The following is a 132,208-nucleotide window of genomic DNA, read 5'->3' as shown; positions in this document are numbered from 1 at the left end:
GTGAGTTTACTATGTAAATAGATTCTAAGGGATTGCAATCTACCACAAGTATGTGATGCTCTTGAAAATAAATGTGTCTTATACTGTTAAAGATCTTAATACAGAATATTTCCTACAATATTATACATCGTTAATGTATAATTGTTTTTCCTTTCATTGTTCCTTGTATGAAGGTGTCAAATTTATTTACATGTTTTCTGTTTTTTTTTATTTATTCAAATCATTAATACATACAATTCATAAATTTGTCGCTATAGACACTTTTACTTGAAAACAACAGTAATTAAGCAAACCAATAATCCCACCTGTTTAAATGCATTTATTTAATCAGATTAATGATCTTGTTAATAATTGGATGTAAACAGTTATTTAAACATTATTTGTATATTTATAACAAGAAAGAAATTATTATTACAAATAAACACTATTATTTTGAACTATTTACAACATTTATATATTCATGATGTAGGATTGAAAAACGAAGTATGGAAGTATTGCGGGGAGACTGTTATCCGGAAGAGTAGAATGAGGGGGTTATTACTCTCGAGGGATAACGTTATTAAGCTCGGTGTATAAAATATATACGAGTATTTTGAACGAAAGAATCAGATTTTCGGGGGCCCCCTTAGCTGAAAAGCATGGGAATTTATAATAATAACGCCGAACATTAACAATAAATAATAATCATATATTCATGACGTAAAAAGGGAATTAATGTTTATTTACTTAAGTAATTTAATAAAATTATATTAACGCGCAATAAAATTCTACAAACTTTAATCGATGTTGCATATAACATGTTTGGATTTTATAATTTAGTAAAAAGCAACAATTGTTTATTGTTTCCCCTCTATTTTTCTATGGAATCGCATAGCAATTAAAACAAAAAAATATGTAAACGAAAAATGCAAATATTTCATTAAAACTATTTATTTGTGTTAACAACTGTCTTCTATTTCGCTGACAATTCGAGGAACTTCGCGAAGCAGTTCTTCTGCGGTTATTTCAAAATTTCTATTCAACCAAATGTCTTTCAGTTCTTTTATGACTACACCAATAATTTTTTTGTTTGTAACGTCATTTTCCAGCATATGCCCATTAATTGGAAATCTGAAAATAAAGAAAAGTTTGCATATACAACAGAGCTCTTGATACACGGTTACCCGGGTTTGCGAGTAATCAAGAATATTGTATTTCGTAAAGTATTGTGTAATAGAAATGTAATATCAAAAAGGCTCAAAATATTTTAATTCGAATAAGTCGGGGAAACATATGTTACTAAACTGTTTTATTCTGCTGTTAAATAAAATTAACGCAACTGAACGCATTAAACGGTACTTTATTACACGCAAACCTGGATAACTAGTTACCCGGTAAAAATCACAAGCCCTAATATACAACAGTATAATAATAGCGGCTGTTAACCATGTAATTACTGTACCTAGGTAGCACAACGTTTTCAATCTCTGCAGCAAGACTGAAAAGTTGTTTACATTTAAGTAATTCACAAATGTAACTTTTCCCAATAGTATTTCCACGGTTGAATTTCCAATGAATCAGCATTCTTTTATAAAATTTCAGAGGATTGTCTGTTAGTTTGTCTTCTCTTGAACAAACTAGAAACAATGCTAGATCTCTTTCAAACGCAGATAGCTTTAGTCTTCGATGAAGCTTAAGGACTTCTTCTTCATTTTTTAACATTACAGTAAGATAGGAGATTGAAAGTAAAGAAACATTGTTCTTTTTACATGCGTCATGAGTGGTTACAAAACTTTTTATGTTCAGATTTTCTGGTAGTCCAACATATCTGAGTAAACAGTGCTTTATGTATTATTCTATTATATTATCATTATTATTATTATAATGATAAATGTAAACATTACCTTGCAATATCGCATTCCAACATTTTTAACGTCAACTCCTTCACGTAATTTCCGGAAAGAATCTTTGTCCATTCACTCCAAATTCTTTCACCTGATATCCTTTGCAAACCGTGTACATTATTTTTTATTGCTGTTATTGTCTCTTCGTCGTGAACATCTGGTTGTTCTGCAATTCTTCCGTAAAATCGGAAATACCTATAACATAATGAAAAGTTGTAATTGATGAAACATTTAAATTTAAATATGAATTTATATATATACTTCCATACTCTTTTCAAGTGTACTACTATTAAGAATTATAGTTCATATTAAAATAACAACTGACAAATACCTGAATATCCTGAGGAAATCTTCTTGAATTCTAATTGCTGGATCTCCCACAAATACAACTCGTCTTTTTTGTAAATCATCATAACCAAAAAAGTAATCATAGACTCTTCCCTCAAAATCAAGAAACATCGAATTTATTGTAAGATCTCTACGAAGAGAATCTAGTTTCCAATCTGTTGTAAAGATGACCTCGGCATGTCTACCATCAGTAACTATATCAATTCTGAGTGTAGTTACTTCAAAATTTTCTTTATCGTTAATTCTCGAAGTAACTGTACCTGCAGAATTTTTCAATGAATTCATTTAATTTCATTGAAACATTTCGATTTAATAATCATAAATAGACTGCAGATCTTTATGTAAAACTACATTTCCTGAAGTTACTTACAAAGACATGAATTGAACACAACTTAATTTCTTCCCTTAAAGATTTTAGTGTATTAGAAAGAAAGTGAAAATAGTGCAAAATTTTATTACAAATCCTATTTGATTATATTTTATGAAGTCTTGCTAACACAAATAATAACAATGTATGTTCTATTTACCATGTTTCTCTCCTTTATCATTAATCATTCTGATTTCTTCTTCTTCAAACATTTGCTTCATTTTATCGGGGGTTGCATCTGTTGCAAAATCCAGATCCACTGGTTTCTTACCCATCAAAATATCTCTAACAGCTCCACCAACAATTCTTATTTCATAATTTCGCTTCTTAAATACTTTTGCTAGGATTTTTAGTTCTGGCGTAAATAAGGAATGAAACAATGGATTGTCCAATTTTTTAATCACTGGATCATCCCTGCTAGGTGGTATCTGTTCGTTTTTCATTTTAATTCTTATCCAATCGTGGTATATTTTCTTAAAATTTCAAAACATGTTAATTATAATATAGATCCTTTGTAACATAATTATATTGAACTAGATATTAATAGGATAGCATTAAAATTTGACATATTATAATTAGACTACAGATGTTTATGTAAATCCATAATTCCATACATCAAGTTATAGAAATAAAAATTAGACAGATTTTTACTTACTCTAATAAGTATTTAATTAAGTGTGTAAGAATATATAAATAGAAGTGAACTTTATTATAATTTTTATTTTATTGTTACGTGCAACTTAGAAGATGTTATAATATTTTACAATCGTGTTTTACACATTCCAAATGATTACTGTTACAAACATAAATGAAATAAAAACATAACCTTAAAGCGGTTAGCGCTAATAATTATACTTGTCATCAAAATATGTTGACATCTATTAAAATCTTTTGTTATTCATATCATAAAAAAATTACTCTCAAATTCAGTGTTCCATTGCAACGAAATTTTAAATTCAATCGAATTTCATTAAAAAAGAATGAAGTACGCTTACTTGTGCAAAACAACGTGATGTGAAATAATTGATACGGGGGAATATAAACAACATTATTTAAAATTGTTTAACTAATGTTTTCAAACATATCACGTGATAATTTCCGTTGAACAGCAACATGTTTCTATAACCTATTCGAATATTGCGGACATTTACAACTTATACTTGGTTCCACCAGAGTCTGTACCTGTTCCGCGCATACGACGAGCTGGGAGCTGGGAACCGCCGCGGGCACCACCACTTCCACTGTACTATTCACTGCATTCATATACATAGTGAAACACTAATATGAATGCATAGCATAAGAGTGTATTTCATGATTACATGTCGTCAATGATTTAGAAACTATTCACCCGTTATACACGCTTTGAATGGTTCGCTGGCGTTTTACTTTTCGGTAGAGGGCACGCGGCGTGATAATCCAGCCAATTAGACAACCTGCGCAGAACGAACGAAAACTCGTTCGATAGCAGGTACAGACTCTGGTGGAACCAAGTGTACTTATAGTTTCCCTTTCACCTAATGATTGATGTATAAAAAATATATACTTCATATTAAAATTACTACAATATAAAATTACATTTTTTACTTGAATTATTGTTAGTTGGGCTTTGTGTTTCTCTCATAGTGAACGATTTTCAGAAACCAGACACTTAATTTTACAACACTTGTAAAATATACCAAAATGGATTAAATTCAGTTTTTACTGTAAAATAATTTCACAGTAGTTATGGTCGCTGTATATGCCTTATTTCCAATAATCATTACAGAATAAAAATACTGAATACTACTATATATCATTTTACTTAAAAAATTCGAAAGTTTCTATTGTATCGTGCTTACCTTTTGTATGTTTTACTAATATCCAATTTGAAATGTCAGTCTAACAGAACATATTAAGATAACTTTTTCCTAGTGAACCGTCCTGTATATTTAAAAGAGTAGCTTTAAGTCAACATAGGATACTTGTAATAAAAACAATTCAATTGCATTTTTTCGATAATATTAAATTCTTTATTTCTCCCTTCATTATATATACATCATTATTTAGTACAAAAGATTTCACACGCACTCGCAGGCCTACTCGTAGTTAATCACACCCAGTTGTCGCGTATTCTGTTCGTCATTCAAATTTTCCGAATATCAACTGTTAAATAAGTTCGCATTTCAATTATCGTATCTAATTTATAAGTTGGAGGGGTACAAAGTATAAAAATGTAATGACTTAGGAATATTTTGTTCGATTCTTCAATATTGATTATATAGGGCTCAAAACAGCAATCCTTACTTCTTGATTCTTATTTATAATTGGCTGTTATTAAATTTCACTCAATATCGTCAGTGAGTAATTTCTGGAGCTCTTACAATGCCATTTCATGTAACAGATATATAATATACATGCGCCATCTATACTACTTCGCGTAAAAGAACAATTACGGAATCCGTAAAGCTGACTTAGATTTAAAAGTATTCAACTTAGAAATGATGTAATTGATATTGAGAGTTACGGTAGAAGTAAAAACTACCTCTCTCTGTGAATTGAAGAGCAAAAAGATCTGTACAAAGTCTATATTAAAACTATTATACCTAGGAACATGGATTTGATAAATGAAACTATGATGTAACTAGCATACTCCAAAACCATATAAACTTACTCATAAAAGCATTCGATAGATACATTTCAGTTAAAAAGATGAACTGTAAACCATTTCTAATTAAAGTGGAATTTCGATTATCCGACAGTTTGTGTTAAATGTCAGGATAATATTTATAATGCACATATCCGATTACTCGTCATGATCTTGGTTTCGTACTATTATTGATAATCAAAGCTCCACTGTAATTTTTACTATATGGGATCATGTATTTTATAAATGGATACACAGTAGATGAGTAACATAAGTTGATATCATAGAAAATGAACAGAGACATAAGACTATTGAATAACACCAAAATAATTGCGGGAAATACGAAAATATAATTCAACCTGCATCTGCCACAGGGGATTTACTTAAGAATGAGCGTAGAAGTCATACAACAGATAGTATCTAAAAATTTTGTTTATCTTTCCCCATTACGAAAACAAGGAATGAGGATGAATAAGGGATAGAAATGGTGACAGTCAAGTCGAGACAGTTGTAAGACTGTTTAGTAGAATGAATTCAAATATAACATACTGATTAAGAGCCACATTATCCTCAACCACCCATTCAATTATTTTGGGAGGATTGGTGACGTTTTAGTTATTTCGAAATAGTTAAAAAGATAATAACAGGCAGAGCTCCAAAAAATAATCACGAACGGATTGAGCTTCCGGGTGTTGGTTCCTGCTGCCGTTAGATTTTATTACTAAACTTTTTTTCAACTGGTCTCTTTAACAATAATTTCAAAAGTTAAATAATTCTTAATCAATTATTTCATTCAAACTATTTCGTACATTCTTAAAAAAGTAAGTTACAAATACAATATAAGTACAATTCGATCGAATGCAATTATTAATTGCAATTAAAAATTGCTTATGTTGCTGATACTCAATTTAATCGGCTTTGACATAAAAAGACAAGGATTTCAGTATCTTTTGTCGTTTATAGTTGGAAAGAATCGAACATTATCCGATCAATTTCGGGAGGATACAGGTGAAACCAATTGGCTAATCATTGAGCCAATCAGATTTTACATAACTTGAGCAGTACCTACTCTCTTGAAATTCTTATTTTACAATTCCATAAGACAGGATCTTCTATCTCTTAAGGCTAATTTTCATTCATTCTCTCTCTCATTCTCATACACGTTTTATGGCTATACAAAATCAGAGTTGGACAATTTTTATTCGAATAATAATCAGTGGACCAAGGTGTCCAACCGAATTATTTCAATGAATAATTTTGATGTTGCAAATTGCATGCTTCAATCGAATAATAAATTTCAAACAAATCAATCGATAGTAATTAAATAAATATTTATACTTGTAATCATTTTACGTCAATATTGATAATTTTGCATTATATTTAATATCCTAAATGTTTTACTATAGAATTCTTTACCATAATTTGATAAATTTCATGTATAAATTTTTGGGCTATTCTTTACTTTAATGGTAGAACTAGTTCTCATATTTGAAATTCAGTTCTGAACTTTCTATAGCAAAGTTTATATATTAACACCAAATTAATTTTGTTGCACTTTAATCTTAATACAATTGTTTTGAAACAATCTTCCATACGCGGTGTTAGATTGCACGTTTATTCAAACGATACAGTAATCAAATAGATCTGTGGATAAATTTATAAATAAATAGAAAGTTATCGTGAGTAAAATTCATTCGAATAATTATTTATATATTGACGATATACACGACGGTAATAATAACAGTATAGTAAATACAGTGACAATAAGAATAATAGTGGTGATATTGATAAGAATAATAATTTATTCGAATACCGTCCAACTCTGTAGAAAGAGCGAAATTACAATATGTACGTTAGAAATGTGGCATTTAAGCATTTTTACATGTGCATTAAGAATACGAAAATGACAGTCTCTGCGGAAAAGCCAGGGATGCCAATCCTTGACACAAAAATTCTATTATAATACAAGTATCACGATTATTAACATACATCATTTTTAATAATAATAAAAAATAAGCGTTAATATTTAATTATTTGAATAAATAATTGTCAAATTATCAAGTACTTGTTAATATAAACAAGAACAACGTATGTATACCGTTTTAATTCATTTATAGAAATTAAAAATTGAATGTCTAGAAAAATTACATTAATACTATTTTTCTATAACAACAATTTCGTTTTATTTTTGTAAGAAAGTTTACTCATACGAGTTTTGATACTTTGATGTACTTTATCATGTTAGATTTCATAGTACATACGTAACGTATAAGAAATTTGAATAAGAAGTCAATTCATAGTTCGTTTTACTAACATACTCCTTGAGAAGCAAATTTCGACAAGGTCTTACAAATCTGTAGACATTAAGTGAAAAGGAATAAATCAAAATTTTGATAAATTCAAGTACCGAAATACAGATTCACGTCTCTAAATTGTGGAAAAAATGATGGTAGATAATCCATCGTATTCATATTTCTTCCTAAATGAACTTTAAAAGATCGATAAACATTGAAGTCCAAATATATTTGCTAATAAAGCATGTAATGGGTATTTTCAATTAAATATTGAATACCATTAAGTCTATAAATTGGTATATTTGTTTGAATTTTACAGTTTTTTGTGAAATTTTTACAGATATAATAAAAAAGATAATGATGAGTCTTTAAGAAGTTTAAATTCTTTGAAATTACAGAAAATTAATAAAAAAATTCTACCAGCAATGGATCTTCCGTAGAGACAGTTGGACACCCTGACGAGATAAAGGGTACTGTTTATATAAATAATAAAATGGTAGTCTTCCAAGTTAATCGATCAATCGACCAATCAATCAAGCAAGACAGCAACCAATCGACTAATCAATCAATCGACCAATCAATGAATTAATTACGTATTTACAGAGAATACAAGATACATCGCATCATCGAGGAGGAGACTAGCTGTCTCGAAGCTCACTCACCACTCATCGAGCACGATGATCGCATGAACTACGAAATTGAAGAGAATTGAACAGACGCCTAGCTGTCTCATGATCAACTCCACAGAATTTTCCTAAAACACATGAATTACAATTTTGTAAATTCTAATCTGTTTTAAACTTCTTCCTAGAGACAAATCGAATTATTGTTACATATTGTTCACATTTTGTGATTTTAATTTGAAAATTTGGTTTACCTAAATAATTTTAATATTTAAAACTGATTGACATTATAAGCTGATTTTATAGAAAAATTAATTATTAAAATATTCTGAAATATTTTTGGAGTAAGTAAATTACAAATTACTTACGTGGGTTTAGAGGCCTTCGCAGAGGAACTCTCAGTAGTCTTCTTCTTACTATTTCTGCACTTCCTTACATAAGCTTCTATTAGATGAGCGATTTTTTTCGGATTGATTTCTCCCGTCTTATTGTGGCATATCTAACAGAACAATTAAAATTAAAATTAAGACTTCAAGTAAATGAGCAAGGAATAAATATAAATACTAATATTATTTTAAGTACATACTTTCGGCACTGCTTTTCGCATGATATCTTTGTATTCTTCCTTCGTGACATGTTTCTTTGTATAATGTGGCTTCAGTACTAATTTCACCTCTTCCACCACTCGCTCTTGACGATTCAATTTCTTTAGGAACTAAAATATAATATTAATTAATTGCAAAGTGATTTCAATGCAGTTTTTATTACCAAAACTATTATCATGTATTTCTTAATCTTTCAACTGAAAGTAATTCTAGAAGATTTATAGTATTCCATTAACATTTAGAAACGTAAAAATGTTTAAATCAAGTCCAGAAGAGAACGGAAAGCATCAAACCTCAAATGAACATTATGTGTAAAATGTATCAGACATTTGAAACACTGTGTAACCGATGAAAATTTTCTGTAATGTACTAGAGTTGCCAATTTAAGAAAAACCAAACCTTATCCTTGACCTGCATCTCAACTGCGGAACTCGGTAGATCATCCAATATTTGAAGCTGATTCTCGTCCATGCGAACACCAACTTTCGGATTCGTGGGCTTCTTCTTCTTATCCTTGTCAGATTTTTTGCTTCTGGTCGGTTTACTGGCAGTCTTTGTGGCTGGTATAGTGCCGAACAGGGCGTCGAAGGTGTCCTTTTTGTCCGCGATTTTCGTCGTTTTTGAATTGTTGATCTTTGTAGGTTGTGAACCAACGGTCCCACCAGCGCCAGCTGGCCCAGCTCCGGGTGAGCTGTTGAAGTTTCCAGGACTGGGTGGATCGAAAATTCCATCGCTGAGCGTCGAACCCGGCGAGTAAGGTGACGACATATCCACAGTATCGGTGGCCTCTGCAGCGTCATTTCCATTTTGTCCGTTGTTCTTGGTCTGTCCGGACTTGGAACCTCTTGGTTTCCCTGAATTAGCAAAGACCGTTGGTGCCTGAGAACGATCCCCAGCACGTTGCTTCTGCTGATTACTCGGTGAAATACGATTCGACTGGAGCAGATTACGTTGACCGGTGTTCGAGTTCGAAGCGTTGAATACACTGCTTCTTTGTACCGCCGCGGCTACCGTGGCCAGTACAGGATTCATCACACTGAAAGGATTATTCTGATTCTGTACATTTTGTTGACTCTGCGGCCCTTCCAAACCTCCCGCCGAAACAGCAACATCCTTGTTGTTTTCGTTCTCCTTGGCATCGTCCCGTTGCGGAGACGCTCTTTTGATGGTAACCATAGAAATGATCTTCGGCTTCTCCAGTTGTTTCTCTTGACTCTGCCGTTCTTGCTGCTTCTGCATGGTCTCCTCCTCAAGGATATTACCGTCCACAGAATCATGCTTCCTCGGGGATCTTCTTCGTTCATCGCCGGAATTCGCTTCTTGGCTGGGGTCGGGCGTCGGCGATCTGGACTTTGTTGGATCGAATGGATCGTAAGCGTCTGGGCTGGTCGGAGGTGAGGTTGGCGGTTCTGGTGGTGTATTTGGGCCGATTTTTAATCGCAATTCTAATTCTTCTTGCGCCCTCATTTCTAACTCCTCTTCGACTCTTTCATCCATTTCTTCCTCTTCTTCTTCATCCAGAAGTGGGTTCAACATCGATGGTCGCAGGTTACTAGTCTGTTTGTTTATTGAAAATTTGATTTGAGGTTCCGGGGGAGTTTTCGGTCCCTGCGAAACGAATTGTTCTCGCTGCTGCGGTGAGTTCTGCGACGGTTGACACTGATCCGGTGTGATTTGTTGCTCCTGTTTATCGTCGTCGTCGCTCAGAACGATCACGTCTCTTGGAGACGGAGTTTGCTCCCTGAACGGCGATTGGTCTAAATCGATCACCGCGACTGGTTTCTTGGTCGCCGCAATCTCAGCGGCTTTTGACTTTTTCTTCTTGTCTTTCTTCGGTTTTGGCGATTTCGAACGCTTGTCTTTCAGTTTCTCTTTTTTCGAACGTTTCGGTGGCTCGGTTTGCAGAGGTTCCCTACGACGACATTTCAGGGGCGGAATCAGAGGAATCGTTTCGGGCAGTTCTGGTACCCCCGTTTGAATATTCTCATTGTCCTTGTTGAAGCACACACTAACCAAAATGTTATCGCCGCTGGCGAATACTTCCTTCGAGGGCGGCGGTGTCCTGTTTCTCTTTCCTTTCCTCTTTTTCTCGTCCCTTCCCTTCTTGCTCTCTTTCCTGCGTTCTTTCTTCTTCTTCTTAATAGCCTCCTTGTTTGTTAAAATTACCGTCAAATTTTTCGGCGGAACGTTTACGTTGTCCAACACCGGAGACCAGTCTCTGGATGTGATCTGTTCTTGTTGCACGTGTGGCGGTGTTTTTGATCTAGATCTGGACCAAGATGGCGTCCACTGACCGCTCCACGAGTCCCTTTCCTCTCTTTCACGTGGGAAATTCTGTTCAACTATTTTGTCCACTTGTTCCCAATTTCTGGAACAGGATCTTCCTCTGGATCTTGATCTACTTTGTGCCTTTCTTTTCAGAAGCTTCCTTTCTCTGGATTTCGACGACTTTCTGGGTGATTTCGACCGAGACCTCTTGCGGTTCTTCGATCGACTGCGGGATTTGTACTTCTTCTTGTCCTTACGTCTGTCACGAGATCTGGACAAGGATCGTCTGGATCGCGACAATGATCTTCTCTGTCTGGTTCTCGACAGAGATCTCCTGGACCTTGATACCGATCGCCTGGATCGTTTTCTCGACAGAGATCGTCGTTTTCGAGAGACAGACCTTGATCGTCTTCTTGATAGCGATCGTTTCCTGGACATTGATCTCCTTCTGGACGTTGATCTTCGTTTTGGTGACTTGCGTCTTCCCCTGGAGAGGGATCGTCTCCTGGAAAGAGATTTCGAGTAAGATCTACGATCTCTAGACCAAGACCGTTGAATTCTATTTCTGGATCTGCTTCTGGATCGCATTTTTGAATACGATCTAGAACGCTTCGAACTGAGACTTCTGGATCGACTTCTTTGTCTTGATTTCTCTCTAATGTCCCTTCCATATTCGTCTTTTCTGGGCCTCGACGGTCTCTCCGCAACAATTTTTCTAACATCATATCTCGGCAATTCTTTCCTTTTCTCCTTCTTCTTAACCATCTCCTTCTTTTTCTTCGGTTTTTCTTTATCCTTCGACTTCGATCGCTTTTCTTTGTCCCTGTACGATCTCTCCTTTGTGCTCTTCGAAAGCTTTTTCCATGCCACTTGATTCTCCGAGGCGATATTCTCCTTGTTCTTCTCCGTCTCTTTGCTTTTCTCTTTCTTCTCCTTCTTCTTGCGTTTCTTCTCCTCCTCTCTATCCTTCTCGAGCTTCTCACTTTCCTTGGCAGTTTTTTCTTCGATAATCTCCCCATCCTCCATCTCCTTCTCTTTTCGTAAAGTTAATAAAGTCAGCTCGTCCTCGAAATTCATTGCCTCGTCCGTTTCGGAAATCGCTTCGGTGCCCAACACGTTGTAATCCACCGGTGTCCTGCAACTTTCAAAGTCATCGGGCTTGTCTTTTGTCGGCGTGATCGGCTCCAGGCCACTTTCAATCGGGGGCAAATGTTCGGACGAAGATTTCAATTCTTTCAACGGAAGTTCATCTTTGCACGGAGTGTAAGCTCCATCGGATTCCCAGTCTCTGTTTTCCACGACAGTTTCCTCAACTGTACTTTCCTTATCCGGTTTCTCTTTCTCAATAGGAAATCTTTCTTTTTTATTTTCATCATCTTCGTCGTCCTCTTCCTCGTCTTCTTCATCTTCTTCTTCTTCCTCCTCATCTTCATCCTCCTCCTCAGCACCAATACGACGACGTTGTCCTTTTTCATCTTTCTCATTTTCTATATCCTCAGGATCCTTGACTTTTGCTTCGATACAGTCTTCCTCGACGTTCGAGATCGATGTTCCTTCGCTGACATCCGCATTTGAAGTTTTAGGAAACGATACAGGAGGAGAATGACAGCTTTCCTCCGACGCCAGTTCCGAGGGACACTCGTTGCTCAACTCATTTTCCGCCTTTTTAGAGAACAACTGAGTGGCCTCTGTGGGTACATCTACATTAGACTCTATTTCCGTTATATCAGTTACAGAAATCTCTGCCGATTCCCTTTCTGTTGGCTCTTCGTCTGTATTCTTCTCTTGGGGATCTGAAATGTCCATACGTATCACAGGTTCAAATGGGATCTCTTCCTCTTGTTTATCTTCCTCTACTTCCATGTCTTCGAATTTGTGCTTTGCAATTTTCTTCCTTTCCTCTGCACGGTCGATGGAGGTGGTTTCTTCTTCCTTTGGCTGCTGCGACATTTTTACAAAGGACATTATGCAACGATTAAAATCATGGTACGTTACATATAATCGAATCAATTAAAGTAACTACTTACCTCACTCTCAATCTTCTTTTCCTCTTCAATTTCTTTCTCTTCCTCCTCCTGTAGCCCCAACAATCTGTTATTAATCTTCAGTTTAGTCCCGATTTTGAATGTAATCTTCCCCCTGCTGTCGTTAGAGATTTTCTTCGGAGGAATTTTGCTCAAAGCCTGCCGTTCTTTCCTTAACGCTTCGACATAGGGGTCCGAAGGCTCCGGGATATCGGCAAGGTCACAAGCTTGAACGTCACCAACGATTACGTCATCGTCGTCCGGAATCGAAGGTGGAAGAGGAGGTGGTTCAAGGGGTCCTATCTGTTGCGATAATTGTTGCTCGGTGTGTCGAGCCAAATCGATGGTTTGAGAAGAATAAATTGAGAAATTGGGACAGTCTGCTTGAGAGTCCTCCTCATCTTCGTCGTCATACGCGCACAAATGCATCGACGTGTTCTGAGGTTCGGACGTTTGTGCAAGACTTTCTACCGTCTTTTCTTCCTTCTTCTCCTCCTCCTCTTCGTTCCGTTTTCCTTCACTATCGCTGTCGCTATCCACGGAAAAGGGATCGTACTTATCATTTTTCGGAGTGTCTTCTTTATGACTGTCATCGATAACTAATTCCTGATCGCTATCTTTGTCGCTTCTAGAATTTTCGTCGAAATCTAAAAGACCCGAAGGCGGTTCTGGGGGCGGTAACAACGCCACCGAGCCATTTTGCTGATCTTGAAGTTCCCCGTCAGACTTCGTTTCGATGTCACAATAAATGTCGCAATCCTCCTCCTGTCGAACCGAAACACTCTCAATATCTTGCGGTTGCTGTTCCACAGACGGATTTCCGCTGGTGTCTTCTGGTAAATTAGCTGGCATATTATTCAGAGGCCTTTCGACAGGCGGCTGCGGTGATCTAGGACGATTGAATCGTTCAGGAAAGGAATGGTGTTCGAAACCTTCGGTGAAATTGAACGGAGGTCTTCCAGGTGGCATGAAACGGAATCTGTGAATTTATTATAATGTGCACAGAACCTGATACATATAATTACAAGAAATAAATATAAAAATATATTTAAAATTATAAGTGAATACCTTTCGTTTCGAAAGTGCTGAGGATTTCGATTCCTAAATGGGGGAGTTCCTCCGAACATAGGAGGACCACAGTGTTCGAAATTTGGATTATAAAACGCTGGCGGTCCGAAATCCCGTCCGAAATTACTACCGCTCCCACCGTAACTATGTCTTCCACTTCCAGGTAGAGAGTCTCTTCCGTAATTCTGACCACCATGACTGTGTCTTGTATTCTCCCTGTAACCACCCCTAAAATTGCCTCTATTTCCTCCTCCACATGGATTATTATACATCGGGGCCTGTGTAATCAATTCTGCATTAATTCCAGTTGCTTCCTGCGGTGCATCGACCGTGGGAGTTCTATTTTCCACGACTGAAGATACTGTCTTTTCCGTTTTAGTTGGCGTTTTTTCCTCGATTTTTTCCTTTTTCAGACCATCCGAGCTTTCCTTCTTTTCGACTAACAAGAGACCGTCAGCCTTTAAGATCACATTATTATTTGTTGAATGCCATAATTCCTGATTGCTTATTATGTTGCTCAGAAGGTCAGTCTGGAATTGCTGAGGACTGGCCATGTTTTTAATACGAAGCTGTCTTCGAGAAGGCATTACAGAACGTCTGTGAATGGTTATGGTGGGACCGTTACTTGTTTGGTAATCCTCGGTGTCAGAGCTGGAAAAAGATTTCCCAAAATTTTGTATGGATTATCCGTTAATGAATTTCTATTAAATACAAAATGAAGTATCGTACTTACCCCGAGGGACTATAATTCAAACCAAGGCCATCTCCAAGAAGACTAAGCCTCGTGATTCCGGCATTGTATCGCGAACTGTTTAACGCGGATCTTTCTGGCAACACTGTACGACTTCTAACGGTAGGTACTAAAACTGGAACACCTTTGACTGGTTTACAAATACCCAAAGAAACTGCAAGCCTCTTTTTGGTACTAGCCAAAACGCTGGATACAGTTCTTGCTTGACGTCTGACCCTTCTCCTCTATAAAACAAAGTATTTTTATTTCGTCTCATTAGAAATAATATTTGAAATTATTCATTATACTTTTGTATTTTAAATTCATATGATTATGCGAACTAAATATGATCATGAATTACTTTACATTACCTTCCTCCGTTTTGTTTTCTTTTTCCGTATACCAATCGCAGCCACCTTTACATACGTCACAATTTCCTCTTCCTCCCCATCTTCATTACGTTCTGTAATTCTAACTTCCTTCAATATCGTGCCCCTGCTGGAAACATTTTTTGACCTACCCGACGATTTCCTCGACTTATTCCTACTTCCACTCTTTCTCGAACTACTCCCAGATTTTTTGCTACTGCTTTTGCGATTGCTCTTCGAGGCGGTTCCCGCTTTTCTAGAATTACCCTTCGATTTACTAGTATCAGAACGGTTCGGTTTATTTCCATCGCTGAATCTTCGTTTAGGGTTCGTGGAAACACTTTCGTCGCTAGACTCGCTCGAGCTGCTTCGAAATCGTCGAGTGTTCCGTGACTTTCTAGAACTCATATCAGAACAATTTCGATCTCCAGACCCCAAAGAATTAGAAGCAATGCTTGGGGAACGACTTCGACTGTTATCTCCGTACGATTCCAAACCAGAAGAGGTGGTGGGTTGATTTGGATCGAACGATAGTCGACGGGTTGGTTGTGGATTGTCATAAACTCTATTTCTTCTGTCAAACAATTATGTTAAATGTTTTTATATTGTCTATTGAATGTATACAAAGAAACGAAATTTTATCGTACAAAATTTAATAAAACTCGTCATATAAAACACAGCTTTATTTTATTCATCGTTTCGGTACCTGCGAATTGTAGCTCTAACACGCTCTGTATGTCTAGTACGAGGTACAATTCTTGGCTGTGCATCTTGAGGCATGCCAGCACGTGTTCGGCCATAAGAAACGCCAAGCCTGCGAGCCTCTTCCATTAAATCTGAGATCTCGTCCAAATCAATTTCCACCTTGAAAAATGGATATAAATTACGAATGTAGAGGATAGGATGGTGCAAAGTTTAATACTGACAATTATTCAGCATTCCAAATTAGTTACATGTTTTTAACAACATAAGGAGCATTTAGATAGTCATAAAAAAGAAAACAAAAAATGAGGAACCCTTACAGCTTCAGCATCGTTTTGACTATTCTGTGAACATTCTGGACAGAACCACTCTTCCATGGGTACTTCATTCATTGGAGGAGTCAAACACTCCAGATGATATCCACAGTCACAACCATCGCAGAGAAGCATACGATCTTCTCTATCGCTTTGGTGGCACATCTCGCAAAACGTAGGATCTTCCAGAGGCTCATCTTCTATACGAGCCGTCACTTCTACTGGAACTTGTCTTGTAATCTATAACAAAAATAAAATTCCGTTTATTTGTGTTCATCCGTATTATCAACGAACACTAATTATGAGGTGTATATATATACCTGTCCACCAAGTTCATCCCTAACATGGATTGTTGTGAATGTTTGACGATCTACTGGACAAGTGTTTACATTTTTACTCCATTCGAGTAGACATTCTAAACAGAAGCAATGTTCACAGGAAGAGGGAGTGCCTAGTTGTTGCATTCTAAATGGCAGTAAGCATATAGGACACTTTTCTACTTGGTCGTCACTGGTGTCTGTATCTGTGTCCGATACAATTTTCGGAGGTTTCTTGGATCTTGACCTCCCTAGAACTTTCCGTTTGACGAGACATTTCTTTTCCGATTCCGATGAGCTGCTCCAATCTGACTGCCATTCGCAAGTTTCGCTACTCTCCTCTAAAGAATAAGTTTGGTATTATTTGATGTTATTAAAGATACAGTCGTAAGTTTATTTTACAAAGGTTTACAAACTAACCAAACTGATTGAAATTGTTTGAAGCTGAGCTGCTGCCTCCATAACTTGTGTCATCTTCAGCAATGACTCTCTGAAAGTATGAAACAGATGAATACAATGATAAATATTTGATATATAACATGATAAATATATCATTTCATAATTAGTCCATTATATAGCTTACATGACTTTGTCTACGTATACTGGGTCTATGAACAACAGAATCTTCATCACTAGATTCACCTTCACTAATAACTACCTGAAAATACAAAATTACACTTCCCATAGTATAATCAATATTTTAATATACATAGTGTAATATATCAATATTTAATTATATTGTACAATCGACAGATTAATATGAACATAAATTCAAATTCTTATACATACATAAGTTTTTTTCTTTCTATGAGATTGCACAATGGATTCATCACTATCTTCACTATCAGGTATGACAAGTTTCTTCCGCTTGCCGGATTTGGGAATCTGATCGTTGTCACTAGACATTTTAACTTCACTGCAAAATCATACCCGCCTTGTCACATGTCCTATGTGTAATTAAACAAATGAAGAATTGTTAATAAAATCATTTCATTAGATTTAATTCATTAATATTTACATTATAATCAAATTCGCGCAAATTCAAGTATTATTATCAACAACTAAATTCGACAAAGAAATTCAAATTGTGCTCTAACAAATTATATGCAATATAATTGCAATAAAATATACTGAATAAAAAGTAAACTGGAATGAAAATTAATATAATAACATTACAATAATCTGAAATGAAATAAATATGTAGCATACTAATAAATTTAGTTAAAAGTCAACATTGCAATTAAACTGCATTAAATTTAGAAAATTATGTTACATTAAAGTTCAACTTAAATCATTACATGTTAAAATAATTTCTAAATCACCAGCTCGATTCACAATTTAGTCGATATAATGGTACAAAAACTCACAAAACTTGATTTAATTACATACTCAAAACTCATTGAAATATTTTGTGAGTCACTGTATATAACCACATTAACACATCACTAATGTTTTCCCCGAAAAATATCTTAAAATCGAAAATTTTCTCATCCCGCGAGAATTACGAAGTTTTTGTCGAAATAATCGTTCCTCTAGGATTGTCCGGGAAACACTTACGAAAAATGTTCAATGTATAGGATGAAATTACACAGAGAGAAAAGGACGAGGATGGAGCAGTGTCGAGGGTGAACCTAGAAAACGTCAATTTACCTTCGAAATTCCGAAGATTCCGATTTACCACTGTACCAAGGGGATTCGATATCGATCGTACATTATCAACGATTCAATTAATGACTGATTCGATGTTGATTTCGATGGAGATGCACAAATGTTGACAGAGGATACACTTAGATTTGAGAAACTGCCGACATTTTGGCTGCCGACGCCGTTCGCGACGTTGCGCTATTTTCTCGCTTCTTGACCGATGTTCCGCAATAGTAAAAATTCTTGGGTCGATTACATGAAATAAATACTAGTTCCTTTCGGAAGAAATTTGTATGCCCGTAATATTGCCTTTAAACATTTATGACGCGTATAAAGTGGACGTTTCATAAATATGTATTTGGATTCAGCAGTGAGCATCCGCCGGAAGTTCCATAGAAACAGTGAGTTTAACTTCAGTTTTTCTGAAAATTATATTTTTTCTTGGAGCTTCTTTTGCTTATATCGCACGGGGTCATTTTCTTTATACTACTATTTATTATATCTAATATAATGTATGCAATTTTTCTTGTAATATCAGCAACTATCATAAGACTTGCTAAATGGAATAAGGATAACTTGTATGCATAATTTTATTTGATAGTTTCTTCGAAACATGTTTTACGCTAGTCAAAATTGATTCAACTTTATTACAGTTTAATTTGTTAAGAATTACATTATTTTTCTTTGTCGGTAATGCTTAGCAATTTAATTTTAATTTTCCCGCGTTCATTTTGAATTAATACACGACTCTACTTGTTGAGTAGACTGAAAGAGCGCTGCTGTCTCTTGTTGAAGAAAAGTACGTAAAGATGGGTCGTATGCATGCACCAGGGTAAAGTAAATTAAATATTTGTAAAATTTACCATTTGCGTATCTTTTTGAGCACTTTATTTCAATGTTCTTTTTATTTTTTCCTATTATGGCAATATAAATTTATTAATTTCGTGTATAGAAAGGCTGACGAAGTGGCGTTTTGTTAGTGACCATGTGTTCTTTACTCAAATTATAATAATTAGGTTTTATACGCAAGACTCGGTGTGTTTTGATATTTGTAAATGATATTTTATCTGTTTTAAATTTCAAAATTTCGAATATTTGTCTGTTTTGAAAGACGTGACTCGATTGCTACTCTTTCCTTTACATAACCCCAATGTTCTCCATTTGTCTCCTTCATTTTCACACGTCTAGTATTTCAAAAACTGAACGACTAATTTCTTTTATTCGTCGTTTTACTTCATTATTATACTTACACAGTTACCTATTAAGTCGTTATCCATATTTGCCAGTAATCAAATTCTAGTGTTAAAATTAGTATTTCTTTAGGGATTATTTAAAGAATTAGTATAACATATAATACACATAATGTAAACTAATACTAAGATTTATAATGACAAAAACCTATGTTACAGAAAGGGTATATCCCAGTCAGCGTTGCCATATAGACGCAGTGTTCCAACATGGTTGAAGTTGACGCCAGAAGATTGTAAAGAACTGATTTTTAAACTAGCAAAGAAGGGTCACACACCATCTCAAATTGGTAAAAACTTTTTTATATTTAATTCGTTTCAAAATATTAGAAATAACAGCAGTAAATATTATGAACATAATTAATATTAACTAATAAAATGTATCTATTGTAGCAGATTCTAATTTTGATTAAGCAAACTAATTAAGATTCAGTACTTTATTGTTGTCTCTTATCAAAGTTTGCAATATTAAAATGGTGATGTTTGAGGTGACTGTGACTTTACGTCTTGTCTTAATAGGTAGTCACCAACACTTGTTTTATCCCTGAAATATTTAGATTTGTACTTACAAGCATATTTCGAAACAAACAGTGATCGATTATCGATTAATGAACATTCACAGGTGTAGTTCTTCGAGATTCACATGGAGTGGCTCAGGTGCGTTTCCGGACAGGAAACAAAGTTTTAAGGATTGTCAAGAGCATGGGACTTGCACCGGATCTACCAGAGGATCTTTACTACCTGATCAAAAAGGCAGTGGCTATCAGAAAGCATTTGGAAAGAAACCGCAAAGACAAGGACAGCAAATTCAGATTGATTCTTGTTGAGTCCAGAATCCACCGACTAGCACGATACTACAAGTCGAAGGGTACCCTCCCGGCAAATTGGAAGTATGAGAGCTCTACCGCCAGTGCTCTTGTCGCTTAATTCTTGTATTTCCTAATAAAACAAAATTTTAAACATACGTTCTCCTGTGTTTTACAGAACCCGTACTTTAGTTACCATATAAACGCAATAGTGTAAAACAGAATACGTTCGAAGCTAACGATATCACAACTTGTGATTTACAAGCTAGAAAAACTTATAGGCCCGTAAATAGATGCTCCTATTATGGATTGGATACACCTGAGAATCTCAAGTCCAGAACCGTCTTGAGGTCCTGTTCAGAATCGTAGATTACAACTGTATTAAATGAAAGATATATAATTTAATATCTTTGGTACAAAACACAGAAACTTATGAATCGACGAGGTTCGACCACATACCAATCCCGTTTTGTTCATGTAAAACCATCGTTCGAACCTGTCGCTCCTCGCTGTCCCAATTTTGACGTCACGGAGGGCCCGGAGGTGTCCACGAGGAGCCGATCACCACGCATGCGCGGCCTTCGTCCTCGACTTCTCCCGAGGACGGCGCATGCGTTCACCAAGATGGCGGATCGGTTCTCGCTCTCCAGTGGGCAAGGCTCTTTCGAGGCAGCGCCATATTAAAAAAACTCGTGAAATATTTCGTCGGTTTTTCGGCTGGTTGAACGGTGTCGTTTCGCGTTAAAAAACATCACCCCGCTCTGGTACTGTCCATTGTTTCCCGTGTTTACGCAGCCGATGTGAATTGACCGCGCGTGAACACCCACGGTCCTCGGAAAGTGAATTATGGGTAACGGAGGAAACGCAAGTACCTTTGACGTTTGCGAACCATATTGAAAGGCATTTGGAGGAGTTTCGTTTGCCGAACCGAGGTATGCCAACTAACCAAACGGAATAAAATAATGCGTATTCCCTGTTCGTAATTTCGAATGGACTTGCCGTGCGTCGCCGTTATTCGAATTTAAATATCGTGGCCGCACTACCGCGGTCATTTCGGTGATTTGAATGCTGGCCCTTCCCGTGTACGAACGGTGTTCCGTTGTTTCGAACGGTGAACAGAAAAGAAAAAAAAATTAACATTGCCAAGGAATGCCTTTTGTTGCACTGTGTCCATTGGTGCACTTGCTGGGCAAATTCATCGAAACGACCGTGTCGTGTAGCGGTCGTAATTTTAAAAGGTTCTTTGAACGATCGAAATTGTACTCCGAAACGCGGTGTAACATGGGATTAGCTCGTTGACATATGCGGATGTTCTCGTCCTCGCGATTTGTTTTCCACGAGAATTTTCCCTATTTCGATAGTTAAAAATGCGAATAGCATTCGTCTCGATGTCGAAGATTTTCGTGACGAGACTGTATTGTACGTTGAAATATATATCTCGTGTGTCGTTGCTTCGGTGTTTTTTTTTTTCTTTAAATGAAGGGTAAGTGTCAAACTTATAAGGAAATAGTAATAGAAAACGGAAAAATGTGATTCTATGATAATTTTGCGGGATAATATCGGGTGAGGTGTATCTCCGTGGCGATTTAAAAATATTCTTCGCCCGAAGGCTTAAGATTATTCGGCCAGTAATGAAAGTGAAAGTGCGCTGGTATCGAGGAGATATTTTCATACTAATAATAGTAGCGGCACCGATAGCAGTGGAAAATATTCGATAAAATAATAATAATCGAACGTTGTATAATACAAACTTTATTATTATTCGTTGACATTTAAATTGAAATTTCTGAATATTGTTTAACCAGTCTGTTATTTATCGAGAACGTAACTGTGTCATTTCGTTCGGTTACCAAATGGTCCATAATTTCAGAGTCACGATATAATAACGTGGATATTACTACTACATTTATCGTTAACGAAGGATCACGTATTTAACATTGCAAACACGATATCCGTTAATAAAATTAAAAAACAATTCGTTCCCTTTGTCTGAAACGAAAGATCAGGTTTCATATCCCAAACGGTATATTCGTAAATAATGTTTGTAATTCTTTAATGTAAAAATATTCCCGAGTGTATGCATAAGAAAAATCACGCATTAAAATCGATCAGTAATTTATATACAATTGAATATGTTAATCTTTTAGTTCTTTTTTTAATTTCAATAATATTATACATGGAAATCGCAAGGAAATTTTATATGTACACGAGTAGACACGATTTATTCTTTTTACTGTTGCCCAAGTAAATATTCAATGTAAATCACTTAATGTGAAATGTTTATTTATTTCATGAATTCGTGATACAAGGAGATATAGCTGAAAAGCTCATTTATGTAAAACTGCACATGATTTTTACTTATCGATGATTCGGTCACTTGCACGAATTCTGTGTTATAGGTCTCGCGTAGGGTAGGGAGATTTCAACGTCGGCGACCTGCACAAGCGATGTCGCGGGAGTACACGCGTACTCGCGTTACGTACGTTCGCGTGTTTCAAAAACACTCGATTAGATTCGGAATTCTCATAGAATATTCGATGATCCTAAGTACGATTAACCCTATCGATGTTTATGTAAAGTATACTCGTCAAGGAAAGATGACATTTTTTTATTCAATGACTTTTTAACAGAAACATGGTACCTAATAAATCATCGGTAAAAAAAAAACACGAAGATCTCTCGTGAAACTGTAAGCCAACTGAAATTCATTCGTGTTGCTTTTTAAACTTTTGCGCGTGTTCAGCAATGAATATTCATCGAATCAGAATAATCCTGTTAGTCTTCTATAACTCTTTAACTCTTAACTTTAAAATATTCTTTAACTCTTTAAGGTCGGAATTATATTTTTTTACCGCGAATTTCATTCCAAATACTTGAAAACTGTGTTCAAGTGTGTTTTTAAAAATTTGTTTTTTATTCAAACAGCGGTGTTTCTGAATGCTGGCATCGTTTTAACCGAAAGAAAAAATTCTAAATAACTCTGAAGATATTAATCTTCCCAACTATGTTTACCAGGACATTTCTTCATCATTTGACAAGCACTGTCTACCCTAGAAGTAACGAACCCTTTTTTTCTGTATCACCTTGTATAAGTAGTAAGCACATTCGTTTACGGGCAGCATTTCGTTAAATAATACAAGTGATACACTACAAAGTTTACCGTCAGTAAATAAAGGGTTTAATGTCGAATCCACCGTTTTTATTTGAACTTTATCCACGGTCAATCTTGAGGATTACCACGAACGGTTCGAGCGTCACTCGACTCGTCCGTCCGGGCTACGTACTCGAAAATATCGTCAGAGTACTCGCGGCGGTCGTTAATATGCATGCGTACTCGGGTCGCGCGCGAGGAGACGCGTGTACGAAGTTACAAAAGGGGAGCTGCATTTGTATTCGATTCGCGTGCTCGCGCAGGCGTTCGTTTCTTTAACTCTTCGAAGCGTAGTGGTAGGTATGAAAAATGTCCCACTTTTTGTTTTCAGTGCCTTAACGTGCATGGTGGGACGTTATTCGTACCACCTTTAAATTATGAAATTACTAAAAATGACAAAATAATTGAAACTACAATGTTTTATCAGGTTTTGTACAGAACAAGTTTCTGTGCAACAAGGCATTTTTGTTGTTGTAAAATCCTGTGTTTCATTGAGTTTAGTGGTGTAGATATTTCGAATATCACATTGAACATGGACCAATCACGAGCTTCCCGTAAAGTTTGCATTTGGTCGATTTCTTTTCCACACTGTTACCTGAGAATCTGTCCTTCGTAAATATTTGCTTAAATAAATGATTGATTCCCACTTTTAGATTTTATTACTTCTAATTCAATTACAAGTATCGATTATACCGATAATATCGATATTTTATACCCGATAAGTATATGTACATGTGTATCGATATACTACATCGACGACGATTCGCTCGTTGCGTGTGTATGTATTCACACGCCGCGAGAATTTATAAATACTTTCGAGACGAATATCCATTCCTCGTGTCCTATATACAGTGGTACCGCGACAAGAATCTTAGGAATTTCGTACATGAAAACCTGGCACACCTAATACGAACGTAAGTTGTATACAATTTCGTTTCTTCGTCGGCCGATTGGAAAGCGCCTTTTTGTGAACCGCCGTCGACGACGGAAGCTCAGAAAGTACCCATAATTTTGGACAAGAAAGTTCTTCTCATATTTTATTCTTTGTATTTTTATTATTTCTTAACGTTGACATTAAAACCCTAATGTACTGGGTACTTTTATACAGCCTTCAATTCTCTATCAGAATGTCACCTGTGTATTATGACTGTGACGTTGAAAAATGATAAAAATAAAAAAATCGAAGAAAGTAGTAATTTTTTTGTCCGCTAATGTATTAGCCGAATCATCTTATACCGGAATCGCGAATAAATTGAAACGGAAATTTTCTAGTGAATTTGCAACAGGTTAGATGTTAACCTGGTTTGGTCTTTTATTTCATTATTCATTTTAATTTGTTTTGAGTATCTTTGAGTAGATTTATCGGTGAAACGTGCAGTGCCTTGTGATAAATAGAAACCGAAGGAATGGTGACCGCTGTTAATAGTTTTCGTTTATAACGGTCAAACCGACTGTAACCAATTGAACCGATTGGTGGAGGTGACGTTTCAAGTGCAACGACCTGATGTTAGGTTGTCAAGTACTATATAGATGGTATCGTTGTTAACGTGACCATCATGAATATCCTTGCTGTATTTAGTGATATAAGAAATTTGGAACATTTATCGGGTCCAATACTATGACTGACAAAATGAATTCGATCGGAATCATGTGCTGTGTAGACCTTAAGGTAAAAGCTCTATCTTCTCGAGTGTTCCATAAATTTGAAATAAGAAAAAAAGAATTCGTTAAATTGAAATACAATAAAATGAATATGATAATTGAAATGAAACCTTTAATAGTGAACAATGAAACTTCAGTTGTATCTGTAATTAAAAGTACATACAATAAATTGCAGTTTGTAGTACGAGCGTAAATTTCTATACGTACAAAGAATAAATTTTAGTCAACTTTTAAAAACATTTTATTGCATTTTATCCGAACGATACTTGAATTTGAATAATTCTAATTTACACTAATTTTTCATCTCACATGTGGCAAAATTACCTAAAACAATTCTTACCGTTTTGAACCATGTACATGGTTGGTTACAGAAGTATTTGTTACTTATTAATTAATGTTCGCCCCAAGTCATTTCTATACTAATTTCGAACACGAATTAAATGAAGTCAAATAAGAATGTCAATTAGTATAAAAAGCTAGTATAGGAAGTAATGTAATGCCCTAGGGCAAACATTACCGATAAATAATAATAAAAAGTCATAATACTAATCTCCTTTACCAATTTACATTCTTGGTCACAAAAGTATTCGGCCACCTTAGACGTTAAGCGAATTTTACTTGGAATTGTAGGCTTACGAATAAAAAAAAATTATGACAGAACCTACATATATATACATATATAGGTTTATTTTACAATGAAATATTCATTAAAAATGGGTTCGATGTATGTAGTTTGTTATTTGGAAACTTACAAAATTCCACCGAAAATACTAATACTTTTATGACCAAGAATGTAAATTGGTATAGGAGATTAGTATTATGACTTTCAATTATTATTAAATTTTATTACGAATTGTGATCCTCTTGGGCCATTGCGATTTTGCAATAATTCTAGACTGTATATCGTCTGGCTATAAACGGCAAGATTCACTTGGTCAGTGTCTGATACGCGTTTCTACTATTATACAAGGATTTCTAATCCTGCTAATGAATGAATGATGGATAGCTTCGATTCTATCGCGTGAAACCGCAAGATTGATAATAAATTACTCGGGTTCATTTTTCCATCAATTTTTGTTTTTCGAATAACGCTGCAAATAACGAGCCTTCTCTCCGCAATTGCAAGAGAGAAATCTGGTCGATTCGAAACGAGTAGATAATCACGCTGAATCTCTCGTATCATTTCGATCGTCTGGCGATCAGGTTCAAGGCTCTCTTATCATAGATCATTAAATTCCTACATGCATCGGCTGCGTGTGTGATTATGTAAAAGTAAATATATACAACGTTTCACGCGGAAAGTTCAGGGTGACTTGAAGTAAAAGAAAAAAAGAAAAGGAATTACAGTTGTATTCGAAATGACAATCGATTTTTATTTATTTAAACTAACGGTTAAAAAGGGCCCTTAAATCAAAGATTGATATAATCATTTAACCCTTTCAGACCTGAAATTTCTTTTAAGAAAAAACAAAATATTTGATTACGCATTTTAACTCAGTAAATTGTTTAGATGATACTTTGTTTATAAATAATTTTTTAATTTTTTAAAACAGGTTTATTATTCAATTCTGAATTCTCTAGGTCTTCTAAGAGCATTCAGAACATGAAAAAATTCAAATTTATAAGAAAAATATGGATCTGCAACGTATTTGCTTGCCATACATCGAAGTAGAGAAGACGAAACCACTAACTGACAGGAAAATCTTCATGGGTTTCTTTCCGTGAAATTACCACAAGAAAAATACAGTAGTAATTGAACATATTTAGTACGTTAATCGTTGAAATTTCTAATGATATTAGACTTTTCAGTATTTCGACTTTCGTTCAGGGGAAATCGAAAATAATTTGCACACAGGCCACCGTGACGCTGTGTCGTAAAAACCAGTTTATTGCGGCATCACGCGGCGGCCAATTAGAACGGGAACTTTTAATGTCGCCAAAGGTTCAATATACGATTAGAACGCGTTCAATTATCGCGCGAAATCGATTGTACTGTGAAGTTCGAAGGATGTTCGAGTCAAAAGGAAGAATTCTCGTCGTGGTAAGCCGTGCCTCGTCGAGTCGGACGGAAAAGGGATTCGATTCCGCGTAGAATTTCCCTGAAACTCCTGGCTTTCACTTCTCTCCGAAGAATGCGAAGGCTGAGCGCCGTCAGAGCCGTACCAACCGCCCCCTTCACCAGCCGCAATACGTTTAGAAAATTTTTCAAGAGCCCGAGAGAGCTGACTCTCCCGTTCACGCCCCCCCACCATCCTTAAGGTGGTGCCCCGTGCAGCCGAGAGAAGGCTCGCCGCTTCTCCAAATGGCGAATTATTGGGTTGTCGCGCATGAAAACGTAGATTTTTTCTTCAATATTATGTCATCCGGAAAGTTTGTTCCGTTTGGGAACGTAGAATTGTAATCGACAATTGTCAAATTCTATTTTGCTTTAGGAGCAAATTGTCATCGAGCTTGGAATCATCGATATTTTTTCGATATTATGTCATCTGGAATAGGGCTGTTACGAATATTCGTGTAGCAGTAGAATTCGATGCTTGAAGTATTCGATATATTCGGATTATTCGAATATTCGGAGTATTCGAGGTGATCGAATTTTAAATTGTACTGTATAGGAGTGTAAACATAATACATTTTTTCACACTTTATTGTGAAATTCTTTTCACATTGGCCTTTACAATTATTTGTTCTTCAAATTCCTGTTCGAAACAATCCGAAATACGATCACTTCTATTATTCGAATACGAATATTTTATTTGAAGAATTCGAATAATTCAAATAGTACTGAGTATATAATATCCGAATACTTACAGCTCTAATTTAGAAGGTTTGTTCCGTCTCGGAACGTAGAATTGAGTCACACAATTATCAATTTCCATTTTGGAACTACGGTTTGATAAAACGATACACGTGGTACGGGTTAAAATTGACCGTAGTTCCGTCATCGAACGGTCAAGTTGCATATCCCTCATACTGGAGGTAACAGTTGATTACTCATTCATCACACCAGAACAATTGCAACAGCCGATTTTGTTTCCCTGAATCGTGATGAATCAGAATGATTTAAAAGAAAACGAAAGTTCTCCTCGTCATACTGTGTGAAATCCCGTCTATACACGTAATTCTTTGTAGAATCGTTACAGTGGATAGCGTAATATAACGGACGATGGAAGAACTATTAGAATAAGAAGCCCCCCCGAATTAGATAGAGAATTTCACTCTCTCGCTTAATGTTTCATTTATAATTGAACCACGATGAAGTAAACAGTATTACAATGAAATTTCCTGAATTCGTTAAAATTAAATTGTAAATCAAAATAGTATTCCCGCCGTTTGTAAAATGAACCGTTCAGAAGCTAAAGTGACTGACTCCAGTTTTTGATTTTTTTTTTAATTTTATGTGCCGAAGCACTTGATTGGTGCTTGACACTTTGGCTGCCATACGTCGCCCAAATATGGGTGACAAGTACATTGCAAAGAGGCTGGCCTATTTAAATACCGTTACAAAATTTTAGCGTAAAACTAATATGACAGTATAATTTAAAACAAAACCAATGGCCTGTTATATACGAATATATTTTCGACGATTCATGACTGAAGAAAACGAAATAAAGTGTGTCTGGATACGTACGATCGTTTTCACTGACAGTCGACGTGTTAACTTTGTATATTTAAAATAAATTTCTTTGTCAATTCTCGTGGACTTGATCCCTTTGGCAAATGAACGCCTTAAATATTCTTAAGAATGATTTTTTTTTATCCCGTTATCGTAGATCTGTCTACAATTTGGTCTCGCCACGTTATATCATAATGTTGCGTGCGGTGAAAGTGTCTGGGGCAGTTTCGAGTTCAAAGATAAAAGTTAAATTATTATTATTACCCGATAGATAGATCGTTACGCAACGCCGTTCGGTGACTTTCGATCGAAAATACATAAATCTCGGCCGCGAACGAACCCATTGATCGTCGATTACTACCGCGACTGATACTGACGATCGTAATTAACGGCCGTTGAACCACCGCGACCACCGCGGAAATCTATTTCCACAAGCATTAACATTCGAAATATATTGATATATAAAAAAAAATAGTAATTACATATCTAACCAGTGGCGGGAAAATTGTTTGAATATGAAACAAGATTAATCATTTGCTTATTTCAGTAACTTAATTTACTTGTTTTTATATGCAATGTTCATTTACTGATGCATCCACCCTATGTTCGTATAGTCTTCCTAATTAAACGAAAGGTTACGATTTGTTCAGGTTGAACTCCGTCTCTCGGTGGAAAAATGGTGTCGAGACGGAAGATTCTGTCTCGATCGAGGGACAATCTCGTCGAGTCACAATACGAGGACCAGGACGAAGAGGACGTGTGGTATAATCTCGATAAACTTTACAAGGTATTCGAGTTAGACATTACCAATGCATTTCTAGTGGAAATCGAAAGATCTAAATACAATAGTAAACAGCCTCACCATCCTAGGTAGCCTGTATAAGCTTCTTTATGTTATTAATTTACCTTTCAATCAAGAATAAAGAAGAAATCATTACTAGATTGCGGAAGTTTATAGAAATTTACAATTTCAAATACTAATACTTGAAAATTGAAACGAAGTAGGATTTTAAATTTTATTTTTAAAGAATTTTGCAAATTTAGCTCTTTTTGTTATATAAGTTATGTTTATCTCTTTGTTATATTAATTTTTTACCTATGTGTAAATTTTACATCGAGGGACAAATTCGATTGTTGAGCGTTAATTATTGTGAATGGTACCTTTAATGGTAACTCTACCGTTTTTTTTCCCTAAAATTGGTCAATCTATTGTCTGTCAATCTACTGTTTATCTAGTAATAATATCAAAGAGTTTCGTAACTTTTATTTTCAGCGTGTAACCATTTTAGTAGCGGGGGCCTGTCACACTGTCACTTTCGTTTTCAGGATCACATTCAAGAAGTGCTGGACAAATGGAATCAGATCGACGACGAAATTTGGGCCAAGGTGATCGTTTTCGAAAGGAATCGAAGGGTGGCGAAGGCGTACGCCAGGGCACCGGTTCTCACGATTAACGGATCGAACGACGGTTTCGATGGTTTCAGGTACATAAATTCGAAATGATTCATACCACCAAAAATGTGTACGGCTGATAAAAAGGTCGGGAATGGAACAACACGGATTTTCACTCTCTCTTTTTGGGATTCTTCGATACGAATGGAAGAATTCTTCAGTGAATCCACTTTGTCACTTATGAAAAATGCGTACAATACAATTTAGAAGTGTACGTTAATAATTTTAAAAAATTTGATACACTAGGTATCCCATTTAAGCGTGATCCTGTGAATACCTTTTTTACTTGTGAAAAAGCAAAAAATAGTTTCTACGTAATTTGAATGGTATTAAATGTTCAGTATCCTGCAAGTGTTGTTTTTCAATTATTTCTCTCTCGCAGTTTTTAAGGTCATCGATGTTTTTTTTCTACATAACTACATATTTTCTCCTATTACATGGCGTAGCTCATAAAAAACTACATTTAGATATGTACTATGATATGACCATGGAAAAATATATGTAACATATATAACAATAATTATATTGTTATATATATTGTTGTATTTTTAATTTTGCGCCATCTTCGAAAAAGTTGCAAAGTATTTAATACGCTATTTAGTAAGAGAAAATAAGTTCTCTTAACCGTTGTCGCATTTCTGTATAAATAATACAAATAGAAATTATTCTCTACTTTTTAGTGCATTTCTAAATCGGTCCATATTTTTTGAAAAAAACTTTTTTATTCACAATGTATGTGTATTAATAAGAGTCTGCGATTAATCAAAGAATTATAATCATAAGAATATTATATCTTGTGATTTATCGAAGAAAATTAACGGTGAGACACATACGTTCGTTTCTGTTATCCAGGATAGGACTGTGCGGCTTCGAGAACCCGATGAGGGACGTGAAAACGGAGGAGGCGAAGAAGCACATAAACCAGGGCGTGAAGATCAAGATGGACGAGCAGGGGAACATCCTGATAAAACGTCTCTGTAAAAATAATGTTTACATAAAGCCGACCAGTCAGGAGGACAACGCAATTGGAGCAGAAATCGCGCGGAATTCACAAGGAGCGTTGGAACACGAGAAGCCAGGGAAAGTAAGCGCTACTGCCGCCACTTAGCCCCGTTTCCACTAACGCGTCATACTATATTTTTTTTTCCTTTTTCGTTTCTGTGTCTCTATCATGATCCTCGAAATCATCCGCAATTTCCGATAACGAAAAATCACCTCGGGGTCAGAATTTCTTCGTTCGAATAGAAAGTCGTGAGAACTATTAAGATTGTGTACACAATTTATCATTACCCTATGAACATTCTCCTTTATTATTGTGAACGTTTTATATTAATCAAAACATCATTTATCGTATACATCTTATTGTTGATATCGCGTATTATTTTTCATTGTTAGGTGTTCGATATGAACAAATTTCAAACGAATCTCTCACGCGAAACAAGAAGAGCTTACCCGGACAGAAGAAGACTGGAGATGCAGTGTCTGAGCGCGATCGTGTTCGTTCGATCCGAGGCGGATCTACTTCAGTCTCCCGTTTGGGTTCTGATTGTAAATGTTGTTGGTTTAGACATGTTGAAGTCCAAATTACCACCAGGTATGACGCCCGAACGATACAATTGAGTTTTTCGTAATCCTTCTGATAAACATTACTTAAAGTTCATAGTTGAGATAAATGGTAACTCCATAAGAATATGGTTCAATAAACAAAGTTCACATTAGAGATGAATATATAAAACTGTTCGGTATAGGCAAGGACTAAATTATAGCCAAAGTTGATAAACATACTCGGAATATTAGTTCCCGTATAAACAGGAAAATAATTCCTATTCGCAAAGCTTGTTAAGTTTTTGAAACGAATTTAAAATATAGTCAACCATGAAAACTATGTTTTCAATAATGCCCGGAAAATAAATTAATTATTACCATGACAATCAATAATTGTATATAAAATCGAAAACGGTACTTATCAAAGGAATAAATTAATAATAGTGTCAAAGAATGAATACCCATCCTAAATAGCACATGACGCCTTGAAGACGCCAATTGTACGGCTATTTTAGGTCTAAGACGCCTTTAAGCCGTCTTCAAAGTGTCATTAGACGTCATGTGCTATCTGGGATAAGATTCTGAAAAGAGCAAAGTGAAAATGAACATGTATGTGCGTTTCTTATAAATAATTTTTTAATTGTAGTTTTTAAGGAACATTTACGTAGAACGTTTTGTTAACAATTATACAAATTAGTTTTAGCACTACAAAGGCCGGTGGATATAAAGAACAGACCGAGGATACCGATTCCCGACGAAGATCCCTACAGCGTGGCGGGCGTTTCGTCCTCCATTGGAGTCTCGGAGGCCTTCCAGCAGGATCGCGAGACTAGAGACCAAATTTACGCTCAGTCGACCAGCTGTAGACAAAGAAGAGCCGAGAGACCACCGAAACTACCGCCCAGGGAGAATCTCTATAGCCACGATATACCCAAAGTGCTTATTTCACTTTTTTCCAAATAATTATAGTTGTTCATAAAATCATTTGAATCATTTGATGATTCAATTGAAATTCATAATTTTCTTCAGTTTCATATTGTAAATCGTAGTATTTAACAGTGAAATACTTGTCCAATGGATATTAATAAAAAAAAATCTTTTGTTAGAGTTTGTTGATAATCTGAATGAAGAAAATTTCATATCTCTATTTTCATAATTTCAGCCCGATTACGATGACATAGAGGATGACTATGCCAGGAAACCTGTCATAGCGAGTGAAGAAAAGAGACGACACGATGATAAGAAAAAATACGGTATAAAGAAATTTCTTATTATTTTGTTGAACAGAGAATTGACGATGTATCGTAGCGAAGTGTAATTCATATATTTTATTTAATTTTCCAGATGATCCGTATTATTGCGGATTACGAGCTCGTGTTCCGAATTTTGTCAAGATGGCGAAGAACAGCAAGGTCTCGACGAGAGGATACTCTAGACCCCCACAGGGACCCACATACGCTGCCGCAGGGTATGCAAGCAGCCAGTCCTCTCAAATCTATGGCCATTTACCCGGGAATCGACCTCCAATTATGTATCATGCGAGAAGCTTTGAAAGTGGACTCGGTACTACGATTCACGTCTGATAGAATATAGAAATAAGACCAAGACCGTTATCAAGCCAAGTTTCGAGTTTTTTTTACAGATTTTTACTCAGAAGCATTCGCTTAAAGAAACATAACTGAATTCGATAACTCAATTTCATTGTATTCTGTTTTGCACACTTGAATTGCGATAGAAATGCACACAGACAGTTCAATGACAGACCATTCATACACAATTTATTTTCTGAATTACAGACTCTGATGGCAGAAACGAGTCACCGTATAATCATGTATATGGAAGGTTTCCGATACCGACTAGAGGTGTAATACCTCCGTCACCTAGAGCAATGTACATCGGAGAATGGGATTAAAACTAATGAACGTTAAGCAGATGGAAAGATTGCGTATAAACGAATGAACAACAGATGATCCAGGGGCAATGCGGGAGGTCATCACCAGAAGATCATTGTAACAAGAACAAATAGAAGAAACTCATACACCGGAAGAAGAAGAAGATGGGACAGAGAATGCTGGATGGATTAGAAATCGGAATGAGAATAATATGCAAGATGGTTAATAGTTAAGAGCAGAAAGAACTAAAACCAGGAGAGATGAAGAAAATAGATGAAGGGAGAACTAATCTTCCGTTTGTACCTATAAACTGTATATTGTTAATGTACTACATAAAATACTCCAATTTTTATTGCAATAAAATTGTAGAACAATGTGTACTGTCATTTATGAATCTTTCAACAGGAAAATAGGAAACGTTGCTAACTAGAAACCCTGATAACCAGTTGTGTACAAGTTTTGAGCAAATTACCACTTCCGGTACACTCCGACCAAGAAATTAGTGAATATCACACTTTTAATTATTCACCGCGACAATTATACTACACTACACTCTTGTATTCAACGACTGATTATGTAATATATGAATTAGCATTCACTTACAAAATCACGTCAAATTATTCTTGGAACCCATTGACTTGTATGGTAATGCTTGACCGTCTCTTCACACGATACAACTTCACCGCTCGAGTTTTATCTAATTGTAATTAACAAGCTATGAGGCCTACCTAACATTTCAGCAAACGAGATTTTTCGAACCTAGTAGCTCCTTGATTTTTGGTATCAGGTTTGTCAACTTTCTAACAGTTCCCTGATTTGCTCGTGAGAACAGAAAGAGACACAACGCGATACTTCGCAATCTGGCAACATCGCACGAAATACACAGCGCCCTCTGGGTTCCCGACACACCTCGAGACGTTTTCTTTGGAAAAACAGACTTTAACAAGATTGTGTTAATTTGATAATTTTCTTTATTTCCTTAACTTCCTATGAACTTCACTCTTATTCATTTGATAACCCATCTGCTAGTGCCTTCAATTTCTCTTCAGGAATTTTCGATTTTAACAAATTTATCGCATGATCTACAACTTCCTTCTCATTTGTTTCCAAAATTTCTATAACTTCTTCTGTTGTAGAAACCTTTGCTATTTCTACCCAATACCCTTCAAGATACTTCAACAATTCTTTCATCGTTTCTTCCGAGTCCTCTTCTTCCACTTTCATTGCTGGAAATATTTACAAAATTCATACATGTTATATTAATAAAACAGTAATTTTCAGCATTCTTACAGAATTTTTTACGTATTTCTTTCTAAATTGTTTACCTGTGCTAATGCTTAGAATAATTTTCAGAATTGTGCAATTTATATCTACTGTAGAGTCCGCCCTCAAAAATCCTTTCCACCGAAAATCGAGAATCATTTCTGCACACCTATGGACGCAAGAAGCCTTCGTCTCGTCTAGAGGATAAAGATTCCACGGATCGATGAAATTCGCTAAGATTCTCCGTGGAATTTCCACAGTTCGAACAAGATTGTCGTCTTGCGAGATTTCTTGATGAATTTGGTGTCCCTTTCGAAGATTGTAAAACAATTCTAACCAATCCTCAAGGTACTTTAAAGTGGGGGCTAAGTAGGAGGCTTCATCTTGAGGAATAACTTCTTCGAATGATTCTAACATGCCTGTAAATTGTTTATTCATCGAACAGATATTAACAATTGTTTTGTTGGGGATTTCAGGTGTAAATCCTGTACTTTTAGAAAAATCATCACTGGTATTATATGCAGAGCTGAAAAGAAGTCCAGTGGAAGGAACGCAGGTCTGGTTGGTTAAATCCCCATGGGCCCACTTTCTCTAACACAATCGTAGAGACAAAGCACACGTATTTTCATCATGGGCCGAAACGATCGGACACACAGTCGAATTATATAGCATCGTATGATGAAAAAAGCGAACAGGACACATTGGGACAGAGTGGGATAGAGCGATAACGCGAGCGATCCGACGAACTTCAAAGTAATGTCGCAGCTTCTCAGAGTGCTATCATTGACCTGCGGTAGCGAGTATTCCTCTTGCCCCTGTGCCGTCCCGCTAGACTTCTTTCCAGCTCTGTACCCTGATAAAGTTAGCAAAAGCACAATGTTACACCTAAACCCCCCAGCAATAGGCATTGTTTTCAGTTTCATGAATAACAATCAGAGAACACAATACAACTTTATACCTGGAAGAAAACTGGATGATTGAAAAAGTTCATCCAACAACGTTTTCCCATTTGGAAGATCGATCTCTGCCGAAGAACGCAGAAAACTTGTCGTTGCAATTAGAAGCTCCTCTATAATAATTCATTTCATGATCGGTAACAAACTTCCAAATTATCAAATGACCGAAATTACTTATAAGCATTAAAAAAAAAGTTTGCATTACCTAAAATATAATTAATAATTTACCGTTCGTAGAACTTTTCAATATAAAAGGAACTACTTCTCTCAAGTACGTGGAATTTCGCAAATTGACTCGCCACTTTGAATCTGGATTATTTTGAATATTCCAAAGCGCAGAACGTAAAAGCCGAAGAATTTGCACCAGCGTAGGAGTGTCTTCAGAAAAAAGGTGACGAAGAATTGTTTCCAAAAGTGCGTCTTTAGTTCCTAATATTTCAAGCGCTGATTGTTCACAAGTCATGTTGCCAATTATTCCCAAAACTATTTCCTATAAATTATATAAAAACATTATATTAATCACAAAAAAATTGAATAAACTTAAACATTTTATTTTGAGGATTAAAATACTTAGGAGGTATAAGTAAAAATAAAAATGGATACTATTCTTAAAGAAACAAAAATGTTATAGTTCTTATATTATATATTAAGTTATAGTGCAAACCATTGTACATATACATAAGAAAAACAATTTCTTTAGAAAGATGTATTGCATAATGATAAATAAATCTGAAGGAAGCAATAGATCAGAATATCATGGAATTAAGAAATTAAGGATAAGTGTTTGAAATTTCAAGATCAAGGAACTCTGCAATTTTAAAGAAATCATTGTCTACAAGGAACTGAACAATCTCTTTCTCTGTGGTTATATCCCATAAAGTACAGAGGTCAGTTTCCAATTTTTCATTCCAGCCATTCTCAGGAACCTACAGAATATACGACAATTTTAATTATGTGAAATCCAATGACATAAAACATTGCTGATAATGTCAACATATAATTTCGTGAAACTAGAAACGAACTAGAACATAGAAAACTGCATTGACACGAATTTAAAAGTGACATGATCCAAGTGAAAAGAACTTTCATAGTTACCTTTGCCACCGAAAGTAAAGTATTGATTATCCATTTGCCACTGTAAAGAGTATTTCCCACAGTGTCTCCTTTCAATTTCTCAATTTCACTTTCTCCGACATCCTGAGCTTCTAAGACGACGTTTGGTTCAACCTTCTCATTCTCGGTCTCCTCGACTTCGCTCATGTTTTCTGTTCGTGGAAACGCTACTTTCTCTATTACTGACTATTATTAAAATTGTGATATACTCGGTAACTTAATATTGGTATAACGAACACGATGGCTGAAGGTATAAAAACAAAATCCTTTAACGGTTTATACACGAATTTTTAGTTCGAACTTGCCACAGCTGATTAAGGTAAATGAAGGTAACCTAACCTTTCGCAAAATGCAGCGTTACTTCGATTATTCTGTTTTTTACATCATAATATTTACATATTTGCGAATTGAGCGGTATATATGAAAATCAGATAATTAAGAATATTTTATGTGCTGCAAATTTTATTTTGCAATTTCAAAATTGTATCGATAATGCGACATTAAATTCGATACCCATCGAGAAAATTGATATTTCGATTTTGATGATTGATTTAAATTTGAAATCCAACTGGTTTAGAATGAAAAATTTAGAAAAACTAAACTTAATTATTTAATACAAGGGTCTGTAAAGAGAGTTTATAAAGAAAGAATAATGGAATTTATTACAGACAACAATCGTATGCCACCAGATAGACAGAGAGAGAGAGAGAGAGAGGCAGGCGGTCGTACGGAAGATTGCAATATACAGAAGACGGAATTATTTGGAAGTTAAATTAACATTATTTTGTAAATCTAAATGATATTTAAGCCTATTGCAATTGAATTTATACAGATACTATTGTCAATTGTATATTGTCTTGTAATTATTTAAATAAAAAGCAATAAAGTAATTCAAGTTGTATGAAGTGTGCAATAGTTAATGTGTTAGTATATTGTATTTTGCTAAGAGAATGTTATATACCAGAAGATTAATAAAGAAATTGAATATTTTAAAGGGGTCACAAGCGTTTGAATCGAATTGATCTAAGTAGACTGTAGTGACTTCTAGTGACCAGACTCCACATTAGGCGCGTCTTTTATTAAAATTTAAATATTGATTAAAAAATTCGTAACTGACAAGAAATTAAATAAAACTTTGTAACTGACGAGTAATTTAGTAAACAACCTAATAGCAGTAGCGTAGAAAATATTTTACTGTGATTTGCACGAGTTTTTTTGGTGTTTTTCGTATGTAAATACATGCGATGGTTTGTAGCCGTTGCTATGCAACAGATTAATACAACATAAAATTCATGAAATTCACACGAAACATGCATTGAAGCTCGCAGCACGTTCCAATTGTAATTAAGGATGGCAGACGACGTGAAGCCAGAAGTAATTAAGAAGACGCAAGATCTGCTTGGAAAATATTTTAAGAAACCACCGCTTACTGAGAAACTTCTGAAGAAACCACCGTTTAGATTTCTTCACGACATTGTGTCGGTGGTAACGTATCATTCGTACATTCCATTTTGCAAAAAAAATTCAAATATTTAATATTTGTGTACTGAGAAAGAAATGTACGTGCTAGGTGATAAGGGAAACTGGTTTCTTGGATGGTTTGTACACTGAACATGAACTGAACTCTGAGAATATAAACAACAAAGAAGCAAAACTTGCCTACTTAACAAAATTGATTGATGTTGTCAGTAAGTTAATAACATTCTTTCTGTTAAGACACAAAACGCTTAATGTTCTTGCACCGATTCTTGATATTATACTTCACGATAATTTCAGAACTAACTACTGGTGCTAACTTGACTGTGAGAGCCAGTAAAATAATTTCTGGCCAGGAACCCACTAAGACGAATGAGTTACTACAGACAATTGGGAAAGCCTTAGACAAAAAGGTAACATGCAAATATAGTACGTTTTACAATGCAATTCCTTTAAGGATATAAAACTATGAATAAATACTTTCTAAATCAGATAAATAGTGCTGAAGCTATAGAGCATTATAAAAGGAACTTGGAGATAGGTAAATCAACTGTGAAAGGTAAGTCGTCTGCCAGGAAAGAAGAAAAGAAAACATCATCTAAAGAGATTTCTCAAAAGAGAGTTACACCGGGCAAGGATAGGTCTTCTGACCGAAGAAAAAAAATTTCCACTGAGAATCATGCATCAAAAAATGATCTGGAAACACATAAAAGTGAAAATCAGGAATCTCAAACAAAAGTCGAAGGTGCACAAGCTTCTGTAACTGAGGTAAGTAATCACATAATATTTAGCTTTGTAAACGTAACAAAAAATATTTGCAGTTTATCCTTTGTAGTCATCACGGGATAAAGTTTCTTCGTCGGCGCATAGAAGAAAAACTTCGTCTGCTAAACCAAAACCCAGTATATCTAATGTGCCTCCATCCGAGACAACTCCTTCACAAGAAAATGCGAATATAGATAAAAAAGTGGACGAGAACAGAAAACAAAAGGAAATTGAAACTAAATCGAAACAAACTACGTATAATGAAAATAATGAATCTCTGAAGCGTGAACAAAATGTATCGGATACAATACACTTAGGGTCTAAGTCTATAAACAACGTAGATAATAAAGTTAATGAAAGCACAGAAAACATGAAGGCGGAACGTAACGAAAATGAAGTGATAAATCATGAAATTTTCAGTCAGAACGAGGAAAAGTCGGACAGTGTAACATTAAAAACTCAAAAGTCTCAGTTGGAGAATAGTGATATTAGGTACCTTCTAAATATATTCTATATCGAGTATCCAGTAAATTGTAGTACAATCGAGAAACAGATGTCATCTATTCGGTTGTACCACGATTCACTAGACATCCTGCCTTCCCTACAAAACTTGGTAGTAATTCGATGTTTGGTACTTCCAGTCTTTCACAATCAAATAATAGACCAAAAACTTCTTTACGTCCTCCTAGTGCGAGACCAATTAGTGCCAGGCCTGCAGCACCTAGATTACGGGGAAAGCCAGAATTAATTGTTAATGAAGAAATACTGTGAGCAATATCTTGAATGTGCTCTTTTGCAAAAATGTTATGAAAAGTTTTGGTTGATAATTACAACTGCTTTTTCTAGAACACCCATGGGTAATATCAGTGTTATCGTCGAAAATTCTGAAACTAAAGAAGACGATGATGCTGAGGACATGGTAGTTATGGAAACTAGAGGTGGCGGTGATTCTCTGGAAAATAACGGTACATTCAAAGTTGACGATCAATTAACTCAAGAACATGGACATCTTGTTGCTCAAATATTAGAAACACAGAAAGAACTCGTTAATCATGAGAACGTAGATGTGATACCTAAAAAGACAAATATTGTAAGCGCGCACAGATTTTTTTCTTCTTTTTCGCGGAATTAGTGTACTTCAATATGAACTTATTATTAGGCATGGGACACAAGTACAAAGCGAGATGTAGTTATTAAGGAAGTCGATAAACTCCGTAACACAATTCAAACTTTGACTCGTGCAACTAATCCACTTGGAAAGTTGTTTGATTATTTTCAGGTACAGTTGATAGTATTAAAAAACAACAATATCGTTTTTATGACGTATTTAATAATATTATATTTGTAGGAAGATGTAGAGATAATGCAGAAAGAATTACTGGAATGGCGACATCAACATCAACAATTGAACGAACAATTAAAGATAGAAAAATTGTGAGAATGTTAGGAATATTTTATCTTTAAAACAACGTGACACATATACGATAAGTTTATTTTCTTTCAGAAAGACGCAAGAATTGATAGAACCTATGAAAGAAACATTAAAAGAAATCGATCAAAACATGAAAGTACAATTGGATAAAATATGTCAAGCAAAGGCACAAATAATGAAAAACGATCAAAGGATACAAACGTTATTAAATGGCCGGGTTTGAATATCATTCTTGGTATACGTCTATTATTAAAATATTTTTTAATACTTTTTAACGTGTGTCCTGTTAAACATTCCACTTTTTTCAACTTGTATAGGTAATGTATATATGTAAAATAATGGAACATGTAATATACATTGTAATATACTCTATTAAATATATGTGCAATGTCTTACTTTATTTCTTCGTACATAAGCAGGAACATCCATAGAAAATATGTAACTTAAAAAATTTTATTGTACAACTTAACTAGAGAACGTTAATTTCTTTTTAGATTTCAAACTTATGTTGTAAAGCTGTGATTTCCTCTAATGGTATACCCTCCACCGTTCTACAATGCTCGAAAAGTGCCTTCAAACCTAGAACACATAATAGATATTCAAACAGAAGAATAGAAAAACCTTTTACATTTAACATAATAACACTTACATTCTTTTTCTTTGTTGCTTATGAACATAATAAGAGCTCTAAATCGCTTGACTTCACTAAGATCTTTCAAGTAACGAAATACAAACTCTCTTCTCTTTACAAATTCAATCCTTAAAACTTCTAATATGTCACTAAAGATATCAGATTCCATAGAGTCTTTAAATATTTTGGGTAAACTATTCTCAGGCAATTGCTGGAATTTCAAAATACATACCGAATTATATACCTATAATGCTAAGAAGTTATAACTTTAACTGCATTATTCTTACCTTTAAGTATTTATACCTAAATTCTGATGATGTATTGGTTTTCCAGTTCATTACGAACTGTACAGCTGTTTTAGGAACTAGTTGTACTATATTATTATCATCTTCTGAAGATGAAGAAGCCTTAACTGAACTATTCTTCTTGATATTATCATCTTTTCTAGTTTCTTCTAATTGTACAGGTTTATTTTTATCACACGTTGATTCTTTATTTTTAACGTTCCATTGATTATTACCAAAATCTGCTTCTTCAACTGGTATTCTTTTTAACGATTTCTAAAAATGATGACTATTTTAAACATCCGTATTAGTTAACTTTTAATGATATATACTCTTACCTTTGAACGTAGATGTGGTGGCTTTGCAACAGGTTCTATTATTACAACGTCATTTTTTTCTGGTAACCAATCAGGAATGCGTAAATATCTTTCTTCTTTCTGTTTCAACGCAGCACCTCCCACGTCAAGTGTTTTTCCATTCTTAACATGTTTTAGATTTTCATTGGTTTTAGTATCTTTTACATTGCATTTAGTTTGCTCGAGAACCTTGTTATTTTTATTTTCAGTATCTTTAACATCTGTTGTTTTAATGCTTGGTACAATACTGGAACATAGCTTTTTTCCAATCTTCGTTTCAATTGTTAATTTCTCAGATGATTTCTCTGTACTTTCCCTCAATGTGCTAATTGACTGCACAAATTAACATTACAGCATTGTGTTTTTTACAATTCTAATTAATACTAAAAACTTCGATTTTTAATTAATACTTACATCCAATGTTTTAATCTTGTTTTCAATTTGAACTAGCAATGATTTTGCATCTTTATTAGATGGTTCCAATTTCAAGATCTTTTCTATGTCTTGTTTGGCTTCTTTGTATTGTTTTAAATTCATTCTAGCTGTAGCTCTCCTGTGATAAGCTTTCACGTAAGTTTCGTCCAATTGTATTGCTGCAGAACAATCTGATTCAGCAGCATACAAACTGAAAAAAATGCCTATTATACCTTACATGTACGGTATATAAAAGAATTAAACGAAGTTAGCTTTTACTATGTAAATATTAGACTTCAGTATAATGTTGACTACATATTATTGAAAAAAAATGTCTACTTGTCTAATTTTAATTGGCAGAGTGCACGATTTGCATAAAACACAGCATCATATGGAAAAAGTTTGATGGCTTCAGTGTAACATCCAACTGCTTTAGCCCATTTCTGTTGCTGTACCAAAGTATTGCCTTCATTTTTGTGTTTTGTCGCTTCATCATGAGCTTTCTCTAATTCTTCTTTAGACATTGTTTCACCTTCAGACTCTTCAAACTGATCTTTTTCCATATCTTTGCATGCTTTGTCCTTGTAAACAATAATGTATAAATAAGGATAATCTCTGAAATATTCTGCAATATTTATACAATGTAACATTTAATAACTTACCACATCAAATTTATCCCAAGCAGAATAATCATAAGACTTAATTCTTTTCGATTTGCTATTATTTCCATTTTTTTTTATAGGAGTATTTTTTGTCTTATTTACTTTTCTACTTCTGATTGGTGGTAAAGTGGTCTGCAACATGATAATTCCTAATAAAATAAAGCATTTTCATGCAACAAGCAATGACTTCATTATATACCTGACCACTTGTTTCCCTTTTTAGCTCCTCATCTTTCTGTTTCATTTGTTCTTCCCAATTTTTCATATCAAGAAATTCTTTCTGCATATCCTCCGCATTATCTTTCACTTGTTTTTGCATTAAAAGTGATTTATCCATTTTTCGAATTGTATTTATGGTAGTTAAAGCAAAAACGTCACTCGTGAATTCAGGTTATCTTATATGCTCCTTATAAAAATGTAAACAAATAATCATTCAGCAATTTATGTTTCTTTGCTATAACGGTTCGCTGCTTAAATAAATAAAACTTTAACTTTATCTGTACATACCGTATATCACTGTATTTTAATGGAATTATAAATACCTCGAAGAGGTTACGCTGTTAGTTGTCATAATATTAAAATTACCACACGTTCTATAAATATACACGTATTACAGTAACTTGTAGCGAATTAAAGTAATTCTCTCTACTTTATCAATTTAAAATGACACTATTATTATCAATCGCAATATGGTTTTATTTGTTCTCAAGCGGACCAAAAAACGACTTTCTCAACAATTTCAAAATAAATCTGTATGGGCGGATTCAGTCCAAACGATTCGATTAATGACGTTCGCTTTGCAATGCTATCCATTGGTCGGCGAGATATCACTATTTCCCCTATGCCGTTCAGCTTGTGGGGTTCGGCAACTTATCAGCTCCCAACCGCTCCCAATCCTCCCAACTATGTGATTCATTTGACGTAACTGAAGTGGGTGTATATACATATATCGGTGTGTATCATGTGTATGAATAAGTCAGAATCAGTAGAATAAGAGATATGTATATAAATAGGTCGTGTATAACCTATAATTTCGTGTGTAAGGACGCTTAATTTAAGGTTTGAATCAAAGTTTGAAGTATTCCAGAGAAGATACGATTAATTTACTGCTTCTGTATTGTTGTCCATGACAAATATACATACACATTGCAGAGGTACGTTCCAATGAAAAAATTCGTGTCATCTTCCTTGGATAAATACGAATCCTATAGTAGATAATATACATCATACATTATGTACATATTTAGTAGGAGGATACGTAAGGGTTACTATTGTGTGTATTAATATTATATATAGTCCTTATATAGAGGTATAGCATTGGCGTAAGTTAACATATCAAGTGGCGGCACCGTTTGATGTCATGGTATTTACTTAGGCCCATGTCCTGCATTCTGTTGTCAGTAGATAGTGTTTCGTATTAAAAAAGGACGATTTCTGACTAACGGTATTTCATTTTTAAGTAGAAAACCTAGAAATATTATAATTACTATGTAGAATGACTGACACCCAAAACATGTTTACCAATGTCCCGAAATTATTCTCGATTGCATGGCATCGAGTACCCACGTAGAAGAATCCATTCTAAAATGTTACATTTACAAAAATTTTGTACCATATATATGCACACTTTTCTACAAGATATGTATTGATATGTTATATACAGATAGATGTATGACTGTTATAAATATAAGAGGAAGTAAATACCTATCACACCCACTGACGAAATGGCGAATACAGGAGTATTACCGTTTGTACGCGGTGTAGATTTCAGCAGCAATGATTTCGGAGTAAGCGTGTAACTTTACTTCGAGATATTTTTGATTCGCTTTTAGAAACACTTCAAGTTTTCATGTTTACAGGGTGGCAAATTTCCGGAATCTGTTCGGCTCATGACCGGAATACAATGGCTGAAATTAGACAAGACAAACCTGATGGAAATCCCAGAAGAAATGGGCAAACTGTTGAAATTGGTACAAAGCACTCACAAGCGTATTACCTGTATTTTTCTCGTTGTATGTGTGCACGTTGTAAGACACGCGATAAAGCTTGACACTTTTCTATGTGTTAAAATAGGAACATCTTTCACTGGTTAAAAACAAACTGGAACGTTTGTACGGAGAACTTACGGAGCTTGGTTGCCTCAGAACTCTAAACATCAGACGTAATAATATTAAATCGAGTGGTATACCGGCGGAATTATTTCATCTGGAAGAGCTTACCACATTGGATTTGAGTTATAACAATTTAAAGGAAGTCCCGGAAGGACTCGAACGAACCCGTTCTCTGTTAAATCTCAATTTAAGTCACAATCAGTAAGTACCGACTGTGTTCTCGTTCGTCAACGTACGATTGGTATTTTTCGTCGGATAACGGCTGACAACATTTTTTTCAGCATAGACACGATTCCCAACACGCTGTTCATTCACTTGACTGATCTGCTGTTTCTAGATCTCAGTGATAATAAACTGGAGACACTGCCACCGCAAACTCGTCGTTTGGCCAATTTACAAACATTGAACTTGAACCACAATCCATTGGGACACTTTCAATTGAGGTAGACAAAACAGTTCGATTGTAGATTAACCGAACGTAGTCGTCGACTTTTCCAGGAAGAAGTACTTTTCTGTCTTTTTTTTTTTTCTTCCGATTTAGGCAACTGCCATCGTTGATGAATTTAACGACCCTACAGATGCGCGATACGCAACGAACGTTAAACAATATCCCCTCGAGTTTGGAGACTCTCACTAATCTTCAGGAACTTGATTTATCGCAGAATAACTTGCCTCGGGTACCGGATGCCCTTTATTCCCTGTTGAATTTGCGCCGCTTAAATTTAAGTGATAATCAAATAACTGAATTGTCGACAGCTATCGGTAGGTGATTCGTTCAGCGTATCGTTTTCTTTTCATACGATCGCGTAAATTGTGCGGTGACGTTCTATCGATATACGTTTCTTTTTCAGAACTTTGGACTAAGCTGGAAACGTTGAACATATGCCGTAATAAGTTAACCGCGATACCTGCTTCATTGTGTAAAATCGTTACACTCCGAAGATTATACTTGAACGATAATCAGTTGGATTTCGAAGGTATTCCTTCAGGGATTGGCAAGTTGTCAGCTTTACAAGTATTTTCCGCAGCCAATAATCATTTAGAGATGATACCAGAAGGCTTATGCAGGTATTTTATGATTCGTCAAAAAATTAAGGATACGTGAAAAAATTACTTATTCCTTCCGAGAACGCACAAGTTTGAAAACTGTTACTGACGTGTCTCTGTAGATGCGGGTCCTTGAAGAAACTGATATTGTCGTCCAATCGATTAATTACCGTGCCGGATGCTATCCATTTGCTTACCGATTTGGAACAACTAGACTTAAGGGATAATCCCAATTTAGTAATGCCACCGAAACCAACCGAGGTACAAAAAGGCTCAGGCATCGAATTTTATAACATTGATTTTTCTCTGCAACATCAACTGCGACTCGCTGGCGCCAATGTACCAGCACCGACTCAAACCGCCAGTATGTAAACACTGGAAATAGTGACGCATAACAACTATTCTAGTATACTCTAGCGTTCCATACTATAACTTAACACATTGTCGACGGTAAACGCAAATCGACGTTTTTCAGTTTTCAGACATAAGAAGACGCGACACAAGAAATCATATCTAGTGCGTATAAACCAATTTTTAATAAAAGATTTATATTTCACTTATATATGTACTGAAAATGTGCGAGAACTGAGGCTCGATTCGTTTCGCGGTACACTATCAACAATGCGTTAACTGTTTCGTTTTTCGAATTGTTCACGGCGTTTTCGTGTGTATTAGGTAGCAAAGATCCGATAGCTCGTAAAATGAGACTTCGCAGAAGACGCGATCAAGAGGAGGCAGACCAGGATCAAGCTAAAATATTGAAGGTACATATATATATATACACATATATAGGGTGACCCAAAACAATTGTAAGTCCTTGAAAGGGATGATTCCTGGGGTGATTTGAAACGGTTTTTTCCTTGGCGAAAAAGTTCTCCGTGGCTTTGTTAACGAGATATTAATGAAAAACCTCGACCAATCAGAGCGCGAGTCAACTGGCCGAGCTCTGATTGGTCGGGGTTTTTCGTTAATATCTCGTTAAAACCTCGATAACATTTTCACTAAGGAAAACTGGTTTCAAATCATCCCAGGGACCCCTCCTTTCTGGGAGTCGAGGGTATTTTGGGACACCCTGTATACGTATATGTATCTTACAATGATGATGATGTATATATTGTTGAGAAATACGGTTCAAAAACATGAAATTCTGTTTGAAATCTGTTTCTTTAGGGCATGAAGGATATAGCGAAGGAAAAGAACAAGGACAAGGAATGCGAAGAGTCTAAAGCAGAATCATTGAAGTAAGCTCATCAACCGTGTTGTAAGAAACATCCGTTAAAAATGTAACGACCGTTCGTGCGTGCATAATTTAATTATCCCTTGGTGTTCTTATTTCATTATTTTTTCTCTTTCTTTTTTTTTCTCTCTTAGACCTAAACGATGGGACGAAACTCTGGAGAAACCGCCGTTAGATTATTCAGAATTTTTCGACGAGGATGCCGGTCAAGTACCTGGTCTGTCGGTATGGGAGATAGAAAACTTTTTGCCGAACGAAATAGAAGAAGTGGCGCATGGCAAGTTTTACGAAGGCGATTGTTACATCGTATTGAAGACTGAAGTCGATGAAACCGGTTCTTTGATTTGGGCGATCTACTTTTGGATAGGGGAAAAGGCTACGGTACGATAAAAACGATTTTGATAACACATAATCAATTTAACCGTCATACGATAAAAGTAGCACGCGTACTCTGAACTGGAAATGTTCTCATTTGTTTGTTGTCGTCGCAGTTGGATAAAAGAGCTTGTGCCGCGATCCATGCTGTAAATTTAAGAAATTATCTAGGCGCGCAATGCCGTACAATTAGAGAAGAACAAAGCGAGGAATCCGATGAATTTTTAATGTTATTCGAATCGGGCATCACTTACATCGAAGGAGGCCGTACCTCGTCTGGGTTTTATACAGTTGAAGACACGGTTTGTACAGAATTTTATACGCACGTATGTTTCGTCTTGTTTCGATATTTTCGTTCATTAATGATACATTGACCTTATTTTTCCATATGAAATCCCTACACTTCATTACGTCGATTAATGCACGTGACCACAGCCGTTTATGACAAGACTATACAGAGTTCACGCCGCGGGTGCTTCGATTCATTTAGAACCTGTACCAGTGCGTTTCGATTCCCTGGATTCTGGTTTCGTATTTGTCCTGGACACAGGCACCAAAATCTTCATGTGGTACGGCAAGAATGCGAAAAGTACGTTAAAATCGAAGGCACGATTAATGGCGGAAAAAGTGAATAAAAACGAAAGGAAAAACAAAGCCGAAATCGTAACGGAAATTATGAATTCGGAGTCGGACGAATTTCTGTCGCGATTGAACGTGAAAGATTCGTCGCAACTTTTACCGATCGTTGTAAGTTACATGTATAGATATATAAATACGTTTCGTACTCTCGGCGAAATGAATCGTGAATTTCAAAGTACAACGGTTACCACGGTAACTTTGTTTCATTGCAGGAACATGTAGATCCAAATTTTGTAGCCCTCACTCCTCGTCTGTATCAAGTTCAACTTGGCATGGGTTATTTGGAATTGCCTCAGGTCGAAGTACCTCATGGAAAATTAACAAATACGCTCTTGAACAATCGGAATGTTTATATACTGGATTGTCACTTGGATGTTTACGTTTGGTACAGTAGAGCACGTCTAAATTTTTAAATCGCGAGTTAACTTTACCATATACATATATATGTATGTATGCATTAACGTTTCTCGGTTCTTGTACGAATTTAGGTTCGGTAAGAAATCAACAAGATTAGTGCGGGCAGCAGCCGTTAAATTGTCGCAGGAATTATTTAACATGATAGAGCGACCGGAGTATGCCATGGTAACCAGATTACAAGAAGGAACCGAGTCTCAGGTACAAAAATATATTGCATACAAGTTCCAAATCATTTTATCGTCTGTCCGCATTGATTTTTATAACATTGACACGATCGACTTAGATCTTCAAGTCTAAATTTACCGGCTGGGATGAAGTCATAGCTGTCGATTTCACTAGAACTGCCGAATCAGTCGCTAAAACTGGTGCCGACCTTACGAAATGGGCTAAACAACAGGAAACGAAGGTATTTATTATTACGAGCGTATGGAACGAAACAGGCAGATACAGTATGTAGTTTTTTTTTTGAAAGCTTTTATTTTTGATCGAGTGATTTTTCTTTTGCCACAGGCGGATTTGGCCGCTCTTTTCATGCCTAGACAGCCGCCGATGTCGTATTCCGAAGCTCAGCAACTTATGTCCGAGTGGAACGATGATTTAGAACGCATGGAACGATTTGTATTAGAAGGGAAAAAATTTGTACGTTTGCCCGAAGAAGAATTTGGGCATTTTTATAGCGGCGATTGTTACGTTTTTCTATGTCGTTATTGGATGGTACGTAATAATCAAGCTTTCTTAAAACGCTAAATTGAAATTAATGATAATAGAATTACGTTGTCAGTATACCATTAGATACCTTATTATCGATTCGTTTTAGCCGTTAGATATCGCTGAAAACGAGGACGGTGAAGAACAGTTCGAAGAAGATTACCAATGTACGGTATATTTCTGGCAGGGAAGAGACGCAGGAAACATGGGATGGCTAACGTTTACGTTCAGGTGGGGAAACGTAAACGTAATTAAATATTTGTTAGTTCTAAATTAGCGATTCACCTAATAATCCTGTTATACTGTTTTGGTAGTTTACAGAAAAAATTTAAATTGCTATTCGGAGAGAATCTGGAGGTTGTAAGAACTCATCAACAGCAAGAAAATCTGAAGTTTTTGTCGTATTTTAAAAGAAAATTCATTATCCACCATGGTAAGCGTAAACAACCTAAGCCATCTGATAGTAACAGGGTTGAGTTTTATCACTTAAGGAGTAATGGAAGTGCATTGTGTACTAGGCTGATACAAATACCAGCTGATTCATCATTGCTGAATTCTTCTTTTTGGTGAGATCATTATAATAACAGTAGTAATTTCGTACATTGTAATTATTATTTATAATATTCATGATAATAATGGTGATGAAAATAGCTAAATCTTTCCTTTTAGTAAAATATTTTTTTCGCTCGTTATCGAAACTTGTGCGTTTTATCTATAATGTGTAATGATTGTATACTTTTTCTAGTTATATTTTGAACGTACCGTTTAATAACGCCGACGAAACAGGAATCGTGTACGCGTGGATTGGCTCTAAGGCGGACAGCGATGAAGCGCGTCTGATCGAAGAAATCGCCGAAGAAATGTTCAATAATGTACGTCATATCTGCAAGATATCCGTGTTGCGATAATTCGCGGTAATTAACGATTCAATGTGAATCAAACGATAAATTGTATTGTTGCTTTATATTTATATTTTACAGCCATGGATAAGTCTTCAAGTTTTAAACGAAGGCGAAGAACCCGATAACTTTTTTTGGGTAGCCCTTGGGGGGAAAAAGCCATACGATACTGATGCGGAGTATATGAGCTACACTAGATTATTCAGGTGTTCAAATGAAAAAGGATACTTTACTATTAGTGAGAAGTGCACTGATTTTTGTCAAGTATGTAACGAATTAGTTAAGCGTGTTTTTCATGCGTGAGTACAATTAAGAAATTTAATAGACCATTTCATTCTATTTCGTTAGGATGATTTAGCAGACGACGATATTATGATCTTGGATAATGGTGAGCAAGTATTTTTATGGCTCGGTAGTAGATGTTCGGAAGTAGAGATCAAATTGGCCTATAAATCTGCTCAGGTAACAACTCGCTCGTACGAATCGTAGAATTTCTGCAACAAATCCGACAGAAGTAAACTATATAATTTGATTTTTAGGTGTACATTCAACATTTGCGAGTAAAGCAACCAGACAGACCGCGCAAATTGTTTCTTACCGCGAAAGGAAAAGAATCGCGAAGATTCGCCAAGTGTTTTCATGGTTGGAGTTGTCATAAAAGGCCGCTTCAATAAAGTAGATTTATCAGAATTTGGTTTTTCGATATCATTTACATCGAACGAAGGCCCAACGTTTTTATCTAGGATAACAATATAGCATGGTTTTATTATATTGTATGCATAGGCACAAAAATTAACACGTATGGATACAACATTGAAATACAATGAAATTTCGTAACATTTTAAACAAGTACAGAACTGTAATTCCATTTAAATGACACAAGTGATGCCAATATTCCTTGTTTATTTTATTTCAATATATTTATTTGTTTGAACCATATGTACAGGCCATGGAGTGACGTATTGCAGGAGTGTATTGTTGTGCACATACATTCCTGCGTAAGTATATAGGTACATGTGGCTACTATGTATGTAAATAACATATATATAGATGTCATGTTTGCAGGCAGACAACTTAAAAACATTCCCCGGTGTTCTCTTTCTAAGAGAAACACTTTGGCCCAGTAAAATGTAATTTTTACTTTTGTATATAAATGAAAAATGAAACGAGATTAATAAGATACAAATTGTTATCATAAGATTTGGTTTACATAACATTGCCTTCTTTCTCGTGTAATTCTTGTATTCGACTTTACAAAACATCAGGAACTCAACAAACACATTTTGAGAAAAAAATATTTTGAATCGTTGGCAAACATATGAATTGAATATATAATATTCTCTAATGAGCCAACTAGTTTATACAGGTTAAAACTTAACCATTAGCGATGCAAGCGTACCTCCCAAGCACAGAAAGCCACTAGGTATTTCCATATCTTCGAATCATAGGGGGTTAAAAACGTATTTAATCGTCGTCGTCATCATCGTCCGAAGGTACAAAGAGTTCTTTCTCCTCGAGAAAGTTCGCCATCATTTTGCTTAGCGTAGCGCCGATGATTAGACCAACTACGACACTGGAGAGAACACCCAGGAAACCAAAACGTGCCCTTTTCGGTTCCGGAAGAATGGCGCCGGAGGGTGTCGTTGTCCTCAGTCGAAGGTGCAATTTAGTTCCTCCGTCGATTCTCTTCAAATTACCAACGGTACGAAACACAAATGATGTACGTTGCAACGTCATTCTTCGTTGACAATTGTTACGGCTGTGATAAATACTAAAAACAGTTGTTCGCTACATACACAGTGTTGTACTGAAGAAACGTTAAATGAATATTTTGTACGTACAATTAATTGTGAATGTGTGTAAACGCGCTAGTACACGCACTGAGAGTTAAGTCACTTCCTGCGTGGCTACAACCGTAAAAATAAAAGAAGCCAATCAATAATAATAAACAGTAAATGCAGATAAGTTAACCTATTTTTGAGCACTTTGTTGTACGTCTCACTGATGAAATTGTTTAGAACTCACTTGTATCAGATAGATTTAATCACCATATTTTCTTTACCTTGCGTCTTGATTCGATAATAATCAAAGGAATGCAATACAATATCGGAATATAACCGTCATCTCGTAGAATCTGTCGAGCCGGGACACAGCGATCTAAATCCGTCTAAATCCCATGTACATATGCTATGTATGTACTTCCGTCCGAAAATTACGAAGATGAAAAAGTGATCACTCCCAGTTGATGATACGCATGCGAAAGGAAAATGAATTTTGGCTACACGCTTCAATAAAACAGTCATGAGTGACATCGTGTTTCGCTTTTGTTTGGTTTTTACCTGATTCACATTACAATCTAATTGTCTCGCGTGTCGTACGTAGGTGCGACCAGGTGCGACATGCGAGCACCGGTTTTTCCTCCGTAATGTTCGTCAATGTTCGTCATCGTGTAGTAGTGTCGTCGGTGTCGTCATGTCGTCCTTCGTGACGCATTTATACATATATACACCGATGGTAGAAGATGATTTGTATGTATTTAAGTATACACCATGGTCCACCCTCTATCTCACACAACCAATCCAGGCTCTACAGGACTAGTCGGATGAATTACAATTTATATACTGTTTCTCGTTAAATTTACCGAATTTCTCGGAATCGAAGTTACGTGCAAGTAGATCAGTTGGGTGGAGCATTTAATTGATATTTAATTTTATGATGCATAAAGAAACGTATATACTTGAAAAAAAAAACAGAAAAAGCATGTTCTGCCATCTACGGTGAAAAACGTATGTGACGAGCCAATTAGTACCACCACCGACTAGGTATAGGATAGATATTACAACAGTTTAACGGTGACAACGAACGCATGCATATTTTCAAATATCGGACTAATAGTATATTTTTATTGAACATTCTAATTTCATAGCCCTAAACTGAGTACCTGAAAGTATTTCATTGAACTTGTGTAAAAGATTTTACCACTTCCTAAAAGACTCCGTGTGATATTTGATAACGTCAGGTATTGACACTAAAATGGTAAGGGAGCTTCTGACGCCCTTGAAAAATGGGACAGAAAAAAGCATTGGATGATAGGTCTATTCTATACCTAGTCGGTGGTACCACGATGTGGTCATAGATGGTATCAGTCTTCTTTAACTACGAATACAAAATTAGAGTGTGTGTGAGAAAGTGGGGTCATCGAACCCCCGGAGCATGCGTAAGAGACCCCCTGTGTTTATGTTTTCTACTTTATATTAAATATTTAAATAAATATATAAAGTATAGTATTGTATTTTATTCTCTCTCAACGCAGGAACTCACGTTAGGAAAATATAATTCTATACAAGTAGGTATCGATTCCGAGGTTTCAATACCGAGGTTTCAATACCGAGTAAGTATCGATACCTTGGTGGTATCGATTCAACCATTCAATCTTATGCCTTACTAAGAGGTTAATAGTTATCAATGGTTATTGATGGTATCAATATGGACACAAATGGAAGCTCTGTACGTATGTGTACATACATATAATTTTAGTTTGTTTTAGCTGATCGCTCTCGTCGTTCTCGTGGATTGACGGACAGTAGTTTTGGAGAATTATTTTCACCGTGCCTCCATTTGTGTTGCGACAATTTTACTTGTCAAAACACGTGGGAACGTGTGAACAACAATTTCGCAAACTGTATAGCGAACATGTTACACGTGATTGGGTTAGGTCTTAGCGATGCAAAGGATATTACTGTGAAGGGTCTTGAGATAGTTCGAAAATGCGATCGAGTTTATTTGGAATCGTATACTTCGGTTTTATCTGCTAAATTGGAAGATTTGGTAGGTACAAGGAAATTGAAATTTTAAAGTTCGTTCATTTACCCCTTTCGTTACCGGTGGATGTCCGTCAGGGAGTGTGAATGTGACTCTTGATGAAAAAGAGCTTGCGCTTAATTAGTGCCGAATTTGCTTTTCTATTTTATTTTAGTTTGTCATTTTTATAAAAGTTATTACAGAATTCTAGTATAGAAAGGCAAGAATAATGGAATTTACATAAAAACAATATTTCTGGTAACAGATTAATAATGAAAACATTTTCATTGAATTAGTAATGAAGCTCTGTGTGGTAGATTTATAAAACATAATAAAATACAAAATGTATAGGTATGTATATAAACACTGGTACTTTGGTACTACTTGCGATGCGCATCCTTTTGACACTGGGAGCGAGAGGGTTAAAAATATACTCGATCTCGCGATATCGTATTCATCCGTGCGATCGAATAGGATATGTACCAAAGATAGTATGTTTCACAACGCATTAGGAAGAATTTTACGGACGCCCGATACTGGAGGCTGATAGAGAACTGGTCGAGAATGATGAAGATGAGATATTACCGAAAAATGAAAAAGAAAATGTGGCGTTTTTAGTGATTGGCGATCCGTTTGGAGCCACGACACACTCAGATTTAATATTGCGAGCGCGACGAAATAACATAAAGGTAAACAACAGAAAGAAGTTGTTTCTTTAATTAAGAATTTTTAATATTATGACACGTAATTCATTAATAATTAACCAAAATTGTTATTATCCCATGTTTATAGGTAAACATTGTTCACAATGCTTCAATTTTAACTGCGGTTGGTTGTTGTGGTCTTCAGCTCTATCGTTTTGGAGAAACTGTTTCCATTCCATATTGGAGCGATGGCTGGCAACCCAGCAGTTTTTATCAGAAAATAATCTCAAATAGGCACAAGAATATACATACGCTTTGCCTCTTAGACATCAAAGTGAAGGAACCCACTTTGGAGAGTATAATGAGGAAGAAAAAAGAATACATGCCGCCAAGATTTATGACCACCTCGGAAGCTGCCACTCAAATCCTGAAGATATACAAAGAAAAAACAGAAGTGCCACTGGAGGACAAATTAGGTAAGAAGTACGAAGAATGAAGGAATTAATAAATGCAGCAATGGATAAAAGTAGAGACATTTCCTATCTTTGCAGTATTTAGTGAAACCAGTATAGTAGTGGGTCTGGCGCGTGTTGGTTCCGCCGATCAACATATTGTTGCTTGTTCCCTTCGAGAAATGGCATCGCTTAATCTGGGACCACCACCACATTGTATGATTATTCCAGCGATCTCATTTCACCCTCTCGAATTGGAATTTCTAAGTCAACATGCGCTAAACGGAACCTTGTGCGAATAAAAATTTAGTCACTGTTACACGCGTTATTAATTTATTGTTCGTTTTCCTGCGAAGATTTTCCTCCGATTTTAAAGTACACAACCTGTGTGTGTGTGTGTGTGTGTGTGTGAGTAGAAATTGCATAAGATACTTGCTGCTTCTTTAAATCTTCTTGAATACTGCTTGTATGTACGTTGTATTTCCATGAAATGCGGTTCAATTTCGAAATCGAATAGATATCCGATCCGTGTCTTGATTAAGTAAGGGGAAACAATAACGAAACAATCGTTCTTCTGGTGGTTCCTAAGTACACGAAGGAAGCAATAACATTGTTGGCAAGGGTGGAAACGATCGATTAGACAAGAAGGTTTGGCGCGTCTGTCTCACGGCAGAGAGTTTCCGCGTCACCGTTGTCGTCGTTGTCGTTGTTAAAGTTCTCCCACTCAAAAAGTTCGTGTACGTTAACCAATTCCACTGACAGGATTGACTCCGACAATACGCAATGCTAGTGGAAAATGCGTGGAGGTGCGTGTCACGTAACAATACGACAAACTGAAATTGTTCGTTATCGATCCATTTTGTGTACGTCGTACCTACTTACATATTAGATATACATAGGTACAGTGTACAGTACTGAGACTAGTTTGAAGTGAAATTTGATAAAGTGTACATTGTACCTACTTCAGTACATAATAGCTTATTATAAGCTTTCTATTATTGCAATTTCATTGAACGTCCACACTGTTTCGTGAACGCGTTACCCATTCGAGTTTTCATTTGCTGGTACAAAGATATTTAAACCTGTCAAAATTTTAACTAATTATTTTGTTGTTACGTACCGACGACATTGTGGACAGTTGACAGAAAGTATATAATAGTATTGTACGTGTACAGGCGTTAAAGGTTGAAGAAGAAGCGAGGCGAGCATGGCTATGTCGGAAACAGGATTGATCGTTGCACCTCGAATACCTCGAGGTTTAGCACCCGCGGTCGAGAGACTTACAAGGGAAATTCTGAGACACCAACCACAAGATATTTATACGTTCGCGGCCCATCATTTCGAGCAATTGGTTGAGCTGAGGGACAATGAACGAGCTTCCGTCGCCGTTTCCAAAATATGCGACCGTGTGTCGTCCAACGAACAAAATCGCATCATTTTGGATTGGATCGGTCGCAACAAAGATCATCGGAACAGTGGTTCGAATGATCGTCGAAACCGTTTCTCCGATCGAAAAATTGAAGAACTACTGGTGAACGAAAGAATAAGGACATCGACGAAACTATCGAGAAAACGAGAAGAGACAGTGAATAGAAGCGGTTGGTCTATACATGAAACTGTCAAGACATTTAATAAAAAGCACACCCACAAGGACAATGTGGACAAGAGAAAGCCGAGGAATACGCGACTCTCTGGGAAATTGATCGAAAAAGAAATTCATAGTTACCCCGAGGAACGTTCGCCGAGACTTTCAAAGACTCGGCATCGATATCTCCGATCGTCATCCGTTGGTGATATATACTTCGGGGAGAAAATCAGGCGGCAACATAAAGAGAGAAGCGAAAAATTGTATAACTACGCTTTGGATGTATGCACGAGGAGCACATTCGAAAATATAAAGCGCAACGAATGCAAAGAGAACTACGGGAACGTCCCACGTTTGTTGAAACGACAAAAAAGCGCCGGTCAAATTGAAGGTAGATGCTCGTCCGAAGTTCCGAGTGAATGTCGATACCACGTTGAACCGAAAAGGGCTCTCTACTCTCCAGTAAACGCGTCATCGAGAAGAAAACAAATATTTAACGCAAAGAAAGGGTCGCAGCAATGGGAACATGTAACAGAAAGTGTTGTGAATACAACACTTCCAGAATCTCGAAATCGTCGGGGTCGACACGAGTCCTGGATAAAAGATCAACATAGGGACAAGAAGATATTCGAAGGAAAAACTCGAGATAATGCGGAAGAACTACGACATGCTGAAACTGTCGTCGTAAAGCTGAGTTCACGATCGGATAATAACGGCTCGGGAGGGTTGAAAGACAATGAAAGGACGGAAGAAACGTTTGACCGCGAATCATGGTACGATTCAAAAGGAATCGACGTTCTTGACGATACCAACCTAATCGTTGATTCAAGAATCTCTGCTGACGATGCGGTATTATCGATGAAGGGAGAGGATTCGTGTAATCCAGATTCTGTCGCCCTTCCGTCGGTGATCACGAGATCTTTATCATTTAACAAGCACTTTGACGAAAATATCGCCGAACAAAACGTTTCCAACAATCTGATTTTACCGCCTATTGTCTGCGATACTTCGAAACCAATCAAAAGAGAGGACAACTTAACATTACCCCTCCTGTCGCAGATTTCGGAAGCTGCCGAATTAAATCAGCGATCTGTAACTTCGGACGTGAATCGAGTTTCCAATGTTGAGGATGAAATAAAGGTTTCTTCGTTTGAAATACAGAATTCCGAAGCAAACGATCGTGATTGTAATTCGGCCGATCCAGGATGTCGTACGGGTTATTCAAAAGTAACGACGATTGCAGACGACCGGGAAGAGGAGAGCAAAATCGGGGACGTCGATATCGATATAGTTTCTAACACGACGACGGTGGACCGAGGTGCTGAGATTGAAGAAATTTTCGGGGAATCAAAAATGGACGAAGTCGAGGAAATTTTTAAGGACAGTTTAAACGTTACGCCCGATCTGATCGAACAACCGCAGAGGCCAGACTCGTTGGATCATCCGGACGTCGAGAACTCGACGACCACGATGATCGATACTAGCCCAAAAAGGCACGAGGAACAGAGTAACAAAGAAAAACAAGGGTCTCCGGTGGCTGGAAACGAGCTGAAAAACAAATTAATCGAGATAGAAACGGTCGAAAGAAATATCGAGAATGCATTGATTTCTTCCGGAAATACCGGCTTAATAACCGATAACGATCCTATGCTACCGCTACCGACAAACTTTCCCTCGGATTCAGAGTCGAAAGAATCGAGCGTCATACTAGATGGAAGAACCCATGCGATTCTTGTTACCGACGCGCGATCGGATGATACACGGATGAAAGAAGATGTATCGACGAGTACCGTTGGGAATCAGTGTCGATTCGTGGGAATACCACAAAACGATGACACGTCAGACGTGGAAAACGATTCGGCGGGAATCGTTGAGTTATCGACTACCGGGAAAACATCGAACGCATCGACAACATTCTCCTCCAGCAACGTGGACATAGATGCCGAACAATCGGTCGTCCGTAAAATGCCCGACATTCACACGGAAGACACAGACCTTTCCTGCTACATCCTCACGGAAGGTTCTCCGTGCGAAATACCAGAATCGGTGACCACTGTGATTATACCGGACAAAGGATTAGAAAACGATGACGAGGTTTTCCAGCGTGGCCATGAAACGATTAATGACACTGCATCTCGGCCGAGGAGAAGTCAAAAGTTTGACGAAAACTCGCTACTTGATCAAGACGATGCAAATCCGTTCGGGGAGTACGTATATCCGGAAACATTTCAATATTCGACAAACTTTGGTGTTAATTTTTTACAAGGTACAGAGAATATCGCCGATCAAACGATAACACATAAAGATTTAGGAAATATTCAAGAAGAAGAGGATAACGAGATGAATGTACGGTGTACGGAGTTATCATCCGATAGAACATCCGTTGAATCTTACTCATCAAGACAGATTGAATCGACGGGTATGATCGAAGATAAAGATGATGTAAAATTAGAAATGAAAGAAATCGGTTCGACCGGCATCGATCGCGGTGTCGTTGATGTTGTTGGTACGTCGTCGTCTGAACCCACTTGTACGGTTAGTATGGAATCGGAACCACCTGAACGACAAGACCCAAGACAAGACGAAGATGCACCTACGGAAGACGTCATTTGTTTGAACCAAGTAGGACAGCGGGAGGCAACGAATACCAATGATTGTTCCCACGATCACTCGTCTCCATCGGATGCAGTTGTACCGTACGTTCCGGAATTGAACTTGGATTCGTTTCGAGACGTAACGATATCCTCTGTCGACGATGGAAGCGGTTCGATGAACCGTGAGAATCAGTCGGAGAAGGAAAACGATTGCAATCATTTTCTTAGCGAAAGTGAGAAAAGTTTGTCCCCGTCTGATATTGTGCGTTCCGATGAGATGAAACCGACGATCGACCAGGTTTCCTTGCCGGAAGACAACTTTTTTTATAAAGATGACGCATCAACTGACCACGAAGACCGTCCTGTCGAGCACAAAGATACGAATCGTAGTGATACCATTGTCGATGTTGATGATAAAAATAGAACAAACTCTCCTAATATCGAGGAGGAGATCGCGAGAGAATTAATAGGGAATTTGGCTGGCGAAACGTTAATGCTACAGGAGACAGACGCCACAGAGACTGCTGCTTCTTCCAGTGTGAACGACTCGTCGGATTTGAATTGTAGTCGAAATGACAGAGACGATACCATAGTTTCATGCGAGAATAGACCAACAGCGTCCACCGTAACGATTGAACCTGTTGCTGATGCATTTTTAGCCGATACGTCGACTAAAACCAATTGTCAACAAGAACAACATCTTCATGGCGATGTCCAAGAAAAGGAAGAGAAAGAAGGAGGAGAAGAAGACGATGGAAAAGTGGAAGCAACAAGTGTTTACGCTGAATATAGTGCGAAAAACAATGGTGTTGCGTGCATTGTTCATTTTCTAGGAGACCATCACCACCAGTCTGAAGAATCAAAGGAGCTTCGAGTCGATTCGAATACGCAAAATGAAACATTGGATGCGGCTGCTAGAGTAATTCAATCCCGTAAGTACGGCCTACCCTACTATTGTATATGTAAATCACCGATTTCGTAGGTACATACAAGTGCAAAGTGTTTATGTACATACCCATGTAGTTTACATTGAATGTAAACTTGTCAATTTTTCGCACCGTCTGAATAGAGCACCACCAGCCGTAGTCAGAAATGATGAAATACGAACATTTTTTGCATAAGGGGTACGTGAATTTTTATTATGCCGCCGTCGCCGTCTTTCAATAGAATCCCATAAACAACATTGTCGACAGGATACTCAAAATACGACGACGAAATACGACGACGACGTAACGTCATCTTTATCTCGACAAAGTATTCAAGTGAGTAATTTTATCTTTGTTCTTATGCTCGTTTATCGATATTCTTCGCTTTTCAGAAGAAAGACGAAAATATTACTACTTCGAGCGAAGAATGCTGCGAATCTTTTAGTGACCAAGGAAAATGTAAGGAATTCGTAAAGTCTGAAATGTCTGAAGAGACGAAGGACGAAGAAGTATGGCCAATGGTTGGAACAGAGGACATGGTAGAAAACAAACAGACATTTGTGACATCGATTGCATCTGTTGGTTCAAGACACACCGGAGAATTTCATGATTCCTTGCCGTTGCCTGTTCTTGAACTTCCAAAGAACAGAGTGTTATCCCTGGAAAATCGTACTTTAAAATGTCCCCACGAAACTGCGAAACCTTTAATTACACTGAAACCCGGTACATCGTATTTCGATTCCGAATCCTCTCAAACGTGTGTCCTCTGGGCGTTTGATTTTGCAAAGTCGTTTCGGTTAGCTAACAATGAATCAGAGTGGTGTAAATGTTACGTAAATTTGCCGGCCTGCATGACCCACAACATCGAACCTGATTTCGATAGAACCAGCGTAACCGATGATACGATTCCTACGCGCCTTGCGGAACAGCCATTGAATTCTGATATCGAGGATATTCGTGAACCGTTAGCTCTCGACGGAATGACAAATCTCAAGTCCATTCTCATAGAAGAAATTTCAACGGCTGACGAAGAAAATCAACAACGTACAACCACAGATTCCCGCGAAACGGAAACAAATTCCACGGGGGATTGTTTCGGTTCACTTGAAAAGGAAGAGAATCCCTGTGATCGGTCGGTCGACGAACCAGTACGTAATACCGATGTTGAATCTAACGTGTATACAATTTTAGATCCTGACATTTCGTATTTGGAAAGCACCAAAAATACAGATGACCAGAGGAATGCTTAAGGTAACTCATGCGTTTGGTGTCGTATCTAGCTCCATATAGCGCTTTATATTTTTTATCAAGTTTACAAGCTTTTAAGAATGTTCTGTTAACTTTCAACTAAATTTATAATTAACCCTTGTGTGGGCAACCAAAATATTCACGGTTATTGAACAATCGGAACATTCCTACTCTGAGAGATTAGATAAACATAGATTATTTTACCTTTATACTTTTCCGAAAGTCGTAGTTTTCCCTTAATATAATATACCAAATGCTTTAGACAAAACCATAAAAAAAGGTGAAAGGAAATTTAGAAATGGGTACCTGAGTACTCGGTTGCCTACACAAGGGTTAAAAAACTGGCTCATCTACACCTACCGTACTAATGAAAACGTTTCTGTAATGGATGTTTGTTTGCAATTTTATCAGAGAACGAAGAAAGAGAGAAGCGTGAGAAGAGTCACGGAATTGTATGTATGTATGTACATACATAAATGTATACATATATACATATTTACGTACACACATGTATAATCGTCGTATCAAGAAATACGAGCAGTCCCAGTTGAAGTGCTTGAAAGAAAACGCATGCGCGAACGCGAAAGCAAACGCGGAACGCGAAGAAGCGACTAGGTAGGTAGGGGCTACGTGTTTTCGACGACGAGTTACGCGATTACCGGACAGTGTCGTACAGTAGCGCGTTTTGTCTATTTCGGTCTGTACAAATCTTGTGGAATAGAAAACGTTCTTTTCTTGTTTTGCACACTCATTGGTATCAATTCTACCAGAGTGTGTGTGCGCGCGCGCGCACCAGCGCGCGAACGTTGGTCGAATTGTTTACGTCCAACCATGTGAAACATTTACGACAGCAAGAGCATTCTTGTATTTTCTGTACGGAACATCCTCTTTCTTTAATTACCGACAAACGAGTGCATTGAAAAGTGCAGTCGGGTACGAAGGCGGCTTGGAAGGGTACTTTGTTCCAAGAGAACGCGATAGAACCAAGGATATATGCATGTATGTACCTACATATTTATACACACATAGAACGTATCGGCGGCAGCGAAGGCGGCGGCGCCCGACGACGACGATACTGGCAGAAGGGAATAAGAAACGTCAAGTTTCGGCTGATTATTCATCGTCATGCAGCAAGATATTGACGAAGAGATGACGAAAGCAAGTGTGGCAGCAACAAAAATTCAAGCGAATTTTCGGGGTTATCGAATTCGAAAGCAATTAAAGGAATCGAAAAAGGATACAAATTTACCGGCGGCTGATGCGATTCGTCGGGAATGTGGACAACGTCAGCAAGAATATTCGAAGGGCAGGAGGGAATTCTCGATTCCGAAGAATGCATCGTGTACGGAAAGAGTTTCCTTGGAAGAAAAATCGGCGACAAAAATCCAAGCGGGAGTGCGCGGTTTTTTAGTACGGAAGAGACAAGAAATGGCCCGAATGGCTGCGACTACGATTCAGGCGGGTTTTCGAGGTTTTAGAACCAGAAAACAACTAAAGGAAAGCGAACAATAACACACGCTCGCCCCGTCTCTGACATCTGCTCCTCCCTTCTCGCTCTGTTTCCCCTCGACTCATCTCATTCCTACGGTCCTACAGTTTTCACCAGTTTATACGAGTGGTCGAACATACTCGAACGGAACTACAGTGATTTATTATTTCAAAAGCCTCAGGTTCAATTTTACACACGAACAAGGAAGCGACCACGGCAAAGAAAACTTGGAAAATGACGGAATCTCTTGTGTAATGTTCAAAAACATAGTAACTACGACATATGTATTTTTTTTTTTCTAGATTGGCTGTGTGCTACATGTGTTTTGAACTCGATACTCTCGTTGTTTCTTCCAATTGTTGACGGGTAAGCATTGCAGTTGGTTTTCACTTCTTTTTTTTTTTTTTTTTGTTGGTTCCTCTAGCGACGCACTTGCGCCGACGACTTACGATCCCATCGCGGCAAATGGATCCATAATTATCGAGGAACAATCGAAATAGCCTCAGTGGTCACCAACGACGTTTGGCAACGACATTGACCGTGCTATTTGCTAGCGCGAAAATATTCGTCGAGCAAACAGTTAATTTTTATCCGTACTGCAGTACAGTCAAGTTCGAAACGTGTTTCATTCGAAAATCCCGAATAACATCGGACGAGACTGTTTCCTTCGCTATTTACGTCCTCAATGTGAATCTTCGAGGTATACCATATATACATATATGTACCTATATTTGTATACAGCTTTATTACATTTACGACGGACGGAATTCCGAGTTCACGAAGAACGTTATGGAAGCTGGCTTGCGATATACATACATACATGCATGCATACGTGCCTTTTCTACGCGAATTTCGCGTTTATATATGTTACTTATGTAAAACGAAAATGAATCGTCGCATCTGCACGAAAAATAAAAAAAAAATAAAAAATAAAAATTCCACGCGGTACATGTTAAAAGAGTACATTACACACGGAACAACGACGAAAGGTGAAAACGAGAAAAGAGACAACAGCGATTGACTAGGGGGAGAAATGTTACGAAATGGAGCTTTTCACGGATAAATTGCATCCTTTGTTTCATTTTTATTTATGAAATATACATAGTTTGCGTTAGTATATGGTACAATGTCTTTCTTTTTTGAAGCGTCGAACGTAGAAAAATGGTTCGCAAAGTACATTGTTAGATCGACTAGACCGATGCGTATAGATTTAACAAACATTCTTTTAAACAACGAGGCGAATTAATACATTTGATTAGACTTTTCTTTGGTTCATTCTATTTTACGTTACCCGCGTAAAATTTCTTCGATCGACATTAAAAGTGACAGGACTTGTACTTGATTAAACGAAAATAAACGTACCCCTCGGACAAATGTAACTTAATGATTGAAAAATAGTGTTCCAATAATTTGTCCGATTTTTAGAGGTCCTATCCTTCACTATCTCTCTCCCTCTTTCTTTATATATTTTTCCTGATCTGTCTTTGGTCACTTCCTTCCCCCACCCCCCGGCGTCGCCAGCAACCCCAATCATTTTAATTGAACATAAAAGAACACACGCAACGCAAACGAACATTTACTCGGTTTTTGTTGTGGTTTGTTCCTTTCGAATTTGTCTAGTTTGACAGTGATTCAGACTTTGGCATCGAATCATGATTATCATTGTGCTACGTTATGAAATATTAAATTCTATGCACTGTACCCGAGAACGACATCGTAAAATGGAAATCTATCGAGTCTTCGGTATTTTCTATAATCTAATTTAAGTTAGTCATACTTGAATCTTCCGTTTGTGTGCTCAGGTATATGCCCGGTTAAAAATAAATGTAATTTTCGTAATTTCGTTTCGCACGATGGCTCACAATCGCGACGACTGCTTACGCAAGCAGCAAAAGCGTTTTTGGCGCAAACTGAAGCGTGTGAAATTCGGTGACTTGTGTACCGCGGATAATACGCGAATTCGATTATCTCCGTGGCGAGGCCATCTATGAATATGCTCCTCACCGAAATCATACATATGTACGTATGTATGTAATACATACTCCCATTCTTCTCTCTCCAGTGACTTACTCTTGTTATCAGATTCAAATTTTTCTGCGTCCCGCGCGCGATCGCTTCTTTCTTCGAGTTTTCGCGATTTGCTGCCTACGTATGCATGTAAGTACGTATATACATACCTACGTACCACACACCTACGTACATAGCACTTCAGCCTTGTTGGTTCGTTACGGAAGACACCGGCAGTCTATTGTTCGTCGGGATAGGTGCCGAAGCTACGTATGTATACATATGTATACGTAGCATCGATATCGATATGCAACCCCGGAAAACGTCCGTTAACTTGCTTTTACACACTTTATTCGCCAGGATTCAAATCCTCGGTTTTCCGTTATCTCAATCATATCGATTACAATTAAAATTAAGTAACATATTTCCAATTATGGGTTCAATTTTCGTAAATGTGTTTACTTTGAATCAACATAGCAGTAGTAGTAATAAAGTGTGAACGTAATATAATGTGTGTCGTATCGCTTGTGTCTTGCATACTTATAAAAATTGAAAGGCACGCAAAAGTTTCTTGGGTTTCGGAACACACGTATTCTTCGTTGTTATTTGGTCTTTACAGTCAAGTCCTTTGGTACTGCAACCGTGGCACCTATTACAATTGCAATACATACCATCGCCGCAAATGCCCCAGGAATCTTTTGGTCCTCCACATACCTCGTTAAGACCCTGCGGAGAGAAAAGTACAAGTTCTTAGCGTAATGGGTACCGTTCGATTCCCGTAAAATTTATTGACACGGTGAATCGGCTAGTGATCCGATTCAATTCAAACGTTTCGATTCGATTCGATGGCTAACCTTTGCACATACTCGACCGCAAAAAGGCATCGTCGTGACACCAAATTTGCATTTGTTGCATGAATCGCCGCAGCTTTGACAGTTATGCAGTACCTCTTGCCCTAGTTTGTTCGATGGATATCCAAAACACTTGTCAAACCTAAGATATCGATTTATTAGACAGTCTCAATAATTCAGTTTATAGCGATACGGCAACGCGTAGTTCAAAATATTTTTGGGGGTTTGTTGTATAGGTACTTGTACCCAGGTAGCACATGACGCCTTGAAGACTTTACGGCTATTTTAGGTCTAAGGCGCCTTTAAGTCGTCTTTAAGGTATCATTAGGCGTCATGTGCTATCTAGGTATGTAGTACAATGTACGTGTGTCCGCCGCGTACGTTCAGTAGTGTCAATTTCAGCCTGGTATTCGAAACAGGCATTTGTAATGGAGGTTTATTATTACGGGGATACACAGAAAATGTAGAATTTAAAATTCTTACAAAAGTACAATAACTAGCAGTACAGCTACGTAAACAGTCTGGATGGCTGGCATTTCACTTTGTAGATCTGCAACAAAATTCGAACAAAATCAACATGAATGTAAAATTTTATTGTTGTGTGTGGTGGTCACGCGAGGTGGATTTCCTAAGTATATTTAAAATCTATGCTTGGACCAGTACATACAACATACTTACTTACATACATAAATATGTATATACATACGTGTACTATTCTACATGCATATGTATATAGTACAAACACCGTGTGTGGTAGATACGCCTAGGAAACTACGCTCAGGATTTTATGTACGTGTATGTACCCTCACGAGCAAACTCGGTTTCCGTTAACGGAAAAAGTGGCATAGGGCCTTCTACCACTTGGTAAATTTATTTCCAGTACTGGAATAAATGTTAAATCGAATGTTAATTTGGCATAAATTTTAATAATTCCCGATACCAAATCGTTGGAGGACCTTCCCCTACGCCACTTTTTCCCCTAACGGAAGCCGAGTTTGCTCGCGAGGGTACACGTAATATCAGGGTGAAGCCCAATGATTCTCTTAACTCAACATTACTTATTGTTAGTCACATTTTTTTGTTTCTTTATAAATAAAATAGCGATGAGTATCGTACTGCACGAAAGATGCTTTAATTTTCTATTGTTTGATCGATTTTTATTCATCGCGTGAGTTGCAGAAACACGAATGTATGATACAAATAAAAAGCCTGACAGAGATACTTGTGCTTCGTGTATCAGTTTCGCGAGGTCTTCAATGATTCTGAGGGCAAAGACTGTTGCAAACTAATTGATCGATAACTAGAAGCGAACAGACGATGTTCCTCTTGCTCTTCGACCTTTCGCCGCTTCGTCTTTTTACCGCGTTGCACTTTCACCATACGTATATACGCGACGTCTTTGCGAATTATTCTGTATAAAAGGTATACATACATAAATACATACGTACGTACATATGTGAAATGTATTTTACGTGCTACACCGTTACGTTTACGGATTACATATTATACAATTATGCACGCGCATCGATACACGATGTACACCCACGAGCAAACTCGGCTTCCACTAAGTGGCATAAGAGAAAGGCCTCCTACCACTTGGTAAATTTATTTCAAGTACTGAAATAAATGTTAAATCGAATATTAATTTGGCATAAATTTCAATAATTCCCGATACCAAATTTTAGGAGGCCCTTCCCCAACGCCACTTTTTACCCTAGCGGAAATCGAGTTTGATCGTGGGTGTACCTATATGTATAATATGTAATATTATAATGATGTAACTGTACAAGTTCGGATTCGAGTACGGATACGCGGTACAGTGATTTAAACTGCTGCCGTTCGGGAAAGCCACTGGATCAACGCGGAGATTTAATTAATATAAAATTAAACCTTATCGTTCCGTCCTTTTGGACATTGGAGTTTCAATGGGATTTTATGAAATTATCCGCACCCGTTAATTGGCGTACAAGCATGTAATCAGCGAACGTTTCAATTTGAAAAGAAACTCGAAACATTTATGAGCAAAAAGTAAGCATCACGACCAGCTCAGACAGAGACGAATACCCTGCCCCTCTCTGTCTTTCGTTGTACTAAGAATAGCAAAAGGATTTGCGTTGGTTGTGATCGATGCCAGGGTTCTCTTTCAGCATTTAGTCCTCCCATTCCCACTTCTTCTCTTCTTACCTATTCACCTGACTTTAGAATCGTAACTATGCAAGTACATATGTATGTACATATGTATATATGTTTCCTTTTCCCTTGTACTCATTTTCCGTGGTTGCTTTCTACTGCCGCTGTGTTCATTATTGACCACCTCATGCGTTAGAGGTCACACTGTGTGTATCGTCAATACGAAAATGAAAAGGAGGCTGCGGATGCGAGCACGCAAACCGCAACGGACGTAACGAACGTTTAAAGAAAACTGTACTATATGTATATGCATATAAAATAATAGTATACGTGTGTATATGTATACAATACTGCTCAGGATGTCATACTTATCGAAATCTCAATTGGTAAACAGGAAATCCTGCTATAAAATTACCGTAGACAAAACTAGCTCTGACTGATTCTAACAAGAATATCATCGTGAAGATGTTTCAGATCTTACTGTTTGAATAAAAGTATTTTAAACAATCTTGACTATTGACAACATAAAAAAAATTTTCTTTTGATCGCAATTATTCCGTGTTCCTATCGCCCTTCGCTTATGTTACATCCTCAATTCTATGTATGTATTTTATTACTTTCGCCGATAGCTTTAAGGACTTTACTACTCGCTATAAATATTAACATATATAATTCAATTATAAATATTAATATATATATACCGAACAAGTTACAATTACAGTCATAATCTGTTACAAACACGCGTTCCTGCATATTTCGTTCTGTTTTCCCATCCTTTCTCGCTCTTTTGCTGTTCAAATTCTTCAGTATCATTATTCTGTTGCAATGTGAATTAAAAAAAAAAACTTTTCATCGATACGTAAATAAAATTGACTCAATGACATGATCAACGCGACAAACAAATACCAAACAATAATCAAGATGACGGGACATGACAATAGGTACCATCGGTGCTCACCCTAAACAAATTTTTAAATAACGCAGAATTGGATGGCAAGTACGTATGCTGTTTTACCCTGAGAAACACGAAACTGTGAGAAACGCGAAGACACGACGTTCGAAGACGGATAGACGTTGAATGTGCCATTGAAGCCAACTCCGCTTTGTTTTATAGTAGAAAGAAAGAGAGAGAGGGAGAAAGAGCGCGCGCATCACAGTTCACCCAGGAAACACAATGTATACCTGGTATCTCTCCTCCACAAGAAATCCCGGTTGCCACGTGAAGTCCTTGCTTTCCGTCTAACTCCACCCATACGACGTCGTCGTAAATATTCCTCTGTGAACACGTCTTTTCCTATTTGACGGAACTTTCTTGACGGACCACAATTAATATGTAAATTTTCCCGGTTGTTATAGGTGAACGAAAAACAACGATGATCATTCATTGACGCGTTATTTGCACTTGTTACATCCTATTAACGACCTACCTAAATCACTTTGACAATTTTATTAACATAATAAACGTTTCCAGCGGATAATAGAGTCAGAAAATCCAAATGAAATCACTCGGTATTTAAATATGTATGTATATTTCAAAAGCAGGCACAACTGGCCAGAACGAAGGTCGAAGGAGGGCTTCAATTTCTTGATTTCGTTATCAAAAAATATATTTCTGGTTACGCTTATCAACTGCAAAAGAGACATCGATTAAAATGTTAATTTTCGAAATTTTCTGGTGTTTTTTCTTACAAAGGTACCATCAGGATGACCTGGCAACGTTTGACCAAATTCTTGATGCGACATTACGAACGGATTGATCAAGCCGAGACGCTTTTCCTACGAATGAACAACATTTCAACGATGATGAACCAAATTCTGTTTCTAATGATGGCCGATTTAATGTATCTGCCCAAACTTGATATGACGTATCTGTACACGTTAATGTTTTACAACGTAATCACTTACTGCGTTAGCTACATTAAGGAATTGGTCGAAAAAGAAGATTGGTCTCCGTTTATAACTCTCACAGAAAGATCAAAAATTAAACATTTAGCTATGTCTACTACGAAAATAGTACTCGAATGGACGAAAGCTGTTACCTTTATTGTAACGATAACATTTATGCTCCTCGTATTTGGCTTGGAACAGGGTCTGAAAAATTACAAGTAAGTAATGGCTAATAAAACAGAAAAGGAAAATGCTAAAAATCCGTCGGATACGAAGGGAGAGACTGATACCGATACTGATCCGGTTATTCGGTGTATCTATGTATGTATTCTTGTTATAGGCCGTCCACGTTTTACACCGTGATAACATGGTTATATTATTCAGCGACAGAGAAAGTCTTCGTTGAGACGTATGTGTCGATCTTGAAGTTCTTTCAAATGGAAGCTTTTGAGAACATGGAAGAACTTTATGTTCCGGTAATATTAAGGTCATTTACCATTGGCATCACAGTTTCGCACGTGTTTATCCTATTACCGTCGGTATCCTGGAGATTTCTGTTTGTTGCGAGCTACGTGAATATTTATTTGAAATTGAAGGACCTCTTGCAAAAATTCGGCCCATCATTGGAACGTGAGCGACAATTTCTGAATCGCTATAGAAGAGTTACACCCGAAGAAATTAAACGTTTCGACGATGTTTGCGCAGTTTGTCTATGCAACATGGCGAAAGCAAGAATGACGCCTTGTCATCATCTGTTTCATGCGGACTGCTTACGTCGATGCCTTAAAATCAGCGATACGTGCCCTTTGTGCAAAAGGGAATTAAAAGTTGAATACGATTCGATACCGGATCATTGGTGAACGATAGCATCTTAATCGTTCAGAGGAATCATACAACTGATTTTGTATCTATTATCTCGAGCAAGTAACACTTTTATATCATAAGAGCAGTAAGCAAACACTGGTATTCTCGCGTTTCGCAATTCTTTATTTGCATTATCTATCGTTTCACATTTATCACCCTTTCTATTTGCTTACGTTTCATCTACGTATTTAAGAGTAGTTTCTATATATGCACCGTCCGGACTATCATAATTCTCTATTGGTGGAGTATTTACCGGTCCTAATGCACTGTATGGCAGAAACGTTTCGTCGAACTGAAAAAGAAACATAATGTGAAAATGGCTTTGTGTAATTGACCTATGCCAACTGTCAATACGATTAAGTAAAGTCAAACTATGTATGTGTACTTGTATTGCTTCCTCATAAAGTTGCTTTGATACAGCTTTCAGTTCTTTCAGTGCTATTTTCTGTGAATGTAGGATAGATTCAATAGTGTTTATATCCCTTTTCCACTGATCCAGCTTATATCTGCTCCATTCCTTCTCCAATAACGCTCTTCTTTCTGTTTCTTGGGGAGATAACGGTGCAAGATTACGGGACCTGTCCCTAAAAATGTGCATTTGTGTCTGATAATGTCAGAAATGGAAGACAAGAAATAATAATTTGTAATCATACTCTATCTGCTCCATTAACTCTGAGGATATATCTACTTCGAAGATTGGTTTCAACTGTTGGGCAAGCTTTTCTAAACGCCTAATTTGTTTCTCCAATTTTCTTTTCCTCCTTTCTTCTCTAGCTCTGACTATAGTGGGATCAATCTTTTTCTTTTTTTTAAGCGGTTCTCCTCTAAAACAGTAAAAAATCATATTATGAAATTACATTTTGCAAAACCTCAATACTGAATTACTTACAAAAGCACATTGGTTACTTGAAAACACAACGGATTCATACATGTAGAAATATTGCGCGGATTAACGGTCGAGCAGACAGATAATCTGTATAAACAAATAATTGAAATTATAAAGCGACATCGAAATGTCTGAAAATTAAATTTCATTCATTTATCATTACCTGGAGAAAGTGTTTATTACGTATAGTACACTTGCCATTTCTTTATAATTTTCAAAATTATTTGTATCCTTAAGATCAGTGTTTGATATCTTCCAATTACTTTTTGTAAGTTACGTTTGTAACCTTTTCGTTTCTTTTCGACTTTTAACTATATACAGATAAAAGCTATACAGAAAATATTTACAAATTATTCATTAGATTAAAATTGATAGTGTTCTGTATGATTATTAGTTAGTACCACATAGTATTTACGTTTACTGGACATAGTAAGTAGGTACACAAACAAATTTGTGAAAAAATAATGATGGCATTGTGTAAAACTCAACCATAGAATAGAGTGATAAGTGCGATTGTTACGTAAGAATTATAATGTTATTTCCGTAGAATTATTTCAATTGTAATATTAACAAATGACGTATATTTGATTACAATGACGTATATTTGATTCTAATGATCTTAATCCTGAAAAATTTGGTTTACACAACATAATGTCATCAATCATGTATGCGTGTGGTGTGTGTATTTTCGCAAGAGCAATTACGTACAATATACCTAACCGATCTGCGTTATATATCAGATTACCAGAAAGAAATTTCGACTTCTGAAGCTTATCTTATAATCCAACTTCAGTTCTGAATGTAAAGTATTTTATAGAGATGGCGTGAACTGCTACTTGTGAATCACTCATGATTCGATCACGTTCGTTGCCAATCACGGTGATTTTTCACAGTGATTCGTGATTTCTCGTGATCGATTCTGATTGGTAGAGAAACTTAATAGTTCTTTACACGCGACACATAATCTGTATATTTTATATTAACGACATCGAAACAAAAATTCAAGTTATGTCGTATTACAGATAGTATAATAGTGTTACAACAAGCATGTAAATAAATGCTTGTATATTTCTTTAACCTGTGTACCTTTGTGCAACAGTACCCAGCAATAGCTGTGCATAGGGGACGTTGGGGCGACGTGCCACACGTGCGTGACAGCCGTGACTGGCCGTGACCGACTATAGAATTCATCGGAGATCGAATTTTTTTGTATTATTAAATTAAAATTAGATGGTTTTTGTATTATTATGGAATAAAAATATAATTAACAAAAGGAACAATGTGCACACTGAACGATTTTGAGTGTGATACTTTTGAAACGGACCAGACAGCATTAAATACGTGAGTGTTTCATTATTGTGTCCAAGACACTGTATATGCGTATTATATCATTATTGTTTAATTACTTTTCTAGAGACACTGCCTGTACTATTGTTTCTACATGCCCGACAAACATTAACTCATTTTGCAAAAAGTGTAAAACTCAAAAAACTGAAGTTTCGTTGAGGGGCAAATATGGCTATTGTAAAACGTGCTTCTTATCTGTGTCAATGCACAAATTCAAAGCCACTCTTGGTAAATCCAAATTGTTACGTCCAAGCGATTCAGTGCTTATTGCACATTCAGGGAAGGCAAATTCAACAGTTCTTTTGCACCTTATCAAAGATAATATGAATGAATCAGCTTCTAAAAGACTTCAGTTTAAATGTAAAATACTTTATATAGATGGTAATATTAATGTTCAAATCTATAATTATTATTGATTAAAGGAAATTACCGCTATATTTATTTAATATGTCCTTATTTTTTTATTTGTGTGCATAGATGGTATGGTAAAAGGAATATCATTGGAGGAAAGGAAACATATTCAAGATGCATTAGTTAAAGAAGCAGAGTACTTAGAAGTAACAATGTATGTAACATCTTTGACAACTTGTACCACTGATATTCTTTGTGAAAAGATTCAGTCTGTACTTCCTTTACAATCAAGTACGACTGACAATGATGGATTTATGAAGGAAATGTTCGAAAGCATGGAGAATGATACAGTGAGAGATGAATTATTAAGGCAACTGAAAAGGAAACTACTTATATCTGCAGCTCGTAAACTAAATTGTAATAAAATTTTTGTTGCCGACACGTCTGTTGATCTTGCAATAAAAGTACTCGGAGATGTGTCAACAGGAAGAGGTTCTCAATTATCTGTAAATGTTGCTTTTTATGATACAAGGTGCGCTGATGTAGCCTTACTTAGACCACTCAGAGATTTTACACAAGAAGACATACAAGGCTACTTGCAGTGCCATAAACTAAATCCCATTCTTGCACCTCCAAAGTATATTCAACCTTACCCTGCTTCAATAAGAAATATTGCAAGAAACTTTATTCACAACTTAGATTTTGAATTTCATGGTACTGTCTCTACCATATATCGTACCAGTGAGAAATTAGCAACGAAGATAAAAGGAGTTCATAATGTATATACCAATAGGGACATAGAACCTATTAATGACATGAATAATACCTGTGCACTTTGCGAATTGCCTCTGATTTCTGATAATTTACACAAAGAACAACTCTCGGTTGTGCAAGCCAAAATGTATTCCCAAGTTGTGTCAACGAATATGGATTTCTATTCAAGCATGACTTCAAGTTCGCAAAACCTGGACGATCTATTAAAAGATAAACAGACAGGAAGAATAAATGACTGTGAGAAAAAGCATTGTGAATGCAACAATACCGAGTGCAGTTCGTTCTGTGGACAGTCTCTGCAACCATCCATGGTTGAAGCAGATCTCTGTTATGGCTGCAAAATAATTGCTTTAAATTCAAATCGGAAGATTAATTTATTATCTTCTTTTATATACGACAAAATCCAAGAAAACATACAAATGACGCGTTTGCGGAATGAAATAACAGAATTTTTATTGTAGAAACGAGTAGTATTAGAACTTGTAATGGCAGTTCAAATTTTCATTCTCTACATTAAAAGTAATTGTACAATTGATAAAAAAAATATGTTTTATAATAGTGAAGACACCCAACATGTATAGTATTTTAAGTATGTATATTAGTTTTCAGTAAATTCGATGAAAAAACATTATATACTTCTAATTATAATGTAGAACAATGGATCCAAGGAGGACATGTTAATAGTGTGGGTGAAGCAAAACCTTTGAAAAGACCAACTTTTCCTAGCGTTTAACGGGACATTACTGTATATTGTATGGACATACATTACATTAACGATATAATTTGCTACAGTATCTTATAAATAAAACCACCAACAAACAAATTTTAACAATTCGTTGGCTACGCGCTGCGATTAGTAGCCAACGTTACCGCGGGAACTCGGCTGGCAGACGCGCGCTCTGATTGGTCGGGGTTTTTCGTTAATATCTCGTTAACAAAGCCTCGGATAACCTTTTTGCTACGGAAAAACCTGTTTCAAATCACCTCACGAGTCTCCCATTTCCGGATCCACCCACATTTTTTTACACCCTGTACGTACACATGTATTTAATCATATGAAAACTCCATTTACCAACAGAGCTTGACAGAAAATTTAAATTCATTTGTACATTATTCATTTATGTATTTGTTTTTTTATAAATTAGAATTCTTTTTCGGTGCTATAGGTAGTAAACGTAATTGTTAAATTTAACATACTATTACTTTATCACACTAAATTAGTGAACTTGTGAACTTATATAAACTTACACAATAACACATATGCGCACATAGCGCACGTCTAAAGTGGTTACCGTATTAAATGTATATTTGTCAGCAATCTGTAATATGTATTTACATTAAAGTATATAATAATTTATTAACAATGAGAACATAACTATATAGTATAGTAAAAGATTAATAAATACAGTTTTTCATCATTAATGAAGAAGTTTTATACGGACAGTACTTGTAGTGCAGTGGCGGCGCTGTCAGTACAGTCACACAGTGACGCTTTTATTTACGTCTATTTCAGTCCATTTTGCCGCGAAGTTAACATTTGCTTCAAAACCGTGTTTTCATTTCGTTCCATAGATCGTCTTCCATTTGAAAAAGATAATTCATTGAAAAATGTCAGCTACAGCGGCTACAGCGACTACAGCCACCCTCCAAGGTGACGAAGAATTTGAGGAATATGTTCCACAAGTGAAATTAATTAAAACTCTTGAGGTATATGATGTCTTTAACCTTTTTCATACTCTTTTAATTACATTGTTCCCATACGTATTCAAAAAATTGTGTACATTGCTGAAAACGTTTGATTTTATGAACCATTTAATAATTATATTTTTTATTCAGAGGAATGGCATAACAGCTGGAGATATAAAAAAATTGGAGGAAGCAGGTTACCATACAGTTGAAGCTGTAGCTTATGCTCCAAAGAAACATCTGATTACTATTAAAGGTATTAGTGAAGCTAAAGCAGATAAGATACTGCAAGAAGCCTCAAAATTAGTTGTGATGGGATTTAAAAGTGCTACAGAAATTCATCAAATTCGATCGAATATTGTATTTGTAACAACTGGTTCCACTGAATTAGATAGATTGTTGGGAGGTGGTATAGAGACTGGCTCTATCACAGAAATTTTTGGGGAATTTAGAACAGGAAAAACTCAGTTGTGCCATACGCTTGCAGTTAATTGTCAGTTACCTATAGATATGGGTGGTGCAGAAGGAAAGTGTCTTTACATTGATTCAGAAGGAACCTTTAGACCTGAAAGATTAATTGCTGTTGCAGAAAGGTATAAGATTGCAGGGGATTCTGTTTTAGACAATGTAGCTTGTGCCAGAGCTTACAATACAGATCATCAAACTCAATTATTAATTAATGCTAGTGCTATGATGATAGAATCTAGATATGCCTTACTGATAGTAGATAGCGCAACTGGTCTCTACCGGACTGATTATTCTGGAAGAGGTGAATTAAGTGCTAGGCAAATGCATTTAGCTAGGTTTCTTAGAATGCTATTGAGAATAGCTGATGAATATGGTGTTGCTGTTGTTATTACCAACCAAGTTGTGGCACAAGTTGATGGTGCAGCAAGCATGTTTGGTGGAGATCAAAAAAAACCAATTGGTGGTAACATTCTAGCACATGCAAGCACCACAAGGCTTTATTTACGCAAAGGAAGAGGAGAAACTAGAATATGCAAAATTTATGATTCACCTTGTTTGCCTGAGAGTGAAGCTATGTTTGCCATAAATGCAGATGGAATTGGGGATGTTAAGGAATAATAGTATACTTGTCTTCTATAAGTAGTATTTGTACCTCAAAAAGTCCTGAAAGTGCCTTATTTTGTATATATAGATGCTATTTGGAGGATATACAGTACCGGACAAATGTTTTCGGACAAAAACCGTTTCCAGTAGTATTTGAATTAAGTTTTAATTCTTGTTTTCTTAGATCGCCTACACTCGATTTATTTTCTAAATGTCCTTTTCGAACAAATTGTTTATTTTGTCGAATATACTATCTATTTAGGGATGTCCACACATTGAAGAAACTATGGATGATTGCGTTCCATTTCAGCCATCTGTGATGTTTCGTTTTCAAATTTTTCCTGAATTTTTACGTCGTACCATCCGAGAATGAATAAAATAAAGGTATAATTATAATGTTCTTGTGAAGTTCTTATTTCAGATTACAATTTATGGTTGTGAATGAAACGTCCGAATACTTTTGTCTAGCTATATACAGATAAAACTTATTTTACACATTGTGGTACGTAAGTAACTCCATGTAACTTTTATGGAAGTTTGCGTCGGAATAATCGTAAACACTCTGCAGGGCAGAACAAACAAATACAACGAAAAATGTACTTGTCTGAATTCCTTCGTCCGATACTGTATATTATTTTTATTACTTAAAAGTATTATTAAATAAACAATTAATTAACTTAGTTTTATAAGTACCATACAATTATCATATAGACAAAAATGAATGATAAGAAAAATAGATAAAAATAATAAAAGTTCTACTGTTTTATATTTGTACCATTTTGTATAAGAATTAACAATGTTCTGTAATATATATATATATACACTAAAAAAAATAAAATATTCGATTTGTCTCGTTGCTTTTAAGTTCGATTCCTTATGCATAAATGTACATGTATAAATTTTAGTATGATAAGAATTGATAAAATTAAAGATAAGATTCGCTACAAGAACAAACAGCATCGCAGAAGAAAGTATCCTAAATTCAAGGTTAACATTAGTTAACGTGAATCGTTATACGTCGGACAACGGTAAAGTTTATATTCATTGCTTCATTGTTAGTTTTAGTACTAGACTATCTAGGAAATTTTAGTATAACCATTAAATTATACATGTATATAGTAACTTCTGTTACTGTAAATTATAATGTTTAATTTGTATAGTTGGAGTTTGTGTCAACAGACTATCATTTTCAGAAAAGTATTTCAGAATTTTACACGTTCTACTTCAGTCGGTATTTATTTAAATAAAAAAACTACTGAGACATTGCTATCAACCAGAAAGATTAAACATTTAAAAAAAAATTATAATTTATGGTGGGTTATGAGTTTAAATGATTTGTGTACCTACACTTGTATATACATTGTGTATATGTGAAATCAAGTCCAATTTAAGTAACTTGCAGACATGTTTGTTGTAAATTAAGTTAACCTTAAATGCGTTAAGATTTTATAAGTAAAGTTACTGCCGTAGAACTAGTGTATTCATTTATATCTGGATAAGAATTATAGAATAGTTTATATTGCATTTGTCAAATATATTGATTATAAATTCCAACTTTACATTCCAGCATAAGACATTTGTGCACGAAAATGAGTGACGACACTTCTTTCTTTACTTTACCGAACAATCAACCGATAATTTCTTTAGAATGCGAAAGTGCATTTAAAGCTCTAACAACAAAAGAAAAACTATACGCACATTATTTAAGTCAAGCTGCATGGAATGGCAGTCTTATTGTATTTATACAAACTTCTCCTGAATCACCATTAATATTTGCTCTTTTACACAAAGTTTTTATATCTGAAAGTATAGATGAATTAAAGAAATCAGCACTTGATGGTGGCATCAGTGAAGATGAATTTACAGTGAGTTGACTATATTAACTTTTAATTTTGCTTTCAAAATCTAATTTTTTTTTTAAATTATGTATTTCTAGGCTTTCCTAGTATATAGTTGTGGAATATTTGCAAATGCTGGTAATTATAAGTCCTTCGGTGATAGTAAGATAATTCCCAAATTGCCTAAAGAAAAATTTGAAACTGTAATAAAAGTTTCAAAAGCATATAAAGATAATTCTAAAAGTACTGATGAAATTTGGAATAAAATTCAAGATGTAGTGTATTCGATAAAAGGAAAATTAAAGTCTTTGGGATTAGGTGATAAGGGTGTCACAACCTATTTCTCTGCCAATTGTACGGATAAAGATGCTGACTTGGTCAATGAATTTATGCAAGAAAAAGGATTAGAATCTTACAATGCAAGATGTTTTAAAACTGTGAATTCAGGCAATATGGATTCATATGAAATCAGATTAGCTTCTGTAAAAACTGATACTGATCCTAATATTACATTGTCAGAAGAAGTCTACAAGAATGCTAAATTCAAGATTGCAAGAGGAGATTATAGTCAGCTGTTAATTCCAGTTGTTGATAATCTACAGAAGGCAAAAGAGTATGCAGCAAATGACAATCAGAAAAATATGTTGAACAAGTATATAGAACATTTCACAGCAGGATTATTGCAGGCCCATAAAGATGGTTCACGATTCTGGATTAAGGATAAAGGACCAGTTATAGAAACCTATATTGGTTTTATTGAAACTTACAGAGATCCTGCTGGCCAGAGAGGAGAATTTGAGGGATTTGTAGCAATGGTAAATAAAGAAATGTCTAAAAAATTTGCTACTTTGGTACACAATGCAGAGAAATTTATACCAAAACTTCCCTGGGGTACAGACTTTGAAAAGGACGAATTCTTAAGACCTGACTTTACTTCTTTAGATGTTTTAACATTTTCTGGATCTGGTATACCTGCTGGAATAAATATTCCGAACTATGATGAAATTAGACAGTCGGAAGGATTTAAGAATGTATCTCTTGGTAATGTAATTCCTGCAAATATGAAGTTAGACGTAATACCATTTTTATCTGAACATGATCAGGCTCTAATGAATACTTATAGAGTTGCAAGTTTTGAAGTACAAGTTGGTTTGCATGAACTTCTTGGTCATGGGACAGGTAAATTGTTGAGGCAGTTAGGACCTGATTCTTATAACTTTGATAAAGTAAATGTAAAAAATCCCTTAACTGGAGAAGTAATAGATAAATTCTTTCTACCGGGTGAAACATATGATTCAAAGTTTGGCCAAATGGGATCATCTTATGAAGAATGTAGAGCAGAAGCTGTTGGGTTATATCTGTCTTTGGAAAAAGATGTATTAAGTATATTTGGGCACGATGGTCCTAAAGCAGATGACATAATATATGTCAATTGGTTATCTCTCTTGTGGAATGGATGTGCGAAAGCTTTAGAAATGTATCAACCATCCACTAAAAAGTGGTTACAAGCTCACTCTCAAGCAAGATACGTTCTACTTAGAGTATGCATTGAGGCTGGCGATGGTTTCGTTAATGTAGTTGAATCTGAGTCTGGAAAGAATTTATTATTCAGTGTAGATAGGTCTAAGATTCTGACTGTTGGCAAGAGAGCAATTGGAGACTTTTTAAATAAGTTACAAATTTATAAAAGTACAGGTGACATTGATGCAGCAAAGGAAATGTATGAAAAATATAGTGAAGTGCCCGAAGCAGGACCACATCCATGGGCACATTGGAGAGATATTGTTCTTGCTCATAAAGAACCTCGAAAAATATTTGTACAATCAAACACATTTATAAATGGTATTTACTTAATCATTATTTTTATTATATAATTTGTCAGTTCTGTATACTAATGCAGTCTTCAATGACACAGGTTCAGATGAAGTACATTTGAAGAACTATGAACCCAGTTTTGCTGGATTAATTCAGTCTTGGATAGAAAGATTTCCTTCTACAGAAATTTCCCAAACTTTCATTAAACTTTGGGAAAAAGATGAAAAATACTTTACGTTAGAACATAAGTAATACAATTATTGAAATAATTATTTTTTCATTATATTTTGAATTATGTATGCTATAATTATGTGGGTATATATGTATAAACAACGTACATTTTTTTATACTTTGATTAACGAAGATTTTGTAAAAATATGAATTATTGTATCCATAGAAAATTAATAAATAAGTGCACTGAAAATTATTTCGATCATTAAATTTGGATAAATTTTAATATATCGTAAGTTTCGTACTTAATTTGTTAATACAAAGATCAGTGGTAACACTGCGCATGTCTATTACATTTGCCGGGTTGGCGGGAAAATCCTGAAGGACGGCGTTTACAGAGCAAAATGGTGTCGGAGGAGACGTTAATTTCGTGCTTCTGTAATTTGGGTTGTGATGTTCCTGATCAATCTGTTGTCGATAGATGTAAGTTATTTAATTATTTTGTTAAATCATCTATTCATCGTATTACATTATTAATAGTGTGATTTTGTATGCGATTAGCCTTATCGGAAGTGTTAATTAAGAGATCCAACGACAAGTAAAAGTTAAAATAAGCTGCAAAAAAGTAGTACATGTTAAGTGTGCTCAGTAATTTATGTCACTCTTTATTCCGTTATGTACATTTTTAAAATGCAATGTACTTAAAAAGTATTAAAAGCAGTTAACTACATCATATAACCTTATATCTAAAGAACAATTTCTATCATAGCATGTTGTCAAGTTATTTAAGTATTAAATTTCATGTATAATCTTAATCCTTTGTAAAATGTAATTGTATATTTATGATTCAGTACAACCATTTTAATATATATGTATATATATTATATATTAAATACTCGTAACTGAGTATGCATTCCAATTTCAATTAGACAGATATATTTTCAATTAGGTCTTCAGCTTTGTCATAATTATGACATCGATGAAGAAACATTTGTTGAATTATGGGTAGCATATAGTGTTCCAAGATCTTTGAATATTGATCCAACACTACATGATCTTGATAAAATGGAACATGAAGAATTACAAAAAAATAAAAAAGATTCTATTGAAAGTGTCGCACATACAGCATCAAATATAGAAATTGATGTGCAAACAAATGAAGAAATCATGTATCCTTTCATATATTACAAGTGAAAACACTAACATTTCATTTCTTATTATCGCTACATACTTTTCTTACATGTAATTGTTTATATTATTATAACAGTAATAATGTGTTAGACATATATAGCACTGGTCAATCTTCATCATCAAGGGTAAGTTTCTATTTTACTTCTAAATTTTTTATCACATTCTAACACATCATCAAAATAATAAATTCTTTTTTATATCTTAATATAAACCAAATTTTTTGTCATACAATAGTTTCTAGTACATTAGATGTTAACATGTTTGAATTATATTTCACCAAGAAATGCTTAAGTAATATTTGGTATTTGTTGATGGTAAAAACAATAGGGAAAATAATTTAACGATTTTAAGTAATAATTATATTTAAACATATTTCGCTAATATTTCGTCATGAGTGTTTACTAAATTTAATTCACTGTAATGTTTCGTATTTTGGTCTATGCAGACCTATTGTTAAACTTCGAACGGGATATTTTGATGATTTCAAAAGCTGCCTGTTCCCCTTATTTCCTTTTACAAGAGGGAAAGGTCTCCACCCCTGTAATGGCCTTCCAACATTGTTGCCAGATTTATGAAACTACTCGTTCTGGATGAATAGTACTCAATTACGTAGGATCCAATTTTGCTACAAGACTATTAATAATTTATAAATAGTTCATTTAATCATCTGTATAGATGTTCATTTTTATTGCATAAAACAGATTATTTAACTTAAACGTTTACGTCGTGCATCGTAAATTCAACGATCAATAGTTTTTATGACAAAAAAAACATTTTCGAACATGATATAATTTCGTTTTTATGTTTAACAATTATCTCTTCGATTTTTTAAGTTCATAATAATAGAACATATAATTTTTACTAACAAAAGCATATTAACAAAATTTCTTACATACCATTACTTGTACATGCGTGTTTAAATAGAAACATACTTATAAAAAAGATAGAGAAAATTGTTAATGATTTATGGGCATCAACAAAAATTGTGAAAGTCTTTTAGTTTTCTGGGGCACTGTACAAATTTTAAAGTCGTTGGCAGAAGGATACGTTTTATCTGGAACCTCAACCTTGGCATTGCAATGATTTACTCGCTTTGGCAACACTGCTTCACATTCTTCATGGTCGATCTATGGTCTATAGTAGTAATGACGTAAGATTTCTACCTGTGCATCTAATTCTTTGTAGAACATCTAGCTTTCTGTGTAATGAAATAGTAGGTAGAACGGAAGGAACATTTTTTAGTGCTATTTTGTCTCGTCGATAAAATAAATTATTCAACCACATTGACGATTCTGTTTTGTTAACCGTGACCGTGAGATCAAGTTTACGGTATACACGACCGAAAATAATTCTCAACATAATTTTGTTAGCTTCGAAAGAAAGTAAAATACTTTGTTACTCGCTTTAGTATCTTTAAATTATATTCTACTACAGTTCGTACCGTTTATTAATAAAATCACTAATTCTTTTATAAACAGCTATGTCACACAACATCATTGATTAATTACAATGGAAAAATTGTTTCAAGAATTTTTTAATTGTGCTTATTTCATAGTAATGATATTTCGTTTACTCTTCGAAATATATTATTTTAACTACATCCCGTAACTAAATTCCAAAATATGTTCTACAAGGTATAACGTCATTAATAATGTAATTTGATAGTTTTTTTTTACACGAAATCCTAAATTTATCATTCTTTATCCATTAATATTTCTCTGTCTGACTTATCTAGTATTTATTGATTAATCTCTTTTGTATGGTATACAATTTTTTTGTCGTAAATCATTAATACTAACAGTTTCAATATAATATCGATAAATATTCAGCATGTATCGGAAAGCTAAGTATTGTGTTGTATCTCGCCAAGCTTACTATGGCCGTTGAACGTTTACGGTACGAGTGAAATTTCCGACGCGATTCCGAGGCAGGTGGCTTCTTATCCCGAAGCAAAGCGTCGTTGTAGGATCTTGTCGAGGCACCGTAATTCCCGCCACAAAAATCGTCCAGGTAGATCGCCGCCATTATCCCCTCCTCGCTCTTTCTCGGTCTCCCACAAAGGACACTCTCTCGTGGAGGGGGATAGTCGGATATGTTCTTATTGGTGGAAAAAAGACAACGTTCCCCTTGGGAATCGTGAAGAGAGGGGTTCTCCTTCCATCCAAGAGAGCTGACCAGATTTCTTCAAAGGGTACGATTTCAGTTTTCAAGGACCCAGACTCCATTATCATCCTGATGCGCGCGTGCGCACATTTAAGATATTTTCGACCGAAGCGTTGTTCTCTTCGCGTATTTCTATTCAGTTTAACGAATTATTTAAAAATTCATGGAGCAACTGTTCGTAGAACGACAATTTTATTTTATGGAGTTAATTATTTACCTGAACTTTTAAAGAAATCGTTACATGTGTTCGAATATCTCGATGGCGTCGAATCGACGACGCCACAGACTGTCAGCGCGTCACGCGGATTTGGAGTATATCGTCGAGTGGTTCGCCGGTTCATTGTGGAGTTTGCTCTCGTCCGTGCAACTTGAAAACTGTGATATTATACTGTTTTGATCGTAGCGAATAATTGGTGCGGAACGGTATATTACAACAGAGAGAAGTGTACGGGGTAGTGTGTTACATCTTGAAAAGGTCGATCGAAGCGTCGGCCATCATGGAATTCGGTTTGAGTGAATTTCATACTCGAAAGTCATTCCGCCAATCGTACAGCGCCTCGCGTCACAGCGACCTGTTGCTACTGCTACTGGTTGTATTACCGCTATATTACTATTGTTCGCGTTTCGATTACATTCGTTTCTTTTTGTTTCTCAGATCGGTATAATAAAATGTAGTAGTACGTATATTGTGTGAACTCGTATCAGATCTAGCTCGTAGAAACAGAATGTACCACGCTGCGGGTAAAGTTGACTCTTTTCAGTCTCTTTTTTTTTTTTTTCTTACGATCGAGTAGATGCCGTCTTAAACGTATTGTCGAATTGTGGAAATATATGCATAAGCGTCAGAAAACTTCACGGATAACTCTACAGTCTCTTGTGCACATGTTTGCACATGCATCCGTGTGTGAGTGAAAATAGTATTGTGTGCGTGAACGAGGAGAAAGAAGCTCAGTCGCATTTGTCTCTCTGTGTATGCGCCCGCGTAAATGTCGTCGACCGTTGTTTCGTCCGAGTCCTGAGCGTCGCGTCGCTACAACCTGTTGCTTCAACCGTGTCGCGTGCTTCTTTCGAGATTTTTCACGCAAAGATTGTTCCTTTGATTACTGAATTAGTTGAATAGAGTACGCAATAAACTCTCAATATTGATATTTTTCTATTTGTTCGAGCTACATAAAGTTGCAGACTGGTAATATTTTATTCGCATAGGACACCTATATCGATACAAACGTACGTCTGTGTCTATCCTCTGTCCTGTGCCCCTGAATTTGCTGCGTGTGTACATGTTACTCTGTTCGTATACGATACGGTCTTTTGAGGCTTCACACAGTGTTTGGTAATCAAGAATTTTTTTCGCATTATGGTTTATTTCACGTTACTTGACAAGCGTGTAGGAGATTTCGTATACTTAAAACAATCACTGAAATTATTTCCATCGGATAGTACCTGAGAAGAAGTATTTTTTGATTCAGGTATATCCTAGTATCATTGCGTTCTCGAAATACATAGCTATTAAACGATTGAAGTTTATTTTTTGAAATTATCGTGTACAATATCAATTATCCTTTCAGTAGCACAGTGCGCAACTAACTGCAATATTCCATGAATAGTCAGTTTCTAAACTGTTAAATACTGTAAAATAGTATTCCCGTAATGTATATTTATTGTTTTAAATTTATAAAACCTTTGAATTTTTTAAGTCCGTTTAAGACTCGGTCGGGAAGATCGGTTCCTTAGGGAGTTGTTCACGACTACCAATTAACTACAATTGACCAACAACGACAGTCCCATCTCTTTCCTCAGTATGTTTGCTTTAACTTCTCACTCCTCATCGTTGTTGTACACGTTATGCGAGAAATTCGAGAAGTTTACTTGAAAAAGAAAAAATATAGTAATCGATTCTGGCGTTGAAAAGTGATTCAAATTCCAACGGATGATTTCCGTTGCTGGTTACAACTGTAGCTGGTAGAAGCTTTGCATTATTTCCCACGGTATCTTTGTGAACAGTGGGGCGAAAGATTGCCAGGGGCGGCTAGTTTGTGGAGAGAGAGAGAGAGAAAGAGAGAGAGGGGGGGGGGAAATAGTCTTCTCGGGTCGGTGTGTTATTTGTCGGGAAAGAGGGGGAAAGGGAACAGAGAGCTAGCTCGCGGTGATCGACCTAAAGTTTTACATGATCTGGTACAGCAAGTATCGTTCCAACGATATATATCCCTAACGTTCTGGTCTGTTTTTGAGCGAGAGGTGTTACTTATGTAACATATGATACCGCGAGTATAGTTGCTAATATGTTTTTTTCGATACGAAGCTACATCCATTGGAATCAGTAATACTCAAATAAATTTGAAATTGAAGAAGAAACTTGATCATTATTGTCAAAGAAAGTTATTTTTAATTCAATGTAATAGTATTGAACGCGAATTACAAGAAATATTCCGAACATAATTGAAAGAATAGGTAATAAAGCGAGCACCGAGAACGGTCAGGTTAACAAGAGTTAACCCATCTCGTTGCGATGAACTCTTGAACGTAAGCCACCATAACTATTTATATTTCCCCATTGAAGCGTTATTAATTCAAGATCTTTCCTGCATATATTTGAGGTTTTTATTTTCTAAAATTGTAGCAGTGATCGAAGGTAACAAAACAAGAAAAATGAAGAGAACAGGACACACAAATTTCCTGAATGTACTAAATGAGTGAAGGTCTAGTGCACAGATGATCGAATTGTGACTAGATCCACACTCATTAAGCACGTTTAGGGTCAAGCATCGCCGCTTCACAGATGAACGTAAAGAAATCGTTTCATTTGAAATTTTTCATGCGTTGCGAAACTTTTTGTATAAACCGAGGACAATGCGAAACAGATGATTCCATAGACGAGTATGAATGTGGTGCACGTTTTATTTATTTCGTGACTAGATACATACTCGTCTACGGTGGTCTGTTTTTCTCTCGGCATATTGTACACCAAAAGTTTCCATGATTTTTCATTTTCAGCAGAATTCCTTTTGTTAATGTTACATTAGTGTATTTTATATTTTGTGTCTCTTTGTTTTCAAGCAAATTAAAAGAGGAAGAAGTCCAACATTAGAAACAGAAAACGACAATAAAATACGAGCAGTGGACCAAACATTTTCACCATCAACCTATACTTCGAAAATGTAAGCACAGCTCATTAATTAGAAGTATGAGGGTGATTCAATTTTCAGAATTTTCAGTGGCAATGAAATGTAATTGAACTTTTTATAATCGTTGTTACAGAAACGTACCCAATCGCGCTCCAAGCATTAATGTTAGAGGTAGAATTCTCTTGTACTTTGGTCCAGATGTACAGTCTTGGAGGAAGCAGGGTGAGTACGATGTATTGGTCGGGAAAATGGATCTTCATGTACCCAAAGATGCGGTGTACATGTATGAAATGTTATCCAAACAAGGGGCCGCTCTTAATGACAATTGTGAGAGTTTTGGCGAGCGACTCTGCCATATTTGGAACGAAATGGGAACTACTAATTCGAATGTACGTTACGTGAGAAATGTGATGTCCGTAAGCCAAGTGGCGTTTAGGACATGGGGCAGAATATCAACCACAATCGATAAATCAGCTGGTAGTAAAGTCGTTATGCTGGAAGGTTGCAGACGATCTAAAGGTGATAACAATGCACCTATCGTCCGGTTGGATCTCGGTGGAATAAAACGTTATTCAGTTTTCCCGGGACAAATAGTTGCGGTTGAAGGTACTAACACCGTGGGCAATTATCTATTGGCAAAAGAGTTGTTTGTAAAGGGCTATGCCCCGATTGCTGAAACACCAAATTTAACAAGGGACTTGAAAGTATACGTTGCGGTTGGACCATTCACACCGTCCGACAATTTAAATTATCAGCCGTTATGGGATTTAATGGAACGTGTCGCGGAAGAAGAACCAAATGTGTTGATATTAATTGGACCCTTTATCGAATACACGCATCCTCAAATTAAAAACTGTACCTTGAAAGATACGTACCAGGAATTTTTCGATAAAATTTTATCCAAAGTCATGCAATGCTTGCAAGGGTACATAACTTGTTATCGAACATCGTGTTAATACCTTTTGATTTTTGTTTACCATTATTCTGTACATTTAGGAAATGTACGCGGGTTGTATTAGTACCTTCTAATCGTGACATCCATCATGAAGCGGTTTTTCCAACCCCAGAGTTTGCCATTTATACGAATAAAATTGGATCAAACTCATCGAATCTGTATACCATGCCGGATCCGTGTGTAGTAAACGTGGAAGGTCTGCAGATAGGGGTTACTTCGGTTGATATTGTCAGACATCTGGGACAACAAGAAGTTTCGTAAGTGTAATATTGTATAGTTTAGATGACGCAATCAAACTTTTAATGTAACGGACAACATTTTAGGAATACGCCTGGCATGGATAGACTCGGTCGTCTAGCCGATCATGTATTGTCGCAAGCTACATTTTACCCTTTATATCCACCGTTCATGGGTTTGAATCTCGATACAACACTTTGGAAAAAGTATGCTTGTTTTGAACGTCAACCACACATAATAATTTTACCCTCCGATATTAAACATTACTGTAAAGTAGTCAACGAATGTCTCGTTTTAAATCCGGAACGACTGCAGAAATATATCTACGCCAAACTGTGCATACGACCGAACGCTAGTGGAAAATGGAATCCAAACAATATATCTTGCGAAATTGCAAAAGTTTAAGGATACGTTATAGTTATTTTCTTTCGCTTTTATAGTTTTCAGCAGAGTGTATCTTTTGTACATTGAAATACAAGAGTTAAATTTCCGGTATTATTAACCTTTATTGAGAAGTGGTATGGTGTTAATAAAAAAACGTTATAAAGCTTATGGTTTGTAATCTTTGATAGTTTTAGAATTCTTGTATTTATTTCATTTCTCTAGTCTCATTCTGAAAGTCTTAAAAATTATAACGGGCTGAGAGTAAGTTGTTTTTCCGTTAGAGGTTAGCACTGACTGCATGTGTGGGATGTAATTTTTATCTGTGCACATAAACGTGTGATGGCGCCACAAGCACAACAATCGGAACATCGAATTTTCTGCTTCTAGTGAGCGTGGAGTCAGCCATTGCTACAATATTTTTCTCGTGTACGAAAATCTATAAACGTCGATGGAGATACGTGAACGATCACATATTACAAGGTAAGTTTTGGAATCTGTTTTTACGTTCGTTCATCTTCTTCTGGAAGTGTGTGTAGATGTAGTAAGCATCGACAATCTGCCAAATTTTGTTCCGCCATCTTTGTTACATTCGTTTACATGTCGCTGTGTATACTGTACGTTTTGCTACCGTTTAATGTGCCGTGTTTTGTTTAAAAATTTTGTCCGATTGTCGTTATGGAGTGTATAATACGAATCTTTTTGGTCTCCTTTTGATTCTTGATTTCGAAATTAGCTGCTGGGTTTCACAACAAGGTTGTTATGGCTTTGGTTTTTTTCATCCAAAAAAACGCGAGTTATGAAATCGAATGTGTGACTATAAATGAGAATTTAAGGTTTTATGTTTACCATGTATTTTATCATTTGTGAATTGATGTATCAATATTTAATGACACAATAAGTTGAGTGATAGGCTTTAACTATTGAATCGATTTATAAGTGAATATGAAATTAATATTAGAAAATAGTTGATATACGTTAAGTGCAAAACATATGGTTCAAGATCCGTTTATACATTCCTGACGTAAATTGTAACACTATTTTGCAACATACATATTATCTCTTACTTCTATTTAATTTCACCGGCTGTTGTAATGACTTAAGTGCATTGCATACAAACAATTATATCAATTTGAAATTTTTAAGTCTCTAACACTGGTGACACCACTACATTTGATCCTTAAATATGTATTGGATTTTTTTACTCTAAATTTAAATAAACACGTAAATTTTAATACCTCCCACAATACCGACGCATGTAATTATAAATTTCTTTATTACCGACACTCTGCTTTTCATTTTGGAGCACACATAGTTATCATGAAACTTTCGTCTGTGATGATACATGCATCGAATGTATACTTCAACTGTATACGTTTGACGAAACATGTACAAAAAAAAAATAAAAGTTACTTTGAAGAAACTTCTAGGGCTCCTACAACTGGGTATTCTAAAGTGTAGTACAGTTTGAGAATGTCTGGAATATATCAAAGTTCTCTTAAGGAAATGTGTCAGGCTAGGTATACAGTGTGCTCGTAAATGAAACACGAATAGGCATATCGAGAAAGTGAGAGTGTTTACCATGTCGATCTATTTAGTTTGCAATCTGCTTACATGAGTTATCGTTGCCCTTTTACAGGCTGTTTCAGGCCCATAAGTTCTTTTACCCTTTTTTACGGATCACAATTTGTTTTAAGAAATAAGTCTTTTCTCTAAACAAAATAGCTAGTCGGCGAGTTATTCAAACATTTGACGTTTTGTATGTATCTCTCTTTTGATCTCAACGTTTGTTTTGCGTATCAAGTGTTTCAGAAAATATCGAAAATACGCAACACAATGTTATGTAATGGTTCTCCCAGCGGATAATCCATTCGAAAACAATCGTCGAACAATAAGTGCGATAGTAATGTTGTTGTACAGGTTTGTATATTACACTCGTAATGAATACGTATTATTCGATTCAGACCCATCTTTGAAATTGAAATGATTCACTATAACCGGCCTGTTGCGTTTATTATTCACGTTGCTTTTCATTCACGTTTAATTTCATTCAAACCCTTTACCTATCTGGCAAAAACAATTGTGTAAGCTCCAAGTGATTCTACATGCTTTTGAGTAAAGTGAAAGGAATGGAAAGGTTGATTTTTCGTTTAGCGTCATAACTTCAGTCAGTAATGTCATTCTGTTGAATAACTTGTACTAAAGTAAAGACATTTCGGGTGGGAGTTATATTTTTTTTATTTCTACGAAGAAATTACGTTCAACGAGACCCGTTAAAAACTGTATAGCGTTGTATTCGATGTGTGGTTATGTTGGAGATTGGTATGGTCAGTTTGGTGCGTTGGTAGATGAAATCGCCGGTGTCTACGCTGGTGGGCTGTTTTGGGCGTGCGACGACTGTGTGCAAAAACGGCGGCAGTCAAGTTCAAGGCCACCGGCTATCTCTCCTTCCCCTTCGCATCGACGGCTGACTAGCCACCGCCGCCGCCTCCTCCTCCAGTGCCACCGCCGCCGCCGCCGCGACACTACCACCACCGTCACTGCTCCTACCATCGTAGCCACCGCCCCCGTCTCTCACCCACACACCCCACCATTCTGATGTACACATAGCACGCATATCGCCAGTAGCGTATCAACGCAGAGCCGAGTACTGGACAACCATGCCGAGTACAGGGAAAGGGAGTGTTTTGGGGCTCGATCGATCTACCTGCCTTTGAAAATTCAGTTCCTTCAATTTGCCCGCGTAATTTTACTTCCTGTTTCTATATGAGTATCCTGGAGACCATGCCTAATCATTGTGTTACTAATTCAACCAATTTGTTGTTTGTACGACTCGAAGAGTAATTGAAAACCACTTTGAAACGTTTCAGAGTGACTCGAGAGTACAGAGTTAATGACCGATTGTTCATGACCACGATGTTCCAACGATATTTTGTAATTAGTCGCGATGAAATAGTAACAGCTGTGCTCAGATTAGAGTGATCGATGATTTAATCGTTGATAAGCACGGTAAGATCTAATATCGACACTTTAGAAATGCATCGCGTTTTTCATACGATATTTCGATCCAGCGGTAACGTAGCGTTCGAGAAGAGAGAAATTCTGAAAACTTTCACAAGCGATCCTTAAATAAAGGATTTCATGGTAAATGTTCATTCGTGAGTTTTTCGTTCATTCTTCAAATGTTTTACTCTAATTTCAGTTTATCGCAAAGTATTACAAGGGGTCTTTGTATTTTGTATTTCCGATAAGGTAATTAGTGAAATAAAAGTGTTTCGCGGATTTGCAGTAGGCAGTGTTAAGATCGGCTGGCACCGCGTATTGCCGTATCCTCGGCGTATCGGCCGTCAGTCGCGTACGGCTCGTCGCACCGTGAACGGCGTGTAGGAAGTGGTGTGTACATACGCGTGTGCGCGCGCGTGTCTACCCGCGTTACCCACTTGTACTCTGGGATTCTTAAGAGTTCGGGATCGTTTCCGCTTTTCGTAGTGGAAAAGTGCGAGGAACAATAACGCGGCGACCTCGTGCCATTGAGAAATCAAACGACAGATGCCATGGATGCCTGGATGTACGATGTGGTAAGTGTGGTCGTCACATAACCTCCCTCTTCTGGTCGATCTCGTGGCTTTGTTTACGTGCTGCGCGCGCGCGTTCTCCGTCTCTTTCCATTTTTAATCCGCCTCGATCGAATTTCCATAAGAATTTTTTACAATTTCGAACAAAATATCTGTTTAACGTGAAAAAGTTATTTCTGGAGTTCGCTGTCACGCGTATCTAAACACAAGAGATGTATTTTGCACCGTATCAGCTAGCTTCTCCTTCGAACGAATGCGTCTAGAAAGATTTGTTTTTATGTATATCGTGAAATTCTTTCGGTTTTCAAGTTCCCGATGTGCACGAATTCTGACAGTTTCGCACGTACATTTCGTCGATTAAGTACACCTGCGCTGCTGTAAGCTCGAGGCTCGTTTGTTTTCCGATCGTATTGGAATATATATTATCTTTGTTCGCCTATCGTCAGTCAGCTTTAGCGACAACTCGGTTATTACGTTACGACGTGTCTGTTAGGTAATCTATCGTCTGGCTCGCCGATCGTTTTTTCCAGGCCTGTTCATTTTTAATATTGCCGACGACTCGATTTTGAAATCTATGTCTTCGTATGAAGTTATTTTGCCACCCGTAAACTAGTAAAATTGATCGATTAAGTGTAGCGGACACGACTATGTACGTTTCACAACCTGTACCTTAAAATGCGAGGGTATAGGCTAGAAGCTGAAATATTTTGCACGCATGAGACACACGAATACCGAGATGAAAAACTTGTTTGTTTTGATGACTGTCAGCAGCTACCTACACGGACGACTCGAGCCATGAGACTTTTACAAATACTTCTTTTGACACTGTTCTCGCAGCATAGTCGGTCCCTGCAGAATTTATTAAATTTTTCAATCGTTTATTACCAAATGTAGGAGATCCTTACGGGAAATACGGTTCATTTGCAGCGACTGGATACAACGGCTTCGGCATTGATTAATTTGCCGTTAAACAATTGTGTACTGGAATGCAAAACGGTTATCTGTGCTCCATGTGTAATAATTTTGATTATTTTGCGAGAGTTGACTTTTGCACACGGCGATACATATACGATTGTCCACGATAACGAATATAATAATAATTTTACGTGGGACTTCAGATTTCCTTGATTGTTCAACATTTCTCAAATTCTTTATCGTCATTTTTTCGATTCAGTGATCATCAGCAATACCAATTAATCTTAACATTAATATATCTGCGTATTCAGTACGCTCGTAGGGTATGTACGTTTTTTTCTTTTCTTTTTTTGGAGTAATGAGTATTCATTAGTTATTCGGGTAGGGGTAACGATAATCGTGCGATAGCGTATTTCATGGCCTGTGTGCATGGTGTCTGACCGGTTGAACGCATTAGAGCGTTCTCACAAACACCTACACCCACGCGACTCTTCTCTTACGCAATTCCACGTGCGTAAGACATAGAGTAACGTGGAATTTCATCTGGTTCTGACTTTATTCAATGCCATTCGTGTATCGGAGACCCTCATTGACACGGTCTTGAACTCCATCGATGTCAATGTCGATAATACGATTTCTCCTGCGGGAATAAATGTTGGTCAGTTTTATCGTCTCCGGCCTTGTGATTGATAACCGCACGAAACATGAAGTACCGCTAGAGCACACGAAATTTAGGAATCGAACGGAACGGGGTTAGGTGGTAGCTTTGACACTGCAACGGAAATAAAATGCTGGATTTTGATGGGGAGGCTTCCCAGAGGAGAAAGACCGGCCGTCGGAAAGATGATAAAAAAAATATTCGTCGCGTGGATGCGTCAGACCGATATTTTCGGACCCTTGACTTACCTTGAGATAGAGAAGCTTTCAAATCGCTTCGAGTCGAAGGCTCGACCTCCGTTTAACCACGGATACTTGGACCTTTATGGATTCCCATTTACGATGGCGGAGATGAATTTATTTTCGCGACTAACACGCCTCTCTTTCGAGCTATTTTCGTCGCTAAAAATGTTGGAATCATTTTGGTGCTCCGTTACGAATATTTCGAACATAATAATCAGAAATATCTTTGGGATGAGCTAGAAATTGCAAATGTTAAGCACCAGATTTGTTATTGTTGATTCGTCTGTTTTTTTTTTTGGAAATTACGTCAGAAAGAAAGTAAAAAGGAGTTCGCAGCAGATGATGATCCGACACTTTTGAATGGTGGTGTAAAAAAAAAAAAAGCGTCGATCGACTTCTTATCTAATGATGAACACGGCGGGGCGCCTGCCGATAGGCCAGCACGATCGTCGATTGGTCGCGCTGTGTCGGTGTGCGTCTGGTTTTGCGAGATCTCACACTGGGTAATCATCGGCTTTCGGAACCTTGTCCCGTAGTGGGGGAGCGAAGTTTGAGGCTACGAAACACGTCGGTGACGTCATCCAAAAGTCGGGCTGGTCCTAACCTTGGACAATGCACGAAACAGCCCATAATCTCTTACGTGAGATTTTTGTTTCGCAAACCTATACATACGTATCTCGTGTGGATTATTTCTTGTTTTTTATCGTATTAATTAACCGTGGTGGTTAATAACGCCAATTCGTTATCAGAAAAAAATATTTTGTATTTTCACAAAGAGACCAGATAAAGAGGAAGAGAAATTATTAGTCCGAATTAGCCGATAGTTGCGACGTTATTATTGCACTTTCTTGTTTGCGGTGAAAACTGAGAGCGTATTTGTTACCGAAGATCTGGCCTTGACCGCGACCCAGGGTCTTCATCCTCGGGGAATCGATTCGTTCTCTGAACTTCTAATTTTGTAACCGCCTACGCGTGTTCGTGTAATATTCCAACTTCAGGGCGATTGTAATAATTCAGGGTCACGACGTCGATCGACTTGTTGCGAAAGTGTCGTGTGGCTACCGCGTAACCAGCCGCGATGTTCTCCTTTCTTTTTTTTATCGCGAATTAATCCGAAGGAAGTAAACACACGTCGTAACACGTAAGAAAACACGACGTCGTCGGTGTTCGGTTCTCGATGGTGTGGTAGCCTCCTTCGATTTCGCGTTGGTGCTTGCGAGTGATCGGGATAAGAGTTGCGTAACTCGAAACGGAATCAGTGAAAGTATATTGGTTCACTCGATTTTGGTCATGATTTGGGTGCACCAATATACATACGTTGTCAGTGCATGAAATATTATATGTACATATAGCTCTGGTGGAATTTCTTCATCGTTCGAGTTAGAAAGAAGCTAACCTAATTTAATTGATTTTTCGCAATTTCGATCGCACACGCTTTTTTCCCGCGAATTTTCCTTGCGTTCATTTGTACACGTATCTATTGCTTATGTCCGAGGTAAAGCGAACGTTTCCCAGTTCATGCGAAACTCGAAGCGATCATCGGTGTCGTCTTTTTTATCGAAGACACCCCGGGACGAGTCTAATTTCCAATAAGGACTCGCGATCGAGCGGCCACCAGTTAAAATAAAGTAACCGCTGCGAGCAAGCGGCTGTTTCTTTTTCTTTACCTCGCTTGTGCCGGCCAGACTTTTTTTCTTGCTTACATAATCGACCTGTTTAAAAAGAGGTTGGACGAGTCTCGCGCGCGCACCTTGAGATTTTCGATGTCACATAGGTAGCGCAGATTCGACTCGAAGGGGAACCCGTCCGCAGTAGGAAGCGCCTATAAGCTTCCGCCACGTCAGAATTGCATTTCCCTTTCTCGATACTTCATTCTACTAGACTCACGTAAACGAGACGCTTTTTCTTGAAGTTTGAATTCTTCACATAGGTTAATGTGTGGTCGATTCGAAAGAGGGAATTTCCTGTTGACGCAACGGGGCCGTTGCAATTTAGTGAAAAAAAAAGATCGAGGAAAGAAATGTTTACTCTGAACGACCACAACCTTTAAAATTTTAATGTCAATGGAAGAGAGAATGCGAAGAACACAAGACGGGTCTGGATACGTTGTGCGGGCTTAAAGTGGACCGTTGCACGCAACGAACCGCGAACACCACACTGGTTCTGAAAAAGTAGTGCGAACGGGGGATGCTAGCAGAAGGAGCTGCCACGTCCAACATCGTTTAAATAATGTAATATATGGAATCGTTATGAGAAGACACGCTCGATTCGTCATTAAGCCGTGATATCGCGATGGAACTATAATTACGGGTGCAATCAATATTTGGGTCACGGCCTCCTCTAAAACCGGACGCCTGATCACGGGCACGCTTTTTTTTCGGAGCAATGCGCGCGCGAGTGATCACGAAACCACCACGAAAACCTTATTCGACACAGCGCGGCGTGGTACGGCGACCTTGATTCGCTGACGAATTGTATGCAGAGGTCGCTCGCGCTGTGCTAAATAATACAGTCAACGATTTCGCGGCAACTTTCAAGGCATGCGGGTCTTACGGATTCAGCGATTCAAGGATCGATATCGTTGGATCTCGCGATCCCGCTGGATCCTGTGTAATAACGTTGCGGTTAAAAGGGAAACTGAGCGAATTCCGCTCGATCCCTCAGGATTTACGCTACGGTTCCTCGTGCAGGACTGTCAAAAGCTGTGGACGATGCGAAATAGGGAATGCGTGAACCGACGCGACGCGGAGTAACTGAACACGAGGAAGCTGAAACAAAGGAAGATGGATGGAACGAACGATAGAGACCGAGACAGCGTGTGTGTCTGCTGCGGTGTCGAAGCGGGAAGGGTGTACCGTTGTGCGACAGAGAAAGAAAATCAGAAACGGAGCAAGATAGGAGTCGTTGGGAGGGACTCAAGGTCGCCGTAGTCGGCTGTTTCCGTCAGAGTTCGGCCGCTAAAATTGTATTGGCGCGTTCTGCGGCCTTCACGAACGCGGCCGCTTCTCTGTCTCTCTCTCTCTCTCTCCCTCTCTCTCTAGAATACGCGCGCTCTTTCTTTCTTTCTCTCCCTCTAGCTAGCAGAAAAGTCAAGTTCAAGGCTAGCCAGATAGCAACGCCGCGATACGTTCCTCTTTCTTTTTCCATTCCACGGCCGTTCCTTCCGTCTGGGTTTCGGTAACTGCTTAATCGAACGGGGATAGGTTAGGGGTGAGACAAGGCGGGAAAAACGAGAGTCTGCAAATGGGAGGTGTCTGCTTACGCAATCTCTTCCTTTCTTCGTCGTTTTTAACTTTCATTTTTTTCAGGAGAGACGCATATATCGTTTGCGTGGCTATAGTCTCGTTACCGGGAGAAAGGTGGCGAAAATGACTGGTTATTGTTATCCTTTGATCTCGGTGGAATCAACGGTGTTCATCTTCATGCGCGCGTTCTTATTTCATTAAATTGAACGCGAGAGAACCACGCGCGACCAGACAAATTCAGACAAGTCAATTAGTCAAAGTTTTACTCGCTGTATTGATGGAAGAAGGTGCGTTAACGCGACAGGACGCGGACTTTAATAAAATCGATACACGCGTGGTGTGTTCGCCTTCTCTAGGTGGCGACTTTCGCCATTATTCTTCTCGGTAAATGATTGTGCCGTCGTTTCACGCGGAATTACAATGAAACGAGTGGCGATATCGTTTTCGAATATGATCAGTACCGGCGCAAAAACAGTTGTCCGTTTGTGACGAAAGATCAGTTCTTTTCCGGCTACCGTATGTAAATCTATATATCTCTCTCTCTGCAACTACCTTTCGTATTACTCGTAGACGATTACAACTGCATCCCGCAGAAAAGTCAGGTTCAAGGCTAACCAGATACTTCGCGCTCCTTCCTCTTCCTCTCGCCTCCTCGCCTCCTGCCTCTATCTACGTGCATTTAATATACGCCATCGGGAGGAGAGAAGAGGACGGGAGAGGAACAAGCTTACGCAATCCTTTCACCGTTACTTTGTTCGCCGTCACCCTACCTATCCGTTCGTTTAAGGACGTTTCTCGCGAGGATCTCTCCTTCGGCTCACGGCCCTACTCTGTTCGAGAACCAATCGATCCAGGACTCGCCAATGGTAGAATTTTTGCGATAATTTCGATCCATTTTATGCTTAAATATTATGAATCATCCTTCGTTCTCGTTTAACTGCCAAACATCGTCTTAATCGCTGCACGCGACTGTCCCATATCATCGTTCGTCTTTCCAGGTTTAAGTTTTTACGGTAAGACTTTTTTTAAAGTATTTTCGCGATTATCTGCGCCTAACGCGCGCGCCTCCATATTCCACGAACATCGACAGCCTGGACCACGTAGCGAGTGTTTTCTGAAGTTGATTCTAAAAATGCTTGTGGCGTTGGTCTCGCTTAAAAATAGCAACGAGAAAAAAGTGCAGCCGACTGCATGGCAGACCGTGTCCTCGGTTTTCGGAACGATACGAGGATATACGAATCCGGCTAGACTCGCGTTTACTGACCGGCGTTTCGTAGAAACACCGAAAGCCCATTCTTTGGACGACATGATCGATTAACAGCAGGATATTTTCTTGATTTTTACAGGTCTGTATGATGTCTGGTGCCGGTGCCGAAAATATGATCGGTAACAACCGGACGATGGCGAACATCAAGCAAGAAATTGACAATCCCACAACGCCCACGCAGAACTATCAAGTCTGTTCACCGACTACGACTCTTCAACATCAAGAGGTATTTATATAGATTTTACAATCGATCGAACGTAATGTCGAAATGTATAGCTATATATATATACGACATATACGATCAAATGGTACTTCGACGGATTTTCAAGGAAAATTCAATTTATACTTCAGGTAATCTGTAGCAAGATTGAAGTGTCGGCCGATTATGGAGGAGGTGGGGCAAGTCCTGGAAGTCCGGAAATGCATCATTGTTCGTCGACGACGCAGCCCTTAGGAACACCCGAGGTATATGTGTTTCCAATTATCGTAGGAGCTTAAACAATAATCGCCGTGAAATTCTTATAGTTTTAAAGCTAGAACGAATATTTCTTTTGAGTTAGGGTGTCAAGGAGGAAGATATGATACCTAGAAGGCTTTGCTTGGTGTGCGGCGATGTGGCTAGCGGATTTCATTATGGGGTCGCATCTTGCGAAGCGTGCAAAGCCTTCTTCAAGAGAACTATACAAGGTAAGGAGAGCTCCTTCGTGTTTATAAATATTTTTCTTTTGAACCGTTTTCCAGGTAGCACCACTCAATTAATTATAATTACCCGACGTCTCGATTCACCTATGCAACACTCCAGCGTTTTTATTCACGACGTTGCCATGCTAAAAGTTGTTGAATAAGTTAATTTTAAAGCTACCTTACAACTTTTTTGATCAATAGTGCTTGTTGAATCAGGAACGTCTTTTCCATTGATAAATTGTATAAGATCGGAACATGTTTGTTCGACAACCTGAGGATGTGTGTCGCTGTTCGTACAACTGTCTTTGGTGCTACCTGGACGAGGACCACGTATATTACGATAAAATAGCGAGTAATTTCACAGGTAATATCGAGTATACCTGTCCGGCGAACGGCGAGTGCGAAATAAACAAGCGCAGGAGGAAAGCATGTCAAGCGTGCAGATTTCAGAAGTGCCTTCGACAAGGCATTCCCTACACGCCGATCAAGACGGCTCCGTTGGAAGGTGATGCTTTTTAATAATTGTCATACTTACGAGAGTATCTCATTTCTTTGTTATCTTAATACATTCATATAGAATACGAGTGAACTACATCACGGTAGATAAAATTAAATCTGAATTTTTTATTGTTTCTAGCAAACATAGGAACAGGAACTTCTAACGAAATAATAAGTAAGCTGTCGGCTTCTTTGAATTTGCTTTATTGGATGGTCAGACCGCGAATTTGTTAGTCGTGTCATAAAATTGTTCGATTTAACGCGTTTCTCAATATTCATGTCCAAATATGACGAAATCAAAACGATAAATGGTTTTATCTGTTGGTAGATAATAAAATGTTGGAAGCTCTGGCCGCTTGCGAACCCGACATGTTGCAAGTCTCTAATCTCTCTCATACCCTTGATACGGATCAAAGAATCCTTGGGCAACTGTCGGATTTGTACGATCGAGAATTAGTTGGAATAATTGGTAATACGGTTGTTCACTATACTTCGGTTCTGATTTAAATAATTACTCTGTAATTTATACGTGGTATCGTTGTTTGATAGGTTGGGCGAAACAGATTCCTGGATTCAGTACACTGGCTCTGAACGATCAGATGCGACTATTACAAAGCACGTGGGCAGAGATCTTGACGTTTAGTCTTGCATGGAGGAGTATGCCAAACAACGGTAGATTAAGGTTTGCCCAAGAGTTTACTCTCGATGAGCGACTCGCGCGTGAATGCCATTGCACAGAATTGTACACGCATGTAAGTGCCGTTTCACAACGTTCGTACATGAAATCATACATTAAATTCGGTATAAAAATATAACATATGGTACCTGTTTGTTTTCGTGTAGTGCATTCAGATCGTTGAGAGGCTTCAACGATTGGGATTAACTAGAGAAGAGTATTACATGTTGAAAGCGTTAATACTGGCGAACAGCGACGCCAGGTCCGATGAGCCACAGGCGCTTTATCGTTTTCGAGACACTATCCTGAACTCTCTCTCGGATTGCGTGGCAGCAGTAAGACCTGGGCAAGCGCTCCGTGCTACACAAAACATGTTCCTAGTGTTGCCTAGTCTTAGGCAGGTAGATGGCATTGTTCGGAGATTTTGGTCTAGTGTCTATCGAACGGGAAAAGTACCTATGAACAAGCTGTTCGTAGAAATGTTAGAAGCCGCATATTACCGATGAAGTGCTGAGTCGAACTCAATTAAAAAAAAAATAAAAAAAAAATGAAAAAAAAAAAGAAACATGAACACATGTTAAAAGGACTTTGCAAGAAGCGGTGATCGTTCATCGATGAACGATCAGCGTTCTACTTACAACACTCTGGCAGTGAGTAGGGTACATTTCGTCGTATCCCAATGAGTGTAAGCGATTGACAGTGAGTGACAGTGAGAAAGCAAAGAAAGGAAAAAGGGAGACTGTGCAGTTTTATTCAGTTTCGTTAAGAAGAAAGACTCACGAACAAAAAAGAAACAAAGGGCTTTATTTTTCACGGAATGAATGCGTGGAAGTGTGGAGGTTTGGCCAGTGATTCCAGCAGTCGTTGAAACTAATACGGTAGCGATGAAAACTCTTTCGTGGGAATAACCAAAACTTTCCTTTTCGAGTACCCCTTTTACAGGTACAGAGAAAACTAAAACGAATGTTATTTCAGGATAGGGTACGGTACCTAGTACAAGACGCGAGACGCTTTTTTCCGGAGCTCTCAGTTTAGGATAGTCTATACGAAAATCTGTCGATGGACAGAGCAACCTACCAAATAAAATATATAAAAACGTTTTCATTTACGTGTATTGATCAGAACGATCGTGTGAGACACCGACATACACCGGTGATCATAGAAATCAAATGCAAAATGTAACTAACTGTGGGTGTTTGATGTTACATAGTTGGCATCGTGTTACCAAACGACTACCAGTTCAATCAAAATTATACGCGTAGCCGCGGTTACTTTAGTTACGTCTTTTCTCCGGCGGGGGGGGAAGAAAAACCCGTCAATTTGGAAAATTCGGATCAAAGACGCGAACTCTATATTTTTATTAGTATCCATGAGAAAAGTACGTCTTTTTATATGTCGAGTAACTGCACATTTTACTACTATTGAACCGTGTTGACCGATGTAAGTGTAAATCGATGTATGTATTGTATTGAACATCCATAGTTCTAGTTCAACGAAATGAATGTAGTATGAGCCGTTGTACAAAGTGAACCAATTACGCGAAACAAGAGCTAAGCTGGCCAGTGAACAAGGAAAGGCGAAAGAATGGCTGGATCGTTCTCCATTTAGGGCCATGCTGGTGTTTTGTTTTTTTTTTTCCTTTTTTATGAGATACCATGGAAAAGAATCGTTTCGGAAACGAACCTTTGGCCTGGTTGCCAAGTTCTTAGAAAAGAGCAGAAAAAGAAATCTAATCGATTGTTGAAGTGATTGCGAAAAAAAATGTTATTCGCGCGTGCCACACAGAGAGCGTAGGAGAATATATATATTATATTATTATTATATGTATTCAGGGATCTTTATTATCTAGTTATTACTGTTATCTGAGATCTGTGCTTGGGATCTTGCGCATAATATATCGCTTTTCTCGAAGCGTGAAACAAATTGAAATCGATGAATATCGTTTTGGCAACTGCAACTCACACGCAAAAGGTTTATTTATCTAAATGAAGAGACATGCTTTTATAAACAAATTAAGCGATGTTTTTCTTTGTCATTTTGTTAGCGTTTAATCGCGACAGGGTTCTCGCTGATTCGATCGGTCAGTCTTTTGTTGTTTCGTGGTGGGTAAGTCGGTGTTTAATAAAGAATATAAATTATTTACTGGGAACGTTGTAAATGAATATTTTATTATAATTAATCGTTGAAATTGGGCCGAAATACAAGTGTTTGGCCAACGATCGATCGAAGCGGCCAGAACCACACAATTTCTATATGCGGGAATAGTCATGTAAATGTTTTAGAGTGCAATAATATTAGGACATACGCGATTGGATGTATTTTTCTCTCGATCGATCGATCGCAAAATCCTTTTCAGTTTCCTTTGTTTCTGTACTTCTTCTTCGATTTTTCTAACGTTCGAAACTTTGTTTAATTCTCCCTGCATTTAAATATACGATGCAAAATAGTTGACGTGACACGTCGCGTATTGCGTATCTTTTATTTAGTCAGTGGAGACAATCGTAGATGGAAAAATTTAGAAAAAAAAATCTGACCATCCTTATATTTTTCTCCGATAAATTCGCTAAAAAGTAAACTTGAAACACCGTTCGCGGAAAAGTTTTTGATTTGACTGTTCCATCTGCGCGTGTCGTCGATTTAAGATTTATTTATTTTATGTTACAACATTTAACTTAGCGTTATAAGGTGAGAAAATCATCCTAAACTCGAGGAACTGCAAACGACGACTAAATAAAATCGTGGCAGGTGTACGTTTAAATAAAATTTCGAACGCATCGTGTTAACGTGTCCATTGTTCTAGTTTTTTTTTTCTTCGATGATCATTCAAAATTGATCTTCTCGCGATTGGATTTTCGCGCAAGATACAAATCATCGCATTGAAATGTTACCTACGTTTCGTAAACGGTACCAAAACAGTACACGGTTCGCCTCAATTAATATTTGCTATCGAGTGCAACGCGCAATTAACTAAGAACGGCCAGCGGAGAAGAGAGAAACAGAGGGGGGCGGGGAAAGAAAGTGAAAGAGAGGGAGAGAGAGAAGGCGAGAGTGAGAGAGAGAGAGAGAGAGAGAAAAAAGAAATGTGTTTACTGACAAGAACGTGTCGGTTATCAATTTTTAACGAGCATTTTCTTCGTGTACGTTCATCGATTCGCCGAGGGGGGTAGAATCGTAGTCTCAGGGTTTCAAACAAATAAACAAACAACCAACAAATGATACAAATTTAGACACGTATAAATAGATAAGGCGCGTGAGTATAATTGTGGAGCAAAATATTATAATAGTAATGGTAACGATGATGATGACCACGACGATGACGATGGTAACAATAATGATAAAGAATATTAATATTAATATTAATGAATGATCGTGATGATAATAAAGATAACATGAAATATTAGTCGGTGATTTATTAAATCTTCGGTTTACTGCAAATTGCTTTTCACGTACAGTATGAAAGTGACGAATAACTATTACAGAGAAATCACTTGAGGCGAAAGTGAAGTTATCACTGGGAAGCAATCGTTCTTCAACGACTAATGGTCACTTCCGTTCGAACACGTTCACGTGTCGCACGAATCTGCGAACATTCACGGAGTGCAATGTGCCGATCCAGACGAAATCGAATATACCTACACTGGCTCAGTTGGCGGAGTAATCATGTCGCGTGAGGTGATACCGCGGGTGCACGTCTATTCATTAGCCCTGTTTCTTTCTACATTCTGCAGTAAGTGCCACATTCTCCTTTACAGAAAGAAAATAATTACATAGATACGTGTGCGCCGATAAAGAATTAAAAATGGAACACGGAATTGTCTCGTAGAAGCAAGCTCCATCTCCTCGGTGTTGCCGGCCGATTGTTTGGAGTACGATATTGCCGAGCTCGAGGGCTATCTGTCCGAGTTCCACCTCGAGAACGTGCCGACAATCAATATGATGATTGGTGGGTTTGAATGTCCGCCGACTGCGTTACCCTTTGGTGCCCTGAAGTCCGACTGGGCAAGACTGTTGCTGCTGCAAAAGGCTCTGCCAGACAAGTCAGTCTTACGAGAAAAATTGGGTCGTCTTTTCAGGATTTTGACCATCGCCTATTTTCAAATCGAGGAGCATTTCGACGTTACGAAATCTATCCCTACGACATTCAGCAGGTTAGTATCAAGAAATACAGATTGTTCGACATGAGATAAATTCCCCTCGCGTTGTGAAAACGGTTTTAAACGCGAAGTAATCTTAACGGTGAGTTCGAAACAGTTCCTGTGCAGCCCATCTTCCAGTAATTAGTTGTTTTGTTTTTTTGTTTTATTTCTCTCGATTGATTGTCACGCCAGTCTTTATTCGTTGGTATATTTCGATAGTCTGAACGCTTCGTCTACACAAGAAAGCACCATCAGCACTAACTCGAAGGAAGAAACTAAGAAGAACCTGGTAACCGACTCAAGAGAAACAAATGAAATCTCTGAAAGTTTGGTTTCAACCACCGTCTTCGGCAGCGAAGAATCCTTCGACGGGAGTGGAAACGAACGAACTACCATTACGAGTTGGGATGTAACGGGAAATAGTAGTGAACGTAACAATTCTGGCGGACTGGGTAACAATGCTCTTTCAACTGACGTTGCGTTTTCACCTGTCGGCGTAGAGACAACGTCGACGATCCGTTTGACGAGCGAAGAAGTCGTAGGAGATAAGAAGAATTTGATAGATTCGGTATTAAATCGGAACGACTCGGTCGACGTAACCGGATCCATGGATTCAATTAAACCAGTGACATTTCCGGTATCGGAATCCAACCAAGTAATTACACCTTTAACGAGTAATGTTTCAATATTATCTGTTGAATACAAATCAACAACGAAGAATGTTGAGAAACAAGAAGAAGGAATAACGGAATCAGATTTTGTGGGTAATACACAAACGACAGTTTTCGAGGTTGTCGAAGATGGTTTCAAGGCTGTGAGGGGTAGAGGTGATTCCCCTGTATTTTACACTCTCGTGAATTTCGAGGATCAAGAGAACACGATTGGCAAAAAAGGGGGATCCAGGTTCACCACGGAACTTAGTAGTAGCCCTGAGATATTCGATGTAAAACATACGACCAAACAAAATTACATTCATACAGATAGATTTTCTGGGAACGATGACACTAGCTCGACCAAGAGTTTTCCTCGAAAGCAATCCGGCCATCGAAAGGATAAAGTTTTCGAAAAGACCTCTTCCGGGAATTTCCCAAACTCTGCTGTCTATCGTAATAAGATAAGGAAACCCTCGATTTTGCGGAAACCTCCGGCAGACAAGGAATTCTGGAAATATATGGTAATTTCGCGAGATGTTACGTTGGCTACTCCTACCACGCGGAGATCGATTTCAAAGGATTCCGATCGAGAGCAAAATATGAACAAGTGGTCCAGGAGAGGATCGGGAATGTCGAAGAAACGTGGAAGTTTAAATACGAACGTACAGAATAATTTCAGATGGTTCTATAACATTGGACGGGAGGAGAAAGAATATGCCAGGTAAACAGCTAAGTACATACAGGGTGTCTCAACTAACTCGATCACCTCGAATGATGACTGGACGGTGCGCTTTATGTAAATTTTGAGGCGTGGAACTTAATTCAGAGATTTCAAGGTCACCTTGATTTTTTTTAACGGAATGATCTATTGTTTGTACTATAGACTGATAGAGTATCAAATTCTGAGTAAAAATGTGTTGACCTTCATATGTCCTAAATTTAATAGTTAATAAGATATTTACTAAATAATCACTGTATTGAAGTTGGGGGGCATCAATTCAAGTACCCATAGCTTCCTAAATATCTCGTTAACCATTAGGCTTAGGACATATGAAGGTCGACACATTTTTACTCCGAATTTCATACTCCATCGAACTAAGGTACAAAAAGTAGGTGATTCCGTTAAAAAAAATCAATGTTCCCGTGATATTTCTGAAATACTTCCACCCACAAAAAACAACACGTACCTTATAAGATGTGCCTCTTGATGTCATTTAAGTTCCACGCTTCAAAATTTGTATAAAGTGTACCTTAATACAAAATTTGTACTAAGTCGTTATTCGAGGTGATCAAGTTAGTTGTATATCTATGTATATCTAATGATTTTTTCTGTCAACATTATCGAATATTTTTCAAATATTACAGTGACGACCAACGAGGAATTCGTATCGAGTGCAACGGGAACGGAGGCGATAATGGACAATGAACCTTGTCAAATGGTATAATAATAATACGATAATTGTTTCTGTCGTACGAGTGTTTTATAATCTTTACTGTTCATCGTCACAGGAAGAAAGACGATCGGCGGCAGTGATCGGGGGAGATATGCTGTATATCTTTAGACACGAACGACGAGTCGAATCGATGAAATAAAGTTCTTGAAATTTCATCTTTCCGCTTCTTCCTGTTCTTGTTACGACGCTCCGTTGCGCTTGCACGAGGAATACGAGGCGATGACTGGTCACTTGCCGATTCTTATCAGCGATATCGCGGACCAGTCCATAAATTCATGGAGCCGGGACACCGCCGACTGTTATTTACGAGGTCTGCAGCTGGTAACGTACGTCGTGCTTTACGACGCGTCGTAAACGAATCCTCTTATTATCCACCCCCCCTTTATGTCGGGGGGTGTTTTTTTCTTTTTTTTTTTTCAAAATCGTCTGCAATCATTTTCGCCAGAACCGTCGATGCAATTTACGCCCGCAACGATTGTTGAACGGTTAACACGGTGTTGTATCGGTCGCGATTAATATCATGAACGGTTTAGAATTACACGGGAAACAGATACGATGGGCTCGGTTTGCCTTTTTTTTTTTTCAATAAACTTTCCCAATTTCCGGGAAAAGGGAATGAAATTGGCCGTGTCGAGTTCATAATTGGGTTTACTCGAACTCTCGGTGATTCGATGGTTTTAATAACGATTTTTCCAGATACATACCGCCGACCGGAGTCAGTTTCATTTGCAACGGTAGCATATCGCCAGCGCGGTTAATAACGCATCGATATATCGAAACTAAATAGTTGAATCGACAAGGTTTCGGCATTTCAAAAATAGGGTCTGCGTTGTTTTGAAATCTGTGCTAAAATATCCGAAGTTGTATATGCGCGACTGTTCCACGGGGACCGTACGAATTCGTTTCGAAGGACTTCAATAGGTATCTCCCATTCGCTGTATTCAAAGAAGACGCGAAAGAGGCGATGGAGGGGGCACGAGTTACGGGAGGGCGTAGTCGAAACTCCGATATTAATTTCGATCTGCATAAATGCATAATAATAAATTCACCGTTACGTCTCGAATTCCAGCAATGTTGCTGAATCAGAGCATCGCGACGGGATGCGGTGCCCCCCGTCAACTTCTTTGAGAGTTCAACGCGCCGCGGGCTCTTTTCTACGAACGGTTTCCTTGCAGTTTACCATTGTTTTTTCAGGGGCCATCGTCGCGACTAATAATAGAAATTAATTAAAGCACTCTCTGTAATTCAGATTCTCGGCGCATTGCGTCGCTGCCGGGAAGTTGGTCGACTGGTGGCTGACTGTGCGGTCGAAGTCGAAACCTTATCCGACTTTCAGAGATCGGGTCGTTAGCATACAATTAAGAACGATTTTGTTCCGTGCTTGTTTGTACAGTCGGCGAATTCTCTCTCAGCTTGACTTTAACCCTTCCCATCCGTTTGCATTTCGCTTGCTACAGCAGCGTATCGAGCTAAGTATTGTGGGTACATGATTGTGTAATTGAAAAGATGTAAGACACAATTTTTTTATTTTCTTTTCGCGGTAAACAGAGCTCTCCTCATCCTTTCTATTATTCTTTTTTTTTTTCCCCAGTGGTTCCTGTTCGAGGTTTCCGTCTCGTGGACGAAAACTGTCTAAGTCGAACGATTACTTCGCTACATTTCCTCGACGGTTATATCGAACCGTGTTCGCGGCGAGGGCTTGTGTGTAGCTTGCGGAGCCGGCAACAAAGCGACTCGCATTTATTAGAGTCAACAATTTCGCCGGCTGTGGAACGGATTAGCGGTACATCCAGAGGGAACAAATTACCCGTTTCGTCTTAGACGCGAGGGGAAACGGGCTTCACCGATTTCCCTCTGTACACGGTTTTCCCTTGTTTCTTTCTTTCGCGTCGCCACGAAAGGGTTGCAGTACGATCTCAGGTTTCGTTCTTAGTACACCACCGTGGGGGTATCGTTTTACACGTTTAATCGACGCGAGAACTACGTCCGAGAATGGAAAGGGTGGATGTAATATGTAACGTCCATAGTACCGTTCGTTCGCTGGTGGGAAGAGCCGGAGGATCGACAAATAACGGCGATCAATCCTGTGCAGATGGTAAATTTTCCGAAACAAATACACCCTCATTACTTATCATTTCTTCGCGATTACTCGAGACTCGGATTAACCGTGCATTGTTCCGCGAAGGGATACAAATTAGCCGCTCTTCACCTGGCGGAATGCTTGGCGTTTGTGGAAGGGGTGGATTGGGGTGTACCATCGGGCGTGCGCCAGCCCCGTTCTCCATGGTCTCTTCGTGTCGAGAATACGGGAATACACAGGAACGTTTCGCCGGTTTCTGACCGTTCGTCAGGATTACTTTAGCTTCTCGAGTTGCTTCGGAAGTGGAGACGCTGGCAGCCGGAGTAGCAGCTAGACTGGCGGCGTGGCTAGTACCCACCATCTTGCAGAAAGCTCACGGAATGGAGGGGGGGGGGGGAGGGAGGAACCGAGTGAAGAGATGCTCGGTAATTATTTTACCGGCAACGGCGAAGGGTTGAGGGAATCCAACTTGCCCCCCTCAATCTTCTCGACCCTCCTCCCGGCCCAGCTGCTCGATGCTAATTCTAACTAATTGGTTGCATTACTCTCGTTTCATTCACCTGCCGCGGTTGCTTCCATTTCTTCGAAACCTCCGTCTCGAAACCTACTCCTCGCTTCTTCGCTCGCCCGTCCGTCGATTGCACCCTCGAACCCTCGGTTACATTCGTCGGTCCACGAGACATATCCGACACCTTTCGCAGATTCAACTTCGATTGTCCGTTTCTAATCATTGATCTTGGTGGGTCTTTGAATTATTCGAAATTTCCCGCGAAGAATCGATTAATTCGATCAACGATGAACGCGTTACGTAGCGAATTAAAATCGATGTTCGTGCGAAGAAACATTGGCGAAACACGATGGAGTAGGTATCGTTGGAACGATTAAAACGGATAGTACACAGAGGCTTCGTTGTCACGGGGTACAGTGGAGTGCTTTGAATTACTGCTAACTGAAATAATGTTGCGTTCTCTAGACAAGGGAGGGGTGGGGGAGGGGTCGTTGTAAATAGACGGCGGGCGCTCTTTGTCTCCGGCAATATGCTCCGTAACAATAAAAATCTCTCGTGAACTCGAAGGATTTCGCGGACCACCTGTACTTTTATGGCACTTGGCCAGCGCACAGGCGTCGAAGGCGTTCCCCCCGTCCAGATTTCTATCCTTTTCACCCACCGTCAAATATCCTTCGAAGTTCGAAGACGCTTCGTCGGGACTGTTCTGTAGGTTTCTCGAAGTGGACGAAGGATGGAAGTGCGTGAGAAACCGTCGAGTCGTTGGACACCCTTCGCGGGGTTGTAATCATCTTTGTTCAGTGTCGTCCGCGGAATATCCATTCTCGTCACGTCTCGAGAAACGGGCGCAGTTGACTCTCCCGTCCCCGTCTAAATCTACCTTCCTCTCTTCGTTCAACCGATCTCTTCTTCGTTCTTCCTTCTTTATTTCGCTGGCACGGATAAGAAATGAAATTAAAATTCTCCAGGAGACTGAAACGTCACGTTCCGTGTCGAGCTTCGTCTCGTCTCGTTCCGCGCGCACCGGAGAAGGTGGGGGGTTGGGGGGTAGTCCGTGTCGTCTCGCGTACGATCGTCTCCGAGTGTTCGGAAGATAAAGGTAAAATGGATCGGGGTCGGCTGCGCGATCTCTTGGAGATCACGAAGCTTTGGTGGCTTGATGAAACTTTGTACGGATAGAAAAATATCCCGAGTAAGTGGTCGAGGAACAGTTGTATTCCTCCGGAAAAACATCATCCTGTATCGTCTCCTATTCCCTGGGGCTTCTATTGTTGTCGAGACTAGAGGAAGCAACGTGCAAGCATCTGAAGCTTCGGTAGTGAATAGATTTCTAGAAAAAGGCTGCACGAAACGAGCCGATCGTTCTCCTCGACGAAGGAGGCTGATTCGGTGGCTGTACAAGAAGAACAAAAAAAAAAAACAGCTCGTTTCTGATTAGTCGGAGTCGTCGGTAAACTTTGCGATTACTCGACTTCGGAAGCATCGATGAAATCTTAGGACCGTGCTACTTTGCCCAGTTTCGATGCATCCGGTAGGGTAGGTCTGGGTATTACAGCGGATATTTATTAAACAAATAATATTTAATGTTGGAAAGTACATAAGCTCTTGAAGATTAATGAGAAAATTATTTTAAACTTTAGTAGATATAATTATTACCCAGTTAGGCAAACCTGCGAAGCCAAATTTTGTCCAATGCCTGTTATAAAGTTTCAAGTTTGATGCAAGATTTGCCATAAACAACTTACTTAAAGGTTAGTAGTTACCACTAATTACATCCTTAAATTTTCCCTTAATATATATTTGTTTTACCACACTCCTCCCCTTCATACCTAAAATGAAATAAATAAGTAAATAGAACAAATCGTCAAAATTATAGCATCTATTGAAGTAAACATAATCATATTAGATACAAAAATGTTAAAGCTGAAAATTTCATATGCATTCCTTGCAAATATGTCTCGAGCATTGTGAGCACACAGGTTTATGGCAAGTTATGCATTCATGCGATGCTTTCATTCTTTTTTTGCAGGACACAAGCAACGAGTCTTACGTTTCGGCAATTGAATGTCTTGATAAGTAGCACGACTACACAACTATAAAATCATCAAATTCATAACTATAAAATTAACCGCGTTTTATAAGTTTTAAATAGCGCTATGGTCAAATTGACCGAATATCAGCAGTGAAGGGATAAAACCAAAAGCATTTAAATCGAGCACACTAAAGTTAACCTACCCCAAAAGTCCGCAGTAATACCCACACCTACCCTATCGTCTCTGTTTCGTTTTAATCGACGACGACGTGATGTCACGAAGCGACTCAATCACGGCGTTCCCGGGACGTCCTAGTTCTCGCCGCTACAACATGCTTCCGTCTTCGACGGAACTCGGTGATTCCCTTTGACTCTTTAAGCCGGCGCGATGTCTAAGTAATTGTTACTCCATCGTGGGAGAGGTTGATTACAGTAATTTTCCTCGCTCCTCGTCCCCACGTACTTTTCTCCAGCCCTCCGCCCCGGCTTTTCATTTACCTTTCTCGCGGCTCTTTGTCTCCGCGTGTGCCCGACTTCCACGCGGAAATTAGTTTCGGTTTCGTATCGCGCACCGTCGAGGAACTGCGGGATTTATCCTGCCAACGGGAGCGTCGTCGCGTTCACAGGTAAATCTCCCTCGAATTCCGTCTGTTTGCCGTCCGTCGAGGGATAATTGATCTTCGCGTCGCTACGTGGAAATTTTCGCGCGGTTCGAACCACGGGCACCCTGAATGCTCGGCGATTAATTACACCCTCGCGATTTTTATCCTCGGGAAAGAGGACAAAGCGCACGTAGGAAAACACGAGACGGCCCCGCAAAACGACCAGAACTCCGGCCGTTCCTCCACGCTTGGGTTCTTGCAGCTTTTTCCACGGTTGTCCTTCGGCGACGGTTTTACCCCGTTCGTAAGTTACGTTCCCGTTTCTTTCTACGTTCCGAAACTTGGTGCGCTCGTTAATACGTCCGCGGCGATTTCGTCGACGATAAATTCGTCCTGCGACATATTTTCTATCGTACGAAGGATGGCTTTCGTCGAACGGAAACAGGGTTTTGCTCGAACGCTCGGTGTCCGTTGATTTCTACGCGGGTAGGCGACTCGACCCGTGGAATCCAGTTTCTCGTTGATTATTCTTGTTACAGAAACGACATATCGGATTACGAACGATGCCGGAATATTGCAATTAATAATATTCGTCTAATTAATTCTCTTTGGAAGTGCCAAATGTTTCATCCGAGATTTTTCTATCGTCAACGTTGGCAAGATCGAAAGGTTTCGTCCGTCGTTTTCACGTCTATAGGTTGCACCGCATCAAGGATCGAGTCGATCCAGCACAGATCCACAGCACGATCCCTACGCGAAAGTTAGTTTAGACGTTGGCGTTGTTTCTACGATACGAACTCCATCCGGATTCCCCGTACAGGTTTCTGCACACTCCGACTTGCCTCGGGGGTAGGGGGTGCCGTGAATTTAGGCGAAACGCGGTCTCGTTCGGACGATGCCTTGCAATTTCACACGATTACCGTAACGCTGTTCCAATTTGGCAGGGAACGTTGTCGCTATCGACGCTTCATAGTTTCCAGATCGATAACTCGAGTCGTTTCGGGAACAACATTGGCAAACTTTCATCTCTTCTTCGCGATCCCGATCGTTCAGATTTCGTATAGTCTATGGACCGTCGATCGATCGACACCGGAGGCAAAGTCACAACGAACGCCACCCCGTTTGAACGAAGAAACGGGAGTGGGCTTACCTATTGCCTAATTGGAAAAGGAAAAGGCTGGGGGCATGGAAGAGGATCGATAGGTCGATCGGTCGGGAGTCGCAACGAGGACAGCGTTCACGGAAGACGGCTCATCTTAATCATCGATTCATCACTCGCCATTGCCCCCTTGAGGCAATCGCGCGTGAACCAGCTCTGGATAGACGACACCGATACATTGGCAATACCGACGCGTCGGCATCGTCACGTCGAAAGCTGGCTCGGATTCGCCGGAGAACCGGACGACAGACCCGATAGACTACGCTCGCTCGGCTAAATACCCGAGTATAGGGGTGGAGGAGGGTTCCTGCCGAACGAGGTCGATGCTGGGGAACAAGTTCCCCCCCCCCCTCCCCCTCTGCTTTGGGCACCTGAAGTCGAGGCCGGGCTCGGGGACACCGAGGGTGGACCGAATTTGATACGGACGCGTTCTCGCTGACGCGGACGGTCCGACCCGCAGCCGGGTCTCCTGATAACAACCCTTAAATCATTTCTAGCCGGGGCGGGGATCGGTTCGGTCCCCGTGCCGCGTCGCGCAGCATCGCGTCATTCGAGATCCACCGATTTTCTACGTTCCGTTTGCGCTTCCAGCAAGGGGAGTCGAAGGTTATCCCGCAGATGATACTGTCTTCGGACGGTTGATTGCTGACCACCGACCCAGGAATCGAGGGATTCGTCGACGACACCGATAAGGAATGGATTTATGATTGGGGCTGAGGGGGGGGGGGCGACGTGACTTCCGTCGAGATTTTTCGGATCCAGAATTCAATGTTATCTCGTAAAATTTGCTGCACCAGCCGCGCAAACTTATTGCACCTTACTTAATTACGAGAACGTGTCGGATCCCGATGGACTCGGACCGTGATTTCGTTTTGTAATTTAATGGACGGGCATCGACGAAAATATCGTTTGAAATATCGTCGTAATCCCACGAGGAGAGGACGATACGAAGAATCCCGAGCGAAGCATACGCGATCCTCGAGAGTGGTCTCGAGGTGACAGAGTGAACCGGGGTGGTAACAGCCGAGTTGGATCAGCTAGCTGTTCCAGGAAGGGATGCGTTGGCCCGTGAACTCGCCGATAACGCAGAATTATAGTCTCGGCGCCAGCGGAGCCACCCTTTTCGTGCCAACCATGTGACTACCTACAAAACGCCTATCACCGCGCGTACCGAGGCGCGAGCAGGGGTCGGTTTGCACGCGTGTACACAGTCGAGCTGAATATAGCTCTGTGTCCATTGTACTCGTGCATTCCGAGGGACGCTACGAAAAAAAATTACGTTACAGTTTGTGGCTGATGTTCAGCATAGTCGCAAACAAGACAATCTGTTAAATTCTTAATACGGAACAATAACAACGATACCTACGCAGGAGGAGTAATATAACGTTCGTAACGATCAAGAGAAGATGGAAGAAAGAACAACATTGGGAAGAAGAAAGAGAAAATTAGAGACTGATGCCCGGTTAATGGATTATTTCCATATTCTGAACAAATGAACTTCTCCGACTCGGTGTTTCAACGTCGTCTCACATGGAAATACCTTCAGACTCGAATAACATTCCCATAGTTCCGCAGTATCACTGGATGAGATTATCCTCTACGAATACCCCGCGAAACCTCCGGTACTTCTGGCGTTCCGCGTTAGGTAATTCGCCGGAGCTGGATCGTCTAATTGGCAGCGTCCGGTCGTAATCGCGGACCTCCTTAATTTACGAGGGCGAAATTAACGCTGCCCCGCGACTATCGACTCATCTATAACGAGTAATTTTGGAGAAAATTTAATGGCGGATCGGAGTAATGGACGGGGCACCGTGTTCACCTGGGATACGGGCGGGATAGCGTCATATGCATTTTCCTCCGTATAGTTTTATCGTGCAACTTACAGATACGATCTACGTGCTAACGCGGCGTCCGTGACGTTTTCGGAGGAAATTAAATGGAGAAACCCCCACGCCCGGCATAGACTTCGCCGGTCGTGCCAAATAACATCGGCCGTAATTACTTTCATTTAGGAAGAAACTCGTTTTACCAGCTTTTCAGAAATCTACCGCCGTTACGAGGACATGGGAAGCTCTCCGCTCGTAATCTTCGTGCGGGGAGAGTTATTCGTCGTTCGTACACTTTTGATACCGGGAACACGGGCGACACGATCTTCGAAAGTGTCGATTCCTCGCGCAAGGTTAAGATCAGCGGTGGTCTTGGTTTGATAGTTTCTCGTACGATGTTAGGATATACATATACAGGGTGTACCAGGTAACTTGATCACCTAGAATAATAAGTTAACGGTACACTTTATGAAAATAAATTGTGTCGAAGTCGTCTTGATTTTTTTTTAACGGAATGATCTGTTTTTTGTACGATAGATTGATACAGCATCGAATACTGTGTATCTCTACACTGGCAAGCATAATATATATTATTTAAACATTTCTTTCGTTAAGACAAGTAGTTTTATACGTTACATGTGAAGAATTAATTAATCATTAATTAAAATCTGCGAACAATTCCAGTGATTCTATAACTGTCATCTCGAAAGTTAAAGTAATTCTTATACCTACACTTTAACGATTTGCACTATAGATATACGCTGAAGAGTAAAATTATGCCTCTTTTTTTAGTATAATTCCGCTATCACTTCCTACCAGAGTCGGGCAGAATTTTATTCGAATAATACACAGTGAAAAGCAGCAGTTCTAAGGGTGGCGTCCTGAGCTTTAAACAGTTAATGAGATCAGATAATTGTTCGACAAATGTCGATTTATTCATAAAGAAGTATTATTTTATTATAAAAATTGAAACTTCCATGTTTGAACAATTAAAAATGATGAAATATTTTTTTTGATCTTTTATTCGTTATTCGAAACTTTTTATCTAGATAATGACTTTGCCCATCTCTGTTTCCTACTTATGTAGTGGTGTTTTTACACATATTTCTTTATTTTTATGTTAATCAGAGGTACAATTTAGTAATAGTAAAAGTAAAGCAAAAAGGAAGTGACAGTATTTGAGACACTGGCAGTAATTGCAATCTTCACCCTAATTTACGAGTCGCATAAACTTTCAGTTCGTGAAACAATGGAAAGAATTTTTCCTGGTTTCAATCCCTTTTGCGCTTTGTAAGATATGTAGAAAAATCGCAGAAGAATATTATTCGTTTGATCTTTCCGGGGTAACAGTTTCGCGACATTTTTTTCGACGCTTAACGACTACGGCGGAAAGATTGCGTCGAAATTAGATTTCATCGTTGTACTAGTCGTGTCTCTGGATTCTTCCATTGTGTCGCGTATCCTTCTGCCTTAATTAATTGAAATTTTCTCGTTGGATCGCATCGAGGAGACGCTGGCGGGTCTTATCGTTGCGGCTACGAGGAAAGAAAGAACGGAGCGTAGCGGTCTTGTTTAGCAGATTCGGTTAATCTTCGCCGGGGTACGAACGTCGGGGGAAAAAAGATTGCCTTTGTACCGTGTACCGTCGAGGAATTCAGAGATCTCGCGGATGTAATTTTTATTCATTTTCCAAAGGGAGCTTAACGCCGGAACCCTGTTGCAAAGGGAGTATTCTCAAGGTTTTGCGTTCGTTCGGTTGGCGGTATCGTCGGTTCTTTTGTTATATTGCCTTCTGGCGTGTCGCGTTTCTTCTTTTACACATTTCAGTTAATAGAAACGCCCTGGCGTTGGTTCCCGGTGCGCGAAGTAACAACAACGCGCGGCGGAAATTTCCCTTTGAAGTCTCGCTCCTCTGGTCCCGCGAACCACATTCGAGCCAATTTAAAGGGAAACTTATTATTCGGTACCGTTTGCGCCGGATCGGACCGTTGCACAACGTATTCTCGATTCGTAGTTTGCCATTTATCGAAAGAGACTGGTGGTCTCGCGACATCGCACCGTTGCGGCACGCATTATTTGCTATTTATCGAAGGGGTTTTGCGGTCCTGTGACAGCGGCGCGACCGCGTCGTAATTATTGGGCTCGATTCGCTCGTGGATACCTTATTCGAACCATTCGGTGGAGGGGGGGGGGGTCCTTTTATCTCGGTCTGACCAAAGTACTATTCACGAGCGAAAGCTTCTTTCGCTTCTGAATTCCCTTGGCGTACAAAGGATTAATCGAATTGCCTGGGATCACCTCTCTGATTCTAACACGATCGAACGATTCTCCGGTGAATGCTGCGAATGACACCACGAAGGATCGAGGGACTTCTACGTATTCCATCGTGCCGATATCTTTCGGAAAAAAATCGTTCCGACGGCTACAACCGGGGCTCCATTCCCCGCTGCGGGCAGGAATTAATCGTGGTTCACCGTTCTTTCCGTGGCTCCGCGGAACGATGGAAGGTTACGTACGAAAATTTTCAATTACGCGCATTTCGGTCTCGGTGCAGCGGCGTCCACGCGTGACACGTCGCCTAGGGGGTGGCGTAAGAGATGAAGGGGGTGTGAGCGGGGTGGAGGTCCGTCGAAAGGGGACTGGAACGGAGCTGGACGGAGGTGGACGGTGGAGGAATGGGGGTGGCGGTTTCGGGAGGGTATGGGTTCGGCGTAGAGACAATAGTAGGCGGACAAAAGCGTGATATACGGCGACCCCCGGAGCAGTGGTATTAAAATCATATTTTTAAGCCCTCCATCCTACTCCCCCCCCCCCCGGAGCTGGCGTGCTCTTCGTTGCTACCAGCCCTATCCCCTCGTTTCATGCTGAACCACAAAATGGCGGTGGATGGGTGGTGTCTCTACGGGTCTCACGATGCTTCTGGATTTAATTGGATTCGTCGGGTGTAATTAATGTACCGCCATCGGTCGTGGAAAGGTGTTCAGTTTCGGGGTTTTACCGATTTTCTTTTCTTCAATGCGTGCACGGTTGTTTCGAATGTTTCGAAGAGTACGGACGCCCGGATATTATCGAGATATCGAATATAAATTGCACGCGTATTTAGTCGAACACGGGGAGAATTGGTGGAAATTGCTCGATCAGATTTCGTTGACGCGAAACAATTCCATCCTCGTTTATACAGCCGGGAACGCAATCGAATTCATTCGAATGCCGATCGATCATCCATTAGCGTCATTCGTTAATCTCGTGAAAGTTCCCGGCCGTCGAAAAAGAGTGCAAGTCGGAAAATTGTAATGGGGGTGGCGGTAGGAGGAGGAAAAACTCTCCGGGGTCGTATCAAAGGTTCGAGGAGCGGTGCCCATTTTCATTTGGGATTCCGTGTATCTCCGGGAAACCTCTCGAATCGGTGGTTTATTCAACCCTCCTGGTCTGATTTAGAGTCCTTCGAAAGAGATGATATACGGGCCTGAATGTGCCTTCGCATTTACACGCAGGCACGCGTGAAATGAATATCTCCGTTCTAACCCGCGACCTACCGCAGATACGTGTATATTTCATCCTGGTATCATTATCTCGACGAGACGACTCGGTTCTTCCCTTTGTGCCTCAAAGGGGAGATCCACTCTTCATCTCTCTCTCTCTCTCTCTCTCTCTCTTTTTCTTTCTCCGCTTACTTTCGTCGTGGATGATGGAGTCTTCGGAGGACGGTCAGAACGTTCCCACTGTTTGCTCTACATTCGAGATACGTATATCCGGATTATCAATTATTTTTCCTGCACCCACTCGTTCGCTCGCTCGAGACTGATATTTTTCTCGCGCTCAAACGTTCCGCGAGCACCGAGAACCACTCCGAGGGTGCACTTCATTCGAACTTTTAAATCTCGTCCCCGTGTCGTCGTCCGCGGGCTAACTCCCGGAACGACCGAGTTCCGCGATAGCGAGATGAATTTGCTGGTCCCTTGAACGTCGTTATACGTACTCCGACTGGCTGCACTACCGTCGCACTTTTCCACGTTTTCACTCGTCCAAGTGTTTCGTTTTGTTTGCCCTCTTTTGTCATTACCGGTCACTCCCGTCGGAGAGCAGCGAGCGGCCCATCAGCTCGTGGAAAGTTTGGTAGAATACTTTGCAATCCCTTGTTTCGTTACTATTCTCTCCAGTTTCGTCGCTGTTTTACCGGTACTCGTTCGCACGATCTTGTACATCATTGTACTGTGACGGCACTACCTCCTACATTCGCCATCAGAGGTCTACCGAGTTGACACCTTTCCCGCAACTACCTGAAGCCTTCCTCGTTCGTATATATACGTCCTTAACCGACCACCTTATATCCACGCGTCTAAGGCAGGGTCTGCTAGGTAGCCTTACTTGACGAGTCCACTAGCAGGCCCAGGACGAAACGCTTCCCTCTCCCTTTCCTTTTCACATTTTTCCAGTCTGCGGATTGCCGCCAAAGTACTTTGCGACCCGTTCAACGAAGAATCGACTCGGAGGAATCTTTCGCGAGGACTTCCAGACTCGACGGTATATGCGGGCAAGGCAACAAGTTGGGCTTTGCCAGGGAATATCTAAAATTGGCAAAGAATCGGTTCTTGCGAGATCTCCAATTAGAATCGCGTCGGTTGGTGGACGGGGTTAAGGGATCGTTTCGGTGAATCCGTGGCGTTACACGGACCATTAGGAATTACTTGGCGACCCATGGCTTTCGGAAAAACGTTCCGGTTTGTATAATGGCCGCTCGAAAGGAGCAGAAACTTCCGTTGTATACGTTTACTGGCGGCGAAGGGGGCGGGGCGGCAGAAGGTGCACGCGCGTTGCGCCCGACTATTTCATTTTAAAGTCAAAACGCCGCCTAGTCGGGGGGGCTTCCGAACATCGTAAGAGGGTTGCTGGTACTATTATAACTTTGTAATGGCCTACTAGCGCGTACTTTGCCCTGAATATTGCCTTAAAGGGCGCAACCGTGAAACGTCCCCTTTCGTAAATTTAACTTTCAAACTCGCGCGGCTTCGGCATCGTTGGTCGCGATCCGTTCCAACGTGTTTTTCGTACCGTTTCACGCTCGCTTTCTCTCACTTCCTCCGCCCATCTATCGCTATCGTTTCGCGGTACGGATTACGCCCGGTGATTACGAACCTTTATTTACACGGTCGGTCGCAAAACTGCCTTCTCGATTAATCTTGCGGGATACGAGCCCTCGACTGGAGGCATTACACCTTTATCGCGTGAATTGAAAATCAAGTAACGGTAACAGGGCGTACTGAGGTAATCGGGATAACTTTATTCACCCTGTAATATTAGCTTTTTCTCGAGGCATCTGTTTGGACAGAACGAGCGACCAGGTGTTCAGCATATTCCGAGGAAAATGAACGACCGATCGCGGTTACGTCGCCCGCGAAGACGTCGAATATGCTCCGTTTAAGTGGACGTTTCACGTCTCGCCGCGTACCCACATTAAACATAAATTATTCGCGGTTGTCCCTTTCGACTCCGGTCACACCGCAACGATAGTTTGAAACTTGGAAAGAAGGTCACTAGTAAGTACTTAACGCGGCTTAATTTGGCGGGCGGGGATAGTCGCGAGGGCTGCGACGACGCGATTAAACTTTCAACGATAGAAGGGTCCCAGCCGCGTACAATGTACCGGCTCTTTCGAAAGTTTGCCTCGTCCCGTCGGGACGAGCTTTCAAGGATATCCTAATCGGGCCGGGCTGGTTCTTTCGCGCGGTCCTCTTCAAAGCGTATTCATACGTGCCCGCGTATGAATACGAATGAGTGTCGGTGATCGTCTACGGTTCGGGAGGATTCTGGATGATTCGGCAGCATCGTCGAGGAGCCCTTGCTCTCACCGAGGTACATACATACCTATGTATTTCGACCACGTTCCAACTAGAAATTGCTAACGAAGAAGTTACTCGAAATTTCGAAGTAATCCCAATTTACGGCATCGTCGCAAATCATACGCGGCAGGACGTCCCTTCGAGAACGAAGAGGTGGACTTATTATTGGTCGAGCAGATACACCGAGTCGTTTGGATCCTTGGATTACAGTCTGTCCAAAACGGGACCTTTTTGGAAACCCCGTTACCCATCGAAATCTCACGTAATCCCCTTCCAGGGGTGAACGAATGTTGGCAGCTGACACATCTGTTTATTTATAGACGTACGTACATTACCTACCAGCCAACAGATCCGTTTCCGCGTGGACCGAGTAACCGCCCTCTGGACTCCAGCGGGGGAACAGTTTTGGAAATGTTCCCGGGCAATTGTAAATCGAATTTTTCAAAGGAATTCCTGTCCATAGACTCCGAAGGCAACTGGCAAAGAAAGAGGGAGTTCGCAAATACCCCCTGCCGCGAGAGGAATCCGCATCTCGAATTAAATCGATGATCATCTCCGAATCGGATATAAGGGAACACGTTGTTTCGTCGTGGACGAACGGGTCGTTCCGCGAATTTATCGATTTCTCGGTTCCATTCCTCGGGCATTCTTGGCTAGCGAAGACGTGCGGATTCTTGGACGGTCGCCAGAAGGCCAAACGTTGGTCCAGGTGGAAGAGGAGACGGTTGCTGTGCACCTCGAGCAAGATTCCAGAGAAAAAGGGTAACGACAAAAAAAAGGGGGGACGAGAGAGGAGAGGGACACGACCACGAAATATTTGTCAATCGCAAGGCCAGGAAGACCGGCTCGGGGAAAGTCGATTTAACGCCCGTTAAGGAAGCAATTCCTTTAAGAAGGACGAGCCGGGAGCAAGGGTGGCTGCGCGGCCTCCCCGGGATCCTCGACCTTCCTGGACTTACGACCTTTCACCGGAGAATCGCTTCCGTCCGCCATTATCGGCGGACGAATGGAACATCAATAACCAATTTCGTAAGACTAATATCGCGAAAATTAGTTTCCCGAGGTCCCTTTTCCCTCGTCCTTTCCCTTCCTCTTGTACCATCACTCTGCCTCTCTTTCTCTCTATACCTATAACGTTCGTTAAAAGGTCTACGACCTACTCGGTGCCGCTCATGGGTTTTCTTAATGTCCACCTATCGAGGCGAGAGCGATCGTGAATCTCCCTTTATCGTCTCGCAGCACCCCGTTTCCGCTCGTATATTCCTTTTCTTTTTATCGCCCACGCTACGGGCATCGCGACGAAGAAACGATAATGTAGCTTTTAATCCGCGTCATCCGAGATTTATCCCGCGTGAAATATTCATGCCGGACACGTTCTCCGAGCTCGTTCGAAGCTTCCCGAACGATCGATTCCGCTCCGAATCGGCGCCTATTCTCGGGCGACAGGGGTAAGCACGTATTGAATTTGGCCGAGCATTTGACGAAAATGATCGTTCGAAAAATTGTCGACCGTCGCGTCGGCGAGGGTTCGTGTTTTGCTCTGCAATTAAGGAGGTTCGTGCCAATTTCGAAAGACTAGATAATTAAATAAAAATCATATAGTCTGTTTATTTAGAACCAAATACACACACTCGAAAAATTTTAGACTGGGTCGTCGATAAAATAAATGAGAAAAAGCTTGTCAAACATTCAGTTTTTAACACAGCCTTTATGACAGTCTTACGATTTCTAACCGGAATTATAATTTTTTCTTTTTACAGAAACTGGAACTGTTACTAAAAACCTAGGTACTGAAAGTATAAATCCTGAGCTTTCACAGTGTTCTGGAACACCGTGTTCCAGGAATGGGTTTATGGCATCGACGAGGCGAGCGAGGATTTGTAAAGGCTTTGTCCTGCACATTTGGTCGCCAAATGTGCACGGTACGATATTATTTTATACTACCAGCAGTTTTTAGTCACCCTCGCGCCAAATTAGTTAACGGTCCATGTCATAAACCAGGGCTTTCCGAAGGGTATCGGGTCGCTGTTGTTCGCGCTTCGGCTCGCAGGGAGCCTCGCGTACGGTACCTGGAGGAAAGTCCCCAAGGTTGCCAAACTGTCGTCCACCTTAGCGGGCATTTTACATTTCCACCCCCACGAAGAGGTGCGCTGAGGGCGGACTGTGAGAGTGGGGGGCAAGGGCTTCACCGAGGAGGCTTTCAGTCTTACAAACTGAGATCAGATTCAATCAAGACTCCAAGGGAGAAAGATCAATCTCATTTTGAACAGTCAGTGTGACTGATAGAACCAAACTGGTGCTTGTGTGTGTACAAGTCAGTCTTGGTTTCTTGAGCAGGGACAGCCCCTGAATATTCACGCGTCCAAGTTTGTTATATATTAAATACAGTTCACTAGTTTTTGTTGAACCAAGTTTCCTCATTTACTGTCCGAGTTTGTGTAACCATTCGGTACGTTCTACATTCGGTGCATCTTCAACATTCGGAATCATTGCGGGCGCGAACACAGATAATGAATTAAATCTTGCACCCTGCCGAACATTCCAGGAAAATATTTGACAATACAGTCCAGGATGTGTTGGTAGTCGGATAGTTATTGGAACTATGTTGAGGACTTCAAATGAATGTAAAAAATACTTTACTTTCTTTGTCTTTCAGTGAATTCTAATTTTCTAAATTATTGAATATTGAATACTGATTATACATATAGATATGCTCGAAAAAATAACGTTGCCAAAAGTATCAGAAACGAGCACAATGGAGTCATACGACTAACCAAAATATATTTTTTATTTATAATATAATGAAGAATGACCATTGAAAATTGTCGTTGAAATTCATAGATATAATTTTTATACGCTATTCAAATGTATTAATGGGTGTTTAATACCAATTAGTAATATGATGCTTTATTGACTAGAGAGTCAGGTATGAACCACCTTAAGAATTCATTTTCATCGTAGCGGACGATGATCTCTTTTGAAGTATGAGCAGTTGAAACGGAGGAAAAGAAGTTTCTTCTTGGAAAGCTCGCGCCAGTCCGAGATCACCCATGACTTACACAGCTTCTCTTAATTGTAAATTAGTTATTCGTCGAGTTATGGTCCGATTCTCGGCTCCTTTTTCGTCGTAATTACGTCGAGATCTCGTGAACATCCTGAACTTACTCCTCCCCCCTCCCTTACCCCGCCGTGATTCGTTTTGCTTCGCCCGATCTTGCTTTCGCTCGCCAGTATTCGAGGTTCGTTCCACCGTTGGTGAATCTCGAACTTTTCTTCGCTGCAAACCGATGCTCTTTATGTAACCGCACCTTCTCGCAGAGAGTCCCCGTGTTCCGAAGCTGCTCATAGTTTGAAAATTACCGTCGTTCGTATCGACGCGAGGAAAGACTTCCCTGATGTAATTTTTTCTCTCTATTCATTCGCGTTCGAAGCGATTGCACTCTTTTCAGATGACGATTGTACGCCAATTAGAATTCCCGATATATCCGTCGGAAATCCGTGCAATCGTGTATCCTGGCTCGAGTCTCTTCGCGTGTTCAACGAGAAAATTAATGGTCAAAACGGCGCGCTTATCGTATGAATTTTATCAATCGGAAATTCCTAGTCTCTGTTGGAAACGATATTTGACGCAGCTTTGTCTCGGTGCTTGTTTCTTTTTTCTGTTCTTTTCTTTTTTTATCGTTTGCAGAACGAGACGCTCGGAATGTTAAAAGTTGATTTATTATCGTTTGATTTATTTCCCTATCGATTCGAATGCATTTACCATGGCGCAAGATAGCCGTGCACGCTTCGATATACGTCCCTCGATCGACCTTTTTATTCTTCGTTCCCTAACCCCCCTCCCCTTTTCGTTCCTTCCCCTCCGGCGATCGTCTTGTCTCTCTTTTTCTCCTGATCGTGAACCCTCCGCTCATTTTCAAGCGAACCACGGTCATATTTTTTAGGGTGGTAGCTTAAGGGTGGTGTCTATTAATAAGCATATCGTGTCAGTGGAATCGGGCGATAAAAGTGATGCATGCCGCTTATTAGATTGCTCGAATATCGCGGGACGAGCGAACGATACGAACGGCTCGCGGCCACGACGAAATTTTTCACCATGATCGATCACGATGCATCAACCACCGATACGTTTCCCGTCATCGTATGGAAACGGACTCTTCGACATAAACGTACTTCCAGCGAAATTCCGGAAAAACCACGTCTTGGTGAAAAATTGTTTTTCGATGCACCGGGAACGATACGATAATTTCTATGCGTTCAGATGTCTCGGAATCGGGCACGTGCGTCGGCCAAAAGCAAAAATATGCAAAACAGTCGCCGGGCGCGTACATCAACTTCGTCTTCCCATTAAATCCGTGGAATCGAATTTATGGGCTCTGTCTCGATCTAATTTACGGGGACGCGGGAGGTCATGCCTTTAATCGTGGAACGTGAAAAAATACAAACTGTCGAGCGTAACGGATCTTCTCCGCGACGGGAATAAATTCGTGGCTCGCCCCTAAGATACACGGGGACAGGTTCTGAATCGCTTTACAGCGATAGAAAGACACGCCATAAAAATCGCTTAAGATGCAAGCTTCTTCCCCCGTTGAGAAATCCCTCGTGCACCCTCTAGAGGAAAAACAAAAAAAAGAAATGAACGTAGCTCGAACGGAATTTTAATCCCTCCTTGGGTTTCGGCCGTTCACGTGGCTCGTCCCTCGCGTTCGGAAAAAGAAACATCGTGCGTGTACGTTTCTGGAATGTGGTCACCGTTTCCAACAAAAATTCACGCTTTACACATGGTATTTACAAGGTCACAGATTGGATTAGACGAATCGTCCCCGAGGGAGGGGTAACGAACGACACGCGATACGTTCTCGAAGCCCTTTTTGTTCGCCAGTCAGGGGTTCGTATCGGTCGGCGATGGTCGCATCGCTAGCTTTCGTCGTCCGTGGTGTCGTCCGACGAGGCCTCACTTTTCGTCAGAATCCTTTCAAGTTGTTGTTGGAGCCTGTACGACGTGTCCACGATGCAATTCATCACTGTAAACACCGTTTGATTGTACTTGCGAACCACGTTGCTCGTGAGGACTCCCAAACGAGTCGAGGCATCCTGGCAAGGTGAAAATAATTTAATCTTTGATAATGTACAGTAAATCCTCGATCATTGTCCGAAGGTTCCTCAGCACCAGAGTTCGGCACAATTATATTCGAATAATACATAGTGAAAGGTTGAATTATCTAAGGGCATCATTCTGTGCTTTAAACAGTTAATGAGATTAAATAATTATTTACCAAGAGTCAACCCAGTCAAGAAGCAGTATTATTTTATAATAAACATTGGAATTTCGACGTTTAATTAATTAAAAATGACGAAGTACGTTTTTATCCTTTATTCGTTATTCGAAACTCCTTATAATAAATTTGCCCATCTCTGCTCAGCACTGACAAGGAGAGGTCCTCTGGTGCAACGCTGATTTTTTAACGAGGTTTTGTACAGTGATAGAGCTTAGAATTCCAAAGCCAATGATCTTTTTTCACCTGCATACGGCTTATTAGTTTATGGAATATTTAATGTTCACTGCCGAAGAGCCTTCGGACAATCATCGAGGATTTACTGTACCGTGAACGTTGGTATCGATAACACGGTGTCTGACTGTTACATCGTTGCAGTTGCGTTCGTTGAACGTGGACGGCCAAACCGTGGCCAGTATCCTGTGATAGAGGTCTTCCACGTCGGTGCTGGATCCCCACAGTCCCTCGGAGTGCGTCCAATAAACGAGACCCACCATTACGCCGCTCTTCAAAAGGAACAGCACGGCTCCGCACACTTTTTGCCCGAGCGTCTTTGGCGGCGCCTTCGGGGGACAGTCGCATAGCTAGGAAAACGGGCACCGAGTTACCGTGTCTCCGGATATCGTTTGCACAGTGGAAGTACGTTTGCACACAGAAATTGCATAATATTCCGTGGAAGAGCAGTGCGCTTCGCGGGAACATTCGAGAAGCTTCGACCACGAATTCAGTGTTTCCGTGCTCTTCCATGCTTCACGCGTCGTATAACATTCCGAGAAACGGTCCCCTGAAGATTGTTCGAATCAAGCGCGCAGATATCGTGAATTTCGGAATTTCGAACGGTTGCATACTAACGAACGTCGTTGTTCGCGTAATAAACAAAGGTAGCCGATGTGCAAACCACGGGAAGACCAACGAATCGAGACACTAGCGACAAACACGGTCCACCTGGTACGTCTCCAAGAACCGAAATTCCTTCGGTACGCATCAATTTACATTCGTACCGTCGCTAATTCCGTCGACATCTTGCGAGAGGAGAGAAACTCGAGTCCCAGTGGCTGACGCTCGAACGCGATACGAAGAAACTTTTCCGGCTACGGGAGCCAAATGGAGAGGGAAAGAAGCTCGCGTTTAAAGGGACGAGATTCGTCGCGTTTACGAAACCCTCGAGAGAGTGAGAGAGATGGTCGTCGGTGTTTCTGTTCGGTACGAGTAGCGGAGTGGAATTCGCTAAACGCGACGACGCCCTCGGCTCGTGATGTCACGTACGTACGTGTCCCTAACAAGTACGGGAACTCCAAACTGTCCTCCTCCATTAGAGACCCATCGGCGTCGCTCTATACCTGTGTACACCGGACTGTCGGGCTAATTTCAGGTAAACGCAACTACGTATCGACTAACCAATTCCGTACAGGTGCTGGAGCACCATCATCCCCCTTGGCACGGCACGTCAATATCGCGCAAAGACAGCTCGGGCTTGCAACATGAGAAGGGGGGGGGGGAGCAGTGAGGGGGTCCGCGCGGCTTAACGCCAAAGGTCCCTTGTTAACGAGTCGACGTAACCCGGACGGAATCTCATTAACAGTAAATACCCTGCTCGGTCGAGTAGTCGCGTTTCAGGTTTCCTCGAACCTGCCTAGAAGGGGAACGCTGCTCTCGGCTAAGTAGGAACCGATAATCGCGAGAAACCGAACCCTCTCGCACCGGTTCCAACCGTTTCACAGACGTGGTAGGAGGATTTCGTGATTTTCGACGACATCGTTGGTCGGGATTCCTTACTTTCGGGGGACATGTTCGTTGCATGTCCCGTCGCGTGCAAACTTTGACCGCTATCGGCCTCGGGGTCCAATAAGTGGACGGTCCCGTGCTCGGACATGGTTGCATCGTTTCCGCGTCGATCAGCTTCTGTACACGCCTCGGTCTTATGCACGTCTCGGGATTGGATAGGTTGATGGTCCGAGCGATACACTTCGTTCCCCGCTTCATTTTTCTCGTTTCCTTTCAAAGAGTCCTGCGCGCTTTTGGGCTATTTCACGTGGCTCGGAACGACGAGAATTATCCGCCGAGATGGGAAGCCCGAACGTCAAAAGATTTTCAACAAGGTCGGCTGCCTCCTCCGTCGAGCTACGAAAAATCAAACGTTCGACCAACAATCTTCCGGGTTTTCGCGGTTCTGAATTTTTCACGGAAGCGATGCCCGACGGTCCGAGAACGGGCAATCTTCCGCCGAACCGCCCGGAGGAGCGTTTCTGTAGAAACTTACGAAATTTCGAAAGATTACGCGCATTCACTTTGCATCGAATAACCTCCAAGGAATAATTTATCGCAGTTGGTAGGGCGCCAGGTGAGCGACGAGGGCGGTTCACCTAGTCTTCCCGTCCAACACCAAAGGATTTTGCCTGCCAGTAAACCGACCAGAGATCTTACCACCTCAAATTTTCATATTTCTCCGGGTTACCGCGTTCCACGGGAATTTTAACCGACACACGAGCAGAAAACATATTCGATCGTCCTCTGATCGATTCGCATTCAGATTCCTCGGTACCAACTTCGCGGTCAACGATTTTTTTTTCTCTTGAAAACGTTTAATCTCGGCTCGTGGTTTCCTTCATTATCGAATTCTTATTTGGATAAATATATCGTGGAAAGAAGTCTTCATCCCACGGATCGGAAATACGATCCTTTGAATATTCATCATCGAACGGACAGAGAGGATGAGGGGGGAATAGGAGGAAGAATGGCAAAGTAGGCAACGTATCGCGACGTGTTCGAACGATCCTCGGTAGCGTTACGTATGGCGAACGCTTTGTCAAGTTTCGCTCGCGAAATCCTCGTTCGGTTCCTGCTCGTTTCGCGAGCCACTGATAAGAAAGAAGACATAAAGGGGAGACGAGATTACCACGGCTGCGGCTCGGAAGGAAAGCAGGCAGGCCGAAGGGGAGAGGGCGGACGGCTCGGTTACTCGATGAAACTTTGAGTTTCCAACGAGAGCTCTGCGCCACTTTTCCCGTCGCCTACGTGTTGCCAGGAGCTACGGGAACCTCGCGATTCCTTATTCATCAACGCCATTGGAAGAACCCGTGAAATTTGCATCCGACACGCCCGTACATTCTTCGCGTTTACGCGCCCCCAGACCGCCTGGCTTGCTCTCCGTCTAAAATTTAGAGTCTAATTAGAGTCTAATTAGAGTCTAAATTGTCCGCGGTTCTTCCTAGCGTTCGCTTTTATCTCGAGAATTGTCGGATTCGACGGAACCGTTTTCATTTCGAAAAGATGTTTGCGAAGGACGAAACCCTTCGGGAAATGGTACCGTTTGTTGGTGCGGCTGCTAAGTAATACCGTTGGGATCTTCGAGGGTCGACGGATTTGATTCGTTTCCATTCCTGCACCCCAGGGCCAAACTCGATCGAGTTTGTTCGTAACCGATACCGGGATCTTGTTTTCCGACTGCTCTGTTCCGCCCCCTTAGGTATACGCGAAACGCGTTTGCAAACGTGTCGCATAAGTAATATACAGAAATTTATCCGATAATGTCATTCCGGGAACCGGAACGGTTCTTAATCGAAGAAGGATCGGTGGAGAACGAGCAAATCTGATCTGGCCAACCCCTCTCGTGTGCTCGAGGCTAGGTTGACGTCGAAATTTTTCCCCTTTCGTGGGCCACCGCGAAACACCCCTTCGTGCGGGCTTTTATAAATTCGAGATTATGCTAAACGATATACTTTAACGGTCTCCCGAGATTATTTCGAATCGTTCCGTCGACTTCGGGGGAGGAAGGGATTCGCGTCCTCCCACTCGTTCATCTATGGAAATACGACGATGAGACTCGTTACGTCGGAGTTACCGTCTGATAATTCGAAGACGTGTGGTCGATCGAAAGTGATTTTTTCACAAACAATACATCGGTATAGTATCGTTATTGGACGATCCACTAATGCAATTACAGTTGTGCGTTTAGCAGACGTCTCTCGATTAAGTGCAGACGATGAATTTTCCGGTATATCTTATTTAAATAGGGGTAGGGACAGGGGTATAGTCGAGGATTAAAGTAAATCGAACCACGATCAGCCTTGGACAGTTAAACATTTTATTCGGATCGAAACATTACGTAGTATATACATATGAGTTAGTAGACGATATGGAGTTCTGATATGAAATCACCTATACAGTGAACTTAAAATATAGTCGTCGATTTACACGGACCTCGCGTCATGCTGATTATGTACATTCGTTCGTCTCTAATTGTAAGTTCGTTTCCGCGTTCGCTCGAATTGCTCTCACCAAGACGATACACACCATTCGTACGCTCGTTGAGAAATTCTATTTTCTCTCTCACTCTCTCTCACTCTCTTTTCTTTTTTTTTCATTCTCGAAAACGGAGTTCCTTAAACGAATAAAGAATAAACGGCCGTAACCGAATCGTTTTCGCTTCTCGGCCGAACGTTTACGGACGATCCATTCCCTTTCGGGAGGGGAAACGTTACGTCGAGAGCGTTGCGCGAGAGTTTTGCGGCTTGTGTGCGCGTTACTTAATAGAAACGGTAGTCCGATCGGTTCGACACCGCGACATCACGATTAGGCTAATCATCATGGACGTGAAAAAAGTAGTGATCGCGTCGATCAGGTCGCTTCCTTCCACGGGGATCGTCGCGATTGGTCGTGACACCAGGCGTTCTCCATAGAAAAATCGTTTGATTCGGATCCGAAAGCGAGTCTAATATTCTACGTATGCGGCGAATAGTCGCTTGTTGCCTCCTAATCAGCAAAGATCGTTGTTCGTCGAGCGTATCTGGGAAGCAACGACCTGACAACATCGTCACTTTTAACGGGATAGATCGTGCGATCGCGAATTAATAATCCGCTTCTCGATTCCCCGAACTCTCTACGCGTGTTCTCGTTCGATATCCTCCTTCGAGCTCGGAGAACTCTTGCAACGATATACATACTTATGTACAACGATACGACATTAACTAACGAGCAACGACTTTTAATTTATCTTTTTCATTTTTTTTTTTTCTTTTTCGTTATTCCTTTTTCTTTATTTTCATTGAATACACCGAAAGAAACACTCGACACTCGGGCTCGACGTTTAGCGCGTCGCGACGATCGCATTTTCGACGCGGCGCGAAACGTGTCACGCATACGATAAGTTTACGTTTTATCCTCTCTCCGATCGAAATTCTTCCTTCTTCTCCCTGTTCCGCCTCTCTGCCCCTCTGTTACACGTTAAAAGTACTCAAGCTTCATGACTTCGTCGCGAAGTGTCACGTGGAAGCCCGGTTTTTCTGACCTTATAAATTGAATTTCTCACCCGAGTATAAAGCCTCCCTTCTCTCTCTCTCTCTCTCTCTCTCTCTCTCTCTCTCTCTCTCTCTCTCCGCCTCTCGTCTCTCCCCGCGCTTCCTCTTGTTTCCCGACCCCATTCGCCTCGAGAATCGAATAAAATTAGGAGCCCAGTCGCGCGACACTGATTCATTTCACTTCGAAGAAAGGTTCTCGGATTGCTGCGCTATGAACACGTACACTTTTATTTACACGGATATTCGGCCCGCCCGCTTCCACTCGTCCTCTCTCTTTCTCTCGATATTTCATTCGACTCTCGATATTTCATTCCATTCTCGAGAATCGTACAGGGAACGTTACTCGCACTTATTGTCGATTCTTGCTGAACAACGGCGCGTCGTCATTCTATTCGCAGTTCGCCCTCGTTAAACGAAACTTTCCGCTCTACTTGTTCAAGAAATCCGAACGAAGCGGATCGTTTCACGCAACAACTTTTTCGGTAACTTCTTATCTCGCGTAAAATCCCACCGACGGGAATCATTTTTCTTTTCTTTTTTTTTTTATTACAGCGGCCTCGAAGGGTTGATCGAGCAGCCTCGAGACCGCGTTCCACGCGCCCACGAATAACTCTGCAAAAATAGTAGCTTCGGCTTATCGTTTCATTCTCCCTGCTTTCGTATTTTCGTTCGCCTTCGCGTCCTCTCTCCCTCTTTAGTATCGGTTTCCATCGTACATTTTCCAGCGTGTTCCTCCATCCATCTTCATTCGAGCAACCGGATAGGGGACGGGTCGCGAACCTTTT

General features: G+C 39.0%; 21 protein-coding genes and 1 long non-coding RNA gene across 28 annotated transcripts; 14 read left to right on the top strand and 8 right to left on the bottom strand.

Annotated features, from left to right (window-relative positions):
- Nucleotides 1–914: 914 nt before the first annotated feature.
- On the bottom strand, nucleotides 915–3,819 carry LOC107194825 (CCA tRNA nucleotidyltransferase 1, mitochondrial). The gene is made up of 6 exons (XM_015584529.1): nucleotides 3,594–3,819; nucleotides 2,759–3,071; nucleotides 2,215–2,491; nucleotides 1,884–2,078; nucleotides 1,442–1,807; nucleotides 915–1,110 (listed from the first exon to the last, which is right to left on the bottom strand). The coding sequence occupies exons 1-6, from the start codon at nucleotides 3,645–3,647 to the stop codon at nucleotides 939–941; spliced, it is 1,377 nt and encodes a 458-aa protein (XP_015440015.1). The 5' UTR covers nucleotides 3,648–3,819; the 3' UTR covers nucleotides 915–938.
- Nucleotides 3,820–8,199: 4,380 nt separating this feature from the next.
- On the bottom strand, nucleotides 8,200–18,330 carry LOC107195004 (serine/arginine repetitive matrix protein 2). 3 transcript variants are annotated; one of them, XM_015584740.1, is made up of 15 exons: nucleotides 18,185–18,330; nucleotides 17,324–17,481; nucleotides 17,118–17,192; nucleotides 16,955–17,024; nucleotides 16,538–16,875; nucleotides 16,224–16,457; nucleotides 15,908–16,065; nucleotides 15,205–15,775; nucleotides 14,837–15,078; nucleotides 14,104–14,754; nucleotides 13,039–14,014; nucleotides 9,143–12,952; nucleotides 8,725–8,853; nucleotides 8,507–8,637; nucleotides 8,200–8,269 (listed from the first exon to the last, which is right to left on the bottom strand). In XM_015584740.1, the coding sequence occupies exons 2-15, from the start codon at nucleotides 17,438–17,440 to the stop codon at nucleotides 8,251–8,253; spliced, it is 7,521 nt and encodes a 2,506-aa protein (XP_015440226.1). In that variant the 5' UTR covers nucleotides 17,441–17,481; nucleotides 18,185–18,330; the 3' UTR covers nucleotides 8,200–8,250. The 3 variants fall into 3 exon arrangements, with proteins under 3 accessions (XP_015440226.1, XP_015440229.1, XP_015440228.1); XM_015584743.1 differs by having other exon boundaries at nucleotides 9,155–12,952; XM_015584742.1 differs by having other exon boundaries at nucleotides 9,143–12,949.
- A 619-nt stretch (nucleotides 18,331–18,949) lies between these two features.
- On the top strand, nucleotides 18,950–20,389 carry LOC107194661 (40S ribosomal protein S13). The gene is made up of 3 exons (XM_015584312.1): nucleotides 18,950–19,010; nucleotides 19,588–19,715; nucleotides 20,048–20,389. The coding sequence occupies exons 1-3, from the start codon at nucleotides 18,988–18,990 to the stop codon at nucleotides 20,350–20,352; spliced, it is 456 nt and encodes a 151-aa protein (XP_015439798.1). The 5' UTR covers nucleotides 18,950–18,987; the 3' UTR covers nucleotides 20,353–20,389.
- Nucleotides 20,390–29,333: 8,944 nt separating this feature from the next.
- On the top strand, nucleotides 29,334–33,709 carry LOC107194872. The gene is made up of 8 exons (XM_015584580.1): nucleotides 29,334–29,444; nucleotides 29,984–30,141; nucleotides 30,962–31,193; nucleotides 31,505–31,703; nucleotides 32,352–32,590; nucleotides 32,817–32,907; nucleotides 32,999–33,217; nucleotides 33,451–33,709. The coding sequence occupies exons 1-8, from the start codon at nucleotides 29,334–29,336 to the stop codon at nucleotides 33,564–33,566; spliced, it is 1,365 nt and encodes a 454-aa protein (XP_015440066.1). The 3' UTR covers nucleotides 33,567–33,709.
- An 839-nt stretch (nucleotides 33,710–34,548) lies between these two features.
- Nucleotides 34,549–37,252, bottom strand: LOC107194928. The gene is given in 6 exon segments (XM_015584641.1): nucleotides 34,549–34,772; nucleotides 34,872–35,228; nucleotides 35,768–35,878; nucleotides 35,994–36,304; nucleotides 36,573–36,691; nucleotides 36,861–37,252. Coding segments are annotated over 6 exon segments (1,287 nt in total). The 5' UTR covers nucleotides 37,026–37,252.
- A 976-nt stretch (nucleotides 37,253–38,228) lies between these two features.
- LOC107194591 (TRAF3-interacting protein 1) lies at nucleotides 38,229–40,774 on the top strand. Its single transcript, XM_015584234.1, has 10 exons — nucleotides 38,229–38,363; nucleotides 38,449–38,566; nucleotides 38,655–38,767; nucleotides 38,847–39,122; nucleotides 39,190–39,611; nucleotides 39,761–39,886; nucleotides 39,966–40,209; nucleotides 40,279–40,398; nucleotides 40,468–40,553; nucleotides 40,624–40,774. The coding sequence occupies exons 1-10, from the start codon at nucleotides 38,229–38,231 to the stop codon at nucleotides 40,772–40,774; spliced, it is 1,791 nt and encodes a 596-aa protein (XP_015439720.1).
- Nucleotides 40,775–41,041: 267 nt separating this feature from the next.
- LOC107194911 (RNA polymerase II-associated protein 3) lies at nucleotides 41,042–43,591 on the bottom strand. The gene is made up of 9 exons (XM_015584623.1): nucleotides 43,406–43,591; nucleotides 43,098–43,304; nucleotides 42,899–43,030; nucleotides 42,576–42,817; nucleotides 42,237–42,447; nucleotides 41,805–42,155; nucleotides 41,470–41,742; nucleotides 41,201–41,393; nucleotides 41,042–41,130 (listed from the first exon to the last, which is right to left on the bottom strand). The coding sequence occupies exons 2-9, from the start codon at nucleotides 43,233–43,235 to the stop codon at nucleotides 41,042–41,044; spliced, it is 1,629 nt and encodes a 542-aa protein (XP_015440109.1). The 5' UTR covers nucleotides 43,236–43,304; nucleotides 43,406–43,591.
- A 423-nt stretch (nucleotides 43,592–44,014) lies between these two features.
- On the top strand, nucleotides 44,015–51,113 carry LOC107194639 (protein flightless-1). Its single transcript, XM_015584288.1, has 23 exons — nucleotides 44,015–44,052; nucleotides 44,562–44,691; nucleotides 44,758–44,868; nucleotides 44,972–45,210; nucleotides 45,291–45,452; nucleotides 45,551–45,771; nucleotides 45,861–46,077; nucleotides 46,179–46,420; nucleotides 46,732–46,820; nucleotides 47,227–47,297; nucleotides 47,428–47,674; nucleotides 47,785–47,970; nucleotides 48,104–48,415; nucleotides 48,520–48,692; nucleotides 48,796–48,922; nucleotides 49,008–49,130; nucleotides 49,235–49,438; nucleotides 49,542–49,663; nucleotides 49,747–49,998; nucleotides 50,178–50,304; nucleotides 50,413–50,595; nucleotides 50,680–50,793; nucleotides 50,871–51,113. The coding sequence occupies exons 2-23, from the start codon at nucleotides 44,623–44,625 to the stop codon at nucleotides 51,003–51,005; spliced, it is 3,726 nt and encodes a 1,241-aa protein (XP_015439774.1). The 5' UTR covers nucleotides 44,015–44,052; nucleotides 44,562–44,622; the 3' UTR covers nucleotides 51,006–51,113.
- Nucleotides 51,114–51,237: 124 nt separating this feature from the next.
- Nucleotides 51,238–52,555, bottom strand: LOC107194877 (protein EMRE homolog, mitochondrial). Of its 2 annotated transcripts, none has more exons than XM_015584586.1 (3): nucleotides 52,394–52,555; nucleotides 52,173–52,238; nucleotides 51,238–52,102 (listed from the first exon to the last, which is right to left on the bottom strand). In XM_015584586.1, exon 3 carries the CDS (start codon nucleotides 52,066–52,068, stop codon nucleotides 51,796–51,798), a length of 273 nt encoding a protein of 90 aa, XP_015440072.1. In that variant the 5' UTR covers nucleotides 52,069–52,102; nucleotides 52,173–52,238; nucleotides 52,394–52,555; the 3' UTR covers nucleotides 51,238–51,795. The 2 variants fall into 2 exon arrangements, with proteins under 2 accessions (XP_015440072.1, XP_015440073.1); XM_015584587.1 differs by having other exon boundaries at nucleotides 52,357–52,405.
- A 1,328-nt stretch (nucleotides 52,556–53,883) lies between these two features.
- LOC107194590 (diphthine methyl ester synthase) lies at nucleotides 53,884–55,530 on the top strand. The gene is made up of 4 exons (XM_015584233.1): nucleotides 53,884–54,159; nucleotides 54,645–54,821; nucleotides 54,925–55,252; nucleotides 55,328–55,530. Exons 1-4 carry the CDS (start codon nucleotides 54,025–54,027, stop codon nucleotides 55,528–55,530), a joined length of 843 nt encoding a protein of 280 aa, XP_015439719.1. The 5' UTR covers nucleotides 53,884–54,024.
- Nucleotides 55,531–62,264: 6,734 nt separating this feature from the next.
- On the top strand, nucleotides 62,265–63,622 carry LOC107195003 (neuromodulin). The gene is made up of 2 exons (XM_015584739.1): nucleotides 62,265–63,436; nucleotides 63,495–63,622. Exon 1 carries the CDS (start codon nucleotides 62,707–62,709, stop codon nucleotides 63,091–63,093), a length of 387 nt encoding a protein of 128 aa, XP_015440225.1. The 5' UTR covers nucleotides 62,265–62,706; the 3' UTR covers nucleotides 63,094–63,436; nucleotides 63,495–63,622.
- A 3-nt stretch (nucleotides 63,623–63,625) lies between these two features.
- On the top strand, nucleotides 63,626–70,809 carry LOC107195002 (RING finger protein 145-like). Its single transcript, XM_015584738.1, has 3 exons — nucleotides 63,626–63,770; nucleotides 69,752–70,163; nucleotides 70,286–70,809. Exons 2-3 carry the CDS (start codon nucleotides 69,763–69,765, stop codon nucleotides 70,803–70,805), a joined length of 921 nt encoding a protein of 306 aa, XP_015440224.1. The 5' UTR covers nucleotides 63,626–63,770; nucleotides 69,752–69,762; the 3' UTR covers nucleotides 70,806–70,809.
- LOC107195000 (neuroparsin-A-like) lies at nucleotides 65,204–66,470 on the bottom strand. The gene is made up of 3 exons (XM_015584737.1): nucleotides 66,412–66,470; nucleotides 65,932–66,070; nucleotides 65,204–65,803 (listed from the first exon to the last, which is right to left on the bottom strand). The coding sequence occupies exons 1-3, from the start codon at nucleotides 66,462–66,464 to the stop codon at nucleotides 65,618–65,620; spliced, it is 378 nt and encodes a 125-aa protein (XP_015440223.1). The 5' UTR covers nucleotides 66,465–66,470; the 3' UTR covers nucleotides 65,204–65,617.
- A 136-nt stretch (nucleotides 70,810–70,945) lies between the features above and the next one.
- On the bottom strand, nucleotides 70,946–72,540 carry LOC107194999 (39S ribosomal protein L40, mitochondrial). 2 transcript variants are annotated; one of them, XM_015584736.1, is made up of 6 exons: nucleotides 72,404–72,540; nucleotides 71,859–72,023; nucleotides 71,699–71,782; nucleotides 71,463–71,633; nucleotides 71,195–71,393; nucleotides 70,946–71,101 (listed from the first exon to the last, which is right to left on the bottom strand). In XM_015584736.1, exons 2-6 carry the CDS (start codon nucleotides 71,894–71,896, stop codon nucleotides 70,979–70,981), a joined length of 615 nt encoding a protein of 204 aa, XP_015440222.1. In that variant the 5' UTR covers nucleotides 71,897–72,023; nucleotides 72,404–72,540; the 3' UTR covers nucleotides 70,946–70,978. The 2 variants fall into 2 exon arrangements, with proteins under 2 accessions (XP_015440222.1, XP_015440221.1); XM_015584735.1 differs by lacking the exon at nucleotides 72,404–72,540 and adding an exon at nucleotides 72,111–72,130.
- Nucleotides 72,541–72,568: 28 nt separating this feature from the next.
- Nucleotides 72,569–74,725, top strand: LOC107194998 (cytoplasmic tRNA 2-thiolation protein 2). The gene is made up of 3 exons (XM_015584734.1): nucleotides 72,569–73,036; nucleotides 73,110–73,423; nucleotides 73,520–74,725. The coding sequence occupies exons 1-3, from the start codon at nucleotides 72,975–72,977 to the stop codon at nucleotides 74,626–74,628; spliced, it is 1,485 nt and encodes a 494-aa protein (XP_015440220.1). The 5' UTR covers nucleotides 72,569–72,974; the 3' UTR covers nucleotides 74,629–74,725.
- Nucleotides 74,726–75,730: 1,005 nt separating this feature from the next.
- Nucleotides 75,731–77,278, top strand: LOC107194854 (DNA repair protein RAD51 homolog 1). The gene is made up of 2 exons (XM_015584560.1): nucleotides 75,731–75,874; nucleotides 76,004–77,278. Exons 1-2 carry the CDS (start codon nucleotides 75,776–75,778, stop codon nucleotides 76,937–76,939), a joined length of 1,035 nt encoding a protein of 344 aa, XP_015440046.1. The 5' UTR covers nucleotides 75,731–75,775; the 3' UTR covers nucleotides 76,940–77,278.
- Nucleotides 77,279–78,342: 1,064 nt separating this feature from the next.
- On the top strand, nucleotides 78,343–80,876 carry LOC107194798 (dipeptidyl peptidase 3). Its single transcript, XM_015584498.1, has 3 exons — nucleotides 78,343–78,789; nucleotides 78,861–80,604; nucleotides 80,678–80,876. The coding sequence occupies exons 1-3, from the start codon at nucleotides 78,514–78,516 to the stop codon at nucleotides 80,827–80,829; spliced, it is 2,172 nt and encodes a 723-aa protein (XP_015439984.1). The 5' UTR covers nucleotides 78,343–78,513; the 3' UTR covers nucleotides 80,830–80,876.
- A 276-nt stretch (nucleotides 80,877–81,152) lies between these two features.
- Nucleotides 81,153–88,894, top strand: LOC107194589 (DNA polymerase alpha subunit B). Its single transcript, XM_015584232.1, has 7 exons — nucleotides 81,153–81,231; nucleotides 81,698–81,917; nucleotides 82,016–82,064; nucleotides 87,160–87,260; nucleotides 87,361–88,152; nucleotides 88,224–88,439; nucleotides 88,506–88,894. The coding sequence occupies exons 1-7, from the start codon at nucleotides 81,153–81,155 to the stop codon at nucleotides 88,822–88,824; spliced, it is 1,776 nt and encodes a 591-aa protein (XP_015439718.1). The 3' UTR covers nucleotides 88,825–88,894.
- Nucleotides 88,895–89,176: 282 nt separating this feature from the next.
- Nucleotides 89,177–101,108, top strand: LOC107194756 (steroid hormone receptor ERR2). Of its 3 annotated transcripts, none has more exons than XM_015584446.1 (9): nucleotides 89,177–89,283; nucleotides 98,782–98,928; nucleotides 99,054–99,167; nucleotides 99,263–99,389; nucleotides 99,751–99,891; nucleotides 100,024–100,059; nucleotides 100,213–100,353; nucleotides 100,434–100,636; nucleotides 100,728–101,108. In XM_015584446.1, exons 2-9 carry the CDS (start codon nucleotides 98,788–98,790, stop codon nucleotides 101,064–101,066), a joined length of 1,242 nt encoding a protein of 413 aa, XP_015439932.1. In that variant the 5' UTR covers nucleotides 89,177–89,283; nucleotides 98,782–98,787; the 3' UTR covers nucleotides 101,067–101,108. The 3 variants fall into 3 exon arrangements, with proteins under 3 accessions (XP_015439932.1, XP_015439931.1, XP_015439933.1); XM_015584445.1 differs by lacking the exon at nucleotides 89,177–89,283 and adding an exon at nucleotides 92,164–92,378; XM_015584447.1 differs by lacking the exons at nucleotides 89,177–89,283; nucleotides 100,024–100,059 and adding an exon at nucleotides 92,164–92,378.
- Nucleotides 101,109–104,095: 2,987 nt separating this feature from the next.
- On the top strand, nucleotides 104,096–105,738 carry LOC107194588 (the record flags this gene model as incomplete). Its single annotated transcript, XM_015584230.1, is given in 4 exon segments — nucleotides 104,096–104,198; nucleotides 104,200–104,287; nucleotides 104,384–104,708; nucleotides 104,916–105,738. Coding segments are annotated over 4 exon segments (1,335 nt in total), but the record flags the coding sequence as incomplete, so codon positions are not given.
- Nucleotides 105,739–105,741: 3 nt separating this feature from the next.
- LOC107194939 lies at nucleotides 105,742–106,890 on the top strand. The gene is made up of 3 exons (XR_001516350.1): nucleotides 105,742–106,070; nucleotides 106,715–106,788; nucleotides 106,859–106,890. It is a non-coding gene; the product is annotated as an uncharacterized LOC107194939 (long non-coding RNA).
- An 18,877-nt stretch (nucleotides 106,891–125,767) lies between these two features.
- LOC107194587 lies at nucleotides 125,768–128,109 on the bottom strand. The gene is made up of 3 exons (XM_015584229.1): nucleotides 127,903–128,109; nucleotides 126,450–126,710; nucleotides 125,768–125,944 (listed from the first exon to the last, which is right to left on the bottom strand). Exons 1-3 carry the CDS (start codon nucleotides 128,107–128,109, stop codon nucleotides 125,768–125,770), a joined length of 645 nt encoding a protein of 214 aa, XP_015439715.1.
- Between the last annotated feature and the right edge of the window lie 4,099 nt (nucleotides 128,110–132,208).

The sequence above is a fragment of the Dufourea novaeangliae genome, unplaced genomic scaffold (genome assembly GCF_001272555.1).
Source record: "Dufourea novaeangliae isolate 0120121106 unplaced genomic scaffold, ASM127255v1 scaffold8, whole genome shotgun sequence".
In the NCBI taxonomy this organism is placed as follows: Eukaryota; Metazoa; Arthropoda; class Insecta; order Hymenoptera; family Halictidae; genus Dufourea; species Dufourea novaeangliae.
The sequence above is the reverse complement of the archived record's forward strand: the minus strand, read 5'-3'. Positions and strand labels throughout refer to the sequence as shown.

Excerpts from the sequence above, each read along its gene's own strand:
- LOC107194825 (XM_015584529.1), bottom strand. The coding sequence starts at position 3,647 with ATGTTGTTTATATTCCCCCGTATCAATTATTTCACATCACGTTGTTTT. Across the intron at positions 2,492-2,758 it reads TGATAAAGGAGAGAAACATG|GTACAGTTACTTCGAGAATT; the intron begins GTAAATAGAACA and ends AAAATTCTGCAG. Across the intron at positions 2,079-2,214 it reads GATTTCCTCAGGATATTCAG|GTATTTCCGATTTTACGGAA; the intron begins GTATTTGTCAGT and ends ATTATGTTATAG.
- LOC107195004 (XM_015584740.1), bottom strand. The coding sequence starts at position 17,440 with ATGTCTAGTGACAACGATCAGATTCCCAAATCCGGCAAGCGGAAGAAA. Across the intron at positions 8,854-9,142 it reads AGATGCAGGTCAAGGATAAG|TTCCTAAAGAAATTGAATCG; the intron begins GTTTGGTTTTTC and ends ATTATATTTTAG. Across the intron at positions 8,638-8,724 it reads TGCGAAAAGCAGTGCCGAAA|ATATGCCACAATAAGACGGG; the intron begins GTATGTACTTAA and ends TTGTTCTGTTAG.
- LOC107194661 (XM_015584312.1), top strand. The coding sequence starts at position 18,988 with ATGGGTCGTATGCATGCACCAGG. Across the intron at positions 19,011-19,587 it reads GGTCGTATGCATGCACCAGG|AAAGGGTATATCCCAGTCAG; the intron begins GTAAAGTAAATT and ends CCTATGTTACAG. Across the intron at positions 19,716-20,047 it reads TCACACACCATCTCAAATTG|GTGTAGTTCTTCGAGATTCA; the intron begins GTAAAAACTTTT and ends GAACATTCACAG.
- LOC107194872 (XM_015584580.1), top strand. The coding sequence starts at position 29,334 with ATGGTGTCGAGACGGAAGATTCTGTCTCGATCGAGGGACAATCTCGTC. Across the intron at positions 30,142-30,961 it reads GACGGTTTCGATGGTTTCAG|GATAGGACTGTGCGGCTTCG; the intron begins GTACATAAATTC and ends TCTGTTATCCAG. Across the intron at positions 32,908-32,998 it reads CGATGATAAGAAAAAATACG|ATGATCCGTATTATTGCGGA; the intron begins GTATAAAGAAAT and ends TTAATTTTCCAG.
- LOC107194591 (XM_015584234.1), top strand. The coding sequence starts at position 38,229 with ATGGCAGACGACGTGAAGCCAGAAGTAATTAAGAAGACGCAAGATCTG. Across the intron at positions 38,768-38,846 it reads GGAAAGCCTTAGACAAAAAG|ATAAATAGTGCTGAAGCTAT; the intron begins GTAACATGCAAA and ends TTTCTAAATCAG. Across the intron at positions 39,123-39,189 it reads CACAAGCTTCTGTAACTGAG|TCATCACGGGATAAAGTTTC; the intron begins GTAAGTAATCAC and ends TATCCTTTGTAG.
- LOC107194911 (XM_015584623.1), bottom strand. The coding sequence starts at position 43,235 with ATGGATAAATCACTTTTAATGCAAAAACAAGTGAAAGATAATGCGGAG. Across the intron at positions 42,448-42,575 it reads TGCCAATTAAAATTAGACAA|TTTGTATGCTGCTGAATCAG; the intron begins GTAGACATTTTT and ends CATTTTTTTCAG. Across the intron at positions 42,156-42,236 it reads ACAAGATTAAAACATTGGAT|TCAATTAGCACATTGAGGGA; the intron begins GTAAGTATTAAT and ends TAATTTGTGCAG.
- LOC107194639 (XM_015584288.1), top strand. The coding sequence starts at position 44,623 with ATGGCGAATACAGGAGTATTACCGTTTGTACGCGGTGTAGATTTCAGC. Across the intron at positions 48,693-48,795 it reads CACTTGGATGTTTACGTTTG|GTTCGGTAAGAAATCAACAA; the intron begins GTACAGTAGAGC and ends GTACGAATTTAG. Across the intron at positions 50,596-50,679 it reads AGTGCACTGATTTTTGTCAA|GATGATTTAGCAGACGACGA; the intron begins GTATGTAACGAA and ends CTATTTCGTTAG.
- LOC107194877 (XM_015584586.1), bottom strand. The coding sequence starts at position 52,068 with ATGACGTTGCAACGTACATCATTTGTGTTTCGTACCGTTGGTAATTTG.
- LOC107194590 (XM_015584233.1), top strand. The coding sequence starts at position 54,025 with ATGTTACACGTGATTGGGTTAGGTCTTAGCGATGCAAAGGATATTACT. Across the intron at positions 54,160-54,644 it reads CTGCTAAATTGGAAGATTTG|GAAGAATTTTACGGACGCCC; the intron begins GTAGGTACAAGG and ends ACAACGCATTAG. Across the intron at positions 54,822-54,924 it reads CGCGACGAAATAACATAAAG|GTAAACATTGTTCACAATGC; the intron begins GTAAACAACAGA and ends CCATGTTTATAG.
- LOC107195003 (XM_015584739.1), top strand. The coding sequence starts at position 62,707 with ATGCAGCAAGATATTGACGAAGAGATGACGAAAGCAAGTGTGGCAGCA.
- LOC107195000 (XM_015584737.1), bottom strand. The coding sequence starts at position 66,464 with ATGCCAGCCATCCAGACTGTTTACGTAGCTGTACTGCTAGTTATTGTA. Across the intron at positions 66,071-66,411 it reads CTGCTAGTTATTGTACTTTT|GTTTGACAAGTGTTTTGGAT; the intron begins GTAAGAATTTTA and ends TCGATATCTTAG. Across the intron at positions 65,804-65,931 it reads GCGGTCGAGTATGTGCAAAG|GGTCTTAACGAGGTATGTGG; the intron begins GTTAGCCATCGA and ends TTCTCTCCGCAG.
- LOC107195002 (XM_015584738.1), top strand. The coding sequence starts at position 69,763 with ATGACCTGGCAACGTTTGACCAAATTCTTGATGCGACATTACGAACGG. Across the intron at positions 70,164-70,285 it reads CAGGGTCTGAAAAATTACAA|GCCGTCCACGTTTTACACCG; the intron begins GTAAGTAATGGC and ends TTCTTGTTATAG.
- LOC107194999 (XM_015584736.1), bottom strand. The coding sequence starts at position 71,896 with ATGGCAAGTGTACTATACGTAATAAACACTTTCTCCAG. Across the intron at positions 71,783-71,858 it reads GTAATAAACACTTTCTCCAG|ATTATCTGTCTGCTCGACCG; the intron begins GTAATGATAAAT and ends TTGTTTATACAG. Across the intron at positions 71,394-71,462 it reads GAGTTAATGGAGCAGATAGA|GGACAGGTCCCGTAATCTTG; the intron begins GTATGATTACAA and ends GCACATTTTTAG.
- LOC107194998 (XM_015584734.1), top strand. The coding sequence starts at position 72,975 with ATGTGCACACTGAACGATTTTGAGTGTGATACTTTTGAAACGGACCAG. Across the intron at positions 73,037-73,109 it reads GACCAGACAGCATTAAATAC|AGACACTGCCTGTACTATTG; the intron begins GTGAGTGTTTCA and ends TTACTTTTCTAG. Across the intron at positions 73,424-73,519 it reads TAAAATACTTTATATAGATG|ATGGTATGGTAAAAGGAATA; the intron begins GTAATATTAATG and ends TTGTGTGCATAG.
- LOC107194854 (XM_015584560.1), top strand. The coding sequence starts at position 75,776 with ATGTCAGCTACAGCGGCTACAGCGACTACAGCCACCCTCCAAGGTGAC. Across the intron at positions 75,875-76,003 it reads AATTAATTAAAACTCTTGAG|AGGAATGGCATAACAGCTGG; the intron begins GTATATGATGTC and ends TTTTTTATTCAG.
- LOC107194798 (XM_015584498.1), top strand. The coding sequence starts at position 78,514 with ATGAGTGACGACACTTCTTTCTTTACTTTACCGAACAATCAACCGATA. Across the intron at positions 78,790-78,860 it reads TCAGTGAAGATGAATTTACA|GCTTTCCTAGTATATAGTTG; the intron begins GTGAGTTGACTA and ends ATGTATTTCTAG. Across the intron at positions 80,605-80,677 it reads ATCAAACACATTTATAAATG|GTTCAGATGAAGTACATTTG; the intron begins GTATTTACTTAA and ends TCAATGACACAG.
- LOC107194589 (XM_015584232.1), top strand. The coding sequence starts at position 81,153 with ATGGTGTCGGAGGAGACGTTAATTTCGTGCTTCTGTAATTTGGGTTGT. Across the intron at positions 82,065-87,159 it reads GTCAATCTTCATCATCAAGG|CAAATTAAAAGAGGAAGAAG; the intron begins GTAAGTTTCTAT and ends TTTGTTTTCAAG. Across the intron at positions 87,261-87,360 it reads TCAACCTATACTTCGAAAAT|AAACGTACCCAATCGCGCTC; the intron begins GTAAGCACAGCT and ends TCGTTGTTACAG.
- LOC107194756 (XM_015584445.1), top strand. The coding sequence starts at position 92,355 with ATGGATGCCTGGATGTACGATGTG. Across the intron at positions 92,379-98,781 it reads ATGCCTGGATGTACGATGTG|GTCTGTATGATGTCTGGTGC; the intron begins GTAAGTGTGGTC and ends TGATTTTTACAG. Across the intron at positions 100,354-100,433 it reads AGAATTAGTTGGAATAATTG|GTTGGGCGAAACAGATTCCT; the intron begins GTAATACGGTTG and ends GTTGTTTGATAG.
- LOC107194587 (XM_015584229.1), bottom strand. The coding sequence starts at position 128,109 with ATGAAGCGGGGAACGAAGTGTATCGCTCGGACCATCAACCTATCCAAT. Across the intron at positions 126,711-127,902 it reads AACGAACATGTCCCCCGAAA|CTATGCGACTGTCCCCCGAA; the intron begins GTAAGGAATCCC and ends CCGTTTTCCTAG. Across the intron at positions 125,945-126,449 it reads ATACCAACGTTCACGGTACA|GATGCCTCGACTCGTTTGGG; the intron begins GTAAATCCTCGA and ends TCACCTTGCCAG.